General features: G+C 45.7%; 1 protein-coding gene and 1 long non-coding RNA gene across 15 annotated transcripts; one reads left to right on the top strand and one right to left on the bottom strand.

Annotated features, from left to right (window-relative positions):
* Window positions 1–37,228: 37,228 nt before the first annotated feature.
* ATP13A4 (ATPase 13A4) lies at window positions 37,229–119,854 on the top strand. Of its 14 annotated transcripts, none has more exons than XR_011969203.1 (32): window positions 37,229–37,313; window positions 38,009–38,136; window positions 57,607–57,780; window positions 66,467–66,613; window positions 72,507–72,577; window positions 72,666–72,746; window positions 73,598–73,667; window positions 76,592–76,726; window positions 78,207–78,276; window positions 78,573–78,707; window positions 80,780–80,950; window positions 82,237–82,394; window positions 84,116–84,304; window positions 85,494–85,555; window positions 87,232–87,382; window positions 88,873–88,959; window positions 89,456–89,609; window positions 89,895–90,006; window positions 94,085–94,209; window positions 95,050–95,213; window positions 96,506–96,631; window positions 99,742–99,821; window positions 100,850–100,892; window positions 102,400–102,509; window positions 104,575–104,671; window positions 107,136–107,208; window positions 108,705–108,879; window positions 110,081–110,271; window positions 113,617–113,697; window positions 115,449–115,600; window positions 115,846–117,680; window positions 119,479–119,567. XR_011969203.1 is itself a non-coding variant. In XM_072618879.1 (31 exons), exons 2-31 carry the CDS (start codon window positions 38,074–38,076, stop codon window positions 115,485–115,487), a joined length of 3,423 nt encoding a protein of 1,140 aa, XP_072474980.1. In that variant the 5' UTR covers window positions 37,673–37,846; window positions 38,009–38,073; the 3' UTR covers window positions 115,488–115,594. The 14 variants fall into 14 exon arrangements, 9 of the variants coding, with proteins under 9 accessions (XP_072474985.1, XP_072474979.1, XP_072474984.1 ...); XR_011969202.1 differs by lacking the exon at window positions 37,229–37,313 and adding an exon at window positions 37,660–37,761; XR_011969201.1 differs by lacking the exon at window positions 37,229–37,313 and adding an exon at window positions 37,669–37,846.
* On the bottom strand, window positions 119,849–122,012 carry LOC140510346 (uncharacterized). Its single transcript, XR_011969207.1, has 3 exons — window positions 121,913–122,012; window positions 121,026–121,180; window positions 119,849–119,938 (listed from the first exon to the last, which is right to left on the bottom strand). It is a non-coding gene; the product is annotated as an uncharacterized lncRNA (long non-coding RNA).
* Between the last annotated feature and the right edge of the window lie 5,644 nt (window positions 122,013–127,656).

Below are 127,656 nucleotides of genomic sequence, written 5' to 3'. Positions count from 1 at the left end.
ACGGTGAAGCCTTCCCTGGTCTCTAACAGCTGCCTCTCTCCTCTCAGATTAAATTCTGTTTACATTGTGTTTTTATATTATTATAAGTTATTATATTATAAAATTTTATAAATTTATAAATTATAGATATTATAAATTATATATTATAAAATTATAAATATTATATTATATTGTGTTTCCTCAGATAGATATATATTCTTTGAGGGAAAGGACTATTTCATTTTGACATTTGCCTCACTTGCTCCTAAGACACAGCACCTGGCACATATTAGGCACTGGATAAATGCTCATGATTGATTGACTGAATGATTGACTCATTTTTTAGAATTAAAATGCTGTCATCAGTTAAATTTGAAGGCTTTCTTCAAAGGCCTTTTATTGATTAGAATATTTATTGCATTGTGGTCAGTAAAGGATACATTTAAAATTGATGATTCTCTGCATTTGATTATGAGGCTTTTATTCCTTACCACGTGGCCAATTGCACAAAGTGTGCCACTGAGAAATAAATTCTTTTCTATTCCCTGTCAGTAATCACCAGAGACTTAGCATGTCTAATTTTTCTCAAAATCTATTCAGACCCTTATGTTCTTTCCTATGTATCTTTTTTGTTAAATTTGTCCAGGTCTGTCTAGAAGGTGAACAATAAGGTTCCCCAATTATCATAGTTATCAAATGATAAAGCGCTTTGCAAAACTTAGAGCATTTTAGGAATGCAAGTTATTAATAGTTTTATTATAGTTACAGATTTGCTATCTGTTTCTCCATGTAGTTCAATTAACATTTTCATTCAAGAAATTAGATACTATGACATTTATTGCATATATGTTAAATTTCAATGTTATTTAATTTTCTATGGTACCTTTAGTTATAATGTATTTTTTCACTTATGTCTTTTAACCATATATATGTTTACCATTGCTTTTTCTGAGATCGTGATGTCTGTCCCTACTTTTTTGTAAGTATTCTGAATATTGTAACCTAAATAAAGCATTCTAAATATTGCTCCATCCCCTCATTTTAACTCTGGGTTAATTCCAGTGCCTCAAGTACGGTTTTTTAAAAAAAAAATTAGTAAACAGCATATTGTTGGATTTTGTTTTCTGATTCCTTTGGCTCTCCTCCATTGCATAGGTGAGTTACTCCCATTTGTGTTCATTGTTATGATTGTTACTTGCATATTCCCCTCCATGCCATCATCTTATTCTTTTTCCTCTTTTCCTTCCAGCCCCTTCTTTACAAAGAAGAAAACAGTGTAGCAAAAGCAGGAATCTGATAAACCCAAGTAATCTACAGTTGAACTGGTCGGTTCCCATTCCTCTGCCCTTCCTTTTATCACCAAGCCTAATCCCCAATCTCTCTTCTGGTTTTTGCTGTCTTTTTAAATCCCACTTTATCACCAACTTCCAAAGATGAAGCTGTTTTACCTCTGACTTTGCCTTCCTAATTTTCCCCTCACTCTTAATCCCATTCCCCCATCCCCTCAGTGTCCTTTTTCCCTTTCCTGGTCTGTTTCCCTGTTGAGTTTAATGTATTTCTATATCATATTCTGTGCGTGTGTGTGTGTGTTCAACTTAGATGCTAAAAAGATACATAATGAACATGGAAGCAAAGACAGGCAACCAAGGATGAAGTTAAGAGTATGGGAGAATAGACAAGGCAAGGTGTTACATGAACAGTGTCAGAACTGCCAAAGCTCTAATGAGCTGAGACTAGCAAGGAAAGCTCAGGATAATAGAAAGTTAGTGGTTGTTGCTGACAATGGTTAATTGTTTGGTTTTCAGCTCTGTTGAAAGGATGTCAAGACTGTGGCTTGGTAGCTGTTAGGTGATTATAACTGGCTGTTGAGAGGAGGAATTCCACAATTCCTGCTTCTGTTTTCTCTGCCAAGGAGAATCAGGTTGAGGTCAATCAATCAGCAACATTTATTAAGCACTTACTGTGTGCCAGGTCCTGGGGTACACAGAAAAACAAAACTCTCTCTCCTCAGGGATCTCACAGTTCAATGAGGGAGACAACCTGCAAGCAATTCCATGTATACAAGATACACAGGAGGTAAATGGGAACTAGTTTCAGAGGAAAGAAAAAACAGAAATGGTTTACAGACAGTTGATGACCAAGATAAATAAGGAGGTAGTAAGAGTGTGCTTAGCTACACTTGACAAACTCAAAACCCCTGGCTCAGATGAAATTCATCCTGGGAATTCACACAGGTGGAAAACAGGACCCTTAACCACAGTCTGTACTCTATGGAAGAAACATCCTGGGACCAGAGAAGAGCAAATGTTCTAATTTTCAAAAACAGAGTATTAGAAAGTCTGCAAATGGTAGGTCAATGAACACCCTTTGATTCAAGAGTGAATCATTAAAGAAAAGGTCAGTGAACAACTGGAAAGCACCCGTGTGGCTGCCTGAGGAATGGGGCATGGCAAATCAACCTTACTGACTTTGGGCAGGGTTACTAATCTGCTAGAGTGGAGGATGTTTCATGTGTAATTTACTTCAAATTCAGATACAATATACTGTTCTTATGGAAAAAGCTGAGAGAACAATTACAGGGACCCAGAATTGTTGAATGACTGGGTATAAAGACTTAGTTTGTCAAGGATGGTTTGGTGTCAGCATGGCAGGAGGTCTCCAGTGTAAGGTCTCAGGGATCTATACTTGGTCCTAGGCTGTTCAACATTTTTATTGGAGACTTGCATAAAGCCATAGTAGGCAGACTCACCAAGGCTGCAGATGCTACAAAGCCTGGAACTTTTGCACTAGCTGACACAGCTAATGAAAACATTTCAGGATCCAAAAAGGCCTTGACTGGCCAGAGTGCTGGTCTGAGTCTAATAATCTGAGATTCAATAGGGTGGAAGGATCAAAGTAAACTCCTCCACTTGGGTTAATACTATCAGTTTCATAAGGACCGTGTGAGGCAGTGAGTTGTCTGAAAGTGAGACACTGCAAGCTTCATTTGTCAATAATGTAACTGACATCCAGAAAAACTAATAGAATCTTGGGCTACATCTTCTAGTTTGATTTAAAAAGAGCATGTCAATATCATTAGGAATCTCTTCCTTTTGAATTCTGAATTTCTCTTTGATCACAATCATCCCTCCAACTTTCTCTCCTGTTTAACTTGTCCTAAACCTAGTCTTTGTCCTGACTTCAATCTCTATCCCCTCCATTCCTCCATTCTGCTGTCCCTTTGTACCTCTGTCCCTCTGTCCTTCCATTGCCCCCATCCCACCATGCCTACATCCCTCCCTTGAGGGATTTCATTTTCACTGCCTTGCATCCTTTACCCCACTGTCATTCTATGTCTTTGCCCTGCCAGTGTTTTCCCTGAGGCCACTCCAACTCTGGCTATCTCTAGCTGCTAAGTACAACTAGAGAAATGCAAACCATTGTGCTGATTGGGTCCGCTACAAACGGACATTATCTAATAATAATGGCTAGCATTTACACAGTGCTCTAAGATTTGCAAAGTACTTTACATGTTGTTGTATTTAATCCTGTGATGTAGGTGCTATTATACTCATTTTACAGAGGAGGAAACTGAGGCTGAGAGGAGTTGAGAATCCTGAACAGAGACACACAGCTAGTAGGTATCTGAGGCAGGATTTGAACTCAGGTTTTCTTGATTCCATGTCCCGCACTCTACCCCCTGTACCACCTGGTTGCCCTTATAACCTGATTTCAACTGGGCTCCTCTTTCTACCTGACAAAACTTTTATTTTCCTTTCACTAACTCTCTAATCCCCTTCACTCAATGGCTGTTCCAAACCTTCTTTTCCTTCCTCAACCCTCCAGGCCAGTGTCTCTACCTTTGCTTTTGATTCCAGAAGCCAAGAGATCCTTCTCTCTCTCTCTTTCTCTCTCTCTCTCTCTCTCTCTGTCTCTCTCTCTCTCTCTCTCTCTCTCTCTGTCTCTCTCTCTCTCTCTCTCTCTCTCTCTCTTTCTCTCTCTCTCTCTCTTTCTCTCTCTCACCTCCTTCTCTCCCCTCCCTCCCTCTCTCCCTCTCTGTCTCCTTGTGTCTCTGTCTCTCTCCCCTACCTCTTTCTCCTCCCTCTCTCTCCCTTTTCTCTGTCTCTCTCTGCCATCTTTAGTCTCTCCGTTGATAATCATTGAATATAAATTTTGGACTTTAATAAGGGCCAAAGCTTGAATTAAGAAGAGTTTGGACCTAATAGCCTCCTTGTTCTCTGAAGCAAACTCAGAGAATGCCTTTTGCCATGTCAACATAGCAAATGGGGCTGATAGCATTCCTTAAGAGACCTTAAACCTAAGATACTTTTTCAGAATAATGGGACATTTTCCACATCTTAATATTTTTTAGACATATACTATGTTATGATTTGTTAATGGTAAAGAAAACACAGACATCTTCGGTTGTAATTTCTATTTGAAACTTTGTCAAACTGTTATCTTACCATATTTACAGCCTATGCAATTAAGAAATTTCTTTCTAGTGGTCTGGTTAATCACTCATGGAGACCATAAATCTGAAGGACACAGAACACCTTCTTTGTCCTAAAACAGATTTAAACCTGCTCAATTTTTGTATCATCAGTCAGATAGATACTATCTGGCTCCATAGTAATACGCTACCATTTCTTTAAAGGGAATTAATCAAATGATAAAATGTATTTAGCCTGTTGTCTCTACTTTAAACTTTCAGGTCAACACCATAGGTGCTGCGTATAAACATGCTCTTGGCCATCACAGAATCACAAAATTTCAGCCTGAGGAAAGACCTTCAGCAGTAGCCTGGTCCAATTCTAGACAGAATCCCGGCTACAGCAGAAGCAATCAGTGTCTACTGGGAGACTTTGGATGAAAGGGGAGCCCACTGCTTCCCTAGGAAGCTCCTTCCCCTTTGTGGGGCTCCAGATGGTAGCACTTTTTCCAGCTGTCCAATTCCCCTTTGGATCTTGGTTCTGCCCTGGGACCAATCCTTCTTCCCCATGAGAGCCCTTCTGATACTGGGGGGCATCTCTTGTGACCTGTTTGAACCTTCTCCTCCAGTTAAACCCTTCTGTTTCCTCAAGAGATCCTTGCATGTAACAGACTTAAGGATCTATGTTGAGTTAACAGTATGAACAGAGCTCAGCACAAGAAAACTTTTAAGAAATGAACAATGTATATTGTCTTTAAAATATTCATATTCACCCTGCCTTCATTTTCATCTTATGTGTGTAGAACATGGATTTGTTGCTGTGATTGTTGTTTTAATTAGGATCATTGTAATTAGGGAGTGCAGTCAGTCTGAAACAAAAATCTGTGCAGTTTGAGTGGGCTGTGAGCTTGGTCTAACTCAAAGAGCGATCTTTCAGGCAAGAAGCTAATGACATAGTAGGCTGAATAAAGTTCAAGTCAAGCCAGGTAATAAATAGTCATAGTGTCCACTGCCATAGTCAGACAACTCATGGGTTATTGAATGGGTTAGGAAGGACAGTGGTAACTACATAGCACCCAGGGGAGGCTGATCAGGATGATAAAGGACCTTAATATCCTCTTATATGGAAAGTGAGGAGGCAGAACTTAGCAAAGAGAAGAACTTAGTAATTTTCTCCAAATATGTGAAGATCTGTCTTATGAAAATGGTGAAAGTAGTGCCCCTTTCTGCTTTGGAAATTTTTATTTAAAGAAAGGATCATACCATTTAAAATAACTGCAGACAGTATAAAATACTTGGAAGTCTATCTGCCAAGACAAACCCCCCTCCCTGGCCTACTGAGGACACCGACCACTTGCTCTGAACATCGTTCATGGTCCTTGGCCCTGGTGGAAACCTTTCTTGTTGTTGCTTTGAGTTCACCTTGTGCTCTTGTGAGTGTAGCTGTGGCTAGCTCCTTGGTGTATCCTTGGAGGTTCCTGGAGGAGGCTGTGTGTGAACTGTGACTTCTTCCTTTGATTGGAATGAGCAGGTTCTTGCTTGGGACCACCTTGGAGCCAGTAGCTGCCATTCATTGCTATCTGCAAGAAGCACTCCCTCATTGGACAAATTGAGTGGAAAGGGCAGCCCTTGGACTCTGGAGAGACCTGGGTTTGAGTATTGCCTCTGGCACTCACTGGAGCATCATTTATGCTCTTTGTAACTGAGTTGCTTCATCTAAACAATGAGGCCATCGATATCCCCATGCTTGGATTGCTGAGCTGAGAAGCACTGAATGGTTTGAGGAGGAAACTTTCACCTTCCCTCTCAAGAATGATTAAGTCTGAAGGACTCACCAAGTGAAAGCAAAGGTTTGTTTGAGTCTCTAGTAACTCCAAGTACCTGTTGCAAGGGTGTGTATGTAATGAAATGCTAGCACAGCACCCTAAGACTAGAGGCTCCTTTAGGTCTCTGGACAAGGTGGAAACCTGAGAAGGGAGGGATGAATGAGTAAAAACATACTAAGTACTTATGAAGCACCTACTATGTGCCAGATACTGTACTAGGAGAGGTAGGGTTACAAATATAAGCAAGGATAATGGTTTCTTTTTTATTAATTAATAAATTAATTTTATTTATTTTCAGTGTTCTATAATCACTACTATATAACTTAGATTATTATTTTCTCCTCCCTCCTCTCTACTTCCTCCCTCCCTCCCCGAGATGGCATACAATTTTGTATAGGTTCTACACACACATTCCTATTAAATACATTTTCACTATAGTCATGCTATGTTGAAGAATTAAAATGAGTGGGAGAAATTTCATCTAACAAACCAAAAGGCAATACACACACACACACGCGCGCGCGTGTGCGCACACACACACACACACACACACACACACACACACACACACACACAAATGATCTGCTACATTCTGCGATTGAATTCCATAGTTCTTTCTCTGGATGTGGAAGGCATTTTGCCTTAAAAGACCATTGGGAATTTTTTTAAGTCCTTGCATTGCAATGAAGTTCCAAGTCTACTAGAAAAAACTCTCACACACTGTGGTCATGCTGTGCACAAAGTTCTCCTGGTTCTGCTCCTTTCACTCAGCATCAGTTCATATAAATCTTTCCAGGCCCCTCTGAAGTCTTCTTGTTCATCATTTCTTATAGCGCAATAGTATTCTATTACATTCATATACCATAATTTATTCAGCCATTCCCCAGTTGATGGGCATCCCCTTGATTTCCAGGTTTTGGCCACCACAAAGAGAGCTGCTATAAATATTTTTGTACATGTGGGAACCTTTCCCATTTTTATGATCTCTTGGAGTTACAGTACTAAAAGCGGTATTGCTATCTCAAAGGGTATGCACATTTTTGCAGCCTTTTGGGCATAGTTCCAAATTGCTCTCCAGAATGGTTGGATCAGCTCACAGCTCTGCTAAGAGTGTATTAGTGTTCCAACTCTCCCATATCCTTGCCAACATTTATCATCTTCCTGTTCTGTCATGTTTGCCAATCTGACAGGTGTGATGTGGTACCTCAGAGTTGTTTTGATTTGCATCTCTCTAATCAATAGTGATTTAGAGCAATTTTTCATATGACTATAGATATCTTTAATTTTTTCCTTTGAAAATTGCCTGTTCATATCCCTTGAGCATTTGTCAATTGGGGAATGACTTGTATTTTTGTACATTTGACTCAGTTCTCTATATATTTTAGAAATGAGGTCTTCATCTCCAACATTAGTTGTAAAAATTCTTTCCCAGTTTTCTACATCCCTCTGAATTTTGATTGCATTGGGTTTGGTTGTGCAAAAACTTTTCAGTTTAATGTAATCAAAATTATCCATCTTACACTTCATAATGCTTTCTAACTCTTCTTTAGTCAAAAATTCTTCCCTTCTTCATAAATCTGATGAATACACTATTCCTTGCTCCACCAATTTGTCCATAGTATCAATCTTTATACCTAGATTGTGTACCCATTCTTGTGTATGGTGTCAGTCTGTGCCTAGTTTCCGCCACACTTTTTTCCAGTTTTCCCAGCAATTTTTGTTGAACAATGAGTTCTTATCCCAGAAGCTGGGGTCCTTGGGTTTATCAAACAGTAGATTGCTATATTCATTGTCTACTGTGTCTTGAGTACCTAAACTATTCCATTTGTATACCCTTCTATTTCTTAGCCAGTACCAAGTGGTTTTGATAATCTCTGCTTTATAATACAATTTGAGATCTGGTAGAGGTAGGCCCTCTTCCCTAGCATTTCTTTTCATTAGTCCCCTTGATATTTTGGAACTTTTGTTCTTCCAGATGAATTTTGATATTATTTTATCCAGCTCTAGAAAATAATTATTTGATAGTTTAATTGATATGACACTAAATAAGTAAATTAATTTAGGTAGAATTGTCATTTTTATTATGTTGGCTTGGCCCACCCACAAGCAACTGATGTTTTTCCACTTAGTTATATCTGACTTTATTTGTGTGAAAAGTGTCTTGTAGTTGTGTTCATAAAGTCCCTGGATTTGTTTTGGCAGGTAAACTCTCAAATATTTTATAGTGTCTATGCTAGCTTTAAATGAGATTTCTCTTTTTATCTCTTGCTGTTGGGCTTTGTTACAAATATATAGAAATGCAGAAGATTTGTGTGGGTTTATTTTGTAACCTGCAACTTTACCAAAGTTGTTTATTATTTCAAGTGGTTTTTTACTTGAATCTCTGGGATTTTCTAAGTGTATCATCATATCATCTGCAAAGACTGATAACTTAGTTTCTTCTTTGCCTATTCTAATTCCTTCAATTTCTTTATCTTGTCTAATTGCTACAGCTAACATTTCTAGTACCATATTGAATAATAGTGGTGATAATGGACATCCTTGTTTCACCTCTGATCTTGTTGGAAATGCAGCTTATCACCATTGCATATAATGTTTGCAGAAAGTTTTAGGTAGATACTGTTTATTATTGTGTGGAAAGTTCCCTTTATTCATATGCTTTCCAGTGTTTTTAATAGGAATGGGTGTTGTATTTTGTCAAAAGTTTTTTTATGCATCTATTGAGATAATCGTGGTTTCTGTTAGTTTTGTTGTTCATATGGTCAATAATGCTAATAGTTTTCATAATATTCAACCAGCCCTGCATTCCTGGTATGAATCCTACCTGATCATAATGTATTATTCTCATTGTAAGTTGCTATATTTGTTTTGTTAAAATCTTATTTAAAATTTTCGCTTCTATAATCATTAGAGAAATTGGTCTACAATTTTCTTTCTCTGTTTTGTCTCTTCCTGGTTTGGGTATCAAAACCATATTGTATCATAAAAAGAATTTGAGAGGACTCCTTCCCCAATTTTCAAAAATAGTCTGTATAGTATTGGAATTAACTGTTCTTTAAATGTTTGATAGAATTCACTTGTAAATTCATCCAGCCCTGGAGATTTTTTCCTAGGGAGTTCATTGATGGCTTGTTCAATTTCTTTTTCTAAAATGGGGTTGTTTAAGTATTCAACTTCCTCTTCCGTTAATCTGGGCAATTTGTATTTTTTAAAATACTCATCCATCTCATCTAGATTGTTGAATTTATGGGCATAAAGTTGGGCAAAATAATTTCTAATTATTGTTTCAATTTCCTCCTCAGTGGAGGTGAGTTCACCCCTTTCATTTTTTATATTAGTAATTTGGTTTTCTTCTTCCTTTTTTTAAAAATCAGATTGACCAAAGGTTTATCAACTTTATTAGTTTTTTTAATAAAACCAACTATTGGTTTTATTTATTAATTCAATAGTTTTCTTTCAATTTTATTAATCTCTCCTTTGGTTTTCAGTATTTCTAATTTGGAATTTACTTGGGGATTTTCAATTTGTTCTTTTTCTAGCGTTTTCAGCTGCATGCCCGAGTCACTGATCTCCTCTTTCTCTCTTTTATTCATGTAGGTATTCAAAAATATAAAACTTCCCCTAAGAACTGCTTTTGCAGTATTGCATAAGATTTGGTACGTTATCTCATTATTGTCATTCTCTTGAATGAAGTTGTTGATTGCTTCTATGATTTGTTGTTTTACCCACTCCTTCTTTAGGATTAGATTGTTTAGTTTCCAATTAATTTTTGGTTTATCTTTCCATGTCCTTTTATTACATATAATTTTTATTGCATTATGATCTGAGAAGGATGCATTGACTATCTCTGCTTTTCTGCACTTGATTGTGAGGATTTTATGCCCTAGAACATTTTGTATACGTGAATTTTTGTATATGTGCCATGTACTGCTGAGAAAAAGGTATATTCCTTTCTATTTCTATTCAATTTTCTCCAGAGATCTATCCTATCTACCTTAGGATAATGGTTTGTGCCCTCAAGGATCTCATAGGAAAAGACAACACATATATAGGAACTTGAGGTAGAGAGAAGTGAATATGGATAGGAGGCATCATGGTTTGGAAATGGTTGAGGAATGGTGTGGTGAACAGATCCAGGCAAATAGAGAGAAAGGTCATTTATTAGAGTCCAGAGTGCCAGGGATGGGAGTGTAAGCTTTGGAAGGAGGAGGAGGGAAAACCAGAGTGGACACATGATTTAGAGATACCTAGGAAATACTATGGGGTCCTGGTTCTGAACAAGAGAAGGTGAAAGCTCACCTACCAGAGGCTGGAAGAAGAGCTTTTCTGTCCAGTCATGGACTAGGATGAGAGCCTTCTGAGTTGAATTTTTGAAGGGCTTGAGTTTTGTCTTACATTTGATGTTTTATTAGCCTGAATGCCTGTACAAGATCTAATGAGCAAATCAAAACTGGAAGTTCCCAGGGAGAAATTTTAGGAGGGGATATGAAGAAAATAGCCAGGTGACTAGTGAGAAACTCTCAAGATTGAGCCTGTTTTGTGTTAACCCAGAATTTTGGATTAGTGTTGGATTGGAAGGGAAAGGGAGGGGAGGGCGTGGTTGGAGAGAAACAAAGATTCTGGCTTTTCAAAACAGGATAACTATGGTTTCATGGCCTGCTAAGATTAACTTCTTTGTGGCTGTTTTTAAAGGCCTGCATTTGTCCCTGTGAAGTGGGTCTCCTGGGTTTCACATATCTCAGTATTGCCACCAGCCACAAGGTGGAGGCACAGTTCCTAACTACTCTTGAGCACTTTCCTCAATGATCAGCACACTCCCATCTTGTCAGGACAGTCACTGACCCCTGGCTCCCATTATACAGGCCCCTTTCCCCCTGTACAGTTCCTTCCTCTCATCCCTCTCAACCCAAACACCTTCCTCCTCTGAGTCCCGAATGTCTCAGTCCAGATCTACACCCTCCAGGAGCACCCACCACATTCTGTGGTGTGTCTGCTCCATACAGAGCAGACTGGCTTTCCTCTTAAGCCTTATCTTTACTCACTCCTACCATCTTCTTGCATTCACTGAGACCTGGTTCCTTCCTGATGACCCAACATGCCTGGCCACCTTCACAGTTCTGACTGCATTTTCAAACATATTCCCAATATTCCTTGGCCCCCATTTGTGCTTGAAGACTCTTCTTCTGCCACTATCCCTAAGAAGAAGACCCATTCAACTCAAAAGGTGCATTGAACTCATATTTATCTCCCAACCTGGGCAGCTAGGTGGTGTAGTGGATAGAGCACCAGTGCAGGAGTCTGTAGGATCTGAGTTCAAATCTCACCTCAGATACTTGACACTCACTAGCTGTGTGACCTTGGGCAAGCCACTTAACCCCAATTGCCTCATCCTGGGTCATCTCTAGTCATCCTGATGAATATCTGGTCACTGGATTCAGATGACTCTGGAGGAGAAGTGAGGCTGGTGACCTGAACAGCCCTCCCTCACTTAAAAACAAAGTCAAATGCAAGTCATGTCATTATTTCTCTGATGGCATGGTCTTCTTTGGCAACGAAGGATGAACACACACACACCATTGCCCAATCTAGATTCTGGGGGCTGTTATCTGCTCACTCCCAGGACTTTCCACTTCCTTCCACAGTGAATTCAGGGCCTGACTCATGGCCTATCTCCCCTCTCCAAGTCCTACCCTCATACTAGGGGACTTCAACATTTGTGGGATACTCCTCCCCACACCCTAACCTTTAAGTTCCTGAATCTACTTATTTCCCTACTTTTCTTACTTTCCTACTCCATACCAAACATCCACAAATGAACCACTTCCTTGTTCATGAATTTTGAAATTCCCTTATGTTATCACAATCAGCTGTTATTCCACGTCTCCTTTGCCTTGGAACTCCAAACTCTTTTCTTTATTCTCCCTATAGCCTCTAATCCCTTGATGGAGGCCATCTCCCTTGCACTAGCCACTCTCTCCAAATCTTGACCCCCTGGTCAATTCCATACCATACTGGACCCTCCTGCTAATCATACTCTGCCAGGTCCTAACCTTGGATTTCTCTCTACCCTCTGCTGCTTTCACTCTTAGACATGTTCTGTAGATGAAGCGAGAGTAAATCATGAACCAACATGGATGCATCTGCTTCTAATTGAAATTCTGTAATATCAGCTAGGACCTCCTCTACTGCAGCAAAGCCAGCCTTTCACAGGTCCCTCACTCACCCCCCTATCCCACTCATCATGGCAACTCTTCCAGATCCTTTCACCTCTCCTCAGGTTTTCCATGGCTCTTCTTCCATTCTCCCTCTCAGCTGAGAAACTTGTCTCATATCTCACTGAAAAAAGCTAAGGCCATGAAGCTCCCTCTTCTCCCAGTTCCTGGAATGGGAGTTAAAAATCTTCCCTACCCATTAATCTGCTTCAGGTGGGGCTATTGAGGGACTTTTGATGAGGGGAGGCTTGTTTCCTATGAAGGCCTACACCTTTTGTTGATTGCTAATGAGGCACTGGGTCACAAGGGTCTTGCCCTCTCCTCTGAGAAGTGTATATATGCTCTGAGGGGAGGCTTTGCTTTGAGGCTCAAATCATTGGAAGAGTCTTTGTGTGATTAGACCAGATGAGACTCTCAGCAGTCACCAAGGAGCCCCCTTCAACCCCTGGGCTTTGAAAGCCCAGATGTTGGTGCTTGTCTCTCTGGTAACCATGTATGTACCATCTACGGTCAAACAGTTGGAAGCCCTGTCTGTTGGTCTTTCTGTTTGTAATTTCTGTTTGTATCTTCTCTGAAGTTCAGGGTGCTGACTTTTCCCCCTGAACTAAGTGAATGATATATGTGCTTGATTGAAGTAAGATTGTTTTCCCCTTTCAAAGTTTCTTTCCTTAGAAAAGCAGATCTAAGAACCTGTGCAGCAGGCCCTCCTGTGTATACCAAAGTGCTTGCTGTTATACAGTTTCTCATATCCCTTTGCCCAGGTGCCTTATGCCACTGTCTCCCTTCTTGCCAAGACAAACCCCTGGACAGATACAAGATGTATCCTGCCTTTTCTAGCAGACTGCCCCCTCTGTCAGTCTTCCTCTCCCCTTAATCATCAGTCTTTCTCTGCCTTCTGGCTGCTTCCCTACTGCCTACAAATGTGCCCATGTCTCATCATCTTCAGAACTCCTTGCTGGCTCCATCTCACCTTGCTAGCTATTGACCCATGTCTCTCCTGCCTTCTGCTGCCTCCACTTCCTCTCTTCTCATTCTTTTCTTAACTCTCTACTGTCTGTCTTTTGACCTCATCTTTCATCATTAGGTAACTTCTTAATGGCTAAATCTAATGACCTTTTTTCTTTGTCATCTTTCCTGACCTCTCTGCAGCCTCTGACTCAGGTGATCACGCTTTCTCTTGGATCCTCCTTTGTGTCTAGTGACGTTGCTCTCTCCTTGCTCTACCCTGGGTCGTGACTGGTCCTTCTCAATCCTTTTGCCAAATCTCCATCCTAGAGGCACTTCTGATTTCTAGATACTCCTTCTCAGTCTGCTTCTCTTCTCCTTCTATACTATTTTGCTTGGTGGTTTCATCAGCTTCCAAGGTTTCTATTACAATTTCCATGGAGATAATTATCAGGCCCTAACCAGTCTCCTGGTCCTCATTCTTATATCTTCGACCACCTAATGGATATCTTGAACTGGATGTCCTGTAGACATCTTAAAATCAATGTGCCTGAAATGGAATCTTTCTGCCAATACCCTCTGCTCTTCCAAACCTCCCCATTGCCATGGAGGGTAGTTATGGAAGTAGGTTATTTTTAATCATCCACTCTCTCTGACCCCTTCAATCTGTAGCCAAATCTTATCTATTCTGCCTTTGCAATATCTTTTAAAAAATATGTATTTGTTTTTTGTTTTCATTTATTTCCATAAGATTTTTGGTCCAAATTTTCTCCCCATCTCTCCCCTCCCTGACCCCAAGACAGCATGAACTGTGATTACCCCTTCCCCCAATCTTCCCTCCCTTCTATCACACCCCTCCCATCTCTCATCCCCTTTCCCTCTATTTTTTTTTGTAGAGCAAGATAGATTCATATACCCCATTGCCTGTATATCTTTTTTCCCAGTTGCATGTAAAAACAATTTTTAACATTCATTTTTAAACTTTTGGGTTTCAACTTCTCTCCCTTCCTCCCTCCCTACCCATCCCCACTGAGAAGGCAAACAATTCGATATATGTTATACATGCATAGTTATGCAAAAGACTTCCATAAAAGTTGTGAAAGAACAACTATATTTCCCTCCATCCCATCCTACCCCCATTTATTCTATTCTCCCGTTTTACCCTGACCCTCCTCAAAAGTGTTTACTTCTAATTACCCCCTCCTCCCATTTGCCCCCCCTTCGATCATCTCCCCTACCCCTCCATCCCCTTCTTTCCTACTTTCCTGTTGTGTAAGACAGATTTTCATACCAAATTGAGTATTCATGTTATTCCCTCCTTAAGCCAAATGTGATGAAAGGTTCAGTTTTCCCCTCTATTGAGAAAGCTTTTTCTTGCCTCTTTTATGCGAGAGATAATTTGCCCCATTCTATTGCTTCCTTTCTCCTTCCAATATATTCCTCTTTCACCCCTTAATTTTATTTTATTTTTTAGATATCATCCCTTCCTTTTCAGCTCACCCTGTGTCCTCTGTCTATATGGATACGGATATAACTACCCAAATACTGAGAAAAATCTCAAGAGTTACAAATATTATCTTTCCATGTAGGAATATAAACAGTTCAACTTTAATAAGTCCCTTATGATTTCTCTTTCCTGTTTACCTTCTCATGCTTCTCTTGATTCATGTGTTTGAAAGTCAAATTTTCTATTCAGCTAGGATCTTTTCATCAAGAATGCTTGAAAGTCCTCTATTTCATGGAATGACCATTTTTTCCCCCTGAAGTATTATACTCAGTTTTTTTTGATAGATGATTTATGGTTTTAATATCCTAGTTCCTTTGACTTCTGGAATATCATATTCCAAGTCCTGTGATCCCTTAATGTAGAAGCTGCTAGATCTTGTGTTATCCTGATTGTATTTCCGCAATATTCAAATTGTTTCTTTTTGGCTGCTTGTGATATTTTCTCTTTGACCTCGTAGCTCTGGAATTTGGCTACAATATTCTTAGGAGTTTTTCTTTTTGGCTGCTCCCTTACCTAGAACTCTCTCCCTCCTTGGATCTGCTTTCTGGATTCCTTGTCTTCCTTCAAATCTCAACAAAAATTCCATCCTCTACAAGAAATCTTCTCCAGGACCCTTAAGACTAATACCTTCCCTCTGGGAGTTTTCCGGTTTAGCCTGGACATGTCTGCCCTGGACCCAGTTGTTTGCACATTGTCTCCTCCACTGCTCCTCCCCTATTAGATCACAAAGTCTTGGACAGTAGGAGCTATTTTCTGCTTTTCCCTCTAACCTCAGCAATAGCAGTATCTAGACCTAGTAAGCGCTTAATGTTTGTTGACTATGACCCCTTGCCAATGACAGGGACCTCTCTAGATAGGAGGGAGCTTCAAGGAGGAGCATGTCTTGATATGAGAGGGGAGGGAGGGAGTCAGTCAGAGATGGAAGGGAAGACAGACACAGAGAGGGACAGAGAGTGAAGGAGAGGAAGAGACAGAGCAGGCGAGTGTGCATGCCCATCAGGCCACAAGGGGGTGCCCTTGCCTCATTGCCTCAAAGATGCTCTATTGAAAACAGCATTATTATTGACTTGCATTTTGAGTGGATGCTGCAGTTGTCTTCCAGGTGGTTTCAGCACATTTGAGCCACAAAAAGGGTGAGCATGGAAGAAGAGCTAGCTGTGTGAGACAGCAGGAGCCTACAGCGGACCAAGGACCTTTTACTTCTATGAGTTCTCTAGGTGAGGAATATACGAACTGGGCTTGAATTTATTTCTTTTCCTAAGTGGTCTGAGGCAATAAGCTGCCCAAAGTGCATTTTTATTAATCTTGCTAAGAAAACAGGTACTGGCCAAGCTAGGACTGGACCTCATCTCTCCCCACCCCTGTCACCTTTCTGAATGACTGCCCAGGAAGAGAGGCACCCAGGAAGCATGGTGCCCAGGGCTGGGAAGGCGATGACGCTGCTGACCTCCACCTGGCCAGGCTACACCTGGAACATCATGTTCTGTTCCGGGCATGATATTTTCAGAGACATTGACAAGGTGCCCCATGTCCAGGGGAGGGTGGCCAGGGTGGAGGAGGGCTTTTGGCTGATGTCACATGAGGGTCAGTTAGAAGTCCTGGGGAAATTAACCTGGAGAAGAGAAAACTCGGGGAGATGGGAGGACTGTGTTCAAGCATATGAAGGACTGTCTCACACCAGAGCATTAATGTTACTCTGCTTGGTCCCAGAGGGTGGAACTGGAGGCAGGGGCATCACAAAGGGGTAGAGTTGAGCTGATATATATAGAGTTGAGATGATATAAGGAAAAACCATCTAACCAATAAAGACACGTATCCAGCCAGGGACAGAACCACTCTAGGAGGTGGTGGGTCCTGCCCACTTTTGTTGTTGGTTAGTCATGTCTAACATGCGGTCTGTCATCCCATGTGGGATTCTCTCAGCAAAGATTCTGGAGTGGTCTGCCATTTTCTTCTCCAGCTCATTTAATGGAATAAGAAACTGAAGTAAACAGGGTAAAGGGTCACACAGCTAATAAGTGTCTGGGACTGGATTTGAACTTTGGGTGATGAGTCTTCCTGATTCCCAGGGCAGTGCTCTATCCACTGAGCCACCTTGCTCCTTCTCACTAAGAGTCTTCAGTTGCTAGCGTATGAACCCTTCTGCCACATAGAATGATCCAAATGGAATTCATAACAATAGCCAGCATTGAGATAAGACTTAAAAACTTGAAAGCACTTAAAATATTATTTCATTTGGTCTTCACAACAACTACGGGAAGTAAGTGCTACTTTTACCCCCATTTTACAATGAGGAAGCCAAGGCAGATAGAAGTTAAATGACTTGGCCAGGGTCACACAGCTAGTAAGTACCTGAGGACAGATTTGAACTCGGGACTTCTAGATTCTAGGACCAGTGTTCTGTTCATTGTGCCCCCTAGCTGTTTCACTCAACAGCAGGATAAGTGAGTTCAGTTCAAAAGACAAGAAACATGACCGGGTGATTCCTGACCATCTGCGGGGCTCTCCCAAATGGATGGTTGTGCTTATCCCTTCTGGTTCTTATCATGTAGGCCAGAGGCACCTGCTGACTGCAACTCCTGGGCCTGATGACCTGTCCCAGGCCCTGCTCTGTTCCTCAGATGTGAGTCTTGTACCCAAGTCCCACATTGACTGACTCATTTGTCTCCACCTTGGAACCCAAGGAAAGTCATTAATTATAGAAATATTTGTGGGCTGAAGATTCTAAGGAATTTACTCCACAGAAGTAAAGCGAGGCCTGAAAATAGAGACCTGAATCAAGGGCAGGACTGGTAGTTTATTCTGACATGGAGAGATGACAGCTAAGCATGAGAGTCCTAGCACTCACTGCAGAATGATCAGAACAGAATTCAGTAACTTAGTTTATTACAACTGGTACAGTCTGCGGGGAGCCATGCTTCACTGCGACACAAACATGGTTTGCATGACTACTTAGCCATGCTACTGTTCACCTCCCATGGCCTTGTTTGTTCAGTCGGCTGAGCTGCTTAAACTCTCCATGTCGTCTTCCCAATCCAGCTCTTCTCTCAGAGCCACCCCATCCTGTCACTGCTTAGTCACTCTCTCCTTTCTAATGCTTGGGTGCTAGGGAAGAAGAAGACACAGGCTGGCATTGCTGCAGACCTGAGAGGGGAGGAAAGCCAGCCTGGCCACACATGGGGTATGGGGACCATTATTTGTGGCCATCCTTCTGTATCCCTCTATGAGGACACAGCTTATCATCTGAAGCCCGAATCTCAGAGGGGTTCCAGCTGGAAGCCGCTTCTTCCCCTAGGTGTGGCAACCCATGGTATCATCGATTTCTCTAGCTCAGCAGCATGTTACAAAACTAATGAGTCACAAGACTAGAAGCCTGCCCCTGGAGCCTCTCCTTGGTCCTCTGCAAACAAAATAGCTATGTGTGCTCTGTTAAGCAGAGCTTTCTAACCAAGGCTTGGGTACCATTCCTCAGGTATGTTATGAGTCCAGGTTGGGTAGAGCTCCAGTGAGGTGACCTGTGAAGTGTGTTCCAACAGTGAGATTCAGAGTCTGTGCTAGAGTATAAAATAAGGGCTTTCTCCTTATTCAACAATGTATTTCTAACATTGTAAACTTAATAACTATTGTCACGGTGTCATCAGCAAACAGGAGTTTCTGGAGGATCAGGATTCACTACTGATCTGGGATGAGGAATCTCTCTGCAATCTCGCCTCTACTGGACCCAGTCATGGCTACTACCACCTCTTCCCAAGAATCTTGCATCAGCTTAAGGCAGGTATGGGAAACACCTTGCTAGTTGGGAACCTTTGTGGTGGCTGTTGGCTCAGCCAGGTGAAAATCTTTAACTAATGTGCTAATCCTCACACCAGAAGTGCCGGGGGAGCTCATGCTCCTGGCACCTTTCTGTCAGCTACATGATCATCTAGTTCTGGTCAGTCTTGGAATAGGATCAGCCCCCTTTCTGAAACTTCATCTGGGATGATCCCATGGTCTCAGTTTAAGGACTGAAAGGGCACCTAGACAGCCTTTTGTCCAAGACCCTCAGTCTGCACATCCCTGGGAAGACTTCTGGTCTAACCCAAGCAGGAATGAAATGAGGAAACTAAGTCAGCCTGCAGAGAAGAGGGTCACACAGGTTGTAAGGGCCAAGAAAGCCCTTTGACTTCCCCAGTGCCAACGAATGCCCTTTCCCCCACTCCCCTGCCCATGCTCTTGATAATACAATGAGGAAAAAAAAAGAAGGAGCAAAGTCCTATGTAAAACCCTCAGATGTCATGTAAACATTTGAGCGGGGCCAAATCAAATTGATTAATAAGTATCTGACCAACAAGCCATGCCCAGCTTCTTCCCAGCCCACTGCCCCTCTGTCCCCCAGGGTGGATTTTGTTTTTTCTTTAAAATTTTCCTGTCATCGAAGGGTCTGTTGTATGAAGCTGTGGTCTGCTCTCTGCTTCCACTCACCCCAGTCTGGGCACTGTCCCTCAGTTCTTGCCCTCACTGTATTTGTGATGGAGCCACAGTGATGCAGAGTGGGACAATTGGGATCTGCGACCAGTTTGTCCCTTTCACTGACAGTCACTGACTAGATGAGACAGCAGAAGAGCATCTGATATGGCTTTTGTGTTAAAGAATGTGGCTGTAAAATAAAAAGAATTCCTGCAAGAAACAGCAGTGGGAAAGTCAAGGCTGAAAGGCAGAGGCTAAAACATTTGGTGTTTGGTTCTACTTTGTCTGAGGCTGAGAAAGCATTGTCTGTGAAAGTCAGAAGTTCCCTGGGGCTCTTAGACACCGTGAAACAAAGCTTTGGTGTTGCCACCTGTCAGAAGAAGGGGCACCCATATATGTCCTTGGACAGGATTCTCATGATCTCAGACCTCTGCGTGCTCCTGAGACCCAAGAGGTCAGAGCGTGCCTATGGAGAGGTCTGGGGCATTCTGTACCCTCGGTCTGGCACAGACAGAGGGTTGGGTGGGGGCAGGGTGGGGAAAGTTATAAAACAAAAGAAGCAGAAGGACCAGGGAAGATGTGGGCTGGGCACACTGAATCTCATCGGTTCCTAATCGTTAAGGCTTCTAGGAAGGAAGGTGGGCGCTAACCATTGGCTTTGTGGTGGTCCTCATGTAACCACAGAGAGCAGCAGCGGGTGGTCTGATTTTGTTTGCCTTTTTTTTTCACTTTGAGGCCTTTGAAGAGCCTCGTCTGAACTCACCTCACCCTGGATTACCCAAGTACAACACTGAATCATCTTTGTCCAGAAAACCAGCAACTCGTGGCTCAAAACCACAGTCAAAGGGAGGCTTGGTCTGGCTTTTATAAGTCACCAAGCAACATACCTGGACCCTGAAGAAAAGTCTGCTGGGCTTACAAGAAATCATGCTGAGCTCAAATAAAAGTTTTAATTATAGCTAAAACCATTATATCACAAGGGCAGAGGAGAGATCCAGGGGAAAAAGCTCTGGGAAAATTTGAGACGATGGTGGGATGATGGAAGGCTATACCTAGGAGAGGGCACCTGAAAAGAGACAGGCCTGAGAGGCAGAGAGGAGGAAGGAATGAATTCTAGGAAGAGAGTTTTGCTTGTACAGCCTGGAGGTGGGAAATGACTTATCATAATCGAGAAAATCCTAGTAGCTAAGTAATTTAATGTTCCTAGTCTCCGGGACTGTATGTAAGAATTTAATACTAAATAATTATGAAACATAAAAATAAGGGAAACACAACTCTTCCCCCTCTTCCCATCTGACTGGATGACCAATCAATCAACAAGTATTTATTGAATGCTGTCTTTATGGCAGGCCTAGTGCTGCACACTGGGGGTAGAAAAGTAGAAATGGGACTGCTTCTGATCTCCTTAGTGCGAGAGAGAAGATGTCTCTCCCCCCCACCCTTCAAATGCACTGTCTCTGTGTGTGTGTGTGTCTCTCTCTCTGTCTCTCTGTCTCTCTGTCTGTCTCTCTCTGTCTCTGTCTCTGTCTCTGTCTCTCTCTCTCTGTCTGTTTCTCTGTCTCTCTGTCTCTCTCTCCCCCACCCCAGACACACTACAGAAGCGAGGTAATATTTTGGAGGGCATCGCCAGTGCCTGGAAGTGATTGAATTGAATATTGGAGGTGTCTGTGAGGGTTCTCAAGTGGTCCTTGATTTGCAGTCTTGCTTCATCCTGGCTTTGCCATTTCTTTCTCCAGCTCATGGGTTAAATGCCTTGCCCAGAGTCACAAGCTCATGTTTGAAGTTAGGATGAGGCTCCTTCCCGACTCCTGACCTAGTGCTCTGTACACTGTGGCACCGCCCGGCTGGCCCTCTGTGGCTCAAAGAACTGCCCCTACTCCTAAATTCAATTAGTCCTGCTTTCTTCCTCCCATTTAGCTCTGTTCATTCCCCATTTTCGATGCCAATTGCACACACACACACACACACCTATATGTATACACACGTACATACACATACATATATATATATACACACACACATACATTTTTACATATGATTTACTGATATGCTAACCTACCCACTCTATGGGCTGCCCACCTAACCATATATCATAATCTGGGCAACAGTAATTCTTCATCCACTTGGTTTTTCACGTGTGGATTGTCAATCAATCAGTAAACCTTTATTAAGCATTTACTATGCGCCAGGTTAGTGCTGGGGATACCAACAGAGTCCCCGCCCTTAAGAATCTTACAATCTAAGGGGGCAGACAACCTACAAACCAACAGATACAAAGCAAGCCACATAGAGGTTAAGGGAGGGATAATTACCAGAGAGAAGGCGCCAGAATTCTCTAAGAAGGGGAGGGAAAGGCTTCCACCACAATTCTGAGTCATGATGGAACTTGCCTGGTAATGCTCCTGGCAGATGGGTGTCAGAGCCAGGACATGAGTTCATTTCTTGAAGCCATCTGTGCTCCCTGGACCTTGGTGGCTTGCCCCTGCCACTTGAGGCTTGGTCTGATCACAACTTTCCTGGTTGCTTATTCTGGTTCTAGAGTATCTGTCATGGGAGTTCTAGAGCAGCACCAGCCAGGACTGCTACACAACATCCTCCTCCAGTGAACGTTCCCTTTTCTCACACTGAGGGCTTGGACTGCATCCTAGCCTCAAAGGCGCTGTGACCCTTCACTGTTATCAGGTGCTCTTTCTCACAGTGATCATGAGGTCTATTCAGTCTGAGACTGACCTGCTGCCTCCTCTGGCTCCCTTAAATGCTCTGAAGACTGAAGGACTGAGCAGCGGTCACTGACTTCAGCTGGTCATGGTAAGACCCGTGTTCTGACCACCAGCTCCCCCTGCCTCCCATAGTCCCTCATTTTCTCAACTGAATTGACATGCCAGCGATGGAGACTGTAGTTGTGTTTGTGATGGCTCACCTCTGGACTCTGCATCTGAGGAAGGACATTGGTGAGGTGGTGATGGCTGGTGGGAGGCCTGGTGATCCCACTGGAGGAGATGCTTTCACAGGAGAATTGGCTTTCACAAGAGGATTATTTACTTGGAAAGGTGTAACAACAGAGAGCACATTCCAAGTCTGCCCCACCCTCTCTGTCTCGATCCTGGGACCTTGACTTTCTCAGGGTTTCCCTAAGGACTGGCTGGCTGCAACATCCCACCTAAAGTCCCACTCCATGTTCAAGTGGTTTCAGCCTCTGGGCCTAGCAGATATCAACACTGGCACCTGAAACAGAGGAAAAGCAAAGAATGGCAGGGACAGCAGAAGCAAACATCCCAGAGCCATTTCTCACAGTCAGAAAGTCAAAGGAGGGAGCTGGCAAAGGCAGCGCCCCCGCCACTTCAAGTTATGGCACCCAAGTTATGGCTGAACTGTGAGCTTTGCCTCTGGACAGAGCAGAAAAAAGAGAGACCGTGCTCATCTGACCAGTTCTAAAGACCATTCTGGTCATGCAGCCAAGGGGGCTACATTGGTGTGATAAAGGACAGATTGCCTTCATGTTAGATGACCTGGGCATGGCCATGACAAACCTTCAGTGGCCTCTATGTTAGGTGACTTGGGTGTGGCCATGATAAAACCTCAGTGGCCTCCATGTTAGGTGACCTGGGGATGCTCCAAGGCCCATTCTTATAATTCCCATGTAATTAATGAGCTCATTTTATGGAAGCTCAGGGAAGCTGTGACTGGCCTCTGGCCACTGGAGGTGTACTCTGAAACCACATCTTCCATCTTGTCATGTCCTTTTTTGCTCCATCACAACAGCAGGATTAGATCCTTCCCCACTTGGGGTCTTTAGGCAACAACATTAGGGTGGACCCCTTTGGTCTAGGAGAAGGCATTCTTGTTCAGAATTGGGTATGAAGAAATGGCTTCCAACATCAGATCTCCCCACTCTGAGATTCTTCACCTGCCAAGATGAAGTTCAATAGAGACAAATGTAAAGTTATATGTTTGGATTCAGAAGTCAACTTCACAAATACAGGATACATCAGAGTAGGTCATTCAGTCAGTCAGCAAACATTTATTAAACACGTACTTGTGCCAGGAGCTGTGCTAACTATTTCATTTATAAATATTCTCTCACCTTGTTATCTCTCATTATTACGTTTTTATGATGACACAAATCTCATTTCATCTGAAAAGACACGGGAAATGGAGCAGGTCGTACAGATCAGAGGGCTCTAATGAGAATCAACTCAGAGACAGAAGGATCTTCAGAGACCCCTTCATTTTAGAGACAAGGAGCCTAAGGCTGAGTCCAAGTGATTTATCTAAGAACATTTAGACGGTAAGGAGTTTGAACCCAGTTCCTGTGACTCAGGCCAGTGGTCTTTCCCCTAGGCATTGTGTGAGATTGGCAGCCCCTCCTTCCTGGACTTCTCTTCTTTGCCTGAATGGAGGAGGGTGACTTTGCCTCCATCGTCCACCTGTAGCTTCTTTCCCAGGTCCTTGTCCCCCTCCTACCCCAAAGGAGTACACATAAATGTGAAGGTTTCCTCAGGACTGACTCTAGTTTGCCTGCCTGGGGGCCGGGAGCCCCAGATGGGGTTGCAAAGAGTCAGAAACAGCTGACAAATGACTGAACTGGATGGAGCTTCCTGGGAGCCCAGAGCTACAGATCCCTCATGCAGGGCCCTCAGCCTGGGGTCTGGTGCGCTTCTTAGTTATTTCTACATAACCGCTTTTTTTTTGTGATCCTTTCCATTTTATTATATGCATTTAAAATCTTCTCCTGTTCAGGGATGCAGAGGCTCTTCAGGACTAACAGAGGGCTCCATTATACCACGGATGCTGATCAGAGCCTTAGAGACCCCTCACCCACATATAGCTACCCCAGCCTACACACACACACATAGACACACATACATACCCTCTACCCTGCACACACACACACACACACACACACACATACACACACACTCACACTCACACACACACACTCCCATACCCTACCCTACACACATACACACACTCACACACTCACAATCACACACCAACCTACACACACACACCACTCTACACACACACATACACACCCTACCTTATACACACACACACACACACACACACACACACACATACACCTCACCCTGCACACACACACATATACACACCCTACCCTACACACACTCATACACACCCCCTACCCTGTTGGGGGTGTAAGCTCAATTTTCACGTGAATGGTTTCAGGCAGGTAAAAATGAGGGCTTCTTGATTGTGAGCTCTCACGAGGCCCCCCAGGGAACAGCTGGGAATAGAGGAGTGAAACACGAGCTATCTTGTATTTCCACCTCTTCCCAGTGGACACTTGCTGGGGAGAACATCCCACCCTTGAGACTGGTCCGCAGTCTGAGCACACCTGTTGTTAATTAGCTAGGGGCTGAGAGCACGCACGGTATTCACGTGCAAACTATGCGGCTGGGAGAGCTTAAGTAGGGACTGGAAATCCTGAAGGCCCTCTTCTGGATGCGGGGTCCCCTTTGGGGGTCCCTCCCTGCTCTTCTTGCTGCAGGGCCCTTGGAGAGAAGAGGGTCCCTCCCCTCTTTCGCTCCCGTCCTCTTGCTGTATGATCCTTGCTCCTTGGGAGGAGGAGGGTTCCTTTCTCCTGGGGAAGAACTCACCTTGCATATGGATATGTAACCAAGACCCTGAATAAAGCCTAACCCCTGTTTGACTCTGGAAAGTCTCTTCTCTCAATACGTTTATCTGGCTGATCACCAAAGACCTGCGAAAGGTAAGAAGACTCGGGTAGCCCACGGTCATCAGGCTGAACACCATCCTACCCACACACATGCACACACACACACATACACCCCACATGTGCAGCCTCTGCTTCTGCCAAGTCTATTTCCTCCCAAAGGTCAGAGGGTGAACACAAAGCCAAGACAAGAGAGCTGTGAGTAACAGGAATATGTTCCCTACTTGCATCTCTTCCTGTGTGATTCTGAGCAGGGAGTTTTATCTGGGCAAGGGCCCTTTCATCTAAGGTTTCCAGAAGCTTTACAAACACTAATTAATTTAATTAAGCTCCCTGATACCCTGAAGTGGCAGGTACCTCCTTCCTCAGACAGTGCACCTTTGTGTCTAATAGGTCTCATTCAAAATGCACAACCAGGCAATTTAGGGCTAACTCATCCTAATAATACCCTGGGTTCTCTAATGTTCTGTAGCAAGGATCTCAAAGCGCTCACAACCATAGCATGTGGGTAATGAGAACCAGAGAGGAAATGTGCAGTAACCTTCCTTGGGCTCAGTGGGATGGATTTTCTTCCCTTTTCTGGCTGACTGCCAGTTGGAAGCTATGTGACCTCATCTCTCTCTCTCTTTGTGACTCAGCTCTTCTAGTAGACAAAGGGGTGTAACAATATCATCCCCACCCCCCCCAACCCACTTCACAGAGATGTTGCAAGGAGTCATGTTTGTGATGTGCTTGGAGATTCTTAGATGAAAGGTTGAAATGCTGGCAGATTGTGCACTTACCCCTGGGCCTCGGAAATGGAGGTGCTTTCATGGTTCTAATTCATGTTGGCTAGGTATCAAATCCCCAGGTGGCAGGGAGAATTCTGGAGTCAGTGGATTTGGGTCCAGCACCTGCCTTGGCCCCTTTGTATCTGTGTGGCCTGTCTGGGCCTCAGTTTCGTTTTCTGTAAGTTTGATTGGACTGCCTCTGATGTCCCTTCCAGATGTGTGCTCCTGGGCTCCTAGGATCCTAAAATCAGGCTTTGCTGCCCTAAGAAGGATTCTCAACAGTCATCTTAGAAATTCAGGCTTTTCTGCTCTGAGAGGATTTCTCAACAATCATCTTAGGAATTCTCACAGCTGCCCTGGAAGCCTGGGGAGGCCATGGGATCCACCTTCCTCCTTCTACCCCCACTCCCCCCACACACTTAACAGTATTTTATTTTTCCCAATTACATGTAAAAATAGTTTCCAACATTCGTTTTTATAAGATTTTGAGTTCCAAATTTTCCTCCTTCTCTTCCCCTTCCCCTTCCCTAAGACATCAAACAATCTGATATTGGTTATACATGCACAATCATGTTAAACACATTTCCCCATTAGTCATGTTGTGAAAGAAGAATCAGGGGAAAGGGGAAAAACCAGGAGAAAGAAGAAAAAAACCCCAAACCCTCACGAAATGTTTGCTTCTATCTGCATTCAGGCTTCACAGTTCTTTCTCTCTGGAGGTGGAGAGCATTTTCTGTCAGGAGTCTTTCAGAATTGCCTTGGATCATTGTATCCTGAGAAGAGCTAAGTCTATCAAAGTTGGTCATCACACCCTGTGGCTGTTGCTGTGTACAATGTTCTCCTGGTTCTGTTCACTTTGCTCAGCATCAGTTCATGTAAGTCTTTCCAGGCTTTTCTGAAGTCTTCCTGTTCATCATTTCTGATAGCACAATAGTATCCCATTATGTTCATGTACCACAACATGTTTAGCCATTCCTCAATTGATGGGCATCTCTTCAACTTCCTATTCTTGGTCACCACAAAAATAGCTGCTACAAATATTTTTGTACATGTGGGTCCTTTTCCATTTTTTTCATAATCTGTTTGGGAAACAACCTAATAGTGGTATTACTGGGTCAAAGGTTATGCACAGTTTGATTGTCCTTTGGGCATAGGTCCAAATCGCTCTCCAGAATGGCTGGATCAATTCACAACTCCACCAACAATGCATTAGTGTTCCAGTTTTTCCACATTCCCTCCAACATTTACCATTTTTCTTTTTTTATCATATTAGCCAATCTGATAGGCATGAGGTAGTATCTTAAAGTTGTTTTAATTTGCATTTCTCTAATCTATAGTGATTCAGAGCATTTTTTCATATGACTATAGATATCTTTAATATCTTCCTCTGAAAACTGCCTGTTCATATCCTTTGACCATTTATCAATTGGAGAATGACTTATATTCTTATAAATTTGACTTAGTTCTCTATACGTTTTCGAAGAGAGGCCTTTATCAGGAACACTGACTGTTAAAATTGTTTCCCAGCTTTCTGCTTTCCTTCTAATCTTGGTTGTATTGGCTTTGTGTAAAAACTTTTCAATGTAATCAAAATTATTCATTTTGCATTTCATAATGTTCTTTATCTCTTATTCAATCATAAATTTTTCCATTCTCCATAGATCTGAAACTAATCCTTGCTCTCCGGGGTAGCTTATAGTATCTAAATCCTGTACCCATTTTGAACTTATTTTGGTATATAGTTTATGCCTAGTTTCTGGCATACTATTTTCCAGTTTTCCCAGCAGTTTTTGTCAAATAGTGAGTTCTTATTCTAAAAGAAGGGGTCTCTGGGTTTACCAAACAGTAGACTGTAATAGTCATTGACTAGTATGCCTTGTATACCTAACGTATTCCACTAATCCACCACTCTGTTTCTTAGTCAGCACAACATTGTTTTGATGATTGCTGCTTTATAATACAATTTTAGATCTGGTACATCCAGGCCACCTTCCTTTGTGAGCCTACTTTCTTAACTCCCCTCCCTTTCTTGCCTTCTGACACATTGTGAATTAGCTGGCAGGCAGCCTCCTCTGGTTTCATCCTCCAACTCTATGCCTTGGACTAGCTGGATTCTCTGGACCCTCCCACTTGATTTTCAGTTTCCCTGGATTCCTTCAAAGTTCAGTTCATTCTCACTATCTTCAAACCTTTCGTGTTCCTCCTCACTGCCTTCCCTCCAAGGTTACTGTTTTCCTACGCCGTCTATATTTTGTATGTATAGCATGGGCAGGGTGGTGATCATTGTGTGGCTCAGAGGGAGGTAGAACAGACATCTCTGTTCTCTTGTCCTCCTCCCCCAACCCCCTGCTTCTCCAAGGGAGACTTTATTACCTGCCAGGAGGGGAAGAAGGAGGTTGGGGCCAGAAGCTCGGCCCCTCTGCTCTCTTCAGGGAGAGGGGATGGTGAGTTACAATTAAATCTTTCTCCTTCCTTATATATGATTAATCTAGTGGATTATTCTTGTTAATGGGGGAAGCAGGATCCCAAGCTTTCTATCCAAGACTCGACTCCTTTTCTACCAAATACCAATTCCACAGTGAATAGTATATAGCAAAGAAATCCATTTATCCAAGTCTATATCAATACAAAATCAGGGAAAGTAGTCACAGGAGGATATCGACCAGACAATACTGAGTGAGGTCCCTGGTGTAACTTAGCCCTCACTGAAGAGGAAGTTCCTTGAATTTGGGATCTTGGGAGAGGGTCGTCCTGATGGAGGCTGTCCACTGCTCTCATGTTGGCTTTTTCCTTCAATAATGTAAAATGGGCTTGGCACTGTCCATCATCTCTCTCGAAGCTAGAAACCCAAAGCCCCAAGGTGCTCCACACAGGCTCCTTCTCTCCTTGGTTGAGTTGAGATTTCATCTTGTTCTTGAGTTGGGAGTCTCTTTATTCTTGTACATTCTGTCAGCTCCACTAATCTATTTAACTTCCCCTGGATTTCCATTTCATTCTTTTCTTTGCTAAATATTATTCCTCAAGAAATACATATTGCTCCTGGTTGCCTTTTGTATGATGTGTTTGGTGGGAGGAAGCTAAGCTGGCAGAGTTACCTAATGACTCCCTTCCTTTAGTGTGATCAAGGAAAGTGGCTTTTATCCTGAACCCCATAAAAAGGAACTCTGTTCCTAGAATAAAAATGTCTGTGATATAGTAGCTAGATACAAGTCTCACTCCATCACCCTCTTGGAGACAGATCCTTAGAGGGGCCAGGGACCAGCCAAGGCTCTCCTCCTTTTCTACAAAAGTGAAAATCATAGTCATGAGATGTGGAATTCTGGATCTAATCTCTCTAAGGCTATTTCCATGATGTGGGTCCTTCAGTCTCAACTTGAACTCTTACACACACACAGTTGTTTGCAGGTTGTCTCATCAGGATGGAATTCCCTTAAGTGGAATGACTGCTATCACCTTTATATTCTCAGCGCTTGGTCCTGTGTCTGACATTTTATAGGCACTAAATGAATGTTTGCTGACTGACACCGTGGGGTGGTCGAAAGAGCACTTCACTAAACATGAGGAGCCTGAGGCCCCAGTCCTCAGCAGTCTACTGCTGTCTATTCACTCTGTCACTGCCCTTCTCTGGCCTCAGAAACCTTTGTTAGATGAAGGAGGTTGATGAGGTGACTTCTTGGATCCCTTACAACTCTAACCTTCTGTGACTCAAGGGGTGACCCAGTTCACTGTGATGAATACCACCTATGTACATACCGAGATGCAGAGAGAAGCCACTCGGGAAGGTCATGTGAAGAGGGCTGGTCCTGTCAGGCACGTGGGACCCCTTAAGATCCAATCCTTCACTTTGTACAGTAGCACCCTGAGGCCTGGGAGATGAAGAGATGGCTCTTAGTCTTTTCCATGGATATCCGTTCCCTGTTCATCTTGGGATGAATAGATATTAGACATTTATGCCAGATAACTAAGGCATTCATATTTCCTCCATGCACCAGTTTCTCTTTTTATGGCTGCATAGATTTTATTTGTGGAAAGGCTTTTAATCATGTAATTGAACTTGTGTACTTTAATATAATCACAACTATCCCTTGGGTGACTAAGAATTTAAACAATGCAGCCATTGTTTAAATACTCCTCTCTAATTTTTTCATGAAGTCAGCTTTTATCTTCATCTCATTTAGACCAATAATATGGTGGCCTGTGGCTTAAGGCGTTGGTGTAACTAGTATGGCTTCTGCCCAACTTCTTTCTAGGCCTCCCAGTAATTCTTGATGAGTAGGTTGCCCTTGTCCTTGGGTGCACTGAACGCTTAGCTCCTGTGGTCCTCACCTCTGGGTCTGGCTTCTCTGGAGTCTGCTTCATGGATCAGTGTTTCTGTTTTTTAACCAGAGCAAACTATTTGGATTACCATTGCTTTCTAATGCGGTCTGAGTTGTGGAAACGTGAGGCATTCTCTATTTCTCCTCTCCTGACATTATTTTCTTTGAGTTTCTAGACCTCCTTTTGTTTCTCCCAATGCATGCTATCGTTTGATTTGTCTCTATCACATCCTCCTTCTCTGTCTCTAAAATTTAACTTCTGCCTGTCTCTATAACCTGCGTACTTGGATTGGTGTCACGTTGGTTTTTCTTGACCAGGATTTTTAAAGTGGGTTTTGTAGCAACTGAAGTCTCCACCAAGACTACCTTGCTACACCAATTTGCAAGTAGGATTGAGCTTATTTTTTCTTCTAAATATGGGCTAGAGCTCATGTTTTAAATTCTGTTTATCTCAATTCAAGTCTTCTCTCATGAGGCAGAAAGAACATGGTGCCCAGAATCAGGAGTACTGGGTGTTGGATGCCAGCTCTGAATCAGAGCCTGAATTCCCTCATCTGTAGAATGTGAGAAAGGAAGGTATGGTACCTCCTGCCTCCCAGGGCCATGGAGAGGAAGTGTGTCTATAAACTTCAGGGTTCTTCTATAAGAACCAGGGAGTGTTAGGGTTTCCAAATCACAATCTCACTTTCACCACCTAATAGTGTGTTTGTTCCCAAGTACAAGCAAGTTCAGGGCTGCAAAATAGGAGCTTTGTGAGGGGGCACTTGGATGTCAGAGAGGCCTGTTCCAGGGGCCTTGGAGGGAGCCTGGGAGCCCAGAGACAGGGGCAGAGAGGACATGCATTCCAGGCATGGAGGCAGGACTGGATATCACGTGTGATGTAAATGGACAGACATCACGCCCCAGGGCCTTGGATGGAAGCTTGGAATGGGTGCAAACTGTGAAGGAGGTCGTCATTGGGCAGGGCTGTGCTGGAAAAAAGATACTGGGAGAAGATGGAGGGATCGAAGAAGAGCTGCACGAAGGTAGTAGTACTGATGATAAGTGATCTCAGTGGAGAGAACGACCTTTGTCCAGGACCGGTTTGCACAGCCTTCAGTCATCTGCTTTTAGGACTGGTGGCTAAATGAGTAGATAAAGGGATGGTGGGGTGTAGAGGTAATCTAGATTTTAGCAAAGCTTTTGATAAAACATCTTATCTCATCTTATCGAGAAGATGGAGGGACAGGAACCAGACCTTCTGCCATGGAGCTGAGCCTGTCGTATCTCCCCCTCATAGTTCTAGGGGATTATGGGCAGTTGGGGTGTCTTGTTCTCTGTTACGTCAGGTGCCCTCTAACTGTGTTCGCTCCACATTGTTGTGGTTCAGTCACTTAATGTCAATTACCTTTTTTAAAAAATTTATTTATTTAACTTTTAACATTCATTTTCACAAAATTTTGGGTTCCAAATTTTCTCCCCATTTGTCCCCTCCCCCCACCCCAAAACACCAACCATTCTAATTGCCCCTTTCACCAATCTGCCCTCTATTCTATCATCCCTCCCTTCCCTTGTCCCCATCTTCTCTTTTGTCCTGTAGGGCCAGATAACTCTCTATACCCCTTTACCTGTATTACTTATTTCTTAGTAGCAAGAACAGAACTCGACAGTTGTTCCTAAAACTTTGAGTTCCAACTTCTCTTCATCCCTCCCTCCCCATCCATTCCCTTTGGAAGGCAAGCAATTCAATATAGGCCATATCTGTGTAGTTTTGCAAATGACTTCCATAATAGTCGTGTTGTGGTAGACTAATTATATTTCCCTCCATCCTATCCTGCTCCCCATTGCTTCTATTCTCTCTTTTGATCCTGTCCCTCCCCAAGAGCGTTGACTTCAAATTGTTCCCTCCTCCCATTTCCCTCCCTTCCATCATCCCCCCCACCCTGCTTATCCCCTTCTCCCCCACTTTCCTGTATTGTAAGATAGGTTTCCATACCAAAATGAGTGTGCTTTTTATTCCTTCCTTTAGTGGAATGTGATGAGAGTAAACTTCATGTTTTTTTTCTCACCTCCCCTCTTTTTCCCTCTGCTAAAAAGTCTTTTGCTTGCCTCTTTTATGAGAGATAATTTGCCCCATTCAATTTCTCCCTTTCTCCTCCCAATATATTTCTCTCTCACCCCTTAATTTCATTTTTTAAAGATATGATCCCATCCTATTCAATTCACTCTGTGCTCTCTGTCTGTGTGTGTGTGCGTGCGCGCGTGTGTGTGTGTGTGTGTGTGTGTATGTAATCCCACCCAGAACCCAGACACTGAAAAGTTTCAAGAGTTACAAATATTGTCTTTCCATGTAGGAATGTAAACAGTTCAACTTTAGTAAGTCCCTTATGACTTCTCTTTGCTGTTTACCTTTTCATGCTTCTCTTCATTCTTGTGTTTGAAAGTCAAATTTTCTTTTCAGTTCTGGTCTTTTCCTCAAGAATGCTTGAAAGTCCTTGATTTTTTCCCCTGAAGTATTATATTCAGTTTGCTGGGTAGGTGATTCTTGGTTTTAGTCCTAGTTCCTTTGACTTCTGGAATATCATATTCCACGCCCTTTGATCCCTTAATGTAGAAGCTGCTAGATCTTGTGTTATCCTGATTGTATTTCCACAATACTTGAATTGTTTTTTTCTAGTTGCTTGCAATATTTTCTCCTTGACCAGGGAACTCTGGAATTTGGCCACAATGTTCCTAGGAGTTTCTCTTTTTGGATCTCTTTCAGGAGGTAAATACTTATTTTGCCCTCTGGTTCTAGAATATCAGGGCAGTTTTCCTTGATAATTTCATGAAAGATGATGTCTAAGCTCTTTTTTTGATCATGGCTTTCGGGTAGTCCCATAATTTTTAGATTGTCTCTCCTGGATCAATTTTCCAGGTCAGTTGTTTTTCCAATGAGATATTTCATGTTATCTTCCATTTTTTCCATTCTTTTGGTTTTGTTTTGTGATTTCTTGGTTTCTCATAAAGTCATTAGCCTCCATCTGTTCCATTCTAATTTTGAAAGAACTATTTTCTTCAGTGAGCTTTTGGACCTCCTTTTCCATTTGGCTAATTCTGCTTTTGAAAGCATTCTTCTCCTCATTGGCTTTTTGGACCTCTTTTGCCAATTGAGTTAGCCTATTTTTCAAGATGTTATTTTCTTCAGCATTTTTTTGGGTCTCCTTTAGCAAGGTGTTGACCTGCTTTTCATGCTTTTCTTGCATCTCTCTCATTTCTCTTCCCAGTTTTTCTTCCACCTCTCTAACTTGATTTTCAAAATCCTTTTTGAGCTCTTCCATGGCCTGAGCCCATAGAATATTTATTCTGGGTGTTTGGGATACAGAAGTCTTGATTTCTATGTCTTTCCTTGATGGTAAGCATTGTTCTTCCTCATCCAAAAGGAAGGGAGGAGATATCTGTTCACCAAGAAAGTAACCTTCTGTGGTCTTATTTTTTTTTCCCCCTTTTCTGGGCATTTTCCCAGACAATTACTTGACTTCTGAGTGTCCTCTCCACACCCACCTGGCCTCCAGACCTGCCCAGCCAGGGATTGGGGTCTGAGATTCAAATGCTGCTTCCCAGCCCTAGGGCTTTGGCAGGGTGGGGCTGCTATTCAGTGTGAGATTAAGCTCAGCTGCTCAGGTGGGGGCAGGGCTGCCACATGGGGCTCAGTTCCCTCAGGGGGTTTATTGGAGACCTTCAACAGTGGATCTGAGCTCCTGCCTGCTTTGGGAGCCCCTGTCTGCTGCTGCCTCCCGAGGGGGCCTAGTTATAGGGACACTCCACTCCCCTCTCAGTGAGCTGAGAAGACCCTCTCACTGACCTCTGGTACCTATAGGTGGAGGGACCCGAGCAGCTGCTGGAGATTCTGTCTCTGAAGGCTGCTCGGATCTGCTCCTCTCAGTGCCCTGCAGCCAAGGCAAGGCTGGGCTCTGCTCTGGGTCCGGTGTGCGACGGACCTTTCATGTCGGTTTTTCAGGTCTCTCTGGAACAGAAATCTCCTCCACTCTGTTGTTGTGTGGCTTCCACTGCTCCCAAATTTGTTGGGAGTTCTTCTTTACAGATATTTTATGGGCTGTGTGTTCGGAGCTAGCATATGTGTATCTTTCTACTCCGCCATCTTGGCTCCTCCCTGTCAATTACCTTTTACAAAAGGATGTTTCCCTCCAACATACAGCAAGGGAAAATATCCCCCGGGGGGGCATATACTTTGCCACCTCAGTCTTGGGGGGAGCAGACATGCAATGATCTGGGTCCACATGTCCCACCAAGGTCACGTCCAGACGTCACATGATCACTGGATGAGTCCATGTTTCAGCTTCAGCTGGCCTGGGGCTAGAAGGTCACTCTTGAAGTTTCCTCTTGGGGACAATTGTTCTGGTCTGGCTACAGAGCCCAGCTGGGTTTCTGTGACTCACTCTTCTGACCTCTCAAAGCTCATGAGGTTAGAGACTCCATTCCCTTCACCTAGCATGGAAAAGAGCAAATCTAGAGGCCAAAGCCTGGTTCTTCTTGGACCTTGTAGCCTCAGAAAGGAGAAGGATCCAAGGCCCCTCCCTAGGTAATGTGGTCTCTCAATGACATCCAATGATGAGCAGAGCGCCTGAAAGAACAGAGGCGAGAGAGATGGCAGGAGTCCATGAAGATCTAAGACTAGCCAGACTCTTCCATTCACCACAGGGTGATAGAATGTCCACACATGGCCCACATTCTCTTCTGGGCATGGCCCCTCCACTCCTCTGGGAGGGGCCAAGCACCAGCTGAAATGATGCTCAGGTGCCTGACTCTCATTATGAACACAATTAAATCATTCAAAACTCATCAAGTGATTGCACTCAAGAATCATCATCAATGTTTCAATGTTGATGGAGCAGGGGGTCTCCAGTGGGGTGTCCCAGGGATCAGTGCTAGCTCCCTGGCTGCCTAACCCTTTTCTCAAGGATGTAGATAAGGGCAAAGATGCTTATTATTTCTGCCTGTAACACACAGTTGAGAGGGGTAACTTTATTGACAGAATCAGTATTCAAAAAGTTCCGAACAGGTGAGAACATAGGGGGTGAATCTCATAAGCAAAAAGTCAGTAGGGATAAATGTCCTCTGGTACCACAAAACCAGCTCCTTAAATATATGATGGAGGAACAGTAGTTCTGAAGAGGACCTGGGGGTCTTAGTAGCTTGGAAGCTCCTCATGGGTTAGCAGTGTGATATGATAGATAAAAAAGGCATGGGGATATGTCAGGAGGGACCAAGCACACAGGGTTAGGGAGGTGAGAGGGCCTTGTGGCAATCAGATTCATTGTAGTCACTTCTGGTCTCCTCCACTTAAGAGAGGCTTTGCCAAGACAGGTGGTGACTAGAGAGGGCAAACTGAATGATGAAGGGCCTTGAGTCCATGACGTGTGTGTGTGTGTGTGTGTGTGTGTGTGTGTGTGTGTTTTCATCCTTTGTTGCTGAAGAAGACCATGCCATCAGAGAAATAATGACATGACTTGCACTCGACTTTGTTTTGATTGAGGGAGGGCTGTGCAGGTCACCAGCCTCACTTCTCCTCCAGAGCCATCTGAATCCAGTGACCAGATATTCATCAGGATGACTGGAGATGACCCAGGATGAGGCAATTGGGGTTAAGTGACTTGCTCAAGGTCACACAGCTAGTGAGTGCCAAGTGTCTGCAGTGAGATTTGAACTCAGGTCCTCCTGACTCCTGCATTGGTGCTCTATCCACTGCACCACCTAGCTGCCCCTCCATGGCATGTATCCCTCTGTTGAAGAAACTAGGAATGTTGAGTATGGACAAGACAGAGGAGGTGGGTGGGGGCCAGGGAGATGAGAACTAACTCGAAATTTTTGTGTGGAGGATGAGTATGTGTGTATGCATGTGCATGCACATGTGTATGTGTATGAATGCATGTGTATATCTATGCCTGTATGTATATGTGTGTGTGGGGGGGGGGGCATTAGCCTTTCTCTGTTTATCCCTAAAGGGTAGAATCAGGACTAATGGAGGGAAAGTCCAAGAAACCACTTTTGGCCTGACATGGGAAGAGCTTGCTCCTAGGTCTTATGTCCACCAGTGGCAGGGGCCATCTCCAGAGGAGTGACTTCCTTCTGCTTGGGGGTCTTTGAGCAGAGATGGGATGGGCCCTTCTTGGGCACATTACAGTGGGGATGCCTTTAGGATGAGTTGAACTAGTTGGCCCTGGAGAACCCTCCCAGCTCTCAGATTCTGCAGCTGATTTGTCCAGAAAGGTGAGGACATGAGGGGAAGCAGCATATGGAGTAAGTTGGGAAAGAGACATGAGCTGGGTTATGGAAGACTTTACAGACTGAACAGAAGAGTTTGTAATTTGTGGCCTTTACCAAATCACTCCATCTCTCTGAGCCTCAGTTTCCTCATCTGCAAAAAGGGCAATAATCTGTGGACCACCAACCCCTCCCCTCACCAATCATTGGGAGACTCAGTGAGAAAACATACATCCAATGCTTCATATCTCCAAACACTGTAGAGTTGGTGGCTCTTGCTATAACATGAGGATTGAGACTAGAGAATGCCCAAGGTCTTTTCCAGATCCAAAACTGTGAGCTTGAGTCGTGGAGTCAACACAGTGTAAGGGAGAACCTTATCTCTGGCCCTGAGCAGAGCTGGTGTTTCAGGGAGTCCTTAGGATGGGCTGAGGCAGATCTGGAGATACTGTGTGATAATCAGTCTAGTCCATCTCTCCATCTCTCCATCATCCATCCAGTCATCTGTCCAGACAGCTATCCATCCAACCATCCATCCATCCATCTACCTGTACATTCATCCACCCATCCATCTGTCTGTCCATTCATCTGTCTGTTCACCTGTCCATCCATTCATCTGTCCATCCATTCATCCATACACTCCTATATCCATCCATCCATCTGTCCATCTGTCCATCTATCTGTCCACTCATCCATACAACCATCCATTCATCTGTCCACACATTCATCTGTCTGTACAGCTATCCATCAACAAGAATTTAAAAGTACCCACTGTGTGCCAGGCTCTGTGCTGAGGATGTAAACATAAAGAATGAAGCTGTTTCATTTCTCAAGAAAGGTTTTTCTCTCTGCAGAGTTATTAGGTTATCCATGGAATCAGTACCACTAGCTGACTTTCGAGAAGCATTGACCTAATTTACTTGGAGTCCCACGATGTCCTTGTGAGGCAAGGCACAACAGGTACTTTCACCGGCAAGTGACAGAAGCAGGATTCTCATCCAGGGCTCTTTGAGGCCTAAGACTCACACTCCTTTGTGCTGTTTCCCACATCCAAGCTTCCCAGACACAGCTGGGCTAGGATTTTCCTAAGCATCCCAATTTGGCTAAAGTCAAGTGATTCTGGCTCTAGGTCGCCCCCCAGGTCCTGCTATTGTGCGGTGACCTCTCCTTGGAACCAGGTCATTGTTCTGGCTTCCAGGCCTGCACTCCCAACCCCTTTCTTCCCCATGGGAGCTCCCTGTAGCCTTCCCCTCTCTTTGCCCTCCTCCCAGGCAACCAGCCAGCTTTCTTCATTGTATTGGCCTGGCAGTCCTGATCTCCCTGGCATTGAAGCAGTAGCATTTGCCTGGAGGAAGCCTCCTGCTGGGCAGGCCCAAGGTTGGGGGAGAGCTGGGGAGCCCCAAGCCAGGTAGGAGCAGCAGGTCCTTCCAGCAGAGGGTGACTTGGGGGAGGAGCTTGGGCCTCAGCATTTCAGCTCAAGAGAGGAAGAGCCGGTAAGAGTTTGTGTGTGTGTGTGTGTGTGTGTGTGTGTGTGTGTGTGTGTGTGTGTGTGTGTGTGTGTGTGTGTGTGTGTGTGTGTGTGTGTGTGTGTGCGCGTGTGTGTGTGTTTTTAAGAAAGAGCTTTGACCTTGGCTTTGGGTCATTAACCATTTCAGCTGCAGAGAGTGCTGGGCAGCAGAGCTTCCCCAAAGGCACAGAAGGGAAAGATCAGCATTCTCTCATGGAGGAGAAGTATGGGAAGGGCCACCATGCCGTGCTCAATAAAGGAGAGGAGAATGAGATGGTAAGTCTTGCTGGACCCCTTCCTTCTTCTTTGATTTGGGGCTTTAGCCCTCGGGGCAGACTTAATGGGCTCAAGCTGAAGGAGAGGCAAGAAGAAGAGGCAAGAAGGCTCGTCTTAGGGGAACAGAAAAGAGGGAGAAGTGCCCCCCTGCCAGGAGCTTCTGAGCATGGCTAGAAGACTTGGCTTGGGTCATGTAGGAACACTGAACTCCCTGGGAGAAGGCAGTCTAATGGGGGTTTAGCTTCTCCTAAGAGGTGAGCAAGGAAAAGCTGACAGGTTGCCTTTGTGGATCCTTGGAGCTCATCCAAAATGTCTAGTTCTTATCTGTCGAGAACTGTTCTTTCAGAGGCAGGGTCTTGTGGGTTCACTCCCACCTCCCCTTCTTGCTGGGACTCTTATTCCACGTTCAAAAATCAAAAGTACGTTCCAGTAGCAAACCCAATGTTGATTTCTATGCCTGGGTTGACTTTCCCTTCTACCTGCCCCACAAGAGGGTCCGGGCTGGGGACTGGGCCCAGCTCCTCCCTGGCCTTCTCTCGGATGTCTCTGACAGGTCCCGAGCACACCTCATCCTTGAGACTGTACTGGGTCCCTGTACAGAGTACAGAATGCAACCAGGAACAATGGGAAAGTCTTCTTGGCCCATTGCACCAGCCCTGATGATTAAATTCTTTGGGAGTGCTTAAACTGGTCTTTCGAGTCTAATCTGCTTACCTGCTCCTATAGCAACAACGTTTTTGGACCTTCAGGAACAGATTCCCTCCTTCCCTGTCAGAGCAGAGGAGATGGGGATGAGCCTCCAGACTCTGAGACCTCCCTGAAACACCTCCACAGGGGCCCTGTTGGCCACGGCTCTTGTTTTTTCTCTGGTCTTTGCTCCCTTTGGGGTTTATTCTCAGCTTTCTGGTCATCTTTGTCCTCTGGGCTTTGTCTGATCTCTGGGTTTGTGTCTCTGAGGTCCATAAGCTCATAGATGGAGAGTTGGAGGGTATCTCAGAGGCTAGTTAGTCTGCCCCTCTGACTTTACAGATGAGGTAACTGAGGCCTGGAGAGCATTCCTAGATACAGGGTTGGAGAGGCCCTCTGAGTCATCTCCTCCAGCCCTCTCATTTTTTGGATGAGGAAAGTGAGAGCCTGGGAAGGAAGACATTTGCAGAAGATTATGCAGGTTAAACAAAGAAAGAAATTAACATAACAGTAAAAAGGAATCCATGTGTATGATTTTACATATAGCTGATGTTTTACATGTCTATACATTTCCAATAAGTGAGCAGGCAAATCCTAGAGACACTGTCTCTGAAAAGAAACACTACTGATGGAAAGAATGGACAAGATCCAAGTGTCAGAGGTAGGATTCAAACCCAGATCCTCTGGCCCAAAGCCAGCAGGTTTCCATTGCTTCCCTCTGCCCCTACCTCAGCCCTGACCTTGGGTGGGGGAGCCAAGGCTATCTCTGCTCTACAGGGTCCCTCCCCCACACCCTTAGTCCTGTCTGTTCCATCCATCCCTTTCTTCTGGATCTCAGGAAAGACTTGACCTCAAGGTGGTTTGATTTGGGTGGCCCTCCCAGCAGTCCTCATGACAAGGAAGGCTTTGGTGACCTGGTCTTCCAGATGAGAATGCAGCCAGGTAGCAATGATGTCACTATCCTGACCCCCAACAGGGCATCTCCCAGATGCCCATTCTTCCTGAGGCCATGTTGCTCTTCTGTGGAGACCAAAGGTCACGAATTCTGCTCATTGCTCCCTCCCCTACATCGATAACTGATCAGTCCAAGGCGAGTAGTCTAAGATCTGCCTGTGGCTTTTGAGCAGCTCTCATGCTGCATGTGGCCCAGCAGCCCCATTGAAAAGCCACCCACACCATAAGAAAAGGTTGAGGAAGGAACTCTGGCCCAGGATGGGATGAAGAGAGCTGTTTTCCTTTTAAATGAAAAAAAAATATGTATTTGATATTATGTCACCAGCATTTTCTCTCCTCATACCCCTAGAACAAACAGGAAAACCATTTTGCCCAAACTAACCTGTCAGTGAAGTTCAACGTTCTAGGGAATGTTCCACACCCACCATCACGACCTCTGCGTAGAAGGGAGGGGCAGCGTGTTCCTCATCTTTAAACCTCTTATTCCTTTAAAAAATTTAAAACCAAATTGAGGACACACATTTTCATTTCCCAAAGTAGTCAAATGAGTCCAGGGGAGTCCTGCTAGCCCTGTGAGCCTCAGTTTCCTTGTTTGCCAAACACGTAAAATCCTTTCGAGAAACATAATCCTCCAGGCTGCTGGTGACTTTTCCTCCTTGGATGTAACACCCATGTTTCTAAGATTACTCTCCCAGGCTCATTTTGTCTGAAGATGCTCCCAGTCCCCCTCACACACATTGTTTTTTGTTTTACATAAAGCTCTGTGCTACTGAATTAAAAATAAATTATTCCTTGGAAGGAAATAAAAAGAAGGATGCCTTGCTCAGTATGTAAATTCCATCCCCAGTATCCTGGTGATCTCATACACTGGGGCTTCCCCCTGGTGGCCCCCAAACCTGATGGTTCACTTAGTTTAATCGTCTTTACTGACAAAGTCAGTGTCCTCTGTGGGACTGCTGTCACCACCCAGGCTTAACCTCACCACAAGGCATCTTTCCCCAGGCAGCCTGAGCTCCAGAATCAGGAAGACATCCTTCTCAGGGTTTTGGAGAATGCTGCTGGTCCAAGAATTTACCAAACAGGGACCCAGAAGGCACAAGGAAAGGTCTCCAAGGGTAGTGTGGCCCTAGATGTATCAAACAAGGGAATGAACACAGACAGATTTGGAGAGAAGTAAGGTGGGAATGAGGAAGAAGTCCCACTCTCTACCTCAGCCAGTCAACAAGCATTGATTGAGCACCTGCTGTGAGCCAGGCACTGGACTCAGCCCTGGGAATACAAAGGAAGGCAAAGATGGTACCTGCCCCCAAGGAGCTTTCAGCGGAATGGAGAACCTCCAGATAACAAGCATGTCCATACAAGAGACAGACAGAGTAGATGGGAGGCAGTCTCAGAAGGAAGGGACTGCCAGGTGGATTCTGCAGTGACCCAAGGGCTGAGTGACACCTCCCAGGGAAGGCTCAACTTCCTTCCCTTAATGGCAGGTGAGAAAAGGACACTGCCTCCTCCTTCTAGCAAGTGTCCCTAAGAGGTGTGGCTTCTTGCCTACTTTGCCCAGGGCCATTTGGGGGAGTGGAAATAGGACCTGGGATCATGGATTTAGAGTGGGAAGGGATGTCTGAGCCAACTGGTCATTTTACAGATGATGAAACTGAGGCCCAGTCTAAGGTTGCATAGGTGGCATGGAATTGTCAAACCCAGGTCCTGGGGCTCCCAGTGTCTTCCCATGACAGTACGCTGCATTTCCCAGGTTCATGTCTCAGCTCTGTCCCTCGCCAGCTACCTTCTCATGTGACCTTCAGTGTCTCTGTCTGTTTCCCCATCTGTAGAAAGATCAAGTTTTATTAGATGGCCTCAAAATTCCTCTCCAGCTTTGATTCCGATGATTCGGAGTCTTTCAACCTCTTAGTGCCTCAGTTTCCTCATCGGTAGAATGAGAGGATTTGTAAGATCTGTTTTTATTCTATATTTATTCGATGATTATAATTACATTCCAGTAAATTGAGTAGAATGGCCAACTTGCTCCCTCATCTTTAAACCTTATTCCTTTAAAAAAATTTAAAACTAAATTGAGGACACATGTTTTCATTTCCCAAAGACTTGGTCTTAGAGTAACACCTCCACACCTTTGGCTCTAGTCAATTATCAATGAGAGGAAGTCTGACATGACAGAGAAGGCAGGAGCATGCTGACCATGTGGCCCTGTGCAAATCACTTCACCGGCTACAGTGGTGGGCATTTCTATACTGGGAAATCCTTAAATGGGTGATATACCAAACAAATAAAAAAAGGCTGGACATCAGCATGACTTCACAGTAGTAACTGGCCTCCTACTGGGGACCCTTTGGATCATCTGATTTCAGCAAGGACATTTTGTTTTTCTTTCAATCAGATGAATAAGGCAGGCAGGGGATAGGAGATGGTAAGGCATACCAAAAACATGGAAGGAAAGAAGGAAGAAAACTCTTATATGCACATACTGTACAAACATTATATCGTTCAGTCCTCAGGACAATCTTGTAAGGTAGGGGCTGGTATTCTCCCCATTGCAGGAAATGCTAAATTTCAATTAGAGCTTAGAGATAATAAAGATGCAATGTTTTCCCCTCCCAACTTCACAGACTCCTTGAAATCTGGGAAACTGAGGCTCAGAGAGGGCCCTGCCTTGTCCACAGTAAGCTGGGCCATGAGTCACAGAACTGATTTCTTTGTCCTTGGTTCTGAGCCAGGACCAGTGCCCACCCCTCCAAGGCTCACTGCCTTCTCAGCCCCTGGCCAGATTCTTCCTCATTGCCAGATTTCTGGTCAAGGTGAACCCATTACTGCGTTTCCTCTCCCACAGGGTGTCCTGACTATGTTGTCTGCAGGCACTGGTTAACCAGCAGTTTGGCATTTTGGGGAGAAAGTTGCATGAGAAAGAGGTATTGCTTGTTGTTCAGATCAATTCAGAGAAAATGGTCCAGAGTCTCACTGGGATGGATGTAAAGTTGGGGACATTGTGGAAGGGCCTTTCTGGTAGCAGATTTACCATCTTAAAATGGGGGCTGGCTTCCCCAGCTAATTAGCCACATGTAGGCCAGGGGTTGTGAAAAGCTCTTTCAGGCACTCATCCAGGGCTGTATCCTGGAATGGAGGAGGCCCTGGAGGGTCCTTCTAGGCCACAGAAGCCAAGGGCAAGGTCTAGCAGGTGCCAACAAGCCAGGAAGACCTGGGATGCTAACAGACTCTGCCTTGTGTGCTTGGGGTCAGACCACCCAGTGGGGCTGGAGCTGTTGGAGCAGATTCAGGGCCCTAAAGCTGTGGGAATGGGGAGGAGGGCAGGGCAGGCCTCCCCCCTTCCCTCACCCCTGCCAGGACACGCTGTCCCTTTGCCGTGCATATTGGAGCCTTGTTGCCCCGCCTGTCTCTCATTCTCAGACTCTATTTCCTCATTTCTGAAGCTTCTCAGCACCTGGCTAGCCTTAAGTCCCCTCATACATGTTCACGTTTTTGGTTTTTCTGCCCCAAGTCCTGTGGTCCAGGGAAGGAAAGTAAGACAACATGATGAGCCAGTGAGGGGCATTTTTCTTCATGGAGAATTTATAAAAAACTCCCTGAGCCCCTGGGTGAGGTCCTCATGAAGGGAGGGGGTGGCAGAGCAGGAAGCCTTGGCTCTGCAGGGGTGGCATGCAGAGAGAGGTGCCAGCTCAGGGGGAAGTTGGGGCACAAGCAGTGCCTGCAGCTCCACCTTCACAGAATGGCCAGATTAGGATGGGGATGTTCTTTGGGAGGAGGTTGGGTGGGAGTCTTTGGGGTAGGAGCCACGTGGGACTGGCCATCTAAGTGCCTGGTCACCAGGTGTGTTCTCCAAGCCCCTGACAGCTTTCTGATTCAGTGATTTTCCAGAAGCCTGGAGAGTTCACATGAAACAAAAGTGTGGGAGGGCCTGAAGGGGAGCTGAGGACATGATGTTTCCTCACACCCATCTACAGATAAAAGTGCATTCTTTTAGACAGTGAAGCCCTGATTGGAGGGTTTGTTCCCCAAAAAGAGGCCTCAGAGGGGACCCTTTGAGAAACTGATCAAACCCATGGTAAAGATGCTTCCTGACTTTTCTCCCCATGGGTTCTAAGGGTGACTGAGCATTTGATCAGCACCACTGGCCCAGCTCTCTTTGTACCTTTGTGGCTGCCCCAAGGAATGCCTTGGATCTCTGGCGCTAACCACTTAAGTTCACTGAGCTAAAGACATTTTGGCAAAGAAAGGGTCGGCAGCACCAGGTCTTGATGGTTGAATCACAGCCAAGCTGGAAGATGACCCCATCACTTGTCCTGAGACTCAAAGGCTTGGGGCTTTGGTTGGACTGGACAGCCCCACTTCCCCCAGTGGCTTGTCTCCCTTGCCACAGAAAATGCAGATAGTAACATGCTAGCAGAAATGACAGCTCTAATTTCTGTGGGGATGGAAGGTCTACAAGACACTGATGATGGCGGGATATGTGGACAGGGCTTGCAGCATCATTTCTCCCATTTTACGAGACTCTGGGACCAGATAGGAAATGTTAGAGATAAGACTTGAACTTGGGGCTTTGTCATTCAAGTCCAGTTCATGGTCCCTCATGGTGGAATCACTCACTTCAAAGCAGACCCTGAGGGAGGGTGTCTGAACAAACTATATAATCACATGATGGAGAAAATGCATAAAATAATAGTTCTGTCCCGCTGACTTCTAAGAGTAGACTCAGAGGAAGTGGGGGGTGGGGAGTGGGTGTCTGGGCTTTGGGTTAGAAGCACCTGAGTTCACATCCCACCAGCTGAGTCCCATCCCGGACAATCCACTTAACCTCGGCCTACTTCATCTCTAGAATGGGGATAAGGGAGCACCTTCCTCTGTGAGGATCAAACAAGACATTAGAATTAGAGCTGTTGTCAGCATTAATATTGGACCTAGAGTGAGGAAGAGCCCAGTTCAAATCCTGTGCTGGTTTCTTGCCAGCTGCTAGTCCATGGGTGAGGAACCTGAGGCATGCAGGGCAGTGGAGGTCAGAACCTCGTCCACAGGGTGCTTTGTTAATGTGAGCATCCACTGCTTGCTTGGGCCAGGTTAGGCCCTGCTGTTGACTTTTGGAGGCTGTTCTGTCCTTGTATCCTGAGCTAAATTCTCAATTCATTTGCCAACGCCTGAAGTGGCCCTCGGCTACAAAATAGTCAGTCAATAAATTGACTAAGAGTTATTAAGAAAACAACCATGATTTCATTGAAGCACAAACCCCAAGACTGGAAGGGGCCGGAGGGATGCTCCAGGCCCAGCTTTCATACCAGGGAGGAATCTTCTCTATCCTGTTCATTCCTGTCTGGTGCTTCTCAGACTCTGAGTATCCCCAGGCTGTGAGGTCCCCCTTCCATTGACAGCAGCTTCAGCTGTCAGGGAGCCCTTCTTGGTGCTAAGTTAGAAATGCGCTGCCTCTTGGAGTCCCCACACAAAATGAGGTCACATCTGGAACATTCCAGGTGTCCTGATGTTTGGAGACAGCCTCCAGGGCAAAGCTCCCTCTTCTGGGCTCATCATTTCAAGTTTCCTGCCTGTTCTTCATGGTGTAGCCTCTGGATGCAGAGCTCACTCCTTTGGGGAGCTCTCTGGTTTGCCAGTGTTCATATTAAATTCTGAGGACTAAAAAGTTACCTCAGGACTCCAGCTGTGGTTCAGATGTACCAATACAGTGAGGAAGGACTGTTAACCAAATGAAACTAAGGTGGCACCCGTGGGGCTTTGCTCCAGAGTACTGTCCTGGGGGATGTTGAGGATGTGTCTCTCTAGGCAGTGGGCTGGGCCACAGCCCTCCAGGTTAGACTTCACCACTGCCCTCATTGCTCACCAAGGTCCTGGACTGCCACACCCAGTTTTCCATTGCCAGGGTGTCCTCCTCCCAGGATCTTCCTCCTCTCATCACTGCTCACCCTTCCTGCCCGATATTTCCTTTCCTGGGGACCTCTTCACAAAGGCTGGAGAGTTGGGGGTGATTGGCCTTGCCATGGGAAGTGTGGGCCGGACATTCTGGTGGATGTCCGCCCTGTCTCCTGGCACAATGGAATCCTATACACAGACCATCTTCTGCACTGCACTTTCCCTTCTCCCTCATCTCAGCTTCATTTGTTTTGCTCCAGATACCAGCATTCCCAGGGATGGCTCTGAGGGTTCCCTTCCACCAGCCTAGGGCTTTGTAACACAGCCTAAGATTGTGTTGGTGGCCAGGCTGAGCAAGAAGGGAAAAGGGGGAAAGAGCTGAAAATGAATGGCAGAAACCTGAGGGGGGCTTGGCTGGCCAAGGATCAGTGTGTGAGCTCTGAAGTGTCTCATTAAGGCCAGTCTGCTCCTATACTCTCTCTGTCTCTGTCTCTCTCTCTCTCACACACACACAATAACAGTCACACACTTATATAGACACATATACAAGGTCACATATACTCACATTCATGTAGACCCACACTATCACACATATACTCATTCACATACTTTCACACTTACAATCTTATATTCATTCATTCATACACACACACACACACACACACTCCTATAGACACATATACATACTCACATACATTCATACAGATGCACAGTCTCATATAATTGCACATAGTCAGTCTCACACACATAGTCACACACTTAAACCTTCTCTCTGTCTGTCCCCCCTCTCTCTACTGAATTCTGGGAACTTAGAGGCACGTGCCTACCTGGCCAACCTTCCTCCTCACCAGTCCCCTCCCCCTCGGATGCCCTTTTTCATCAGACAGCTGCTTCATTGGGTCTTTTGCTTTTTCTGCTGCTTCACCTGCCAACATGACCCACAAGTGGTCACTCGGGTGGGATGATGAAGACCATCTGCAGCGGCTGATAGCAACCAGCCTAGTGTAATAGCCTCCTAATTGATCTCCTTGCCTTAACTCGCTCCCCTTTCCAACCCATCTTCCTCATTCCTGACAGGTGAGATTACTATAGCCCACACTTACCACATCAGCCCCCTCTTCAAAGAGCTTTAATGGCTCCCTATCATCTTGAGGACAGACTAAGTAAATTGCTATTTCTGTGCCTTGCAGTTTGCAGTGTGACCCCTTTCCCATGCCTGGCCATGCACTGCTGCTTACTGGGGTCTAGTGCTCATGCCACCCATTCTGAGGGCCCTTGTCTCCCCTACCCCTGGCCACATCTGGAGTGGAGAGGGCCACCTCCTTCCTGGTGTAGCTGTGTACATGATTGGATTGTGCCGTGAGTGCTGGCCTCTCCCGGTGATCAGACCCTCTGCTCCATAAGGAGCTGCTGGCGCTGCTGATTTTAGCCCTGGATGAGGGGCTTTTGGTTAGAAATAGGCCCCTGCCTGTCTCCTCCTGCTCAGGGCTTGGCTGCTGCTCCAGGAAAGTTTAGGACTCGATGCAACCTCCCTCATCCCTGATCCTCCTTCTCCAAACCCCTTTCCTGTTTACAATCTAGGGGATTCCCTCAGCTTCTGTGGGCCCCTTTCATGTCTGCCCCTCTCCTTTTTGCAAGTAAGTAATGAGCTCCTGGGGAGCAGAAAGTGGGTCTGCAGTTCCCAACTGAGGCTGCCAGGGTTGTCAGCCTGGAGTAGGCACTTCATAAAATCATAACTGACGAAGGGAAGAAAGAAAGAAAGAAAAGAAGGAAGGATAGAAGAAAGGGAAAGAAGAAAGGATATGAAGGAAGGAGGGGGAAGGAAGGAGGGAAGGAAAGAAGCAAGGAGGGAAGGAAGGAAGGAAGGGAAGGAGGGAGGGAAGAAGGAAGGAAGGAGTCACTCCTTATTTGAAAACTGTTGTTGAATTCCAGTACAAGGTCTCTCACTTAGTGCCAGGGACAAGGGGGGAAAGGCTGTGATCCAGCCAGCCCCCTGCAGAGTTTTGCCCAAGCTTCATTGGCAGCCAGCCTCCCTTTCTCTCTCCTCATTCAAGCCCTGTGCTCAGGGGGCCTGCTCGGAGCTACCAAGGTCAGCACCAAATTCCAAGCTTCTTTCCTTCTGCTCCCTCCGGGAAGTCCAGGGCACTGGGAAGTCGTAGACTTCTCTTTCTCCTTTTCCAAGCCCCTCTAAACCCCAGTGCCTGCTCCCCAGCGCTGGGGTCCACCCTAGCTGAAGTCTTGCCACATTTCTCAATGAACCAAGAGCGGAGTGGTGAGGAGAACTCAGAGGTGAGGGAACTGGCAGACAGGCTACTGCTCTCTGATGCTCTGCACTCATGCCAGATGTCTTCCTGACGATGAGAGTCACATCACCATTGGTTTGCCAGCCTCCAGCCTCAGACCTTGGACTTGAGCATTTCTGCTGAGGAGAGCAGGGCCTGGCATGGCTGTATCAGCAAACAGCAACTCTGTTGTTCTCTTTTGCTTCCTGCATGGTTTGGTCAGCTGTGTTGTTCAGGGCTGGGTGAGAGACTTAAATCAAGTGAGCTCTATCCTTCTGCCTTGTCAAGTCAGGGACCAGGATGTTGACTACAGAAACCTCTGTCTCCCATTCACACCTAATTGTCACTTGGGTGGAGGTGACCCTACTTGTTTTCTGACTTACTTTTTGGTTTCAACCCAGTGGAAGCCAGTTAAAGGAGGTGAGTCTTTATCTCTCATCCAGTCTTCCCAGTCATCGTCCAAGGAGGGCCCTTGTGATTGACAATTAAGGCAGTGCCAGGCACCTGTCAAAACATGGTGTCTGTGAGTGGGGAGGCTAACTTGTCCTAGCTCTAACATGCCAGAGCCAGCCTGGAGACGTCTGGGTATCCAGAGGGCAAGAGTTATACCACAACACACTTATGTCAAGCCCAGACCTGTGTGACCTGGTTGCGTTTCTGCAGCTTGGCTGACCTAGTAAGGCAGGAGTTTTGGCCCTACAAACACCTGAGATCAGTGACCTATTAAGGAAACGTCAGCCTGGCTTAAGCTGCCACCTGCAGACCACTATCTCCACTGAGATAGCACGGACCTATTATTACTGGCCATCTCCACCAGCCTCCAGCAGTTTCTTCTCTGGAAGGGAAGCTGTGGGGAGATGAACTTGAGTGTTTTTAAACAGTCTCAGCATAGAGCTCGTTTGAGAAACATATATTAGGTAGGAGGGGCCATTTGAGCTGGGTCTAAAGGGGAACCTGAGGTGCCTGGGTGGGTAGCTGAGGAAAAGGATCATTCCGGATGGTGGGAAAGCTTAGGCTACAGATGGGAGAGGGAAGGATGAGATGTCACATAGGGATAAATGATCAGTATGGCTGCAGGGTAGAGTGCCGGGCTAGTAAAGAGCTCTAAATGGAGCAGAGGGTGGCCGGTCAGATCCATGCTTTAGGAAGATCCTTGGTGGCTGTTTGTTCCATGTCTGCTATGTGCGTGGGCCCCACTAGGCACCCAAAAGGGTAGAATATGATAGAGTCAGGGGCCCACACTCATCATGGTGTGCCATTGCACCCACTGCCCACACACACCCTTCCACCTGCTCCCATTCTCAGAGGGGCTCAGAGCCCTTCATGGTGACTTCTGTAATTTGGCTCTTACAGGAACCAAACAGAACGTTAGTGCTGTTATTAGCTTTATTCTATAGAGGGGAAATTGAGGCTCAGACAAGTTAAGGGACCTGTTTGGGGTCACATAGTTCTTCAGTGTCAGAGTCAGGACTGGAAGCCAGACTATTTTCTTTCCCCATTTTGTTTTGAAAATGGGTAACCGGGTGGAGCAGTGGATACAGGCTGGGATATGAAGTCAAAAAGACCCGAGTTTCAGCTTTGCCTTAGACACTTACACGATGTAACTACACTCTGCCTCAGTTTCCTCATCTGAGAAATGGGGATAATAACAGCACCCGCCTCAAGGGTGTGAGGATCAAATGAGATGACAAATGGGAAGCTCTTTTCAAACCTTAACATGCCCTGTGTGTATGTATGTACATGCGCATATGCATGTGACTAAGCTATTCCTATCTCTTCTCTAGTCCTCTAGAACCTCCTCTGTTCTCTTTCAGATAGCCCAGGTAGGGGAGTCCCCATGGCCATTTCTTTCAGTACCTGAGGATTTGGTTTACCTCCACCTGCCAAGGTAGCTGGGTCTTTTGTCTTAGCAGCTCCCTCCTTCTCCTGAGCAACAATATCTTACCATCCATTGCAGTTGTCTCCTGTTCAGCCCAGAGATATTTCTCCCTGGCCGAGAAGATGGAGACAACTAAAGGGAAGAGCTCCCACCTCCATCCCAAGCAGCTGTCTGTCCGTATGGCCGCCCTCTGCCTCCCACCCCTGACTTTGTACCTTCTGTGTGGGTCTTTTAGAAAACCAGTCATTGAGGAGCCTCTGGGCATCACCCTCCCCCCTTCTTCCTCAACCACTTGTTTCTGTTGTCTCTTCAGAATTTCCTTTGTGAGAGCTGCCGGCTCCACTAAGCTGACTTTTCTCGCAGGGTCCGAGAGGCTCTTAAATCCTACTTAGGTTTTTTCTGAGCCATTTGGCATTTTCTTTTCCCAAATCAAATCTTGTCATCATCAGACCATACTTGACTTTCCTTTTCTCTATTAGAAAGTCTTAGGTGGAAGAGCCCCTGGTGTGCCTCAGAGGTCCCATTATTTTCATTCCAGTGATGTCCCACTGGCCGGAGTGCCTTAAGATGTGTGTGTTTGCGGGGGAGACTGTGTTTTTGCTTTACCATGCATCCCTAGTCCTCGGGACAATCTTGGCACATAGTAGATGTTTTTTGCCTGCTCCACCTTTTGAGGTGAGATGATTGAAAAATTTCAGGAGACAGAGTTTCTGAGTAAGTTATAATTAATTTTATAACTACATCCAGAAAGCAGTAACCAACAGGTTCATTGTTCCCCTCGGTAACAGAGAGGGAGCTTGTAGAACCTTCAATATTTACAAAATCTTTTGAAAAGGGGGTGCATCTGAGGGTGGAAATCAACTCTGATTGGTTAACAAATAATAAGAAAATGAATATTATTATAAGAGGTGGCTTAGTTCGATGAGGGTCTTGGGGTAGGTGACCATGAGCATCCACTCTTGCTCAGAGACTTCCCAATATCTGTATCACTTGTCTGACAAAAGGGAGAATCCATATTTTCCCACATCTTTAAGCAAGTCTCCACCCATTGGCCTCAACTTAGAATTTCTGTACTCTCTGATTAGACCTTAGCCTTACTGGTTTGATGTCTTGCCCAAGATTTCTCACAATGGTTGATTTCTGGATGAGAAAGTGGAAAACCCTTCAGTTCTAATGAATGATTGGTTATTAATATATGAAAGAAATAATAATTTTTCTATAAGGGATGAAATGATCATTAAGGCAAATTGAGAAATACTATATTCTCTGCTTGGGAGGAGGGGAGAGAGAGACATAGAGAGAGAGAGGCATAGAGACAGAAACAGAGAGAGACAGAGACAGAGAGAAAGAAAGACACAGAGACAGAGACCCAAAGAAAGACAGAGAGATACCAAACTCTTCATCCATTTCTTCTCTCTGGCTAAGTGGTCTGGGGTTTTCTCAAATAACGACATCTTTTCTGTTTCTTTTCCTATTGATCTTTACCCAAATTCTTTCTACCATGCCAGTCAATCAGAAAACAAGCATTTATTAAGCTCCTGCTATATGTCAAGCATTCTACTGTACTTCACTTCTCTAGTTCTCGCATTTAAATGAACTGGTTACTTGAATGAATTACCAGTAAAATGACAGAGTTAGGATTTTATCTAATTTCTGAATAATTGCTATATAGTATAGTAATGATTATGCATTCCAGTAATGTGGCAGATTAACTCTGTTATGAGTTATATTCGCTTACAACACTAAATTGTTCCTATAACCTGTAAATTCATCCTGTATGCTTCATAATTAGCTGCTCATCTGACATAGTCATGTACTCACAATTCAAAAAGTAATGAGACAGAACAGTAAGCAAGTAGAAGGTGCCATGATCCCTTTGGGAGCCAGCTAGGGGACCTTTCTCTAAGAGACGAAAAGCAGGAAGGGCAGAGAGTTCGTTGGGTCTGGAATCCATTGCATGGAGTGGGGGTGAGGATTGAATGGAATATTTGTAGTGTTCTTAGCCCAGTGCCTGGCACACAGTAGGTGCTTCTAACAGTGAAGCACTCTCTTTACTGGACCTCCCAGGCCACCTCTATATTATGGCAGGGGGGCTCAGGAAGAGCATTTATGACTCTTGTGTTATTGCTTTTCTTTTCATCTGCTTGAACCCTCCTTGTATTGGCCATGCGGCTGAGAGACCATCCCAGCAGAGATGATGCTTGGCCAGGTCCTGCCAAGATGGCCAGCTTTGAGCCTGACCTCAGAGGGCCAGCCCAGTCCATCAGTCTGTCAGCCCATTTACAGTCAATTAGTCAGTCCATTAATCAACATGCATTCATTAAGTGCTTAGAACTTGCCAAGTACTGGGGCTACACAGAAAGGTCCTTACTCTCAAAGATCCCATTCTCTCTTCATTTTTTTTTTTTTATTTTTTTATTTAGCTTTTAACATTCATTTTCACAAAATTTTGGGTTACAAATTTTTCCCCTTTTCTCCCCTCCCCCCCCAAACGCCAAGCATTCTAATTGCCCCTATGACCAATCTGCTCTCTCTTCTATCATCCCTCTCTGCCCTTGTCTCTGTCTTCTCTTTTGTCCTGTAGGGCCAGATAGCTTTCTATACCCCTTTACCTGTATTTCTTATTTCCTAGTGGTAAGAACATTACAGTTGATCCTAACACTTTGAGTTCCAACTTCTTTAGCTCCCTCCCTCTCCACCCCTTCCCTTTGGAAGGCAAGCAATTCAATATAGGCCAAATCTGTGTAGTTTTGCAAATGACTTCCATAATAGTTGTGTTGTATAGGACTAACTATATTTCCCTCCATCCTATCCTGTCCCCCATTACTTCTATTCTCTTTTGATCCTATCCCTCCCCATGAGTGTTGACCTCAAATTGCACTCTCCTCCCCATGCCCTCCCTTCTATCATCCCCCCCCACTCTGCTTATCCCCTTATCCTCCACTTTCCTGTATTGTAAGATAGGTTTTCATACCAAAATGAGTAGGCATTTTATTCTTTCCTTTAGTGGAATGTGATGAGAGTAGACTTCATGTTTTTCTCTCACCTCCCCTCTTTATCCCTCCACTAATGAGTCTTTTGCTTGCCTCTTTTATGAGAGATAATTTGCCCATTCAATTCTCCCTTTCTCCTCCCAATATCTTTCTCTCTCACTGCTTGATTTCATTTTTTTTTAAGATATGATCCCATCCTCTTCAATTCACTCTGTGCACTCTGTCTCTATGTGTGTGTGCGTGTGTGCATGTGTGTGTGTGTAATCCCACCCAGTACCCAGATACTGAAATGTTTCAAGAGTTACAAATATTGTCTTTCCATGTAGGAATGTAAACAGTTCAACTTTAGTAAGTCCCTTATGACTTCTCTTTGCTGTTCACCTTTTCATGGTTCTCTTCATTCTTGTGTTTGGAAGTCAAATTTTCTTTTCAGCTCTGGTCTTTTCATCAAGAATGCTTGAAAATCCTCTATTTCATTGAAAGACCAATTTTTCCCCTGAAGTATTATACTCAGTTTTGCTGGGTAGGTGATTCTTGGTTTTAGTCCTAGTTCCTTTGACTTCTGGAATATCCTATTCCATGCCCTTCGATCCCTTAATGTAGAAGCTGCTAGATCTTGTGTTATCCTGATTGTATTTCCACAATACTTGAATTGTTTCTTTCTAGCTGCTTGCAATATTTTCTCTTTCACCTGGGAGTTCTGGAATTTGGCCACAATGTTCCTAGGAGTTTCTCTTTTTGGATCTCTTTCAGGCGGTGTTCTGTGGATTCCTTGAATATTTATTTTGCCCTCTGGTTCTAGAATCTCAGGGCAGTTTTCCTTGATAATTTCATGAAAGATGATGTCTAGGCTCTTTTTCTGATCATGGCTTTCAGGTAGGCCCATAATTTTTAAATTGTCTCTCCTGGCTCTATTTTCCAGGTCAGTTGTTTTTCCAATGAGATATTTCACATTATCTTCCATTTTTTCATTCTTTTGGTTTTGTTTTGTGATTTCTTGGTTTCTCATAAAGTCATTAGCCTCCATCTGTTCCATTCTAATTTTGAAAGAACTATTTTCTTCAGTGAGCTTTTGAATCTCCTTTTCCATTTGGCTAATTCTGCTTTTGAAAGCATTCTTCTCCTCATTGGCTTTTTGAACCTCTTTTGCCAATTGAGTTAGGCTAGTTTTCAAGGTGTTATTTTCTGCAACATTTTTTTGGGTCTCCTTTAGCAGGGAGCTGATTTGCTGTTCATGCTTTGACTTCATGTCTCTCATTTCTCTTCCCAGCTTTTCCTCCACCTCTCTAACTTGATTTTCAAAATTCTTTTTGAGCTCTTCCATGGCCTGTGCCCAATGAGTGGGCTGGGACACAGAAGCCTTGATTTCTGTGTCTTTGCCTGATGGTAAGCATTGTTCTTCCTCATCAGAAAGGAGGGGAGGAAATGCCTGTTCACCAAGAAAGTAACCTTCTATAGTCTTATTTCTTTTCCCTTTTCTGGGCATTTTCCCAGCCAGTGACTTGACCTCTGAATATTTTCCTCACACCCACCTCACCTCCTGATCCTCCCAGCCAGTGTTTGGGGTCTGAGATTCAAATGCTGCTTCCAGCCTCAGGGCTTTGGGCGGGGGCAGGGCTGCTATTCAGTGTGAGATTAAATTCAGATGCTCAGGTGAGGGCAGGGCTGCCTCTCAGGCTCAGTTCCCTCAGGGAGTTTATGCACAGACCTTCAACTATGGATCCAGGCTCCTGCCTGCTTGGAGAGCCCTGGTCTGCCGCTGCCCCTCAGCTTCTGTCTCCCGAGGGGGCCCGAGCCATGGGGGCACCCCACTCCCCCCTCGACCCTCCAAAGGGACTCTCTCACAGACCCCCGTCACCTGTGGGTGGAGGTACTTGTGCGGCCGCTGGAGATCCCGTCCCTGAAGCCCGCTCGGATCTGTTCCTCTCGGTGCCGCGGCCACGGCAGGCCTGTACTCAGCTCCCAGTCCCGGCGCCCAGTCCGCAGCACGAAGGACCTTTTACGAGAGGTTTGCAGGTCTCTCCGGAACAGAAATCTCCCTCGCTCCAATGTTCTGTGGCCTCTGGGTGCAGAATTCGCCGTGAGTTACTTCTTTGTAGTTGTTCTATGGGTTGTGGGTTCGGAGCTATGTGTATGTGCGTCTTTCTACTACGCCATCTTGGCTCCAAAGATCCCATTCTAACGAATGGAGAGAGGGAGGTAAGGAAGGAGGGAGACAATGGGCCAATAAATCCATAGGTACAAGATAACTCTTGACACGTTGTGTCAATGGAAGATGACCTCCAAGAGGAGATGTGAGCAGTGGGAATGGGCTGGGGATCAGGAAAGGTTAGTGTAGAAAGCAGCCAGAATGTTGGGGTGAAGAGAGGGCCTCTCAGACAGGGGGAGCAGCAGTGTCTTGCTCCAGAGGTAGATGAGGGAGACCTAGGCAGCCTCTGCCACAGAGGATCAGGAGACCCCCCAAGGCCATGCTCTGCAAGTCTTGACTTAAGGCAGCTCTGAGGCGTTATTTTGTCAAAAGAAAAAAGCTAGGGATGGTCCAGAGGGAGGAGCTGTTACAGCAGAATGAATGAGACTGAGGAAAATCCATAAATGGGCACAGGAACCTGGGAATGCAGAGAGTTGGCTGCTCTCAGGAGAATGGGATTGCATGAGAATGGCTGAGAACATCAGTCCAGGGCCAAATAGAATCACAACCTCATCTGATGGGCACCAGGACCAGGAACAACCTGGCAAATGCAGGGGCAAAACTTGAACTCGACCTAGGAGTACTCAGGAGCTGGCAAAGCTTCCATGGCAAGGAGCCCGTGAGGGGGACAGTCTCTGGAGGAATCCAGGCTGCTAACTATCCCCACTGGCTCAGGAGATAACCACCCCTATGAGGAGAAAGAAGGGCTTTGGGCATAGGTCACTATGGCATTTATCCAAGGGGCATAGAACTCACCCTGGAAAACTTCCAGAGAGTGAGAGAAGTCAGGCAGATTCATGCATGTTCTCATGAGTTACTGGATCCAAGGTCAGGAGCCATTCCCTCCATTTTACAGATAAAGAAACAAAGGCACAGGGATGTGATCAGTACTGTCTCCTAACCGTGTGCCAGTCCACTCCCCTCCATTCACTTAGAGGTTCCTCAAGGGCTGGTTCTATGGAGGGACCTTGGAGTCACTTAATTTCTTTCAGCCTCAGAGTCCTCACCTACAAAATAGGTACAATAATCATAGCCACCTCCCAGGGTTGTTGCTAGTCCCCAGTGAGACAATGTAGGTTGGTTGGTTGTTATCCTTTGTCTTCAAAGATGACCAAAGTGACATCACCATTGTAAAGTGAAATGCCAGTGTGTCAGACTGTGGCTGATCAGACCAATATGAGCTCAGAATGCTCTACCACAGGTTGGGTACAGATAGACCGTATGAATATTTGGGGTGCATATCTCAAATTTGCACATCCTGAGTTTACTTTGTGCTGTCTCAATTCTGCTTTGCTCAAAGAGCACAGCACCCTTTCTGATGTGGGCACGCCATGCTGAGCGGTCCTGTGCCAGTGTCTCCCATGTTGCACAGTCAAATCCAAAGTTCTTGAGAGAGACCTTGAGAGTGTCCTTGTATCGTTTCTTCTGACCACCATGTGATCGCCTGGCCCATGCAAGTTCTTCATAAAATAGTCTTTTTGGCAAGCGTGCATTTTGCATTTGAACAATGTGGCCAGCCCATCTGAGTTGCGCTCTCTGAAGTATAGGCCAAGACCCAAGCCTTTGACACTATTAGTTGTGAGGTCTTATGGAAAATTATGTCAAAATTTGGTTGCCCAGAGAAGTTCATCAATATTGTATGTCAGTTTCATGATGGCATGTTTGCCCGGGTTCTGGATAATGGACAAAGCTCTCGTGCCTTCCCAGTCACCAATGGAGTGAAACAGGTCCGTGTGCTTGCTCCCATGCTTTTTACCAAGGTGTTTTCAGCCATGTTGACAAATGATTTTAATGAGAATGAACACAACATCAAGGTCAACTACTGTACTGATGGTAAGTTCTTCCATTTGAAAAGGCTCCAAGCCAAGACCAAAGTGGAGGAGTGTTGGTGCATGATTTTCTGTTTGCAGATGATTGTGCACTCAACGCAGCCTCTGAAGCTGAGATGCAACAAAGTAAGGATCAATTCTCTGCTGTCTGTGCTAATTTTGACCTAATAATTAACACCAAAGAAACACAGGTGCTCCATCAGTCACCACCATGCCATCCATACATGGAACCATCAGTTATAACAAATGGAGAAGTTTTGATTGCTGCGGATAAGTTCACTGACCTTGGTAGCGCACTTTCCAGGGACGTACACATTGACAATGAGGTTGATGCATGCATTGCCAGAGCTAGCTCAGTGTTTGGGAGACTCTGAAGAAAGGTTTGAGAGAGAAGAGGTATTAGAGTGACTACCACACTGAAGGTCTACAGAGCCGTAGTGCTGACTTCATTGTTATATGCCTGTGAAACATGGACAGTCTGCCAGCACCATGCCAGGAAACAGAATCGCTTCAACTTGAACTATCTTAGGAAGATTCTGAGGATGACCTGGCAGGATAAGGGACAGGACACTGAAGTTTCGCTAAAGCTGAACTGCCAAATATTCAAACTATGCTTCAGAGAGCGCAACTCAGATGGGCTGGCCACGTTGTTTGAATGACAATGTAGGTAAGGTGCTGTAGAAAGGTGAGCTGTTGTTTTTCTCTTCTCCACAGAATATTCATAGGTAATGGAATGATTTCAGCTTGCATTGGGGTCTTTGTGGTTGTATTTCAGGAGATATTTGGTTATCAGACTGAAGGCTGCAGGAAGACCCTCTGCATTGCTGGCTACGTGTTCTCCTGTGGGATCCTGCCCTTGGTATTTTACTGGCGCCCTGCCTGGAGTGTGTGGGCCAACTGTATCCCGTGTACCTTGAGAGAAGCTGATGTCATTCTCCTCAGGACAACAGTAGGTGCCCCCCAGGGCTGTCCTTGTTCCTGGACACCGTGTGAGGGAAAGCATTTTTCATGAGAGGCATGCCATTTATGTTTAGTCATGTGGCTGCCAGCCAAGGATCTGAATGGTGGTGGAGATGAAAGGAGTGAGAGGGGTTCAGAGGAGGAGAGTGTGAACATTGGTCTGGGACAAAAGTTGCACAGGGAGCAAGCAGCAGAGGCAAGGCTTGAACCCAAGTCCTGAGCCTTCCAATCTCGGTCTCTTTCTCTTGCCCATGAAGGTTTCATCCTTCTAAGCAGGACTGATCCTGCTTTTAGTTGATCCTGGGCCTTAAAATCCTTGTTAGGAGGACTGGGTGAGCGACAGGGAGCATGGTGGCCAGTAGCACTCAGACTGGGCAAAGCCAGGACCTGAGACTGTTTCAGTGGCTCCTCCTACTTTAGTGATTCTTCAACCTGGCATCCCTTCTGACATCCTTGCTCCAAACTCTAGTCTCAGTAGTTCCTTTTCTCTGATCACTGTGGACTGGCCACTCACTGTCCCCTCTGTCCCCTGTCCTCATCCTGCCATCCCTGGCTTTTGTGCTTTTGCTTTTCCCATTCTGTTCATCTGAGCCTGAGCCCTAAAAGGACATGGTGGAAGGGCATGGGTTTGTGCCCAAGGACCATCCATAGAACATAGACCATCATCCCTTGGCAGCAAGAGTCTGTGCCCTGCTTCTTCCTGGAACTGACTCCTCTAGTATTGACACCGAATCACCGGGGGCTATCCTCATTCCTTGGCTTGTCCAGTTAATTGTATGTTCTGATTCTGTTCCTGGTCTTCCTGAGGATGAATGGGGCACATAGTGAAGCTTCTCATTTGATGGACCACTGTCTCTCAGCTCCTGCTCTATACACACTGATCCATGAAAGACTTCAGTCCCCAGAGGCCCGTGGGTGGGTCATGCAGGATAGAGGGCCCACAATCCCTCCCCAAGACATCCACTCCCCCCTGCTAAATATTCTGACCAGTGTGGCCAGTATCAGGGCTCAGCTTGAGGGGATCCAGAAGGAAAGAGATAGGCATCCATTGCCATGGAAACATGCTTCCTATCCCAGCCTTACAGCTTCTAGTGGATGGAAGGGGAGTACTGGGGCCCTGAGTGAATCATTCCATGGCTTCTGCCTCCAGAAAGCCCATAGTGATCAAGTCCAAGGTGCTCTGATTGGAGTCTGGAGCTGAGTCCAGCCCCCTCATTTAACAGACGAAATGCACAGAGCCTCCTGAGCCATACCCAGTCTCAGGGGTTGCTAATGTCAGAGGTGAGGTTTGAACTCAGGCCCTCTTCTTCCAGAACTGCTCCCTCCCTCAAGAGGGGGTTGATGGGGAATGAAAGAAAGCCCCCTTCTGGATGAATCTGAGAATTTTGTCCCAGACCTCAGCAAGACCAATGACCAGCAAACAGACCTACAGACTCAGAGGGAGCAAAACTAGTCAAAGACGAGTTTTCTAGGGAGAGGAACTCAGCAGTAAGTGAGGCAGGTACAGTTCAGCTGGGCAGCCCTGAGTTGAATCTGACTGCACTGCTCAGCTATGGGGCCCTCCGTGGGAGAGCTCTGGGCAGGAGGCACAAGCTCAGATGGGGTCTGAGAAGAGCTCTGCTTAGTATGAGGGGTACTCCATGGGGAAGGAGCCTCAGCCAGACCCACCCCACCCCACCCCTCTTCCCTCACTCTCTTGGGTGCTCTCCTCCTCCTCCCTGTTGGTTCAGCTTGAGAGACCACATGCCAGTCTCTCTCCTCCCCTCCCCTTCCCCTTCGAGCACCAGGAGGGTCACCTGGAGAAGCTGCTTCTTGGAGCCTGGGCAGTGCAGGTAAGGGATTTCTTTCCTCCTCATTGGAATCGTTCCTTTGTTCTCTTTGGCCCAGCTCTAGATGAGTACAGAGAGAATTTCCTGTCTGGAATTGTAGCACCTGGGACCTATCTATACTTCCTTTAAAAGCCCCGAGGTGCTGCAGATGGATGTCTGGACATCCTTGAGCTTGGATGGTGGAAAACCTGCATCTTAATTTCAATATAATCAGTTTCCTTTGTGATCTCATGTATGTGCTACATTTACAAACATTCGTAACATGGTAACAAACATGACTTTACAATGGGTTTCCGAAAACAAAGGTGAAGAGACAACTGGCCACTGTGGTGTAGAGAGGTCTGGAGCTGCAGGCAGAAGATCTAAGGTCAAGTCCTGTTCAGATCCTTCCTAGCCATGTGTCCTGGCCAAGTCACCACCACTGTCTGCCTCAGTTTTCTCATCTGTAAAATAGGGATCATAATAGCATGTACCTCCCAGAGCAGTTGCAAGGATCCAATGAGATAATAATTACTAGTTATCACTATTAACAAACAACCTCTGCTCCAACCCCTTTGATATCTCTCCCCGAGTCCAGGGTGGGCGTCAGTCTCAGCCCAGATTTCCTCTCCTTCTCTATCCCAAGTCCTAGGCAGGAGGCAGTGGTCACTTCTCCCCAGGGTTTCCATGATTTCTTTCCCAGTCATGAATCAGATCCAGAACAGAACCATGCTGTAGTTCCTCCACCTTCTGAAGGTGGTGATCGTCATTAAGGAAAGCCAAGAAGGTCTTGGCTACTCTGCACTACCCCTTGGCTAGTGGAAGGCCCTCACCACTGCTCTACCCTGCCCCTCTCCCAGGCTTGGGCTGTTTCCTGTACTCATCTACTTCTGGCCAGCTGGCCTCTAGTCTCCTCTGACCAAATTCTGAGCCTTAACTCCTCCGACATGACACCATTTCTAAAGCTTGCTTTTATTAGCCAATATAAGCCAACAATGTGATAGAGGAGCCAAGGAAACTAACGCGATCTTAGACTTCCTTAAAATAAGCATGGCCCAGAGGAATGGGGAGGTGTTTGTGTGGTCCTGAGCAGACCACACCCGGAGGGCTACATGGTTCCTGGAGCAAGAGCATGAGGACGATGCTGGTGACCTTGAGACTGTACCTTGGAGAACCCTCCAGGCCCTTAGGTTTATAAGATACAAAGGCAGGTAGGTGGTGCTGGATTTGAGTGGGGAAGATCTGAGCTCCAATTCTGCCATAGCTGCTTAGTGGGCGTGTGACCCTGAGCAAATCACCTAACCTCTGCCTACCTTGATTTCCTCATGTGTAAAATGGGGATAATAATAGTATTCACCTCTGAGATGATATTTGTAAAGTGCTTTGAAAATTATAAAGCGCTGTAGAAATGCTATTATCATCCTAGGCATCATGATTAGCATTTAGCATAAGTGAAATTATTACTATATGAATCAGCAGAAATGAAAACTGGAAAAGTTGGTGAGGATTAACCTGGAGAAGAGCAGACATAAGGTGAGATGATCCTGTTTGCAAGATCTATTTCTTTTTTTGCTGTCTTCCCCCCAAGCCCATTTTTGCATCAAAATCCGAGTATTACAGAACATGGTGCTTTAATGGGAAAGTTCTTATTAGAATCGAAGAACCACAGAATGACACCGCTGAGAGCTCTTCACGGTGGAAACAATAAGGATTACATTTAAATAATATTTTAAGGCTATGATCTCCTGTGATCCTCAGAACTACCAGGTCAGGTGGGGGCCCTTGTCATCTTTAGTTTGCAGATGAAGAGATTAAGTGACCTGGCCAGGTTTATGAGCAGCGAAATCATCCAATCCAACCTAGACCCCAAAGGAATCCTCTTCCCTAACATAGCTGGGGATGTATTTGTGCAAATTTATGTAAAATCTACTATGTGGCAGGCACTGTGCTGAGTGCTTTATAAATATTAGCTCATATGATCCTCATGAGGTAGGTGAGATTCTTATCCTCATTTGACAGATTGGGAAACTGAGGCAGGTAGAGGTTAAGGGACTCATCCCAGGTCATGTAGCTAGTTAAGTATCTGGGGCCAGATTTGAATTGAGATTTTCCTGGCTCCATTGTCCCACCATGGTGCTCTGTGGCAGTTCCTTCTGAGGCAGCCCCTCCTGCTTTTGGATAGGCTTCATTATTAGGAAGTTATTCCCCCCACCCACATTGTTCTCTTTTTAACTTTCACCCCCTTTTATTCCTGATTCTTTCCTCTGGGGTCAAACAGAATGAGTCTGATCCCTCCTTTGCCTGACGCTTCTTCCAACACTTTCCTGGCCCTCCCCCCTCCCAGTTCCTCTGATTACTCCTGTGTTTGTACGACCTCGCTGTCCTGGCTGCCTTCTTCTGGAAGTACTCCCTTTCTCCACCAGAGTTCGGGTCTGACTGCCACAGCCTTCACAAATCCAAGGGTCCCCCAGCCGCTCCCCCCATGAAGCATCAGTGACTTTCTGTGGCCTACTCTTGCTTGTGGCATGAGTGAGGCTTTGCTGCCGCCCCACTTCCATGAAGGGCATGGCCCTTCCCAGATGACTCCAGGGACATCACTCTCTTGCACCAAAGTCCCAAATCTGCCTTCATTCCTTGGCATGGGGGTGCACTTGCTTCCTATGTTTTTTGGCACATTTACTAGAAAGACTAGAAAAGCCGTTCAAGTCTCAAGGCTCTTAGCTTGAGGCAAAACTGACTTTCTGCTTCTTCCTCCTACAACTGTAACTTTGAACACCCATGAAGGTCTCACACTGTGCCTTCCCTGTCTTGCCCCCCAGCTAATCAGAGTAGTCTGAACCCGCTTCAGTCTTGCCTTCTTGAGCTTGATTTCAACTTTAATTTTTAATTACTTTCTCTCATGTATCATTTTGGATGTATTTGCTATGCTAGAAACTCTCCAAATAAATGAGTTTCTAAATTAGCTTTTATGTAATTAGACAAGAACTCAATTATTCCTAACATTCTTATTATCAGAGCCTGGGGTAAAAATATGCTTTGGGAACCCATGGTTTTAAAACTCTCAGCTAGGTCATTTACATTAAAATGACACTGAAAAAGGCATTTTATTGGATGAAATCACAATGGCTGGACTGTGCAGACTTCCCATTAAGGAGGCCTGAAAGGTGCCCGTTGGCACATTGGCCAACAACCTGTTCTCTATGTCAGAAAATCAGCTTTGGGGGTTTGCCATCATGCTCACTGTTGAAAGATTGCCGATCATTATCATCAATGCTGATTAACGAAGTCATTTCTTTTAAAAAATCAAGCCTGAACTGGAAGTTGACAATACTGAGTTTATTTCCTGCTTGTCTCTTCTTATTAAGGGCTCTTAAGGGGTGAGTTTTTCCAAAAGATAAGAAATGCCATAATTATTTTTTAAAATTTTTCTCATTTTAAAGGCATTTTTATTCATTATTGCCATACATCTGAATTTTAGCAAGACTTGGCTTGGATGCCACATTTCAATGCAAAAAGCATGATTTGTATTCGCTGGTAATTTGGAGCTGAAGGCTGAAGATGGCTCATGTGGCTTTGCTCTGTACTCTAAGTATAGCCACATTTGTCTTTCTTCTTCAGTTCCCCTGCCCTGGCACACATACTTGAAAGGCCCCCTTGGTGACTCCTGGGATGGGCCCAGAAAGGATTCCCCTGGCCTGAATCTGATATTTGACTTTGGCTGGCAGGTTAGTCTCCACTTCACAGGAGGCCAAGTTTGGGAGTAAATCATACCTGTTCTATGAGAAACTACCATGATCTGTGGTCTTGCCACTGTGGAAGCATTCACCTGCCTTCCCCTACCCCTGCCACAATGGAAATGAAAACTCATAATTCCTATCCATGTCCTCCCCAAAGTTCCCAAAGAAAGTCCATTCACTCTGCTGGGGGATTTCCTTGGGTTCTCTTGCCATTCCACTGGACCACATGGACTGCCATCCCTCCCTCTAACTACACTACAAGCCCTTCCTATTTTGGCCACATAGTTTTTTGATGGCACTTTTATCTTACTTCTTCTGCAGAGCCCCTTGCTTGCTTCTTAAGACCAGCTCACATGCATCATGTACCTCCCCAATCTTTGACACGGCAAGATATGATCATTCGATACTTGACCCGGTTGTTCTGGCAGTAGAAACACCCCAAGAAAGAATGGGAGAAATTATCCAGACAATTAAGGCTCCAAACCAAACCAAAACTATTGCCATCACTGATAAAACAACCTCGGTTATGAACTATTCAGAAATTTCTTCCATTTTCCATTTCATCTTATAAGTACAGACACAACTTTGTCCCCCACAATCAGTGATTTCATTTTCCTGTTCCTTAGTTCCTCAACTTCAGGCAGTATTTCCTTGGGAAATTAGGACTGTGAATGGTACTACAGCCTCCAAGGGTCTCACACTCTTACATAGATACATATGGCATAGATTTATAGCATACATGTAAATATATTATTGTATGTTTATAATGTGCATGCACCAATCTGTAACACAAATCACCCTCCTCTCTAATGAACTGTCCTATTACCATCAAAGGAGCTACCATCTTCCCAGCCTGTTGGACTCCTCACTCTCATTTAGCCCACCGGCCACTCTGTGGCCCAACCTGGCCATGTCTTCTCTGGTCTAGATCCCCTCTTTCCACCGTAGCTACCGGGTTGGGTCAGGCTCTTTGCTCATGGCTGAGTATCGCGACAGCTCAGACTGGTCTCCCTGTTTTGACTCCCTTCCTTCCCCCAGTCTGTCCTCTGAGACTCAGCTGATGAAACAACTTTCCTAAGGCCCAGATCTGACTTGGTCACCACCTGTGTGACCTTGGGCCATTGTCTTCATTGGTCTGTGCCTCAGTTTCCTCATCCATAAAATGAGGATGATAAGAACACTTTCCTTGTGGGGTGGCTGTGAGTGTCCAATGAGAAAATATGTTTAATCAAGTCTTCAAGCATTTAGGAAGCTTCTTCTATGTGCCAGACATTGTGCTAAGACAAAAGAAAGAGTCCCTGTCCCCAAGGAGCTCACAATCTAATGGGGGAGGCAAGAAGCAAAGTGCTCTGCACAAACAAGCTCGGAATGGGATAAATTAGGTTCTGACAATCTCAGTAGGAAGGTGCTTGTATCAGTGGAGACATCTCCATCATCTTTCTCCTCCTCCTCATTGTTACCCCTCCCATATGTCCTCTCTGCCATCCATGGGGTATTTCTTACTTCACAAGGAAGCCACACAGCCTGACTCACTGAGGCTGCTCCAAATCTCTGTGATCTAACCTGAACTCAGAATTTGCTGCCTCAGGACAATCTGCTGACTCTTCACTGATTCACCCGATGTCCTGCTCCCCTCAGTGACTTCCCCAAACCTTGTCTTCTCACCTAAAGCCTCCAACCACGTCCCCTCTCCTCACCCAAGATGGGGCTGAATACATTGCCAGGGGAGCAGAGGCCGTCACTCCTGAGCCCCCTTCTCCTTCATTTCCACCCCAGGTTATCCCTTCACCATCCTCTGCGACCTTCTCGTTTACCCTGATCTCTTACAAAGAGGCAGACTTTCTCACTCTGCTCAGTCTCTCATCTCGTGTCCTGGTCTTCCCCTTTCTTGACTGATCCGGGGAAGTTGGACCCTTCACTCCTTAGCCCTAATCATCAGTCTATCTGTCTGGCAGAGTGAAGAGACAACTTGACTTGAGTTCAAATCCTCCCTGAGATTCCTATTATCAGTGTAACCCCATGAGACCATTGTGAGACCACTTTCTCTTTTAGCCTCAATTTCCTTGGATGTAAAATGGACATAAAAGTAGCCCCTGTCTTGATGGATTGTTATGAGGATGCAACAAGATGACACACACAAACCATATTGCAAACTTGAAAGCATTCTGGAAGTGTGGTTTCTTCTTTATCCACTGTTTGTTGTCTGACTGTGACCTCACTTGGGGTTTTCTTGGCAGAGATACTGGAGTGGTTTGCCATTTCCTTTTCCAGCTCATTTTACAGATTAGGAAACTGAGGCAAACAGGGTGAAGTGACTTGCCCAGGGTCACACAGCTAGTGAGAGTCTGAGGCTGGATTTGAACAGGAAGACAAGTCTTCCTGACTCCAGACCTGGAGCTCTTTCCACTGCACCAACTTATGAAAGTTTCTTAAACTTTTCAGGTTGTCTACCATGCTCAGCAAACCCTTTGTCCTCTTCTCTCCTTCTTAGAATACCTACCATCTATTCTCACCCCTGCCTCCATTTTATAGATGGGCAAACTGAGATTCAGAGAGATGATGTGGCTTGTCTAAGGGCAGAGACAAATCCGATGATTCCAGCCCCTCCACCCCCTCCATACTACCTGTGCTCCTTGAGGGGAAGAGGGGAAGGGGGTCAAAGACAGCACCTCTTTAGAGAGAAGTCCATGAGGATTATATCAGCTGCCCATTGTGCAGGGTCCCATTGAGAAATACAGACAGGGGCCAACACACATTCTTTCAAGAACCCCAAGTACACTTTTCCACATGAGCCAAGAGCCTCCAGTCATGTGTGAATGCACTGCTTGCTCACTGCTAAGTCCTTTGATAGATAATTAGGAGATTTTCCTCGCTGAGCCTCTGAATTCAGCAGCTGCAGTGTCTGTTTAGGAAAAACAGAAGAAGAACCCTTAACCAACCATCCACCAAACTATAGGAAAATCCCAGGTCCAGGAGCCTGCAGCATGTGGTGACGCCCCACTGGGCTGGCCTTTGGGTTGTGGTGACACCCTGCTGGGCGGACCTTTGGGTTGTGGTGATGCCTTGCAGGGCTGGCCTTTGGGCTGATGACTTTTTCTTTTTCTTGGTGGCTGGGGGTCTATTTCACCAGGATGAATTTCAAATATATTCTCGAAAAAAGGTCACATGGATCGACCTGTCCTCCCTGAACGGCTTGGTCAGCCTCACCCCAGACCATCCCCTCATCGCTGACCAGGATTACGTCATCAACCAAGCCATCCTCAGGCCAGATTTGAAGGTGAGTGACCTCCAGGTACAGACATGACCTATACATGGTTAGACATCAGAGGATTCTGCTGGATGATGCCCCAGGGCTTCATGAGGTGAGCTTCAAGAGTCTTTGGATCTCAGACACCTGGGTAGCCCATCCCAAGGCCCAAAGCAGTATGGAAAAGTGGAGAGATCACTGGCTCTTGAGTCAGAGGCATAGGTTCAAATCCTACCTTTGGGAATAACCCCCGACTGACCATGGGCAGGTCCTTTAGATGCTTTGGGCCTCATTTCCCTCCTTTGTGAAATGAAGAGGTTGAGCTCAATGACCTCTGGAATCTCCATCATTCCCAGAATGTTGAACATTTCCTCCAGGTAAAGTCTGCCATGTTTGGGTTGCATTGAGTAGACCTTCCAAGGTCTGGAGCTAGGCCATGAGAAGAGATCAAAGGAGGACATTGTGGGAGGAGGTGTGTCTGTGTTTGGATTTATTTTAGGTTCCTCCTTGGGTTACTTGAGGGATGTGCTGGTAAATGTTTAACAACTGGCTCTCCAGGAAATAAACAAAAAACGAAGCTCCAAACAAAACATTACACAAGAAACCCTTTCAAGTATAATCTGTGAATGGACATTTCCTCCTTCACTTGCTTTTAAGTCTGGACAATCAAGGCAGCACTAACTCAGGCCCTGATCTGTAATTTGCTGATTTCCCAAGTGTTTGGGTGAAATGTTCACAATGTAAATTTAACAACAGACTCTCTTGCTGTGGCCCATTTAACCAACTTTCCCATCTACACAGTCAGAGTCAATGGACTGTGGCTTCTTCACCACCCCTTCTTCCATCTGGTCTTTCCCGCTCTCCCTGGATGCTGGCACCTTCCCGTTATCTCATATTTATTTGTGGATCCATATGGATGAGTATGCACTATCTCTTCCCACAGACTAGAAGCTTTAGGAGGGCAGAAGCTTTTCATTTTGTCTTTGCACCCCCGTATGCAGCTCAGTGTCTGGCATATAGTGAGTGCTTAACAGATGTGCTGAGGACATAGAGGGGAGAGTCAGGGAGACTTATCTCCTGAGTTCAGATCCCACTCAAACCCTTCCTAGTTGGGTGACCCTGGGCAAGTCCCTTCACCCAGTTTGCCTCAGTTTCCTCATCTGTAAAGTGGGCTGGAGAAAGACATGCAAACATTCCAGTATTACTGCCAAGAAACCCCAAATGGGGTCACGGAGAGTGGGACATGACTGAGAAATGACTAGACAAAGACAAATGTGTTGAATAATTGATTGATAACCAAGGGAAAATGCTGGCCCGGGGATTTGATCCAAATCAGTGAGAGAGCTTCTACCCTCTGGGCAGCTTCCGCCTCTCCCACTCAGTCCCCTGAGGTTTTCCCCATAGACATTGATCATGATTCCATCCATCAGTCCCATGGTGTTTTTAAGTGGACAAAGCTCTTTCCAGACAAGTTGCATCTGAGGCAGTGAGGGAGACATCAAGGGGCTATTAGACCATTTTGGAGATGAGAAAGCTGAGGCTGAGACAGTTGGGTCCCTTGTCCACTGTCCTGTTTCTGTAAGGGTCTAGATCTGAACCATCATCCTCCACACCCCAGATCAGCGCTCTAATCTTTATACAGCCAGACCTTGTCTGTTGGGCTACTCCATTCACAAAGACCAGCTGTTTTGTCAGGAGTGTGGAGACAATCAGTGAACTTGGACTGGACTTTCGTAGGGACATAGTTTTCTTTTTATAAAAAACTAAGGTCCACCCCTGAGCAATGGCGGCCATTATGACTGAGTCATCCCCCATACTAGTCCATCCCTTACAAACAGTGAATTGGTTTAGACCATAAAGAGAGCTTGGAGTGCCTTGTCTGGAGTCACACCTTGATCTCTTTAGGCCAAAGCCCATGCTCTGATGCCTGGTGCCTTGGGAGGCCTGTGTTTTGGGTGGCAGGACGGATGGGGAGTCTGGCAAGGCAAGAAGGTTTTGATATGTCTTAGGAGTCCTGCCCCCTTACTTGACCAAACATCCCCCTTTAGAGGCTGTGCTAGCCTGCTGTTTCCAGGGGAGGAATGACCCCTGTTCTTCCCTGTCCTGTCCCAAACTTTATAGGTACATTGGCTGCCACTGCTGGCAGTGTATGGGCTGGAACATCTCCCACCTTCTGGGCAGGTCTCTTCTTGCTCTGCCAGGATCGCCGGCACCTTGGCCTTCCTCCATCTTCTCTCCCCCATGTCCAGAGATGGGCTCTCCTGACCCCTAGCCTCCCTCTTCCTGGACACTTGACCCCCTCAGCCCCTGTTGCATTTGTCAGACTTGGGGTCTGGGGAGGAGGAGCTAGAAAGCAAGGGTAAGCCCCGTATCATTAACTGTGGCTGGGATAGGCCAGATACCACAGTTGATTGGCAGGGTGTGAACATGGAAGCTAGTTCCCTGAAATTCTTCGGGGGGCTGTATTCATTGTTTAAAAAAAACCCTTCTGAAATTAAGGATTCTGCATACAAATTTCTTCTGTGGATTTGAACGCTTGAGCACAGACGGAAAGTTGAAGGGGCCTGTGGAGTCCCACACTAAGATGGCAGCATTGGGTATCCCCCTGCCAGAGGACAGGAGAAGTCAAGCCTGCAGGCTTGCCCTACAGGAGAGGAAGAGCAAAGGAGGAGGGGCACAGCCTGGTGATCTGCAAGCTCAGGGCATCCTATCACAGTGAGCTCACTCCAGCTCTTTCCTCCGAGACCAGGAAGGACTTGCGCTGGACATCAAGAATCCCCTTTTCATTGAGTCTAAAATCATTTCTCAAGGGCTTGCTTGGTGCCTGGGTCGCTGCTCAGAGAAAAGAGGAAAGTAAGCAGCCCCAGCCTCAAGGAGTATCCATTCTACTGGGCAGAAACAGTTTGCACAGAGATCAGCAGACACAAAGAGCAGACTGAGTAAATAAAAAGGCGCCTCCTGACAGGACTGGTGGATATTATGGCCATGGTGATCAGGACAGGCATCCTGGAGGAGCTGGAATTTGAAACGAGCCTAGAAGAAGTATTAGGGTTCTAAGAGCTCAGGGGAAGATGGAGGGTGCTCCATACATAGGGACCGGTTTGTACAAAGGCATGGAGGTTAGAGATGCAAATGATCCAGTTTGTCCAGAACTGGAATATATGAAGAGGAAAGAGGGGAAAGGAGTCTGGAGCCAAGGGGTGATGGACCTGAAAGGCCAACCAGAGGCATTCATGTTGTATCCTAGACACAATTTGAAGCTTGAAGAGATAGGGAATGTCCTGAGATAGTCCACTAGCTCAGTGCACTGGGAGCCTAGTACAATGCCTGGCCTGGGATTCATGGAGCTCTGTGGGAACGTCTTCCCTTTTTCACATGACCCCTTGTTTGTACTGAGTGATTGCCTCCACAGGCTCCAACTGAGGGCTACTGATTTGCTCTGCCAGGCTCCAGGGACCCTGATGAGGGGAAGGGAGGCCAGCCCATGAGTGGCTGAAGGAGGTTTGTGTGGACCTGTCTTGTCTTTGGGGTGCACCTGGAAGAGAACAGGTTGGCACGTAAATGAGTTGCATACTTTCTCCCTCGGCATTCCTCCTGGCTCTGTGACCTTGGCTTCTGGGTGCCTGCAGGGAGCACCATCCTCCACATCTGAGTCACAGGCTCTACTGAGAAACACATCTGCGATTCAGTAGCCAAACAAGAATTCTCTAACTAAACATGATTTATCTATGGTATGCTTGTGTGGGGTTCAGGTAACCAGTTTACATCTATCCCCACAGGATGTGCTTGGGAGCCTGTTGAGTGAAAGGTGTCTGGGTCAGTTGAGGCGGGGTCCTTCCAGGTCCCTAGAATCCACTGCATGGGCGTTGGTTTTGAGCAACTGTGCCTACCCCAAGGCTGTGCTCTCTTTGGTAGGATGTGGAGGGAGCAGAGCTGACAGGCAGCGCTGGCCATCCCCAGGGAGTAGGGAGCCAACACTCAGATTGTTACCTTGGCCAGCTTACATTTTGCTTAAAAAAGAAAGAAAGACCTCATGTGAAGTAACTCATTAGTTCATGGGGGATATTTGGGGTTCTCTTCAGAGTGGAGGAACTCCATTCCTACAAAATAAAGCGGGGCCAATGGTGCAGAGGTTATAGGATCCCCACAGCAGTGTTGGAAGCGACCTCAGTGGCCATTAGCCAACCTCTCCCAATCTCACAAATAAGGAAATTGAGGTCCAGAGAAGTAGATGAAGAGGTTTACTTAAAGCCATACTAGGAGTAAGAGACAGGGTGGAATTAGAACCCAGCTTGTCTGAGTGAGTATCCCACTCCTTCCACGTCACCAGGTCATCAGAGCACACTCTGTGGGATTCAGGATTCTATAAGTTACTCAGCAGTTTCAGAAATGGCTCAAGAAGATGGGGAACCTAGCCGTGTGACAAAGGGGAGCTAGCATCATTATTGATCTCTATTTGTCAAGTCAACAGATGCCTTGGGGTTGCTTCGTGCCTGTGTCGTTGAATCCACACTATCCCACTGTCTCCCTCTCATCAGCTGAATAGGGACTGACCAGTGGTTCTGATAAATTTCTCATGGCCCCAGGAGCAGCTGGGAGGAGTGTTTGCCTGGAGCCCTAAGGGCATGAATGAGCTTCACGTGAGATTGGGCAAGCAAGGTGGCTTGGAATCAAATTGAGTAAAGCCTTGAATGCTGGGCTAAGGAAGGTCATGGGAAATAGGTACCAGTTATTGGTGCTGATGAGTCACGTCCAAGTCTTTGTGACCCCATGTGGGATTTTCTTGGCAAAGATGCTGGAGTGGCCATTTTTAGAAAGGTATAAACATTGGTATTGATAGAAACAAGTTATCTGTTGAACACCTGCCTACCATGTGCCAGAGATGAAGATACAGAACAGGGGAGGAAGGGGAAGGAGACAAGCATGTGTTAAGCACCTACTACATGGGAGCACTCTGCTAAACTCTTGACAGATATTATCACCTTTGATCCTCAAATGACCTTGTGATGTATGTGTTCTATAAATATACTCAACACAATAAAACCCTCCTATCCACAGGGAACTTACATTCTATGGGAGAGGATAATGTGGAGCCACCTAATTACACACAAACTGTAGACAAAGAGACAGGAGGGGAAGAGGGCAATTCATGGGCCACCGATCAGGAAAGGTGATGGTGAAGGTGGGATTTGAGCTGAACCCCCCTGAGGCACCTTCGGGATGACTAAGTACCAGGCAAACTGGGTTGCCATCTCCTCTCCCACTTCCACACATTTGCACAGGCTGGCCCCCTTCCTCAGAATTCAGCTCAGCGCCAGTTCCTCTGGTCTTGCTAAATTCCTCTAGCTGCAAATGTTTTCTTCTTCCTTCAATTTCCCTAGAAAATTTTGTGCAGACTTTACCTTTGACACATTACCTTATAGTTAACTTCATTTTAATATTAATTCATTCCTCCAGTCATCCATCCATTTATTCATTCAAGAACACTTACTTTATATCTTACAACTTTGGTGAAATTATTTTTTCAATTAATTTAACTTGACCATCTTGGGTTCTCTAAGCAAACCATCAGATTATTTATAAAAAGGGATCATTTGCTTTTTCTTTGGTAATGTGAGGTCCCTAAATGTATCATGATAGCTAACATTTCTAATGTGATGTCATGGCACACAGTAGGTACTTCATAAGCACGTTTTGACTGATTGAGGAGTCGAATGATTCCCCCAGAGTCACACAGATGTTAGGTGTCCTAAGGAGGGTTTGAACCTAGATCTTCCTAAGGATGGCCTTTCTTCTGGTGTAGATCTGTCTGTCCTCTGTGCCTCCTTCAGTCCATGGAGCCATCCCAGGCAGGACAGTCCCAGAATGCCATGGGGTCCACTGCCTATCCAGACCTCTGCTCATGGCTTGTCTTTCTTGGCAGGTGAGGAGTATCCAGGTACAGAAGATCAGGTATGTTTGGAATAACTCAGAGGAGCAGTTCCAGAAGGTTGGGTGAGTTGAGTCTAGAAATTGCCCACAAGGTGAAGGTTTTCCCCCATCAACCTGAAGTCACAGTGAGCACTTCTGTCTCTTCTTGTAGGTGCCTCGAGGATGGGTTCACGGCTACCAAGATACACCTTAAATTTGGATCTGGCCTGACCAGAGAAGAGCAAGAGATTCGGTAGGAAGTGAGCCCTGCCCTCACAGCAGGGAGCTTGTGCCTGAAGGAGGAGGCTGCCTTGGCCAGTCCTATCAGAGTGCTGGAGAACCTGGACCCTCAGAGGGACAGAGGCTTGGGAGAGCCACTCTCTCTGGAGCATGACTCTGCCATTCTCCTCCCCAGGGCCCCGCTCATTCCAGCTCACTGCAGGGAGTCCTCCCTAGGTTGTCCTGTGATTTCAGGAGAAGACAGAGGGATGGGGGCAGGAGTTTGCCTAGGAACCTCTTGTTTCCCTGTGGGATCAGACATGTCTCCAAGCTGAGCTGAGAAATGCTGACTGACTTCAGCATAAGGGCTTCTCTTCCTTCCTCCAAGGACTCCCACAACTGCCTTGGCTTCCACATGGAATTCTCTGGTGATGTGGAGGAGTGTGTGTGTGTATGTGTGTATACACATATGTGTGTGAGTATGCATATGTGCATGTGTGTGTGTGACTGTGAGGCTTCTGGCCACTCACAAATGGTCCTTTATATGTGGGGTCTATGGGAACTCTTATGGGGGAACTGAGTTGAAAAGTCATAAGACTGAAGCCATAGTACACCAAGTGACCCCTGAGGAGGTGCGAAAGAGCTAGTTTGCCTTATGAATTCCGGGCTTGAACACTGACACTTGAGGAGAATCTGGACCAACAGAGGCCACAGCGCCATGATTGTTACTATTAATATCATTCTTGTAGTTTCCATGTTGTTTGGCAAGTGCTGGGGGCTCCTCTTTCCTGCCCAGGAATTTCTCTAACTTGGGCAGCAGGAGTCAACAGGCCAGCTGGGGCAAGCGAGGCTGAGAAGCTCTTTGACCTCCACTCTCTCCCACAGGAGGCTAGTATGTGGGCCCAATGCTATTGATGTCGAGATCACACCCATCTGGAAACTTCTCATCAAGGAGGTAACCCAAGGCCTTCTCTCTCTCACTGGGCCACAAAGTGTGTGAATTAGGGTTTTGTCTTTAAAACCAGCTCGCAGATCTTTAATGATAATGTTCAAAAAAATATAGAGATAGAGGCAACCTGCTCTTCTCTTTCCTTTCTTTTTTTCTCTTCTCTTCACGTCCTCTATTTCTTTCTCTTTCTTTCTTTCTCTTCTTTCTTTCCTTCCTTTCCTTTTTACTTCCTTGCTTTTTTCATACCACAGAGGCTCACAGGTGCGTTGTAAAGCCCAGTGTGAGACATCAGGACTGTGTGTGCATATGAAATACTTTTTACTTTATTATACCCATGCCAGGAATTTCTTTTTTTAAACTATGATGTTTTCCTGAGATTACATATTCTACTCTTTGTCCTGTAGGAGACATAATAACTTTTCCAACAAACACTTCTGTTCCTTGAGTTGTCCCATGCCCCCTCATCATCCCTCTAATTGACCGGATCAGCACACATTCCTGTATGTGACACTCTCCCATCAGTCAGTCAGTCAACATTTATTAAATCCCTACTGTGTGCCAGGCACTGTGCTCAGTGCAGGAAAAGCCAAAAGAAAATCTCCACCCTCCAGGAGCTCCCTATCAGTGGGAGCAACACCAAGCAGACATACACACAAGCTATATGCAGGAGAAAAGATCATTAAGAGATGGGAAGTGCTAGCTTTGAGAGGGATTGAGAAGGGATTTATGTAGAATGTACGGTTTTAGTTGGGACTTGAAGGAATCCAGGGAAGTCAGTAGGCAAACATGAGCAGTGGCAGCATTCCAGGAAAGGAATGGAGAGAATTCAGGGAGCTGAGAAGAGGAGGGTCTTGTTTGAGGAACAATTGGGAGGCCGGAGTCACTGCACCAGAGAGGAGGGGATGGGGCATTAAGGTGAAAGGAGACTAGAAAGGACTGGAAGGACTTTAAGTGCCAAACGTAGGATACTGTATTTGATCCTAGAAGTGATAATGAAACCACTGGAGTTCATTGAGGAAGGGGTGACATGATCAACCTGTGCTTTAGGAAAATCACTTTAGTGCTAGAATGGAGCATGGATTGGAGTGGGGGAAGATTTGTGGCAAACAAATACACCGGTAGCTACTGCAATAGTCCAGACATGAGTGAAGAGAGCCTCCATCAGTGATGACAGAATCAAAGGATGGAAGGACATATGCTCAAGAGATGCTATAAAGGTGAAATCAATAGGCTGTGGTGACAATTTGAATATGGTGGGGGAGGATGAGAGGTAGTGGAAAGACATCGATAACTCCTAGCTTGTGAGCCTGAGGGAAGGGGAACATAGTGTTTCTATCTCTAGTAATAGGAAAGAAGGGTTTGGAGGAAAGAGTTCCATTTTGGATATTCTGACTTTAAGTTATCTACTGGAGATTCACAGTTCAAGTTGTCTGAAAGGCAGTTGGAGATATGAGATTGGAGGTTAGTGGAGAGTTTGGGGCAGGAATGACAGATTTGATAATCACCAGCATGGAGATGGTAATTGTATCCATGGAAGCTGATGAGATCACCAAGGGAAGTAGGAATGAGGAAGAAGAGAAGGGAGCCCACCTCTTGTTATTGGGAGACACCTATCATTAGAAGGCATGATGCGGATGAAAATCCAGTGAAGGAGGACGAGGAGTGGGCAGAGAGGTGGATGAAGATCCAAGAGAGATGGATATTCCAAAAAACCAGAGAAAAGAGAGGAGAGCATGATCAACAGTGTCTGAGGCTGCAGAGAGGTGAAGGACAAAGAGGTTGGAGGAAAGGCCTTCCTTTACTAGAATATAAGCTCCTTAAAGGCAAGGACTATCTGGTTTTTTATATTTGTTCTTCCAGGGCTTAGCACAGCAAGCTTTGAAAAACTAGTTTTTAAATGACTATTACTCCTTCCTGTTTACCAGTATCAAATACAGGAAAAAGAACCATTGAACTTAACTGAATTTCCATTGCTGACAGAACTCTTTTCCCAAGAAGTCACTTGGTACAGAATCTGGAGCACTGGAGTCAAGAAGACTTGCATTGGAATCTTATCTCAAAAACCTTAGTTCTGTGGCCCTGGGCTAGTCAGCCAACCTCTCTGGGCCTTAGTTTTCTATCTTTAAAATGAAAGGGTTGGATTTGTTGACCTTTAAGGTCACTTTCAGCTTTAACTCTCTGGTCTTGTGGCCATCCCTCTAGGGCTATGAAAAGATGCCTTCCCTGAGTACTAAATGCCTTGCCTCCTCCTCTTACTTTAGCAAGACTGTTATAATTAGCTTCCTGTAGAAGACGAGGATTTTAGTTGGCATTCATAGACATTCATATGAACCTAGGGGGTCCTACCCCCATTTCCCAACTAAATTTGCATTCCTTGATGAGCTTTGCCTTCTCATCTTCTTTAACTGTGGGAACAGCAATGCCCAAGGGTCTTCCCACCTACACTGCTCACATCATTGCCTCAAGGAAAAGCAGTATCTCAACAAGCCAGAAATGTCTCTGCATTTCCCCTGAGGTTTCAGGCATGGGACAAAAGCACCACCAACCACATGGACTGATAAGAAAAAAGACACTGGCTTTCTAATGAGCTTTCTTCTGTCTGGCGACAACTTTCACTGCCCCTAATTTAGACCAGAGTCCCCCAATATGGACATGATGAAGTTTTCTGTAGGAATGGTTCTTTACCAATGGACTCTCACAGAGTTCTAAAGGCTGGATTCAAATTGAACAGTTTCAACTCTGCTCTGCTCATGAGAAAGAAAATCCCAGCTTTAATTGATGTACTTTGGTAAACAGGCTTACCAGCTACTTTGGAGATGAAAACAGTCATGCTTCAGTTGGTGACTGACCATGGGATATCCTTGTTGTCATGAGCGGGGAGTGGCATGGTGGTCACATCTTCCTTTTCTTTCTTCTTCGGGCACCACCAGGTTCTCAATCCATTCTACGTGTTCCAGCTCTTCAGTGTCTGTCTGTGGTTCAGTGAGGACTATAAGGAGTATGCTCTTGCCATCATAATAATGTCCATCATCTCCATCTCCTTAACGGTGTATGATCTTCGTGAGGTGAGTCTTTTGCTGGGTGAGCCTGGATGCTCAGAAAGGGATCCAGAAGTGGCACGTGGAAGCAGGGGGATGAGCTTTCATACTTCAAAGAGCTGGGATTTCAGTATTGATTAAGTACCTCCTATGTGCTAAATGTTGGAAATACAAAGACAGCAAAAGACAGTGCCTGCCCTCCAGAATCTCAGAGTCTAATGGGAGAGATGATGTAAACAACTACATAGTCGGTCAGTTAGCATTTATTAACTCCCTGTTACCTGCCAGATGACTCACTAGTCTCTGCTCAGAGGAGATAGATACAGAATTAGAGGCCCTCACACTAAATGGGATAAGGAAACATGGTTGGATCTGGAGGATCTGAAACCACCAGGATAGAGGGGCAGGATGGGGAAAAGAGTCCAAGCTCCAAAACCCCTTGGCTCCCTATTCTGGAAGGTTGCTTTGAGGGTACTCGCATTGAAGTGAACCTAGCTGTTAAATGTGTGTGTTCTAAGAAGATGACATGTTAGTGGAAAGGTCTAGTAGGATGTAAATTATTTGAAGGAAGAGCCCAAACCCCAGATCCCTTTATGGGTCCCCATTCAGGAAGGCTACTTTGGGGAAATCAACACTGGAGTGAGGCTAACTGCTAAGTATGTACTCTAGGAAGATACCTAGTCCAATAAGGGTTTATTAAACACCTACCATATGCCCTGATACTGTACTAAATGCTAGGCAAAAGACAGTTTGCCTTCAGGGAGCTTACAATTCAATAGGAGAGACAACATGAAAACAAATATATACAAAGCAAACTACGTATAGTATAAGTGGGAAATAATTAGCAGAGGGAAGGCACTGGAATTCAGAGGGGGTGGGGAAGCCTTCTTATAGAAGGCAGCATTTTACTTAGGAGTTAAATGAAGCCAGGGACATAAGTAGTTGGAGCAGAGGAGAGAGAGCATTCCAGGCATGGTCAACAGCCGAAGAAAATGTCTGGATCTAAGAGGTGGAGTGTCTTGTTTGTGGAACAGTCAGGAGGCCAGTCACTAGAACTAGTGGTAATGTCTAGTTCAAAATGTAAACTCCTTGAGGACAAGACATTGATCACTTTTGTCTTTCTACTCTCCCATCTAGTACAGGGCCAGGCACAGCATAGGTATATTCTATGAGTGCTGAATTGAATCAAGTTGAATTAATTCATTAGAATTTATCTAATTCCAAATCTCTACAATATTTCTTGATTCTGAAGAATTTATTCAAGGAAGTAAAGAATGCTGGGGGATTCTTCTCTATGGTCAATCATATATCTGTCTCTTCCTTGATCCCCAAAGAAAGGGTTGATCAAGCTTAGTGCCAGAAATTTGGGACCTCTATCCCTATCCTTGGGGCTGCTTAGCTCAGTTGCTTGGCACATAATATTCCACCTTGGCATGACAAGGCCAAGTCCTCGAATGGGCATCCTAAGCATTAACACTATTTCCTGTGTCCACCTCTGCATTTCTAGCAATCCATAAAGCTCCACCGGTTAGTTGAATCTCATAATAGCATCCTGGTCACTGTGTGCAGGAGAAAAGGTAAGTTCCCTCTGGTTATTCCCATTTACCTTCTAGATTGGAATGACCAAGTCATCCCATCTCTTGGAAAAAAGGACAGACATTGGGATATAAATATTGATTCAGGGACAAGCTTCATCTTCACCCTGTTCCTCGCCAAGTAGTCTTCTATTAGCTTTTGGGGGTGAGCAGCCATAGCCTTTCCTTTCACTTTTTCTGTCCTAATAACTACCACTGACTCACTGGGTGGGTGATGAGTGCCTCTTTTGGGAGAGGAAAGTCATTTAGATGCAATATCTGTCTCTTCAAACTTTCAGGAGGTATCCAAGAGTTAGAGTCCCGCCATTTGGTCCCTGGAGATTTGTTGTCATTGAGTGGGAACAAAATGCTGCTACCATGTGATGCTATTCTCATTGATGGGGGATGTGTCGTGAATGAAAGCATGCTGACAGGTAGGGAGAATCTCTCTGATGCTTAAAATCTTGGTGTGTTGTCAACTGTCTAAAGCTGCAGACCCCTCTCCACCCCATGATGACCAGTGTCACCTCCTGAGGCAGCTCCTCAGCCAGTATTTGGATCTCAGCTGATTTCACACTTGGCCCTCTTGATGACTTGAGAATAATCTTAGTTCAGTGGTAGTGGCAGTACCTGTGTGAAAGGTGACTGGGAGGAGGGTATGGGTTGGGGTGAGTGAGTATCACTCTTACAGACCTTGCTAAACCTGTGACTGAGGGAACACAGAATTTACATGGCAATCTTTTAAAGTCTCACTCCCTCATTTTATGGATGAAGAAACTGAGGCCAGAGGATGGAGCTATTGACAGTCACACAAGGCCAAGATCTGAGCTCAGTCCTTCAGAACGCTTCACTTTGTTTGCAATAAATAGATGAATGCTATTTTACACTAGGTTGTCCTGGTGTGACAATACTTAAAAAAAAAACCATAGGAATTCTCTACCATGATAACACTAAACACAGTCAAAGTCTCCAGTTCTCAGCAGTAGGGCCTGATGGGGCTTTCCATGATCATAGTTGTGCGTTTAGGAGTAATGGAAGCTGTGGAAGAGGAGGAAGAACCTTCATTTTAAAACCAGAGACCTGGGATTCAAATTTGGGATTCAACTCTGCCAGTTGACTCACTGTGTGACCTCATGTCTCCTCCCTTTTCTTATCTAAAATCCAACTCAACACATCTTTATCGATCACCTCTTGTGAGAAAGATGGAGAGGCAGTGCAGCTTAGTGACTAGATTCTGAGAACTGGCATCCTAAGGTTCGAGGTTTGGTCTTATCTCTGATATTTGCTAGTTCTGTGACCTGTCACTTAACCTCCGTGATTCAGGCAGCTTCTACCTATTAGAATCAAAACTGCTTCAGAGAAGGAATTGTCTTGTTCTTTGGATTGGTAGCCTTAGAACCTCGCATGATGCGTGGTATGTAGTAGATGTATAATAAATGCTGACTGATTGATTAAGTCACAGACAGGCTTCACTCTGTGATCTTCACTGTCAAACTACAGATCACTTATGAAACAGCAGTGTGAGGTACTGTCCAAGGTACTAGTTTGTTAGTTTGGTTTTTGGTTGGGGTGAAGAAGTATTTGTGATTTTACCAGCGCAGGGGAAATTCTAGTGTAGAAATTCCCTCCACTGATCAGACTGGCAAGTCACCCATAAATTATAACCTTATAAAGTTGCCAAGGACCTTGAGAAGTTATTTGATAGGTTCCTATGTGTCAGAGAAGATTTTAATTAAGTTCTTATTCTACCCTAGCATCACCCTCTGCTGAGAGGAGAGGTTTTGCTTCATGGTCTCTTCCCAACCTGGACTGTTATTATCCAAGGTCTATATTAATATAACCCTTGCACTTTGAGAAACTTTAAATCCTTTCACTGGTGCTACCTCTGGCCTCTGGCCTGTCTGAAGAGCTGCATGTTTCTGAAGTTGGGGTAGAAAGGAAGATGATGTTTGACCAAGCTGAGGGTGTACCAGGTTGGGGGCTTGGCCTGACTGAGAAACACAGGAGGAGGTATCCTTGTTGCCTCCCTTTGAAATGCTCCACCATCTTCAATAGCAGAATTGGTGGCCCACTGAATTTGGGGGCTCCTGGGCTCATCTGATATCTGAAATCTAATCCTGACCTGACTTTGCCCAGTCCAGGAGCATTTAGAATGAAGACAGATATGTCACATAAATAGTCCCTCCTCAGCTGCTTAGTGGTCTTGGTGGAGCCTGGGGTGGTGGTGATGGTGGTGTGGTATGATGTGTGTGTGTGTGTGTGTGTGTGTGTGTGTGTGTGTGTGTGTGTGAGAACAGGGTTATAGATAATCAGGTCTCCATCCCTTAAGTTCCTCAGGACCATCAAATTCTTTAATCCTCAGTGTTTGGGGGCTGCTAAATCTCACTTAACAAGTGAGGAGATTGGGCATCATGGGTATGTGACATCAGCCTCCTGTATCCCCGGCAGACAGATGTCCTCGTGGACATCATTGATTTTTACCCAATGAGAGCTTTCTCTTCTTCAGGGGAGAGTATTCCTGTCATCAAAACAGCCCTGCCCAAGGTGGGAGACGCTGTGCCCTGGAAGGTGTGTGGCCAAGAGGACTACAAGAGACACATTCTCTTCTGTGGCACTGAAGTCATTCAAACCAAAGCAGCTGGCTCAGGAACAGCGAGGGCTGTTGTCCTTCAGACTGGTGAGTGCCTGGGGCCCTCCTGCAGCCTCTGTCCCTGAAAATCTCCTTTGTTTAGCCTGATACTGTCTTCATGAATCCCCAGAGTGTCAACAAGTCTGTGGTCCTGGTCTAGTTCATGTATGTGTGAGTGTGTTTTTGCATGTATATGCCTGTGCATGACCATGAGCACACAGTGCACTGTGTACACGTATGTGAACAAAGCATGTGCACATACATGAATGCGTGTGAACATGCATGTGCATGCTTTGGTGTATGTGTGCATGCATGTGCATGAGCATGTGTGTGCTCACGTGTACTTGTGAGCCAAGAATTAAAAACCCATAAGGGACAAAATAATGTCTCTCAGTGTCCTCCACCAAATACTCCTGCAGAGATAACCTGAATGTCAATTGGCACCAGCAGGACAATTCGTAATTAACTGGGGAACTGAATGAAATACAGAGAAGCCTCTCTCTACTCCCCTCCCCAGCACCTGGGCACTGTTTCCAAGAATCCAGGTCCTGTCTGCCCTGCCCTGGGGCCCTGCAGGTGTGGGGAAGGGCTGGAGAGCCACAGGTGAACAGTAATTAACAAGTCAGATGGGGTCAAGGGCAGGAGCAGATGGGGCCCCAGACAGGCCTGGGCAGAGATCAGGACCCAGAGGAGCTTCTGGACCCAGGCCAGATTCAACACCACAGGTCCTCAAAACATGGTGCTGAGGAAGTGGGGTCTGGGATTGAGAGCTGGCGGTCTGAAGATAAGGGAAGCAGCGTAGAGCAAGGTCAGGGAGGTGGGACTGAGGAGTGGTGGGGGAGGGCTTCTCATGAAGATCTGCCCCAGTCAGCGTTGTCTGAGAGTGGAAGGGAGGCCCTGATGGACTGAAATCTGTGCTACTACAAGGGCTACCAGAGATCAGACCGTGCAACTATGTAGCTTTAGCTGTACAACTACATCAGCTACGTTACAGTAACAATCACAATTATGTAGCACTTTAAGGTTTGCAAAATGCGTTATGTGCTCGTCATATCCACCCTGAGAGGTGGGTGTGATTGTTAAATCCATTTTATGGTAGAGAAAACTGTGGTAGACAGAAGTGAAGCGACCTGCCCGGGGTCATGTGCCTAGAACATTTCTGAGCCGAGTTTGAGCCAGGAAGATGAGTCTTCCTGACTTCAGGCCCAGTACTCTGTGCACTATGGTGCCCCCAGCTGACTCTCAAACATCCCCCAGTACTTACACCCAAGGGAGGAGAGGGTAACGTGGAGGACTTGCAGATAATAGGGGCCTGTGGATGCTTGTTGCCTTAGGTTTCAACACGGCAAAGGGGGACCTTGTGAGGTCCATCCTCTACCCAAAGCCAATGAATTTCCAACTCTACAGAGATGCTGTCAGGTTCCTTCTGTGCCTCATTGGGACGGCCACCATTGGGATGATCTACACCATCTGCGTCTATGTGCTCAGTGGCGTAAGTGGTTTGTCCTTCCCCTTATCTGAGGCAGTGGCTGTGTGATATCCCAAGTGTTCATGAAGCTGCCAGCAGGACCCAGAGGTTGGCTCTCCAGTATGTGCTTAGGGATCCTGGGACAACAGGGGATATGGAGCCAGGATACACCTTAGCAGCCTTCCACTTCAATCTCCTTTTTTTATAGATGAGGAAAGTGAGGACCAGGTCAGGCTACTGGCCTTCCTAGGGAGCTCAGGGATTAAACTTCAGCAGTGGTATTTGAACCTAGAGCCTACCCCACCAATTCCATACTCGGGTCAATCAACAAGGAGGCCAGGGGTTAGACCTGGAATTTCTTGAGGCAGATAAACCCACCCTTAGGCTCAGGGAGTTTTCTTCATATATTTCATCCCTAAAGATACATTGGAAATCTTCCCCTGGTGCCTCACTATGATTTGGGGAGTAGGGGAGAGAACTCTAGGTTGTCATAGGCACAGACATCAGGGTGCAGGTTCAGTCAGGCTGGGAAGGCTTGGAGGACAGATCCAGGGACAGATGGAGAAAGGGGGTCAGGGGCTGGGGTCCTCAACATGGCTCAGCCCCATTCAGAGGCCCACAACCAGCTTGAGTATAGAGTAGTCAGATGTTCCACAACAATAATTCTGAAAGATGCTCCATTATGTTAGCCCAGCTGGTTTATCCAACTGATGGTCTGTGTTGGTGGACAAAGCTTCCACTCCTGAGAAACTGCTGATTGCTGGAACTCATGTTTTGTCTTCAACATCCAAGAAGTGTGTGCCTCTGTAGCTGTGTGTGATCACATGGGTGTGTGCCAGTGCATGTGTGTGTGTGTGTGTGTGTGTGTGTGTACACTTTTGCCATATTCACAGCACATGTTGATTTAGCACTTCCAAGTGGTTTTTCTCTGTTTGTCTTCATTTCCTGGCACTCATCCTAGAACATGAAAGATCCTTAGTCAATGTTGAATTATATTCAATCAGCACTTATTAAGCACCTACTGTATGATACAAAAAAACGAAAACCTATGACCTTTTGCCCTCAGAGAACTCACATTCTAATAGGTTCATAACATGACCAAACACCTGCCTCACTACAGCCCTGATGAGATGGGTCATAGAATGTATGCCTAGAGCTCGAAGGGACATCAGAGCAATGAGTCAGTAACAGAGATATTCCCATTTTACATATGAAGAAACTGAGGCTTAGAATAGTTAAATGACCTTGTGGTCACATAAGTAGTATTTGTCTGAGGCAGGACTTGAATTCAGGTCTCCTAGCCACTAGGCTATCTATACTGCTTCTCCAAAGCAATACAGGAGAACAGTACAGTCCCAGAAGACAGCTAAGGTTAGGCCTGTGAGGAGACACTGGCAACTGTCAGAATCTGTACTGGATATCAGAAGAGGGCTGCCTGGGAAGACGGGGCCTGGTTTTTTCTGTGGCTCCCATTGCTCTTTGGGAAAGATGAAAGAGGAAAACAAGCAGCTCTTTCTAATTCCATTCCCACAAGTATCTTACAGCAAGTTTTCTGTCCCTCCTGCATCCCTCCTCACCTTGGCTAACATAGAGTGAGTCAGGTTGAGTGTACTCTAGAGGATGGTGAAGTCAGCATTAAGATCCATGTGAGCTCAACTGCACTTCCTGGCATGCCCTCCCCCCAAGACTTCACCACCAATTTTGAAAGACTTGAATCACTTAGGCAGTGGGGACCCTTTTCCTAGGAGCCAGCAGAGGATGTAGTGAAGAAGGCTTTAGATGTGATTACCATTGCTGTTCCCCCTGCACTGCCTGCTGCCTTGACAACAGGGATCATCTATGCCCAGCGGAGGCTGAAAAAACATGGCATCTTTTGCATTAGCCCCCAGCGAATCAACATCTGTGGCCAACTCAACCTCATCTGCTTTGACAAGGTCTGTGTACCTCATTCCCTTCCCAACCATCTTTCCCCTAATTTTCCTCCCGCTTCACCATCATTATAGTTTGGTTGACTATTGGTAAGGAATATTGCAGAGGGGATATTTCTTTGATCCCTCTCTCATCGTCACCACTACTGTTTCTGTTTATATAACTTGAAGTCTGGAGCCCTCTAAAAGCTAGTAATATTGAGCACTTGACCTCGCTAGGATCATATGTGAGGTTCTCTAGAATTCTAAGGGTGATTGCACCCAAAGAAATAAAAAAGAAATACTGATTTTTTTTAGAAGAGATTGAGCAGAGCATTGTCATAGGATCATAGCATGTTGGGCTAGAGAGGACCTTGGAGATCGGCACCTGCAACACTTTTCTCTCAAACCTTCACTTTAGAATTTTATTTCCCTCTGGTCTCAAATGAGACATCACCACTCGTTTTAATCTTGAACATTTTCTTGTTTTGTGTAGGCAAAAATATTGAGGTGGGAGGGTTCCAGGGGCTGGATAATGCAATCTAGTTTGGTCACACATGTCTTCGTGTAGCATCAATATTAAATTAAAGAGATAGGAATGAAACTGAAGTTAGAATCACCTCAGAGAAGAAGGTGACAAGGATGTCAGAGCCTGGATCCTGGTAAACACTGTCCAAGGTTTTGATAGACCAAGAGAGGGAGGGAGAAGGGTGGCAGGGTGTTAGAGGAATTTAGTTCTCCATGGGCTCTCAGGGAGCAGCCTCAAACATGGAAGGGCAACCAACTGAGGAAAAATCTCCCCTGTCCATTTCAACATTATATTGAGACATCATTCTACCTTTGAGGCCATATTATCCTTGGCAGTGAAAATTTTCTGTGTAAACCTGGTCAAGTCATTTAACCTCTCAGAGGACCAGGTCATGCTCTCAGCTCTAAAACACAAGTTGCAGATCTGAGATGGAGGAAAGTTTACATAATGGATGCATAATGCAGCAGGGAAATTGTAGCCTGCTCCTAACTCCAGTCATAAGGAATTAGTGTCCCTCTTCAGGGTCGTGCTATTTTAATTCTCTGGGCTAGGAAATTAATCATAGATCTTTGCCTTTTGTCACACTTCTGTGAAACACATGAAATACTGGTGAAATGCTTTTTAATTGTGTTTCTTCCGGAGCTTTCAGCTCTTCAAAGTGAATTCAAGCCCTCCTTTTTTATCTAGACTGGCACCTTAACAAAAGATGGTTTGGATCTCTGGGGTGTGGTCCCTTCAGATAGAAATGGGTGAGTACCTTGGAGGGATGGTGGGATGAGGGTGGGATGGGAACAGGGCACACAGTCCTATGTTCTCCACACTCTGCATCTCCTTGATACCTCATGGGAATGAGAAAATTAGGCTTTGACTTTGAGTCCACAAGTACTTTCTCCTTTCAGTGGGTTTCCTTCCTTTTTTTACTGTCCTACAATTCTCCTTATAGGAGAAAAAGCAGAGATAGGCACAACAAGATGGCCAAGGAGCTGACCTGGTATGTGGGGAGGTCTCCCACCCTCACTCGACTTGTCAATAGTCTTTCCTCTTTTGAAAAAGTGCTATCGACAGAAAACCAGTTAGCAACGCAATGTGTCAGATAATGCACTCCACATTTAGAACTTATGAGCCCCACTCTTCCACCTCACTAAAACAATAAGAAAGTTCATGTAAAACACTGAGTGAAGTGCTGGCCATACACACAGAAAGACAGGGTTCTAGATCACAAGAAGCTTATGCTTTAATAGTGGGAGAGATCATAAATAGGAAAGTTCAGGCATGAAGTAGAGGAAAGATTCCATGGTCCTTTGGGGGTGCAGTGGAGGGCCTTCTCCACATGGGATGTTCCCCTGGATGATGACTATAAGAGCGAGCTTTGATGCAGGGCTGGTGGTCTCAGTGGGGTGGGGTGGGGAGTAACCAGCATTCCTATGGCCTGGATAATCTCCGTTTTAGTCTAGGGCAAGGTGGTAATTATGGTAAGGGCCATAGGATTTTTATTTGAGTTTAGTTTTCTGTGTAAACTCTCTGAGGATAAAGCTTAACTCTTTACGGCCCTTCTTCCCTTTCTCCCAGCAAACCTCCTGCTTTCAATCTTATTCCAAGAGTCAGCCCTCTAGCAATCACATCATTTCTAGATTGAGGCTAAAGAATTTTATTTGCAAGGTCTCAGTGTCTTAGCTCTTGGTAACAGAGAGTATGATCATGCCTGGGACCTGTGTCTAGTTTTGGTTGCCATGTTTTAATGCAGATAATGGGAAATTAGAACGAGTCCAGATGAAAGTGAAGCATCTCTAAACCACATTGGAAGAAAGCTGGTGGGAGGAATTGGGGATGGAGAGGAGGAACCTTGGATGGCTATCCTTTAGTAATTCAAGTTCAAGAAATACTTATTAATGTGTCTACTAGGTGTGACACACTATACTGCCATTGGAGATTCATAGGTTAAATAAGAAGTGTAGATTAAATATGGGACCCTACCTTAAGAAACTCATTTCTTAGTGGGGAAAATAAAATCTCTCTCTCTCTCTCTCTCTCTCTCTCTCTCTCTCTCTCTCTCTCTCTCTCTCTCTCTCCACTCTCCCCACACTCTTATTCCAACTATGCCAATGTCATTTCATCCCCCTCCTCACTTCTTCATCCAGACTTATTTAAGACCTTACTCAGGATTTGCCTCTTGTAGAAAGGCTTCAAGGCTCATCCCATCCCAATGACTCAAGCCCCTTCTGATGTAGGCACTAAGAGCAAGAAGTCTAGATTAATCCCTGACATGTAGCACCAGTGAGGAGCAGTCAGCAAAATCCAGTACACCAACCCCTAGAAAGGAATAAAAAGCACAAATCCCCAGAAATTCCATCTTTGCCACAGACCTTTCCCCAGAGCAATGGTAGACCCACTGAAGGAATGAGTCCATTTTCCTTTCCTCCATTAGTTTCCAGGATGTCCACACCTTCACCTCTGGCAGTGCTCTGCCCTGGGGTCCCCTCTGTGGAGCCATGGCCAGCTGCCACTCCCTCATTGTTCTGGATGGGACCATCCAAGGAGATCCTCTGGATGTCAAGATGTTTGAAGCTACCAACTGGGTAAGCCCCTCTCTGATTTGGGCTGTTGTTCAGATTGTCTATAGTCTTGGAACTGTTCTTACATGAGGAAGCAAGAAGCTATTCATTCAACTTGTTCTCTATTTATTTGTCAAAGGAAAACTTTTGGATCTTTTGTGACCTTCATGGTTACCTTGTCTTCCCCACTGTGTTTGAACAAAGATTGGGAAGCAGGGCCTCTTAGGAACCACACTTGACCATGTGCTTAGTGCCAATCATTGGTGACTCCCTCTTGGCTCCAGGATCAAACATAAAGTCTTCTGTTTAGTGTTCCAAGTCCTTCACAAGCTACCCTCCATCTCTACCATGTTTCCAATCTTCTTACATCTCATTCCTTTCCATGAACTTGGTGATTCAGAGAGACTGATCTCTGCTGTTCCTCGCACCTAACACTCTATGGCCATTTCATTGACCAACTGATTGCCATGTTTGGAATTCTCTTCCTCCTCATCTCCATATCCCATCTTCTCTGACTTTCTTCAAGTATCAGCTAAAGTCCCAACTTCAGGGAGAAGTATTTCTTAGTCCTTGCTAATCTACCTTTTGTGATTATCTCCCATGTGCCCTTTCTAGACCTTGTTTACACATAGATGTTCTCTCCCTAATAGACTGAGAGCTCCATGAGAGCAGGAGATGTTTCTGGTTTTTTGCTTTCCTTTTAATACCCAGAGGTAAGAACAATGCCTGGCATGTAATGGAAACAACAAAAGTGGACTTTATTTGACAGGAGAGAGAGGAAGATGAGAGGAGGAGGTGGCCAGGGCTCACTTCTGGGTCCAAGAGCTAATGTCACTGTCACACGTGTATGCGACTGGAAAGTCTTCTCTTTCCTTCTGGGCATGGCTTCCTCTCTGAAAAGCACAGCATGATGCTAGCCTTTCTGACTCTGTTTGGGAGGATCTGCTGAATCTAATATTTATAAAGCATTTGGGCACTTTTGGGTTAAAGTTTCATATTGGAGACAATATTGGGCAAAATTTAGTGTTATTAGGGCAGTTGCTCAAGGCTTACATTAGCCATGCATGGAAGGAATGGTGTCCTTGGGGCTAGAAATCACACTTAGAAAGATTGTCAAGAAAGAGAAGGGGTTGAAGTGAAGTTTTTGGTGAAGGAAGGATGCACAATACCCCACTCCATCGAGAAAGATGTCAAAACCCTTCTCTGAAAATTATCTGTGAGCTATTCAGAGATCCTGAACATGCCTCAAGATGTCCCTTCTCTGCAGAAAGAGGGACAAATCTCATGAACTACCCACAGAATTGTCAGTTGTCTCAAGGGTGATGTCCACCCCATCTATGGTTGAAGCCAGATTTTCTGTCCTAGGTTAATTTCCCCTCCAGTTGCCTGATCAATGGCACCCTCCATAAACAGCTGGTGTTTTGAGATTCACTCTCAAAGATAATTGACCTGCTCTCAATAAAATGGAGAGACAGGATGCAGTCTGTGCAGTGAAACTTTCTCTTTTGAAACAGAAAATAGAGAACTCTGGAATAGATTTCCACGTCAGAGGAGTCCCAGCACAAGCCATGATTGTGAAGCCAAGCCAAGCAACATGTCAAGTAAGACTCTATTGGGGGGGTTCCTCCTCATGTAGCCCCTAGTCTTCAGACTATTCAAAAACAGCAAGAGAAAATATATTTAAATGGGAGATCATTGGAAATGTCTGATGATATAGGAATCAGGAGAGACCCAGGTTTGAATCCTGTCCCTAACCTTTATTAGGTGTGTGATCCTGGACAAATCACTTCACCTCTCAAAGACTCAGTTTACCCATATGTAAAATAGTAAAAAGAATACCTATGGCATGAGTTCTCAGTACTATAGGGTGGATGGAGGACAGTATGTACACAACTCCTTGGAAACCTCAATGGACTAAATAAAAACCAGCTGCTACGATGGTGTCTAAATAGATTTCTTCTTGGCTTCAATTAGACCTTGAGAGGTTCTCATGGGGCCCTGACTCCCCTTTCTCCCCTAAAGTGTCTTGAGATTTGATTCTTTCTGCCTGGGACTGGATGGGGGCTAACAACTGAGGGCTTTGAGGTGTCTCCCCAGATCCCTGTGGGAGGAATTGCCATCTTGCACCAGTTTCCATTCTCATCTGCACTGCAGAGGATGTCGGTCATTGTGCAGGAGATGGAAGGAGATCGGATGGCCTTCATGAAGGGGGCACCAGAAAGGGTGGTTAGCTTCTGCCAGCCTGACACTGGTAACTACCTAAATCTGTTCACTTGGATTGCAACTGGCAACCTGTATAACTCCACTGAAAGTTGTTCACCATCTTCCTTCCTTATTTGAGGGAGGATCTTTGTTGTTTGACCTCTCCAGGCATACCTCAACCCTGAAACAAAAAAGATTTTGTTTTCCACTCATTTTGAAGTGTTCCTGGGCAAGTCTGGGTGTCCTCTCCCCCCTCCCCCCCACCCCTCCCCAGTACATCATAAAGTTTGTTGAGTAACTCTGACATATTAATCCTCTATTTTTCCCTGAACAGTGCCAAGCAATTTTGCCAGTGAACTCCAGAATTACACTATGCAGGGCTTTCGGGTTATTGGATTGGCTTACAAAAGGCTGGAGATCAATCACCACTTCACTGCCATGAAAAGGTAAACAAGTCATATCACCTTATTTCCCATCCTGAGCTCTTAATCTTTTCAGGACCTGGATCAGAGATTGTTCTTCAGATCATGTTCTCATTTAGAAAGAAATGCCTGCATTCTCATCATTCTGTGTCCATGGGTGCAGGCAGGCAGGATGGTGGGTGTGTGTGTGTGTGTGTGTGTGTGTGTGTGTGTGTGTGTGTGTGTGTGTGTGTGTGTGTGTGTGTGTGTGTGTGTATACCAAATGCAGCTGATAACCAATTCACAGATTAATCAGACAAATAAGTGTGGCTTATACTTACAGAAAACCTGGCTGATGTCTTCAGACATCAACACTCTTGAGAGGCAATTTGAGAGATGACTTTTTAACGTAGGATTTCTTTTTAATTGGCATGCTTGGAATTGAAAATGCCTGGAAGTAGCTGGAGGTAGAAATCTGATTGAGGTGTTTTCCCCTCCATTTGCTTCTAGTTTCTCAAGTCAGTTTCACTGTTGGGGTGGGGTAGGAGGCGGGAGGTTGCCTACAAACTGTCCACCTCAGCCACAGTTAGAAATATAGCCATGAGGACAGTGAATTTCCCCTGCACTGGAATGTGACTACATGTTGGGAATGTTGTGACTTGAAAACAAATAAGTAATTGGGGAGGGTACTTCAATGTTTCAGCTACTCTTGGGGGGTCCTGGCTTCCCTCCCTTCTTTTCTCCCTTCCTTTCTCTCCCTCCCTCCTGTAATGACGTCAATGAACAAACATGTATTAAGCCCCAGTTTTAGGTGCTGGGATACAAAGATGCAAGGGAAAAGGTTTGCCTGTTGAAGCCCCGTCCCTGTCTCCCGTGTCTTCCACAGGGCATCCTCGGCTCTTTCTCTACTTCTCTCCTAGGGTTAGATGGGGAGCTCCTGGAGGAAAGGGGTGGCGTTTGCCCTGTTCTGCACTCAACGCTCGGCTCCATGCCCGGCACGTGGCAGGTGTGCGATCCCACCTGGCTCCTCAGCAGATCCCCTGAAATCAGGAGAGGCAGAGCCCTGGCTAGTCACGGGCTGCCCTATCTGCTACTGCTACTGGCAGTGTTTGTGTTAGTGTTTCTGGATGTGTGTGCTTAAAGCCAAACGCACGTTACCGGTGCTTAGAACAGCGTCCAACCTCTTGAAGCGAGGCAGGGCGGGGCACACTCTCCACCGCTCCAGGCATCCCTACTGGCCACCTTTCCTCAGCCATGTCCCCACTCATCTTGTGTACTTTGTCATTTTTATTCCATTTTGGTCATTTGTAAAGTCATGTGGCTCTGAGTGTCTTGGAATGAGGAAGGATTTGCTCCCAGAGGGGGAGAGAAGACCATCCGGCTGCAGGGGACACTTTGCAGCTGCATTAGGGGCTGACTGGACACTTGCTTGTGTGCACGTGCGGGAAAGCACCCTAAACATGGAGAAAGAGGAAGACCTTGGATTTCCTAGCAGGAATCACATCCCACCAGTGCAGGGAGGCCTTAGGGTGTGCGGGTTAGAGGAGATGAGAGCTGGGAGACAAATGGATGGGGACGATCTGGATTCTTCCCCTGAAGGCTCGAGTGTACACGCCAAGGCAGATGCCATGGGACCTAGAGTGTGAGCCAGCTGTATTCTCCATACCGAAGAGGCTATGGGCTATGCCATATCTGGCCCCGGGGCACAGACCGGGTCTAGGTGGAGGTGAGGTAGGGTGGGGCAAGGGGGCTTACGTCACAGCATCAGTGAGAAGAGACTCTAAGGCATGCGAGACAACAGGAAAGAGAGACCAGAGGGTCACTGACCAGGATGGATTAACCCTTTTGGTTCCTGCCAAGTTCCAGATTGAAATGGAGATCCTGTTCACCAGGCCCCTCACTTTACACAGGCAGGAATGAAGATGAAACAACTGGCTTGCAGGTGGACGCAGAGGATGCTGCGGTCCTTGGATTTCCACGCTAAGATGTTCCCCATTCTATCCCACTGCCTCCTGGGGGACTGCACAAGGGAGTCTGCCTAAGGCATGTGGTAACCCCAGGCAGAATGGACCCTAGAATACAGAGGGCCTTCCTCCTAGACCCAATGTAGCAGGCCAGTCCTCTACAGGAGGTGGGAGTACAGAGTGTGGAGTACCTGGACCTGAATTCAATGACCTGAGTGACGCTGGCAACTGGTTCCTCTTCTCTGGATCTCATCTTCTTCATCTGTAAAATAAAGGAATCGGACTAGAGGACTGTCCAGCCTAACTGCCGTGGGCTGCCTGGGTCATCTTACCTCCAGGTCTTTGGTGGCCAGCGGGATAAACGTACGGAGAGAAGAGACTTCCAGAGTCAAACAGAGGTTGTAGGCTTTATTCTGGATACCAGCTACATGATGTCAGCATGCAGGGCTAGTGCTCCCTGTGGGAGCCCCCTTCTCCCTCCCCAGGAGCAAGGGAAAAAGAGGAATCCTCAGGCTTTCCCATCCCCATTTAAGCTCTCCCAGCTGCATAGTTCGCTCGTGGATACCGTGCATGCTCTCAGCCCCTTAGACAATTAACAACAGGTGTGCTTAGACCATGGACCAATCTCAATGGTGGGATGCTCTCCCCAGCAAGTTTCCACTGAGAAGAGGTGGAAAAACGAGATAGCTCGTGTCTCACTCCTCAATTCCCAGCTGTTCTCTAGGGGGCCTTGTGAGAGATCTGAGGTTTAGAAGCCCTCACCTTTACCTGACCCAAGACTGTTCACGTGAGAACCGAACTTATACCCCAACAGAGGACCTCCAAGTCTTTTCTCTGTAAGGGTCTATGACTGTGGTAAAGAGTATCCTGGTATGTTGGGAGCCCTGCAATTCAACTTACCAGTCACTGATTAAGAACCTACTAGACACTGTACTGGGCACTGGGGTTCAGAAACATGGCATTAAACAATTCTGACTTCAAAGAACTTAGCTTTTATGTGTATGTGTGTGTATGTGTATATGTTTGTGTGTATTTGTGAGTGAGTGCTACATGAGTGTGAATGTGTGAGTTAAAGTATATCGATGTGCTAGGAGGAAATGTATATGCAAAATTACACACACACACACGGGGGGGAGTAAAGTGGGGGGAACAGAGACAGAGACAGCAGAGAGAAGAGGGGAGGAATGGGGGAGTAGGGAGAAGAGATGCCCCCCAGGATGCCAGAATCAAAGACTTCTCTTTACTTGTGTTTCCTTCCTCCTGCCCTCCTACATCCTGATCCCTACAGTCACTGTTACTTCCAGGCAGCAGCTGGTGCCTGGTGTCTTTGACTGCCAGGGGTCTCCAGGTCTTGGAGAAATCAATCAAGAAAGGTTTGCTTTCCCGCATCCAGGGCTAATGACTTCTCTGGCAGTTTGGTCCTGTGCTAGACCTTGAAAATGTTCATGTGATGGATGTCAGTTTCTGATGCCCTGTTGTGTGTGAGAAAACACACACACACACACACACACACACACACACCTCAAACAGAATGGACATCGAAAGATAAGGTTGGAGAAAACATCCTGGTTAAGGGCTGACTGGTTACTGGGGCCTCTGCCCTTAGATCTCATGATGTTCTTATTTCTGGTTCTCCCTTAGAGTTTGCTTACAGCTGGAACTTCTTGTAGCCAGTGCGTGGTTGTTAAGACTCCAGGGCAGCAAAGGCCAGGCTAACCCCTACAGATGGCCAAAGGTCCTTCAGCAACTTTTCCAGACTAAAGCAAATTCATGAAATTCTTTTAAATCTCCCTCCCTCTCTCTCCCCCCCATTTCTCTCTCTCCCTCTCTCTCTCTCTCTCTCTCTCTCTCTCTCTCTCCCTCTCCCTCTCCCTCCCTCTCCTCTCTCTCTCTCTCTCTCTCTCTCTCTCTCTCTCTCTCTCTCTCTCTCTCTCTCTCTCTCTCTCCCTCTCTCCCTCCCTCCCTCCCTCCCTCTCTCTCTCTCTCTCTCTCTCTCTCTCTCTCTCTCTCTCTCTCTCTCTCTTTCCCTCTCTCCCTCTCTCTCTCTCTCTCTCTCCCTCTCCCCCCCCCCCCCTCTCTCCTTTGCAGAACATGATTTGCTCTCACTGCTTCTCTGCTAGAGCCTCACATTTTCTTTTTATTCTTGCACACACTTCAAGGGAGAAGGTCGAATCCGACCTGACATTCCTGGGTCTCCTAATCTTAGAGAATCGCCTGAAGGAAGAGACCAAGCCAGTCTTGGAGGAACTCACCTCTGCCCATATCCGGACAGTGATGGTCACAGGTACGGAGGAGGTTGGGCTTTCCAAGGCAGTTTGTGTGAGTTCATGACTTCTGGTTGTTCCTGGAAGAATGGGCCTTTCCCCTCTAAATCAGATCCTGTTAACTTATTTCGCTGAGAATATTGAGGTCTTTCAAATGAGGGTTTCCTCTTCTCCCCTTCTTCTCCTCATTTCACATCCCCCAGATACCATCTGTCCCTATATCCTCCTTCAGCCCCGCTTTCCATGAAGAGATGGCCCTTCTCCTTGTCAAGGCAAACATGCTCACCTGCCAAAGGATACCACTCCATCTCCACTACCAGATTCCCCCTCTCTCATCCTTGCTCTCACAGTAATTTTAACTCTCTATTATCCACTTCTCTGCTGCCAAGAGACATTGCTACATCTCTCTCCATCCCTGCAACTTTATTTCTTCTCCCTTTTTTTGGCCAAACTCTTGGAGAAGATGGCCTACAATTGATGCCTCACCTTCCTTGGTGATCCCTACAGTCTAGCTTCTGATTGCTTGTCCCAAATCTCTTTCCACTCAAATCCATCCTTTATTCAGTTGTCAGATCGACCTTTCTTAAGCACAAGTTCGACTGGATCATACAAATGTGTTTGACGCTAATTGTGGCTTGGTCACTTATGACCTGGGTGATCTCCCATAGTCCACTGTATTTCTCTAGACTTTCTTGTCCTTGTGCGACTTGAAATCATGGCCTCTAGGCTCCTTCCAGGTCTTCACCTGTGTTTCTTTGTTCCTATGCCTCACCAATCTCTCTCTCAACCTGGGATCATCATACACCATCCCTTTGTCCAATGATGGGAGTTCCAAGAGGTCTTATGGCTAATGTTTACAGGTGACAACCTGCAGACTGCAGTCACTGTGGCCAGGAAATCAGGGATGATCACTGAAAGCCTGAGAGTCGTTCTCATTGAAGCCAATGAGGCTGATGGATCCTCACCAGCCTCTGTCACTTGGAAACTTCTAGAAGACAGAAAACACACTGGCTACAGAGACCAGGTAAGCAGAGAGAGTCCACACCAGTGGACAAGCAGGTAAGGCTTATGACACCAGGTGTGGGGCACGGAGGTGAGTACAGCTCCATGAAGTGTCTCAGGAGATTCTGTAACAACCCTTCACCCCTACTCCCCATTGCCAAAAGGGTGGTGGTCCATGTGCCCTCCAAAGGCAGAGTGATGAAGTGGAGAGGGAGGGCTACTGGGTATGGAGTCAGGGAATCTGGGTTCAAATCTTGACTCTGCCAGTTCCTACCTACATGAACTAAGACAAGTGCACTTTTGTGGGCCTCCATTTCTTCATCTAAAAAAGGAGACTGGACTTGACATTGTCAGTGTTCCCCCAACTCTAAATTCAGGCCCTACACCTCCATCTAATTCAATTTCATCCAAGGCTATTAGGCAGCAAACGTTTCCTTGGCACCTACTACATGCCATGTAAAGTGCATACACAACTCACAAGATGCATCCCAGGTGTCTGCTGCTAGAAAAAAACCCTACCATTTCCTTATTATTCCTAAAGAAATATTTGCCTTGTGCCAGAGAGGTCAGCTAAAAGAAAAATCATTTCCACTATTCTCATGTTTCCAAAATGGCTATTGAGCCAAAGGGGAGCTAGGGCACAACTGGGGATACCGACACTCTGGAAAACCAGAATCTGTTTTTTCTCATAGAATGTGTCTAAAAGTTGTCCCTGTCCCATTTCTGTCTTGTCCTTGTGGGGCTACACTGAACCAGCAAAGGAGAACCAAGTCTAGAAGGCTGGAGTACTGTGAGTCTTCCTTGGGAGAGTCTGGATGAACTTCTGCACTGACTAGGAGAGAAGAATAATTGACTTAGACCTAGAAGGAAACTTGGGGTCATTAAGTCTAGTTTCTCTTTTACAGATGAGGAAATGGGGGCCCCCAAAGGTGAAGTGACTTGCCCAGGGTCACATAGCTAGGGTGCATTTAAGGTGGGATTTGAACCCAAGCTTTTCTAACTCCAAGTCCAGTGCTGGTGCATCTTGTTAACTTGTCCTTTTTAGAGCTATACTAATGAAAGCCTAACGTCCACTCCTCTGTTTGGCTAAGCTAATGTCATTTTGGGAAAGTGGGAAAATGGCTGTTTCCTTTCTTGTAAGTGTTTGGGGTGTGTTCATCCAGTGAGGAGAGCTTACACAGGGCACTTGGAGTAGGGATGACTGAGAAGGAATGTGAAGTGGTCATGTATGACGTTTCTGTGAAGGTGCTTGTGGTTTTGACCAATTAATGTTTTCAGTTGCATGTTCAGAAATAACTGTGGCGTGACTTGCAGGATATTTACATTAACATCGGGGGAGATGCCAGCAGACCCAGAGATGAAGAAGGAAGTTATCACTTTGCCATGACTGGGAAGTCCTATCAGGTGATAAGCCAACATTTCAGCAGTCTGCTGCCAAAAGTAAGTTTGGGGATCAGATTCCCAGTGTTTCCACCTCTGCTTTCACTTACAGTGTGAAATTCTTTGAAAATGGGTTAGCATGGGATAGGTGGGGATATCTGCCAGTTCAGCAATGTTGGCTAAAGGCACAGATTTCATTTCAAGAAAATGTACAAATGGCACAAAGCTAAGAGGGAGAGAGTGTTCACTGGTTTACAGTCAAGGTCCTGTCAGGTCTCAGTAAACTAGAATAATAGTCTTAATACAATCAGATAACAGTATTTGGGGAAAATGTGAAGTCATGACCATGGGTGTGAACCATCACCTTCCCAACATGAAACAGGCCTGTCTAGGCATCAGTGTAAAAATATTTGGGGAGTTTGCAATCTAGCAAGTATGCAACAAGTAATAAAACCAAGACGATCATGTGTCACATTAACACAGGCATAGCTTCTAGGAACAAAGTTGGGATAACTCCTCTGTGTTCTGTTGGGTTTCGTTATGAGCACTGCATTTTAGAAAAGATTTCAGTCAGTTTGAGAACCTGCAGGGCATGGTGAACAGCCCTGAGTTATTCCAGAAACTAAAAAATTGGGTCCTGAATCATCTAGAGAGATTACCTGCATGGTGCGAGCCAGTTTCTTGTTATTTTATGTCATGGTATTCCTTGGCAATTATCAGATAAATGTTTGCTGCTGTGAGGTCATAGAATGCACTCTCTTAGGTCCTGAAGGATCTCCAAAGGAATCGTTCACTAGAGGTTTGCAATATGATTAAAGACCCAGGGTGTGAGATATATATGTGAAGCAGTTAAGTCAGAGTTCAGGGCACCATGGGACGGAAGGCCCAAGTGAGAGGTGCAGAAGGTAAGTATTTGATCAGTGCAGAGAATGAGGTGATAATCATAGGCTTGAACAATTGGGCAGGAATGGGGCTTGAGCTGACCCTTGAAGGATGGATTGGTTTTGGAAAAAGTGGGACAGAAAATCAAAGGACTTGGAGGGAGGGGAGGAGATAGAAGCTGGAATCAGTTAGCATGAGAAAAGACGTTAAGTTGAGAATGAACATAATTTGTTCTGGGTACATTGAGTAGGACTGAATAGATGTTTTATGTTGGGGAGTAGTGGGAGCTCTGATGGGATAAGTAGGTTGGGACTGATTTTCAGAGTCTTTGAAAGAATAAGATTCTTAAGGACCTTAAGTGCCTGGAACAGAGTAGGTGCTTAATAAATGCTTATTGGATTAGATATGCTAGGCACCCTACTAGGTGCAAGGGATACAAAGACAAAAATGAACCTTTCCTTGCCCTCAGGGAGCTTACAATCAATCAAGAATAAATGACTTGTTCATAGGTATATATACCAAAGTGATTGAGGAGGCATCAGCGGGTGAGTGTGAAGATATCGGAAAATACCTCTTATAGAAGGGGGCATGTGTACTAAAGTGAAGGAAAGAAGGAATTCTGAGATGTGAAAGTGAGAAGGCCTAGGGCACAGTCTGGGTAAAAGCATGGAAGTGGGAGACTAAGACCAGAAGGAAAGGGATACAAGGCAAAATGTATACAAAGTTGTTGTTATTTGTCCTTCATTCTCAAAGAAAACCAATGACATCAGAAAGGTAAGGTTGTGACTTTGAGGCAAGGCTGTGCAAAGTAAAGAGAGGAATGGCAAATGAGGACCCTACTTGGGTAGATTCATATTTGAATGCACACTCTTCTGTTGTAGGTGAGGGTTTCAATTGTCTTCTCTTTTCTAATGCCTAAATCCTTTTCTTTCTGGCCTATAACCACTGAGGAAGTTTGATTAAGCTCAGACCACTCCATTCTTGATTACCCACCATCTTAAAGTAGAACTACTGTCTCTCTACAGGAATTTGTCTCTTTCTGGGTCCTGCACCCTTCCGGTCAGTTCTGGCTGACATCTGACAGGTTACCCAGTCACCAAAGATCATTGAATCCAATGTGAGTGCTGGGCAAATTATTCAGACTTCTCAGGGCCAGCCCATGGGGTGATTCCCTCTTGTCATTTTCTTCTAACTCACTTAAGGGAACTTCTCATGTCTAATAGTCATTGACCAAGTACATGTGCTTTGCAAATCTTAAAATGCTGTATACAGTTGAGCTTGTATTGATTTTATTGAGCCAGTTAGTTGGCATAATGGATGAAGAAGCACTTGTCTTGTAATAAGGAGGACCTGAGTTTGAATCCTGCCCTCAGATACTTACTAGCTATGTGACCTGAGGCAAATCATGTGGCCTCTCAACCTTAGTTTCCTCATCTCTAAAATGGGGCTAATAATAGCTATAAATCAACCAATTGATATTCATTAGGCACCTACTATGTGCCAGGCACTCTGCTCAGTGCTGAGGATACACAAAGAGGCAAAAGACAATTCTTACCCTCAAGGAGCATGAAATCTAATGAGAGAGACAGCAAGTATACCAAACAAGCTCTATGCAGGATAAACAGAAAATAATTAAAGAAGGAAAGCACTGGCACTCAGAGAAGTTAGGGAAGGCTTCCTGGAAAAGTTAGGATTTTACGTTGCACTTAAAGGAAGCCAAGAGGGTCCATAGCTTGACTGGAGGAGGTAGAACATTCCAGGAATGTGAGACAAGCAGAGGGAATGCTTGGATTGTCATGAGGATCAGATGAGATAATGACACATGTGAAGTGTTCTGCCAGCCTCAAAGTGCTCTAGAAATGGCAGCTGTGCTTATAATGATGCTGTCTGTATACCCTCTGTGGACTTTAAAGGGGTTTGAGTTGGTTGGACATCTGTCAAGTACTTACAGTACACAGGGCTCCAGTAGGAACTCATCATGTCTGGGTGCCTGGTTTTTGCCAATGCGGGGAATGAGCTGTGTCTCTGGGGAAATCCCCACTCTGTTGAAATCATAAAATATTGTTTCAGTGACATGTAGAGAGATTAGAGGTGGGTGGCTTCTCTACTAGGAAGTGATCTAATGCTTATGAACAGGGTCCCAATCTCGATTTCAGGATCAAGTGAAGACAAATTAACTACAGACTTTAATCTGTGCCAATCATCAAACGGGTCTCCTGACCTGGCATCCTCCTGATTTCTCCCTACGCGTCTCCAAGGTGATGAACTCTTTCCATATTTTTTGACAGATCCTGATGAACGCGACGGTTTTTGCCAGAATGTCTCCTGGGCAGAAATCCAGTCTGGTGGAAGAGTTTCAGAAGCTGGAGTAGGTTCTTTGGAGAGCAGGAGGCTTTTGGTTTGGAGCCTTATCCCAAGCTAGCTGTTCCTCGGGGTCTTCTGCTTGAATAGAATGCATACGTGCTGCTGAGCAGGAGCTGGTGTGAATGTGGGGGCGCCTCACCCATTAGTCCTGAAAAGATCCCTGCCTTGACATCTTAGAGGATTTCCCTCTTCTCCCCCCAAGGCCAAGACAGCATCCTCAGGAAGCACAGTGTCTCCTAACATGAGAGTGACAGCCTCAGACTCATCTGGAAAGAGGGATCAGCCAAGTATAACTTGTTTATCACGTTACTTGACTCATGCTCATGAGTCAGTGCCTAGCACACTCACATATTACACATGGCTCTCCCATGTATTCAGCAAACTCATTGGGTCTCTTATGACTCAACCAAAAAAAAAAGAAGTGATTTTGGCTTGTTCTTAGTGTTAGAAGAATGAACATCATGCCTTTACGTGGCAGTGATGTGGTCAACCATGTCAGGCTATTGAGGTGCTTCCTGGGCTCTTGGCTTCTAAGTGGGGAGCTGGAGTGGATCTGGTTTTGTAAGATGATTCCAGGGAGGAGTCCTCCTTGAGCAGTGGCATGTGGTTCTGGTGCTTGGGCTGGTCTGCTGTCCTTGAGCTCTGTGACTTCAGATGTGCTTTCTGAGCTGGGTGCTGGTAGTGGTTCTACCCTTAGAGGTTTGTCCTTGTGGTCCTGGCATGGATTTTGCAGATTCTATCTGTGTCTCAATGTGATAGCCAGAGAAGGCTTAGGTGAATTGTCCAGGGTTCCATGTGAAGCCTTCAGTCAGAATGAGCATCCCAGTCCTCTTGTCCATTGTTTGGGCTATTGACTAACGCTGCTCACTGGTCAGCTCCAGGCTCTTAGACTAACTCCCTGGACTTGGGGTTACCAGGCCCAGACCTCTGCTGATCTTGCTTTGTGCTCCCACCCTAGTGTCCTTGAACTTGAGGCACTCCTATGCCAGGCTGCTTTGGTGCTAAGGCATCTACTGACTTTACCCTCTGTAGTTACTTTGTAGGTATGTGTGGCGATGGAGCCAATGACTGTGGGGTAAGTGGGGGCATACTCCTGGTGTGGCCTTGGTCCAAATCACAAGGAGATGCTCCAGAGCCCTGATATCGCCATGTCCATATCCATTAGTCATGGGGCTGATGGCCCTGGAGTGTTGGGAAGTCAGGGACAGAACTGGCCCCAATCAGGGTCCCTGATTCCACTCCAAGAGATAGCTACCCCTATTCCTCCTTTCTCATTGAGGCTTCGTGGATTCATTTCAAAGTCAATCCCTCTCTCCAATGACTTTGTATTTTCTCTGTGCATATTTTGTATTTCCTTATCTGTGTGCTCATTCCCCACCTAGACCCTGTAAAATATAAGCTCCTAGAGGGTAGAGACTGTTCGTCTCTAATGCTTTCTATATTATAGACACTTAATCAATCAACTGATAACCTTTTATTAAGCACCTACTATGTGCTTGGCACTCTGCTAAGCTAGAGATGCTACAAGAAGCAAAAAACAGTCCTTGCCCTCAAGGAGCTCATAATCTAATAGGGAGACAACATGTAAACCAATGGATACAAAGCAAGCCATATGCAGTATAAATAGGGAATGATTAATAAAGAGAAACTGCAGGAATTAAGGAGAATTGGGGAAGGTTTCCTGCAGAAGGTGCATTTTATTTGGGACTAAATTTATTTAAATTCAGCAAACATTTTGTAAGCATCCATTACTATGGTGACTCTGAGTCTTTTTTGTACCAGCCAGCACTCTGGTGCCTCATCTGGCAAAGCCTGTGGATAGAACCCTTTTCTGCCTGATGTTGCAAATGCATAAAATAAATTATGTAAGGTCACAAAGGAAACTAGTTATGTTAAAGTACAATTATAAAATGTATTTTTAAAAAGATGAAATGTGTGCCACGCACGTGCTAGGTGCTAGAGAGGTTGTTGCTTAGTCATTTTCAGTCTTGGTCAGCTCTTTGTGACCCATTTGGGATTTTCTTGGCAAAGATACCCTGGCTCATTTTAAGGATGAGGATACTGAGGCAAACAAAGTTAAGTGACTTGCCTAGGGCCACATAGCTAGTTAGTGTCTTAGGATGGATTTGAACTCATGGAGATGAGTCTTCTTGACTCCAGGCCTGGTTTTCTCTCCATTGTGCCACCCTGCTGCCTAAGCACTAGAGATATGGAAATGAGTGCCCCTACACAAAGAAGCTTACATTCTACTGAGGGAAACAACATGTCGATAGAGAAAGAAATGGAAGCTAATTTGAAGGAAAGAGTGCTACTGATAAGGAGGAATGCAGAGAGAGCTCTTCTGAGAGGAGGTCCCTGAGCTGAACCTTCTAGGAGGATTGGGCATGGTAAGGGGCCAAGTTGAGGAACAAGAGCATTCCAGGCAAGGGGCAGCCAGGTTCATATGGGTGTTGGAGGAGAAGAACAGAGCAGACTATCTCAGTCAGTCAGCCAGAATTCCTGGTGTGCCCCATGTCACATCAATAGGAGGCATTGACAGATGGAGGTGACACGTGAATGAAACACCAACATTTCCATTTCAGGCTTTGAAAATGGCTCATGCAGGCATTTCACTGTCTGAACAAGAGGCCTCGGTGGCTTCCCCATTCACCTCCAAAACCCCGACTATAGAGTGCGTGCCCCACCTCATTAAGTAAGTTTGTTCTTCCCCAAACGTGCCCCAGCCCACATGGTCCCAAGGGGGAGGGACGGGAAGTAGAACAGGAGCAGCGTCACGATTTTAGCTTGGCTGCTGTGCTCCAGATTCCTTGGCCTCACCTGGGTGGTCATGCCTCTCAGTTCTAAAGAAAGCTGAGAACTGGCCTGAGATTTTCAGGAAAGTTCATGGAAAGAGGCTGGGTTTCAACTATTTTGCTGGATGGTTGAGTCTTATTGTTTCTTTAGGGCTGATTGTGAGGGGATGCATTTCCCCTCTCTAGGTTTTACAAGATGTTTAACTTTGCTCCTCTGCTCACGTCAGATACTTGACCCAGATTCCACTGGGCTAAGCATTGCCATAGTGCTGGGTGCCCTCCCAGGTCCTTCCTTTACTGTGGAACCCCAGACAAAGCTGGGGGCTCAGAAAGCTAATCACATCTCCTACTTCTATAACATACCAAGGCTCCTTTCTGTTTAACAACATTGCAAAGTTGACAACTTGCATATTTCCACCTCCATTTTATAAATGAGAAGACTGAGGCTCATGGAGTTGGAAAGACTTGCTTGAGGTTATGCAGCTTCCTGGTCACCCGTCTTTGTGTTAAACCTAGATCTCCCAGTTCCCTGTCTGGGTACTGTACTTCAGCATATTATAGCCTATGAGTTTCAGAGATTAGGCAGGAGGAAAATTTATCCTGGTCTGTATGGTTCCCATCAATCCCTAATCTGCCTTTGTGCTAGAGAGGAGGCAGGTTAAGCCCTCTGCTTCAGATCCCTGCCTTTAGGTGAGAAGGAGGGAACCGAGGAGGCTGAGCCCCTCAGGTGACTTCATTAAAAGTGCATCCTAAGCATTTCCTTTTCTAGGAGAGGGAAGGGCCAAGATCTTCTCAGTCATCTTCTCAGGATCAGCCTTTCTGACTGAGGGTCATTTGTCTTATGAACAACGAGAATGAAATGCCTGAATGACGTCCCCATTGACCCGGCTGAGATATCATATCAGAGACTGAACATCCACCCAAAGTCCTAAAAATCCTTATACAGTGTAGATTTGGAGTTGGGTTCATGGGGATCATTAATGGCCCCCCTTTCATTTTACAAGGAGGAAACTAAGACCAAAGAGGGGTAGAGGGGCCTCCTCAAAGATCAAGCAGATACTAAGGAGCAGAGCCAGAAATTAAGCCTGGGTCCATAAGGAGCATTCTTTTCATTGAATCATGCCAACTCCCTTATTGTGTCAGCAAAATTTTGAAGGTTTGGATTCAATAACTCAAAAGGAGAATTTTCATCCTGCCTTGCAAAAATGTGCACATTCGTACAAGTGACTATTATTGGTTTGGCCAAACTCATTACAGGAGAGAACCGTGTGATCATAGAAAATGCAGAAGACAGGAGTTCCCTGCACATTCTTTCCTAGAACTTGCTCTAATTGTGTTAATAACACATTGCATAGTCCCATATGACCACTGCTTCATTTGATACTTACAATGATCCCAAAGGGTTGGAGTGATAACTATTGCTTCCCCATTTTACAGATGAGGATATGGAGGCTCCAGTGATGAAGCCAGGGTCACACGGCTAGTCAGTGCCTGAGGCAGGATTGGACTCTAGGTTTCTCCAGATTCCCTCTAGAGCTCTTCCCACTGTCCCACCTGCCTCTTTCTGTCAATGTTAATTGATCGCTAAATAGCCCATCCAGAAATTCTTAACAATAACACTGCAGTTGAGTCTGTAGGGATAACAGATATGGAGAAGAGCCTGGAGCTCAGTCATAGACCTCCCTTCTACCCAGTTGGGCTCCCTCCCCAGTGGCACCAGTGTCCTCAGGTCACAGTGGCACCCTCAGCAGCCCCACAAACTCCCTTGGTTATAGCTTCAGTTGGAGATGTTATCAGTGGTCCCTCTAGCTCAACCCACATTGTCCTTCTACAATCCTGTCATGCCTGACAGTGAGTATCCCATCCAGACTCCTGGAAAGATGACAGGCCCACTCAGGGGTAATACTCTGGCCACCAGCTGTGTCCTCCTGACTGACTGACCTCCCATTTCTTTTCCTTAAACAGGGAAGGACGAGCAGCACTGGTCACCTCATTCTGTATGTTCAAATACATGGCTCTGTACAGCATGATTCAGTATGTCGGGGTGCTCCTGCTTTACTGGGTATGACTCTGATGCCATCCCCTTGGTCAGTGAGAAATAGAAGGAAGAGGTGGCCTCCTCCAAAGCAGGGAACAAGTACAGAGGATCTGAGTCTACAAGGAACCTGAGGGTCAGCTGGGTCAACCCTATCTTTCAGATGAGGAACCTGAGGCCCAGAGAATAGAAGGGATTTAGGATCATAGACCTTGGAGGTCATGTGGTCACAAGATGTCAGGTTTAGTATGGAAAGGACCCAGCAATCATGTTCAACCCTCTCATTTTATAGATTGGGAAACTGAGGCCCACAAGTCAGGATTTGAATTCAGAACTTTCAGCCAAAGGATTCAAATAGTACATAGGAGGATGTTCACACCAACGTCCCTCCTAAAAAGAGAAAACAAGAAACTGAGGAGACTGGAGGGGAGAGACCCTTCCCAGCAATCCCAGCCTCTCTCCTTTGGGGGAGCATAGCATTGCTGCTTCTTGACTCCAACATTCCTTCTGTGTCTGTCCTTGACCACAGCCATAGAGGGTTGGGGTCCCTTGGATGAGAAGTTAGCATTTTTATGGCTGCATTGGGAGGAATGGTTTCAGGGCACTCACTGCCCTACACAGAAACTATTAAAGGTAAGACTTGTCAGGAAGTCAGAGTCCCTGGCACCATGGCCAGTTCTGCCCTGCAGCCCATTCCTCTACCCTCCCAACTGCTGGCTCATCATGATGGTTTTATACTTCTGTCCCCTTTCCTGCATCTATGGAGCATCTCAGGATTTCTCCAGGGAAGTTTGCCTGGGGCAGTGGGAACTGGTCTACTAGTCCTATGGGCATTCTGCAGCCGTGGATGAGCTCCTCCTTTGCTGAGGCCACCTCTCATTCTTCCTCACCCCAATGAACTCTAGGCATTTGATAATACCTCATATTAAGCAGAGCCATCTTCTTGAGGCATAATCCAGCTTGCTTCTGAGCTTTCCTCCCAAACAGGAGAACTGACCTCCATATCCTCTCTTTCTGCCACTCCCACTTTAGACTAAGTTTGTTTTTGTTGTTTAGCCATTTTTCAGTCATATTAACTCTGTGCTCCAATTGGGGATCTCTTGGCACAGATACTGGAGGGGTTTGCCATTTCCTTCTCCAGCTCATTTTACAGATGAGGAAACTGCGGCAAATAGGGTGAAGTGACTTGCCCAGGGTCACACAGCTAGTAAGTGTGTGGAGGCTGGCTTTGAACTCAGGTCTTCCTGACCCAAGGTCCAGAGCTCTACCCACTGCACCTCCTAGCTGCCCCGATTCAAAATAACATGGGCTTCCGTTCATCTAGTCCTTTACAATCTCAGAAGTGGTTTCCTCTCAGTAACCTATGAAGAAAGAGCAATAGAATGAGCATTATTATTCCTATTTTACAGGTGAGGAAACTGAGGCCCAGAGAGGCAAGACTTGCCTAAGGTCATATAGTTAGTAAGTGTTGGAAGTGATAATCAAACTCTGCACACTGCCCATTGTACCATGTTGTTTCTCCATCTGCACCCAAACGTTTGGACTGAGAAAACAGCTCTGTGGCACTGGTTTTTGTAGGATAACCTTGGACTGTACCATGGAGGCTGAATAGTTCCTGTGATAATTTGGGAGTTAAATAAGATCTAAAATAAGATTTTTAGAAATAGAGGCTGTTTTTGAACTTGACTCATGGAGATATTCTAGTAAGTCTGAGCTTTCATCAAAAGCCACTGCAGTTGAGTTGGTCCATTCTAGATGCTGAGGGTGGAGTCAACCCACTCCAGGTGGGAGTTCCTGCATCACTCTCCAATCATCCATTGCATTTTCCAACCACTGGACACAGCCACGACAAAAGGAAATCATTTGTTGAAAACAGGACTTTTAACTTTAAAAATGTCTTAGGACTCCATTATCCTATAGGGAAGTGAACACACAATTAGGTACTCACTATCCTTTGGTCCCCAAACCAACTTTACAAAAACTCTCTGAAAAGGTAAATATTAGCCTTCTTATTTTCCATACAAAAAATGAAGCCTTCCCACTATTGTTACATCCTCATTGAAGACAGAGTGCTCTCATGTGCTCCTGACACCAGAGCATGCAAATGACCAAGTGGCACACGAGACGGGAGACAAAACAAAGCCTGTGCTAGCCCAAGGCTCCATCCACATTCTACTCTTGGCAGGGTTTCATCTTGGGGCACAAATATCCTCTGAGCAGGGACTGAGCCCTGAAAGGGCTCTGTGCCAATAGGCTCCTGCCCTTTTGTTTGGATGTGTCAGAGTTGGGCACTGCCGTCCCTCCCACCATCAATGCCAGAAGACAAGGGTGAAGAAAGAGCTTCTCCTCTCTCTACCTTCCTTGACAAGCTCCCAGCGAAAAAAGAGACATTTAGCCTTCTGGGGATATACTTAGCAAGTCCAATCATGTTAGCTTTTTTTTCTAATGACAGGAAGGTGGTATTCATCAACGTTTCTCTTTTTCTTTGTAGAAAACAAACAGCCTTTCAAATTACCAGTTCTTGTTCCAGGATCTGGCCATCACTACCCTCATTGGGATAACAAGTAAGTGACCTGTAAAACTTTCTGCCTGTGAAGTCATTGTTTGATTACATCCACCCTACCTAGAGGACTACACTGTCCTAGTGGGGCTGCCTCTTCAATAGCCAGTACCCTAGGATTCAGTCAGATGTGCAGTTGGGCTCAAGCAGGGCTGATTCTGAAAAGAAAGGAAAAGCAAAGGAGTGGTTATTAAGAAAAAAGTGTACAAAAATAAAGATGGGGATGGGGGTGAGGTGTGCTGGTTGGCATGTCTTGTCATTTTACTCCCTTCTCTATGGAATATAGTAGACTGGAATCCAGTGGGTTGACTGTAAGCCCCTCAAGAACAAGACCCACTTCATTTTCATTTTTTCCTTCAGATCCCTAAAGCCTAGACCAGTGCCTGGCACCTAGTAGAGCACTCCAGAAAAGATTTTTGGTACTGTAATGTAACTAGTGATGAGCACAAACCTTGATGTCAAAGAACCATGTGAACAAACCCAGAGGCTCCATTGGATGCCAAGTTCAATATGGGTCAGCAGTGTATGTGATGGGGCAGCCCTGTAAGCATAGGAGTCTTGTTCTGCCTTAAGAGGGACGTGGCAGGAACAGGGAGCAGATGGTCCTACTGTGCTCTTCTTTTGTCAGCCTCATCTGGATTCATCTGTTCAGGTCTGAATACTCCAGGTTATGAAAGATGTTGCAAACTGGAGTGTCTAATGGAAGCCATCCACAATGGCGAGGGATCTTCACTCCATGACAGAAAAGGAATGATAAAGAGTGATTGACAGAACTAGACATGTTCAGCTTGAAGTAAAAGAAGACTCATGGGGCAAGGGGGTGAAAGGGGAGGTGCTGCTAAGAGGCAGCATGGAGTAGTAGATAGAGGATTGAACTTGGCATCAGGAAGACTTGGGCTCAGATTCCACCTCAGATATTTATCAGTGGTTGACACTTAGTTTTTTTATCTGTAAAATGAGGCATTGGACTTGAGGGCTTGCTTTAAATTCATGATCCCCTGATCGGTGAGAGTTATGCTCAAGCATATGAAAAGTTGTATGGAGGACCCTTTGGATTTGGTCCCAGGGTTTAGTTGTATGGACTGGTCACTTTGAATTTGGTCCCAGGAGGCAGAATTAGGAAGGAACGGGGTAGGGTACAAAGAGGTAAGTTTGAGCTGCAGATTACCTAGAAGCTTCCTATCCTTTCCTCAGAGCTTTCTCCATCCTTAGAGTTCTTCAAGAAGAGGCTTGTTGGGTATTATAGGCTGGGGATTCAGGTCCAGGCGTGGACTGGACCAGATACTCCCTGAGATTGCTTCCAACTCTCCAATTGGGTAATTCTGTGAAACCTTCTGGAAGCCTTGGTTGGGAGTTTGCCTCCTCCGGTATGTATGTCTGACTTGTTTTGGAAAAGAGAAATGGCCCTTTTGTTCTATCATCTGAGGAGAAGGCAGCATCTTCTCATACTCTGGAGGGCATGCTAAGCATTTCCCTTCCCTTTCCCCTCTTGTCTTTCAGTGAGTCTGAATGGCGCCTACCCCAAGCTGGTTCCTTACAGACCCCTGGGCCGGCTGGTCTCCCCTCCTCTTCTCCTATCAGTGCTCCTCAATGTGCTTTTCAGCCTGGTCATGCACATGCTGGGTTTCATTCTTGTTCGGAAGGAGCCCTGGTACTCTGCCACTGATGTCTTCAGGTACTTCCGCATTCAGTGCAATGCAATGTAACTCAACAACAAAACCCATTAAGTATCTACTGTGTGCCAAGGCCTATGTAGATTCTAGTGATGCAAAGACAAAGTGGAAACAGTCACTCCCCTCAGTGACCTTCCATTTTACTCTGGGAAGAGGGATGGGTGGGACAAGAGGCACCCATTGGAGTAAACCCCAAAGGCTATCCAAAATCACCTGCGGAGGGAGAGAATGTGTGTTCGTCCTTCATTGCCGAAGAAGACCATGCCATCAGAGAAATAATGACATGACTTGCACTTGACTTTGTTTTGAATGAGGGAGGGCTGTGCAGGTTACCAGCCTCATTTCTCCTCCAGAGCCATCTGAATCCAGTGACCAGATATTCGTCAGGATGACTAGAGATGACCCAGGATGAGGCAATTGGGGTTAAGTGACTTGCCCAAGGTCACACAGCTAGTGAGTGTCAAGTGTCTGAGGTGAAGTTTGAACTCAGGTCCTCCTGACTCCTGCACTGGTGCTCTATCTACTGCATCACCTAGCTGCCCGGAGGAGGGAGAGAATGCTGATAGTCTGGAGGATCAGGAAACACACAGCGTGTGAGCTGTGCCTCCTTAAGTTAGGCACTGGTTCAGAGAGGCAGAGATGGGGAGGGAATAGTGGGAAACAGAATCCTGCTTGGGAAACACTCAGCAGGTATGTTTGAAGCAGGAAGAGAAAAATATTCATGGAAATTAAATTCAACAAACACAACAAACATAAGTGTGGTTAAGTGTTAAACACTGTGCTAGGTAAACTGAGATAGAGGGAAAAGTCAAAGTTTGTGCTCTCAAGGAGTTTCTGCTCTACCTTTTCTGCTCCTTTGATCTTTTTCATCTCAAGCAATTAGCACTGGTGGAGGGTTGGAGACAGGAACAGGAACGGAGGCTTCAAGAGATCCCTCCTCCTCTGTCTGACGTGTTGCTTGATCCGGACTTCTTTCTCTTTCGAACACTGATGCTGTCATTCTCGGTGCTTCTCTTTCTGCACTCATTCACCGTTCATTCTTTCTCAGTTCCTGTGCCCGGCCCAGCTTCCTCAGCAGGATGAGATCTTACGGCTAAGGCAGGGTCTCAGATGCCTTCCCCTCTCTCCTGGCCCCTGGGGCAATGCCTCATACATCTCTCTGTTTTTCAGTTGATGAGTGTTCCTCTTCTGTCCCCCTTCCAGTGCCTGTTCCCTACCAAAGGGAAACACCTCCAGGACAGCCACTTCACCCTTGATAACAGGGAAGGTTGACCCTGACAGCTTCATGAGTTATGAGAACACCACCATCTGGTTCTTGGGGACCATCAACTGCATCATTGTCGCACTGGTGTTTTCCAAAGGAAAACCATTTAGGCAGCCCATTCATACAAACTGTAAGTATGTTTGGCACTGTCCATTCCTCTGTCAGAACCACAAAGGCTTCCAGAGCTATGTTTATATCATGAAGGAACTTGAATTCCATGGCTGGAGGTCTCTTAGGATATGGCTCATGATTTACAGTAAATCCATAAGAGATAAACAGATAAACAATATTTCTCTTCCTATTTCTGGGATGAAGGAGTCTCATGACAATTGGCATCTAAAGGCAAAAAGATTCATAGGCTTGGAGTCATTGTGATAGGGAAGGAAAAAGATCTTAGGATTCATCTAGAATTCATCTAGTTAACTCTTGCCTCCCACGACTGCCATTTTAAAGGGGCCATTTGCTTTGGTGGATAGAGTATTCACATGAATGACATCATAGAGCCTGGAAAAATGAAGCAAATTACTTTACTAAAACTCGAACATTACATGTGGATACTTTGAATTATTTCTGGGAAATAATTGAGGACTGTTGCAGAGGAAGATGAAAGGCTAGCATCATAGACCCTCTTGGTTTTTTCTTTCGTTTTTTGCCTTAAGTGCTCATCATTGTGCAGTGTGTGGCATGGGAATCCAGTGGATTGGGTCGGTACTGATCCAGGACCCATGGCCAATGTCAGTAACTTCAGGGAGGGAGCCTGGGAATCCTAAGTGCTTTCTCCTGTTTGATCCCTCAGATATCTTTGTCATAGTCTTGGTGATCCAGATGGGGACATGTATCTTCCTTCTCTTTGCAAATATTCCTGATCTCTATCAGCGTATGGATGTAAGTATCATTCATCCCTGGAGCTGATGCTGATGTATCTGGCCATATTGTGACATGGTGCTCCAAGACACCTGCCCATGTACCATGCAGCAATGTTCTTGTATCTAAAAGCTCCCTGGTGGATAGCAACTTCCAGCAGTGAGCCTAGCCCATCAATAATTGTCACAAGTGCTGGAGAGGATCAGAAATCCAGTTGGTCTTCCTTTTACCTCGGCCTTTAGAACATCTTGTGAGTGTTTCTCTTAAGAGATCCTGACGTGCTTGGCAATCCTCCTTCTGCTTCACCCCCTTCAAAGAACGACAAGTTGTTTTTCAAATGCTTTGGTTTCCAAACAACTTTGCCTAGAGCTCTTTTTCTGTTAATTCTCAAGCCCATTTGTGATTCCAGACAAAATGAATATGTATTTTTCTTATTTGCTTACACTTCACCTCTTAAAAATTCCTTTCAAAGGGCCAATTGCTATGCTTGTCAGGCATCCTCTTTGCCTCCCATTTTCCTCTGCCACATATTTCAATGTTTAGATACCTTTGAAGCCCCAGAGAGAAATCTGAGATACACAAGATATGGAAAAACATCGCCTCTAATTCTACTTCTGTGCCCTGGTGCCTCATTTTTATGCTTCCATAGATCTGTGATTTCTTCCCTTTGAATGTTCCTTCCACTGAGGGATGCAGATCTAGCCCTTTCCTGCTTGCTTATTCTGTGTCTCTCTTGGATATATCCTCTCATCAATCTACAAACATCTATTAAGTACCTACTATGTGTCAGGCACCAACCTCAAAGAGCTTATATTCTATAGGGGCTGATAAAATACACACAGGTAAATATATACAAAATAGGTATGTGTAATATATATACATATATACATACATTTATTTGTGTGCATATGTATATACACATACATACACAGAATCATTTGAGGAGAAGGAAGTGCTGGCACCTGGGGAGATCAGGAAGCCCTCACAGCTGAGCTTAGAAGGAATCAAAGGATTTCAGGAGCTAGAGGTGAAGAGGGAGGGTATTCTGGGCCTGAGGGAACTTGAAGACAAGAAATGGGAGGACAGACCCTAGAGGACATGTGAGGGAGTGAAGCAGAAGAAAGCTGTAAAGGCTGATTAGAAGGAAACTGAGGAGGATGACAACTGGGCAAAGAAGTGTTTGTATTTCATCTTAGAGGCAATAAGGGTCAATGAAGTTACTGAATAGGGCAGTGACCTGATTAGGGATGCTACTTGCACTTGGGTTCTGGATAGACTTGAATGGAGAGAACACTGAGTCAGGGAGACCAAGTAGGTGGTTATGGTAATATATTCTCTCTCTCCTCTCTCTCTCTCTGTCTCTTTCTCTCCCTCTCTCTCCCCCTCTCTCCCTCTCTCCTAGGTAGATGGGTAGATAAAATATTTATTAGGCATTAGACTGTGGACTCTGAGGGCAGGGACTGCCTTGTGTGGTCTTCTGTATCCCCAGAGTTTAGCACAATACCTGGCATAGTCGTTCTTTGACCTGTACTAAGTTCTGGGGATAAGAATATAAGTAAGCAAGCTAGCCTTCACCTTTAAAACACATTCATTCTAATGGAGAAAGAATACAAAAAGGAGGTTGGGGTAGGAGAGGAAGGAGGCTCATACAGGGGTGATGAGGTGCTGAAAACTGAAGGCTGGCTTTATAAGTGAAAGATGTGAGAGATGCGCAGGTAGAAGGAGCAAGACTTGGGAACAGGGATGACTCAGAGGTTACAAACCTGGGACACTAGAAGGATCTCGGTGTCTCCACAGAAAAAAGGAAGCTAGGAAGAGAGGTGGGAAAGACGATGAATTCCATTTCCACATGTTTCATTTGAGGTGCCCATGGGGCATCCAAACAGGTAGGGGGTGATGTGGGATTGGAACTCATGAAAAAACTGGGATGGGGGATGGGGATCTATGCATCCCCTGCATAGAGAAGATGAATGACTGCCCAAAGTGAGGCTGTTAGCACCCCCTTCCTGCTTCTACCACTATTCACCTTTGGGTCAGATTTTGCCAGGAGGCTCTCTCTAGCAGGGCCACCCAGAAAGCAGGAGTAGGGATGGAGTTGTAAGACAATGCTCAGCACACAGCTCCTCCCTCCTCAGTCCCAGCCCTCACCGTACAGAACCACTTAATAAATGTTTACTGATAGATTTACTGATTGAGGTATCTTTTGGGGGACATGTTGGATCAGTGAGGTAGGGCCAGATTGAATGGGCCTTAAATGCCAGGAGGAGGGGCAATAGAGAGTCATTGTGAAATCTAGAATGGGGGTATGATGTGATAAAAGCCACTTCTGACAAAGATCAATCAGGCATGACAGTACAAAAGAACTTTATACAAGAGAACCAGGAAGCCATGAAGCAGGGTCTACTTGCTGTTCCTTGCACACAATACTCCATCTCCCACTTCTGGGCCTTTGCACTGGCCTGGAATACACTCCTTCCTCACCCTCATCTCTTAACTTTCCTAGTTTCCTTCAAGTAATATAGTCATGAATTAGAGGAAGAAAAGGTTGTATCACAGCAACCTAACACCATGCATGAGTCTCTGATTGGTTCCATTTCTGGGTCTCCCCTAGCTCGTGTGCACACCCACCCTTTGGAGGATCTACCTGATCGTCATGCTTGCTGTCAATCTGATTCTGTCCCTGATTGTGGAGGTAAGTGCCCTTGGGTTACTGGACATGTCAATGGCTACTCAACAAATATCTGGAAAACATCTTTGGGAAGCTCTCCAGACAAGGACAGAGTTGTGAGGGTCCAGTCTTCTGGGTTGTTCCTCACCTCCAACAGTGGGGGAAGCCTGGAGGGAAGATAGCTCCCTTTGGGCTTTGTGGTCCTGATTCTGGCTGAAGTACCCAACATAGATGCCTCCTGTTTGTGGCATACCTGCTCTAAGTTCCCCAGTTCAAGAGGTCACTTCTCCCTTTCTGTCCACCATCCCCTCCCTCTCTTCCTGCTCTCAAGTCTGACTTACCTTCCAAACAATTTCTCCCATGGGGGCTGATATCCCACTATTCCATTCTTCAGAGTCCTCTGGGGGAGCCCTTGATTCCTCAATGTCATAGAGGGAAACTTTAGACTCTCACCTTTCCATGACCTCTCTTTGCTATTAGGATGCACTCCCTGTAGTGCCCTGTGTGTTCTCTGGTGACGTCAAGGAGGTAGGATTGAGGACATCACTTAAGATGGTTTTCCTTTATGGACTTGGAGCAGGCAATTGAAAGCCTAGGACCATGCCCTCAGCTTCCTATTTTGATGTTATCCAATGATGAATGAGCCTTCCTGATCCTCAGATCCATAGACAGCTGCTACCTTAGCAGATCTCCATGCTGAGGGATACCCAGAAGGAGTCAAAGGAAGATGGCCCCATTTTCCAGGAAGTACCACGAGAGGCCTTGTAGCCTGACAGTCAAGGCTGTGAGGGTGCTGGTGCACCAGGTGATTTGTAGAGGGCTTTCTGTCTTCTGGGTGCCAGAGGGAGGTTTTCTGATCAAATCCTGGCAATAACTCTATTAGCCTCATTTTCTAGAGAATGAAGAGGCCCATAGTCCTGATACCCAAACTCCAAATATAGCAGTCTTGACATTACAACCTGGTCCTAGGGACTCATATAACACTCCCCCTCCCCCTGTTGGATGAATTTTAGGGGCTGCATGAACTTAGATGAGTAAAAAGACATTGGGAATGTAGATAACAGACCAGAGTAGTGTTCGCTGTGGGTCTGTGACCCACAATAAAGATTAAGAATTCTTGCCCTGGAAACCTCTACCAAGCCTGAGAGGCTGCAGTCTGTATTGGTGGAGAGCACCACAGCCAGAGACATGCTTTCATGTGTGGATTGGATTTGCTCCTTTGAGTTATCAACATGGGCAGCCATCAGAAGACTTGAATTCCAGTCCCAGCTCTGCCAGGATCCTAGATAGAACAGCTAGTCAATACACATTTATTAAGCTCCTGCTATGTGTAGCAGGCACTTTGCTAAGTGCCAGAGACATGAAGAAAAGCAAAAGAAGAGACAATCCTTTTGCTGTGGGAGTTCACAATCCAAAGGGGGAGAAAACACTCTACCAACTATGTATGAACAAGATACAGAAGACAGAATCAATTGGGATCTTCTCAGAGGAAAGTCACCAGGACTGGGAGAGGCTTCCAGCAAAAGATGGAATTGCAATTGGAACTTGAAGGAAAGCTAGGGAAGCCAGGAAGCAGAGCAGAAGAGAGAGAGAGAACATTCCAGGCATGGGGGATGGCCAGAGAAAATGTCTGGAGCTGAGAGATGGCAGGTCCTGTTCATGAGACAGCCAGGGGCTAGTGTCCCTGGATTGGAGTGTTTGAGACTAACAAGGCAGGAGGGGGTTGGGTTAGGAAGGGCTTTGAATGTCAGAGGATTTTGTATTGGATTCTGAAGGCAGTAAGGACCCACTGGAGTTCAGAGAGTTGGAGGTGACGTGGTGTGCTTTAGAAGACCTATGCTTTAGAAGAATCACTTTGGTCACTGAATGGAGGATGGACTGGAGCGAGGGGAGACTAAGGCCGGCATTGCTGTACTCCAGACACAAGGTGATGGGGTCTGCATGAGGGAGGGGGCCCCATTAGAGCAGACAAGGGGAATCTGCACAAGAATCTCTCCTACAACGTATCTACTAAGTGGGTCTCCAGCATCTCTCTGCAGATCTCTGGTGATGGGAAACTCATTACCTATTGAGGCTGACTGCTCCCCTTTGGGCCAGCTCTAATGGTTAGAAAATGTTCCTACTGGCCAACCAAAATCTCCCTCTTGATGACTAGCTCCCCCTCTTTTTCAGCGATCATGGAATGGCTGGGTTGGAGAGCTAGATGGAACCTCAGAGACTGTAGCTTGGCTCCCTCATTTTAGAGGCAGACGGTTGTGGAAAGGAGAAGGGGCTCGTTTGAGGACAAAGGGAGCGGACCGGTTTCCAAGCCACTGGACTCCCAGCCTCGATGAGGCTGGACTTGGAACCCTGTCTCGGATACGTCACTTCACTGAGCCTAAGTTTCCTTGTTTCCAATGAGAATAATGGTACCACAATGCCTACCTTACGGGCATGGGCCATAATATATGGATTCACAGTGATGATGATGATGATGACGGCAGCTAGTCTTTAACGAGCCCTTTCAGGTTCGCAGACATCTTGCTCATGTGATGCGATTTGCTTTAGAAATGTGTCACTATCGCTTTCATTACTAAGAAGCTGTGGCACGCACAGCAGCCACCACCTGCACAGACTGTCTCAGCAGACAGCTAAACTAGGGTGAGAGGGGCCAACGGGCCTCAAGCTCGTTGGTAAGCTGGGGGGACACCCACATCAAGCATGGGAAGAGTTTCCTTGGTGGAAGGAGCAGATGGGAACACTTTGCTCCAAGGGCCACGGTGCCATGGAGTGTTTAGAGCTTGGTCAGACGTGGAACACACCAAGGTCATCCTCTGCATCCTGACATCCAGTTGTCCTGACTGTTGCCTTGCCAATGGACTCAATGACTCTTGGAGAAATAGTGAGGCTGATGACTTTGTGTGACTTTGCCTCACTTAAATCCAAAGTGAGTGAAGATATGACCCTGTGATGTCATCAGTCCTCTTTGAGAATGAAAGACAAACAACACTTGTCATTAGCATCTTTCCAGGCCTAACATCTTTAACCTCTCTTCCTAGAGAAACATCCCTCAGCGCCCCATTTCATTGCTTGAATTGCCCTCCTCTGGACTCCCTCCAATCCAGTTCTGGGGATTCGGTGACCATGAGCTCACCAAGTCCTGCCTGGTACAGCCCCCTTGGTTTGTAAAAGGGCAAGGAAAAGCTCATTTGATTGGCTTGGTTATGCTTCTTTGATTATCTTTGGGAGGCTCCGAAGAAAAGTTTGGGAGAGAAGAAATATTACACTGACTACCAAACTGAAGGTCTACAGAGCCGTGGGCTGACCTCATTGTTGTATGCCTGTGAAACATGGGCAGTCTACCAGTGCCATGCCAGGAAACTAAATCCTTTCCATTTGAACTGTCTTAGGAAGATTCTGAAGATCACCTGGCGGGATAAGGTACTGGACACTGAAGTCCTTGCTCAAGCTGAACTGCAAAGCATTCAAACTATGCTTCGGATAGCTCAACTCCAAAGGGTTGGCCATGTTGTTCAAATGCAAAATGTATGCTTGCCAAAAAGACTATTTAATGGAGAACTCACATGTGGCAGGCCATCACATGGTGGTCAGAAGAAGCAATACAAGGACACTCTCAAGGTCTCTCTCAAGAACTTTGGATTTAACTGGGCAGCATGGGAGACATTAGCACAGGACTGCTCAGCATGGCGTGCCCAGATCAGAAAGGGTGCTGTGCTCTATGAACAAAGTAGAATTGAGACAGCACAAAGTAAACATAGGATGTACAAATTTGGAGTATCTATCCCAAATATTCATGCAGACCATCTGTGCCCAACCTGTGGTAGAGCATTCCAAGCTCGTGTTGGTCTGAGCAGGCACATTTGAACACACTGAAATTTCACTTTCTCGTGGTGATATCCTTTTTGATCCTCTTCGAGAACGAAGGACAACAACCAACCATACCAACCATAACATGTCATTGGATAATTCTTGAAGATAAAGCCGGGATGTGCCTAAATGGGGAGCAAGTAAGTTTATGGATGATTATGAGAGGTGATGCTGACTGTGCTCCTCCCCATGGCCACTAGAGGTCGCCCAAGAGGAACATGGATTATGTTGGACGGTTTATAATGAAGTCATTTATGGCCAAGTGATTCTGATGTAACTCAGTGCATAGTTAATAGATGGCAAGAGACATTTTAGAAGTGATTTTGGATCTTGGTTATTTCTGATAATGTTGAAACAAGAGATATTTCCAGATGGGTTTGACTTCTGTCACTTTGAATGATTTTCAGTGAAGGTCTATGTGTGTGTGGGGGTCAAGATTTCAGGTACAAAACTCTCTTGAGTGAAGTGGTCACTCACATACCTGTTATAAAAGCCAGCAATGAGTAGTCTGAATGAGCCAATGCGATCTTGAGGGAGCCACAAATGCCATCTATAGTCTAAGACAATCAAGGTTGGGGCACTTGGTGGCATAATGGATAGAGGGCTGAACTTGGAGTCAAGTATACCTGAGTTTGAATCCCATCTCTGACATTTGCTAGCTATGTAACCCTGGAGGAGTCACTTACAGCTCTCTGCCTCAGCTTCCACATCAGAAAAATGGGTATAATATTAGCACAAACCTCAACAGGGTTGTTGTGAAGGTTAAAGGCTCCTAACAATTAGACTAACCAAAAATGTAATGATCTGCTTTTATGAGTATTGTATTCTTCAAGCATGCTAGGAAGGCTAAAACTGGAATCCTTCCTGTTGAGGCTGAGTAACTAAATTTCAGAGATATTATAGGCAGTATGTAATTATTGACTAGTGGTTGGACCTCCGCTATCCTCCAATTCTGATATTCAAATCAATTTTTATTCACTGGGTGTGACTGACCCGGAATAAAGAGATGGAGGTTACTAGGGAATTGTGAGAAACTAGAAAGGAATTTAAAAGTATTTAAGGGCTCTGTGCAAAGTGGATTGATGTTGTTTGTCCTTCATTCTTGAAGAGGATCATGACATATCAGGGAGGTGATGCCATGACATACAAGTGAATTGGATTTAAGTGAGGGAGGGCTGTGCAAAGTCACCAGCCTCACTTTCTCCTCCAGAGTCATCTGGGTCCTGTGGCCAGATATAGATCAGGATGCCTGGAGATGGCCCAGGATGCAGTAGGGGGTGCTGGCATTTTCAAGCTAACTCTTTTAACAGGCAAAGCCTATTCAGTGATTAAGACAATAAGAAATGAGACAGAGAATGGCCTCTTTGCCTAGTCAAAAAAAAAAAATGATTCGGAAAGGGAAGACCCTTAGAGTTTCTGGGTAAAACAGAAACAATTGCTATTTACATTCATTCTGAGCCAATCAGGGCCCAAATAATGACCAATGAGCAAGCCAGAAGGAACAATAAACAACTTCTATGAGTAGACAAGGAACTGTCCACTGGGGACCAAGCTGGCACCAGCCTATTTGGCAACATAGCTCTCTGACTCTGTCTCTCTGTCTCTGTCTCTTCCTTCTTTCCTTCCCTTTCCTCTCTCCATATAGGATATCACACATGCTTTGCCCAATGGGAATGTAAATTTTAATCTCTGAAACCCAAGGATTGATATGCAGATATTTGAGAATTGTCTATAATTTGTATGTGTGGCAAAATATTACTTTATGAGACCTTTTAATTCACATATCAATCAAAACCTTAAAGCTGGATTATATCAAAAAAGAAAAAAAAAGATGAAATGAGTGCTTTGTACTATCTATACTTTAAATATGTAAAATACTTTACAAACCTTAAAGCGCTGGAGGAACATTAGTCTTATTGTCACCATTCTGTTTTCTAGGAAGTCATCATTGAAAATCGAGCCCTCTGGCTGCTCATCAAGCGAAGTTTTGGATTTCAGTCTAAAAGCCTGTACAGAAAATGGCAGAAGGTGGTGACCAGTGACCCAGCCTGGCCCCCCCTCAATCAGACTTCTTATTCCGACCAGCTGCAGAGTGCCAGCGGGGTGTCCTACAGCAACCCGGTGTTTGAGAGCCATGAAGAGACCCCATGAAGGCTGCATCCTGGGGCTCTGGGGCCCAGCTGGTCTGCCAAGAAAGAAAGGGACTAAAGGACTTCAGGAACTTTGTAGTCCAAGGAAGCTCCTTCTAATTGAAGCCAGAGGTTTTAATGAACAGATCAAATTATGATTATAAATTAAAGTCTTTTTATTCAAATCGTGTTTCTGCAGTGGACCTGCAGCTCTGGTCAGCCCTCTTCTCCCTCCTGTAGTTCATGGATATTTCTTGAATGTTCAGCTCCTGGAAGATGAGCAGAGGAGGCAATCAATGCTGATGTCCTAAGACAGACTTTCAGAGAGAGAGAGAGAGAGAGAGAGAGAGAGAGAGAGAGAGAGAGAGAGAGACAGAGAGAGAGAGAGAGAGCGAGCAGAATACTCCTCGGTCTGATGAGGAAGTTCACTGTCTCTCTAACCCTCCTTTTTTCCTCTCTCCCTCTATCTCTTCCTCTTCTGCCTTCTCTGCCTAGCCAGGGAGTAACTTTTTGTAAGAAAGAATAAAAATCAATTCACTAAATCCTGGCCAACATCAGAGGAGCCTGACAGCACATAAAACATTCTACCCTGTAGTTCCCTGCATGGTTTCTCTTTCTCCCCTCCTTTTGTTTGTTCTTTAACATCATCTTGTCTTTTTCAGTCCTACTTCTTATCTCTTTCCTCCCTACTATTATTTTCCTCATCTTATCACTGCCTGGATCCCAAGGTATTTCTGCACCTCTGGGCCAGATGCATTACTTTGTTGGTATTTTCCACATACTTCATGATTATAAACTCCATGAGGGTAGAAGTTGCTTCACTTTTTTCTTTAACTCCAGCATCAAGCATGATGTCTGGCATAGAGATTGCTTGACACAAGAGAAATGGATGATGTGGTACCTGCTCTCATGGAACTGATGAGCTTTGGGGAGATAAGACACAGACACAAGAAATAATTTCATGCCAACAAAGAGACAGAAATCCAAGACAAGTGGCCAGAAGATGCTGAATTTAGTGTAGTAAGTGCCAACATAGGTACCTTGGCAGAATGAATAGACCACTGTACTTAGAGTCATTAAGACCTGGGTTCAGATCACAACTCTGAGCTTAATTAATTTTGTGAAACTTGGAAAGTCAATTACCCTCCCTGAGACTTAGGAAACTCTAAGTTTCTTAATGGGTTATTGATTGTTCACTCTTGGAATTCCCACCCTGAGGATGCTCCAAGACCTGGAAATACAGACATGAGAGGCAGTGAGTGTAGGGGATGTAGGGCTGGCTGAGGAGCCACGGAAGCTCTCCCCATATCCTGCTGTAGAAGTATGTTGGCTCATGACCCTGAGTGAGACACTTACTTTGGTGCTCCAGGTAACTCTCTGACTGTAAGTTGCTGAGAAGGGACTGCTGCCCTTCCTTGGTAGAGGGAGTCTTCTCATTCAGAAGATTCCTGTTATCTGTCCACCTCAAGTTCAGTCCCCATCCCTGTGATGGAGATACATGCTTTGAGCTCCTAGGATAGAAGAGGACAGTCTTGGCTAGAATTATCAGGGATATTTCTAGAAGGGCCTGAGAGGAGTGTTTCAATGAGGAATCAAGTACACTGAAGTTGAAGTGAATTGGGACAACAGAAAGTCCCTCCATCTCTCTGGGATTCCTCAGTTTCTCTCTCTAGGGAAGAGGGGGGTTGAGCTCAGTGACCACTAAGGTCCTTTCCAGCTCTGAGTCCTCTGGTACCATGGACCTACAAGTCTTGAGTATTGGCAGGATTGGGGCATCAGGTGTCCAGATAGGACCCAAGGCAAAGCAGAGGCCAAGACAAGAGGGGCCCTCTGGGGGAAACCTGACCAGGATGGAGCATGTCTTTCTGGGAAGAGAGAGAGATATGTGTGGGGAGACCAAGTGCGGGAGGGTTGTGGGGAACTCTGAATTGAAACTGTGGGACTGTGGGAAGTCCTCGTAGACGGAACAAGGGTATAGGATGAGGAAGATGGTGCCCAGGGTAGATCATGCTAGCCATGATGGGCGTGGTTGCTCATGTTGGGAACTTTATTCTGCGTATGATTCTGCTGCCCGTCATTGCCATGGCTCCTGCCTTCACCAGGAAGGAACGAGGCCAGCTTTGGCTGGGAAATTCCAGGGCCAGGTGAATTGCCAGAATGAAGTGTGTTCATCAGTGCCATCTGGTGTGGGAAGGGGAATCTCAGAACCTCAGAGGAGGAGAGGAGACCCCACCTACACACACCTGGGAATGACTCCTTTCTGGAGCATTTCCTCCATGGGGACAGTCGGCCTTGGTCCTCAATGGCAGGGAACCCATGGCACCCTCAGGCAAAGTCCCCATGTTGGCCTTATTTCTGTAGAAATGAGCAAGTTTCATCATCATTCTCCCCACTTGTCAGATGCTCAAACTGAGTGAGGTTAAGTGGCTGGCCTGGTAGGGGCAGAATTTGAACCCAAGTCTCCTGGACATCACACCCAGAGCTCTTCCCAGTCCTGCTTAATCTCAACACTTTCTCCATGTTTAGGGATGGATGATGCTGAACATGATAAAGGGCACAGGGAGGTGCAGTACAGTTTAATGGAAGGCCACATGGCTTGGGTTCAAATGTCTTCTCAGACTCTTAGTACCTGTGTGGCCATGGGAAAGTCAATCTGCCTTGGTCTCAGTCTCATCTGAAAAATGAAGGACATTCAGGTGCTCTCAAGTTCCATATTTGTGATCCTCTTTCCTGGAACATAAGGTGGAGTGCCGTATAGGCTTTTGGACTGGAAGTATATAAGACCTGAGTTCAAATCCAGCCACGGACACTTACTCGCTGTGTGACTATGGGCAAGTCACTTTACCTCTGCCTGCCTCGGTTTCCTCAAATGTAAAATGGGGATAATACTAGCCCTTAGCTCCCAGGATGGCTGCGAGGATCAAATGACATAAGTAAAATGTTCCACAAACATTGAAATGCTCTGTAAATGCCGACTTATCTCATGACTCTTCCTTGCGCCTGTGTATGTCGTGGCAGGTCCTGTGCATTTAGGGTTAGGATTGATTCTATCCATCAGCTGGGAGCCAGGAGCCGAATCTTCCTGACTCCAGATGGAGTGTGCTCTCCTGGCTCATCCTGCTGCTGTTCCCTTGGGTTCCCTTGGCTATGGGCTGGGTCACCTGGGGATCTAGGTGGGTGGGGCAATGGTTGGAGCCCCGGGCACAGAAGCAGGGAGACCAGGCATTTAACTGCTGTCTGCCTCCATTTGCTCAACTGTTAAGTGAGGATTATATTAATACCTACCTTACAAGGTTGTTATGAGGCTCAAAAGAGAGTAATATCTGGAAAGGGATTAGCCAATGTCTGGCACTTCATAGTGGGGCAACTGGGCGGGGCAGTGGATAGAGTGGGGAGTCTGGAGGCTGGAAAACTCACTTTCCTGAGAGGCTTCCTAGCTGTGTGACCCTGGGCTAGTCACTTAACCCTATTTGCCCCAGTTTCCTTATCTGTAACTTGAGCAGGAGAAAGAAATGGAAATGACTCCAGTATTTCGGCCAAGAAAACCCCCAAATGGGTTCATAGAGAGGTGGACAGAACTGAAATGACTGAACAAAACAAGAACAGGTGCTTAATAAATGCTTCTTTCTTCCCTCCCTCCCTTCCCTCCTTCCCTCCTTCCCTCCTTCCCTCCTTCCCTCCTTCCCTCCTTCCCTCCTTCCTTCCTTCCTGCCTTCCTGCCTTCCTGCCTTCCTGCCTTCCTGCCTTCCTGCCTTCCTGCCTTCCTGCCTTCCTGCCTTCTTTCCTTCTCCCTTTTAGATCTAAACCCATCTATAACAGTTGTCAGGGATGATCCAACCCTTGCTCACAATGACCAGACACCATTTCTTGAGGTGGCTCAGTCCATTCCTGACTCCGAGACTCAGTGTTCCTCCCAGTCATATACAGAACAAGTCCAACCACACTGTGATACTTAAGGACAGTTATGATGCTCTCCTTGCCCCCTCCCCAAATAGCCACGGAAAGCTAAAAGCCTCTCTGAAGTGCCTGCTCTGTGGGCCAGGTTCTGTGCTAACTTCAGGAGGTGGAGAAACAAACATTTCCTGCCCTCAGGGAGCTAACACTTTGAGGGCTGAGCTGCCCCCCCCCCCCCATCCCCTCTCCTCCCTTCTCCAGCACAAACACCTGCAACTCTCTTGGAACCCTGGCCACCGTCATCATTCCCAAAGCACAGTTTTGACCTTACCTCATTTCATCCAACCCTTAGCATTCCAAAGTCTTAGGTTGTATTTCTGTCTGTGCTCCAAACTAGTCAGGTGACCTTGGGCCAGTTACCTCAAAGTCTGTGCCCCAGAGAACTCTGAATGACCAGTAAGTAGCAGGTGGATTGTTCAGGAGTTGATGACAGGGTAGTATATGTGGGGTGACGGCAAGCGCTCTCCAAGCTAATAAAATCGTATTATTGACCAAAAAAAAAAAAAAAAAAAACAGGAAAAAACACTAAAGCCCAAAGTTTCTTCTCCAGGAAAGAAAATTAAAGTGTGCCGGGTATGAGTGAGTGGTTATCAGGGCTGACCTGAGTCAACAGACCTCCTGGAAAGGGCATGGCCCATGGATAATGGCCCATTGTGGAGAGCTCTTAGGTCTCCTGGGAACCTTCAGCCTGTAGCCAGCCTCCTCTGAGAATGGACTGGCCCTTGAGGCTCCCGGCCAGCCCCTCCTGGGGAGCTTCTCACCACCTGGGCTCCTTTAGCCCCTGCCCAGCTTCACTGTTCAGCTCCAGTTCTCACTGGGATCTGCTTTCCCAGCAAGCAACCAGTTCATTATATCCCTTAGACACAGGCCAGTGGCTGTTTGGCTCCTCAGGAAGCCCGCACAGTGATAAAGCTCTCCCAAAAGGCCCCCCAAAAAGAAAACGCATATTCTTGGCCTCTTGGGTGAATTTGGCTTTAGTGCACCTAGAAGGCGATGGAGTCCTCTGAGCTCACAGGACCACCCTGTGGTTTGGGTAGGCAACATGTGAGAAAGGGCAGCTGCTTGGTTTAGTGAATACAGTGCTAGGTCTGGAGTCAGAAAGACCCAAATTCAAAGCTGACCTAGGACACTTCCTAGCTGTGTGACCTTGGACACTTCACCCTTCATGTCCTGTGGAGTCAAGAAGCTCCTTCGATTTTTGCCAGAACTAGAGGAGGTCTAGCTAGGGACACGGGGGCAGAGTACACACTGGGAGGGGGTATGTAGAACGGGAGGGCTTGGGTTAGATGACCTCTGCCTTCATGCCCAAACCTAATCATGTCTTAACTCTGATCTTCTTGACATCAAGAATCAGCTCCTGTCTTAGAGATAATAGGGCCTCTCCCCTCCTCTGCCTCCTCTGAAGTCCCTCCTGCTAATGAGTTAGGGAGAAATTTATTTTGAACTCAATACTAATGGAAAAGTTGTATTGTCAGGGTCCCATGACAGCTGACTGGCAGAGTCCTTTGACTTTTGGAAGGTATTTCGGAGAGTACAGAAAGGCTCAGAAGGTCAAGGATACAGTTATCACTGACACTGTGGCAGACAGGTAGGTGGCCCAGTGGAGAGAGCGCTGGGCTTGGACTCAGGAATACCTGAGTTCAAATACAGTCTCACATACTTACTAGTGGTGTCACCTTGGATAAGTTACTTAACCTCTCTTTGCCTTGGTTTCCCCAACTGTAAAATGGAGATAATAAACAGCACCTACCTCTCAGGATTGTTGTGAAGATCAAATGAAATATATTTGTTAAGAAACATTTAGTACAGTGCGATGTAAAACCTTATTCCTTTCCCTTCCCCATTATGACTTAGCAACCTTCAGCCCTGATGGTCCCTGTATTGCCCAACACGTGTCATTCCTCCCCAAGAAACATAGCATAAGGGATGGATCACAAACAGGAGATAGTGCAGGAGAGCCACCCAGTAATCAGCATCCCCAAAGTTGCCCTGCTGGGCCATAACAGGCTCACCTGGCTTTCCTTATCCCTGTCCCATCAGCAATCACAACTAGATAGTCACATTCCAGAAGACATTTTAGAGACCCTCAGTCCAAAAGCCTGGCTGTTCTTGACTAGACTCTCTCTATGGCCAACTTCAGAGTGGCAGAGGGGCTGGTGCCTGCTTCAGGCTCTTGGAAGAAGATGCTGCCCCCTGCAGATTGATCTTGCTCAATCTCCCTTCACTTAAATTAAGTGATAATATGCTTAACCAGTTATTAAATTAAATTACTCATGGAATTTAAGCTAAGTGTGAAAAGCTACAGCAAAGGGTGCAAACTGACTTTCCAGCACACCCCTGAGCAGGAATCACCTGCAGGGCATGGGAGGGGGGCAGGGAAGAGAGGTCTTGGCTTTGGCTTTAGCTTGAGACAGGTCTCTTCTGCCCCCACTTTGACCAAAGAAGGACCTTGCCACCTTCACAGGGTCTAGAGAATGTCAGTCTGCCCCATCCTCTGACCTGTCCTAGCAGCAGACCTGTCAGGGTGTCAACAGGTCCCATTCCCCGCCCCCAATCATCTGGCACCAGGCAAGGACAGATTGGACCTACGACTCTATAAAGACCCCAAAGAAAACTTCTTGAATACCCTGCAATGAAAGAAAAGTACTTTTAGTAAACAGAAACTGTAAGTTATCCCTTGACCACTTGTATTTTCTAAGTTTGAGCCCATGTTCCCTTGGACTCTATGTATCTGTGGGTAATTGTGCCGCAGACTCTTCTTGGAAGGTGTGTGTTTTATATCTACTGTTCTCACTGTTTTGCCTTAGTAAATACCTCTTCCTATAAGTTACTTAAGGCTGACTGACTAAATGATTCCAACTCAGAAACACTGGGGAAAGGGAGGCTACAGCCTTGGTGTGGGCATAGAAGACTCATCTGTGAGAGTGGTAATTGGAGTAAGGATGCCCCAGAGCTTACATGGTCTATATAGCCCCATAGATTAATTTGTCTTGGCCATCTTTCTGTGTATCCGTTAGAGACCTTTCCATCTGCTGAGATGGCATCTGGGGTTCCTTCTAACTTTGATAGCCCCTGATATCTGAAACTGGAACTGACAAATTCTGCCTTGGTCATTATACCATCTCCTCCTCTGGGTGTCAGTGCTAGGTCAGTGCTACTGGTTACTGGCACAGAGGGTGAATCTCTGTGGTAGAATTTTAATCTTCAGTCAGCAGAGGAGGGAGAAGTTTGAAGAGCCAACAGAATCTTCTCCCAAGCCACTGAAATCAAGGCATGAAGGCAGTAACTTTTATAAAAGACCCAAGTTGGTCCAGGATGAACTTGCCCGAAACCAGTAACTTCTTTTGATTTTAAACAAGGGTGAAGACAACAGTTGTGTCCTGTGTGACAGGTAATGTCAGGCAAGGCACAAACTTAGCTAGGGTGTTTAGAAACCTTGAGTAATAGGATTTTGGAGATTACTTGACCCCAGAGGACAGAGCCATCTCGTGCCAGAACCCATCCCTTACCAGGAATGCAATAAAAAAGACACATATCGCAGGGCCTCGGTGAGTTGGTGAGGCCCAGGTTTCATCACTCCACCCAAACAGTATTTGCCTGCTTCCCAGTGTCCTCTCTGGGCAGTGATGGAAACACTCAAGCACATTCTCTATGAGACATTCCCACTCAAGTGAAGTAGAATCATAGGGTTATACTTTCATGGCTGTTTGAAGTTTGCACTCAGTTTTTATTGTGTCTCCTCTAGAGAATGGCTTCCCTAGGTCACCCTTCCGACATGCTGCTCTTTGAGCAGTCTCCCTGAGGATCAGGCTCACCTTGCTCCCCGGCCCAAACACCTTCTATGGTGCGCCAGCGTCTAGAGGCAAAATGACAAAGTCATCATTCTGGAACTTGAGGTCTTCCGGAACATGGTTCCAGCCTACCTTCCCAGACTCATTCTGAACAGATTTCATGTGCCAGTGTTTCACACACAAATTAAAACTGTCATGTTCCAACTGTATGAATGAATGAGTGAATAAATAAGTAACTGAAA

Source organism: Notamacropus eugenii, chromosome 6 (assembly GCF_028372415.1).
Source record: "Notamacropus eugenii isolate mMacEug1 chromosome 6, mMacEug1.pri_v2, whole genome shotgun sequence".
Lineage (NCBI taxonomy): Eukaryota > Metazoa > Chordata > Mammalia > Diprotodontia > Macropodidae > Notamacropus > Notamacropus eugenii.
This window is presented reverse-complemented; position numbering and strand designations above follow the sequence as displayed.

Coding starts and splice junctions, on each gene's coding strand:
- ATP13A4 (XM_072618876.1), top strand. CDS start 38,074: ATGGAGGAGAAGTATGGGAAGGGCCACCATGCCGTGCTCAATAAAGGA. Junction 82,395..84,115: donor GCGTCTATGTGCTCAGTGGC/GTAAGTGGTTTG, acceptor CCCTTTTCCTAG/GAGCCAGCAGAGGATGTAGT. Junction 99,822..100,849: donor GAAGAGTTTCAGAAGCTGGA/GTAGGTTCTTTG, acceptor TACCCTCTGTAG/TTACTTTGTAGGTATGTGTG.